The sequence below is a fragment of the Thermobia domestica genome, chromosome 7, assembly GCF_964235325.1.
Source record: "Thermobia domestica chromosome 7, izTheDome1.hap1.1, whole genome shotgun sequence".
In the NCBI taxonomy this organism is placed as follows: domain Eukaryota; kingdom Metazoa; phylum Arthropoda; class Insecta; order Zygentoma; family Lepismatidae; genus Thermobia; species Thermobia domestica.
This window is the reverse complement of record NC_137460.1, coordinates 231,153,849-231,286,234: the sequence shown is the minus strand read 5'-3', so window position 1 is coordinate 231,286,234 and position 132,386 is coordinate 231,153,849. Positions and strand designations below refer to the sequence as shown.

General features: G+C 35.9%; 1 protein-coding gene, 1 long non-coding RNA gene and 1 pseudogene across 2 annotated transcripts; 1 reads left to right on the top strand and 2 right to left on the bottom strand.

Annotated features, from left to right (window-relative positions):
- Positions 1 to 27,723: 27,723 nt before the first annotated feature.
- Positions 27,724 to 50,597, top strand: LOC145689017 (ninjurin-A-like). Its single transcript, XM_081763157.1, has 3 exons — positions 27,724 to 27,888; positions 41,193 to 41,488; positions 50,074 to 50,597. Exons 2-3 carry the CDS (start codon positions 41,201 to 41,203, stop codon positions 50,293 to 50,295), a joined length of 510 nt encoding a protein of 169 aa, XP_081619283.1. The 5' UTR covers positions 27,724 to 27,888; positions 41,193 to 41,200; the 3' UTR covers positions 50,296 to 50,597.
- A 2,460-nt stretch (positions 50,598 to 53,057) lies between these two features.
- Positions 53,058 to 53,453, bottom strand: LOC145689594 (protein GVQW3 pseudogene; annotated as a pseudogene).
- Positions 53,454 to 55,227: 1,774 nt separating this feature from the next.
- Positions 55,228 to 88,052, bottom strand: LOC145689016 (uncharacterized). The gene is made up of 4 exons (XR_014132061.1): positions 87,967 to 88,052; positions 66,009 to 66,061; positions 61,599 to 61,686; positions 55,228 to 55,571 (listed from the first exon to the last, which is right to left on the bottom strand). It is a non-coding gene; the product is annotated as an uncharacterized LOC145689016 (long non-coding RNA).
- Between the last annotated feature and the right edge of the window lie 44,334 nt (positions 88,053 to 132,386).

The window sequence follows — 132,386 nt, the reverse complement described above, 5'->3', positions numbered from 1 at the left end:
GTCCTAGGAAAACATATATCACCAGTGACCCTCCAGCAGCAGAGACGTGACGAAACGCCAATGAACCACAAAATTGCTCCCTCAAAATATGTGAAATCGCCTATATGAGTGATTTGTTTACATTAAGGCTAATCTAAAGAAATACTAAAAGAAAAAGTAACCCCGTAATGGGCACGAACCATCAACCTTATTATTACTAGGCGCGTGTTCTTCCGACTTCCTACGGAAGCAACTAAGAAAGTTTCGTTTGTAGAGCGATAAATCGTTGAGGTCTTTTAATTTGGCTGATCAGTGCTCCTTTAGCCGTGTATATTCGACGATAACCGTTTGGGATCAGATAAAATGCGATTGCTATGTAACTTTATAACAAAATGACGCGCGTCTATTTACTTTATTTCATAGTTCTCCTATAAAAACTTTTTAATGATCGATGATAGTTGCCATCTAAATTCATAAAATTATACACACTCATCTCAATATTTTTAACTTCATGATCTAGAGGCAGGGATTACACTTGACCCCGTAGCTCACAGTAGGAACAATTTGCCAGGAAAAAATAATATGTAATAATAACCGCATGCACATAACTGGCCATACTTCGTGTTTGTCCCTTCGCGATTTTCCGCTACGAATCGAAGGAATGCGGAGGAAAATTAAGCCCTCGCAGCTACGCGGTGGTAACTTTAACATCTCGACTCTAGATAACTGTTTCGACTCGGCGAAACCATACCGCCAGTGGCAATCCTTCGACTCGTCGCTATGTCGACGATCAACATTTACCGGTAAATGGGCAGCTAGGTGTTGCCGGAGTTTACGGTATGGGGCACTCTTGGAATATAAGACTTCCACCTTAAAGTCTTCTGAATATTATAATCTTATTATGGTACTCTGTGCAGTCAATGCTTAAAACAGATACATTTAGTCCCTAAATCGATTCACAATGAAGTCACAGTTATCGGAGGTCCAGTACCGTGACACTATTCAGGAGCTCCTTGCATTTATAGTAATGAAATCCTATCTGGAAATATAAAAATATCATTAACGGAGTGTGCTAACTACAAACTACCCACAGAAGGTAATGGGGACTACAACAACTGTTCGCAGACCTTAAATTTATGATCTGATTACGTAACTGTATCTCGTTTTATTGCAAGGAGAATTGTAAACTTGAAGGAACGAAACAATACACGGACTTACACGTACATAAGTTCTTTTTCCTGAAGAAGACAAGATTACTGTATTAACATAAAACTTCATCTGTTATTAGGCATAAGTTTGTTTTAGGAAGATTTTGACGGCCAAGAGATTTCTACACTTCTAGTGTTTGGTGAGGTTGTACCTAGTATACACTAACTGGAGAAATTATAGATAAAGAAAAGCCTTTCTCCTCATATATTGGACTGCTTTCAAAGATTTTGCTTAAAAAAAGAGAAATAAATGCAGCACAATTGGGGAACAAAGTGTAGACCATTAAGAGGTAGCACACTCCAGCATTGAGAATCAGAAATGAAGACAATAGTGTACAGTTCTTTGCAATACTAAAAAGTTACTGTACAGCTATTACAACTACAGACGTGTTCAAATTATTAGACTCACCCTCGAAAAATGCGAAATTGATGTTGCAGTCCTAATTTTGGTGTTCTAGAACATGTACTGGTAATTTAATGGTTTAAACCACCAACATAGGATCCTTCATTTGTTTACTGTACAGTTGAAGTGGTGATATCACCGTTGAACAGCAGATGGCATTAGTAGAGGGGAGAGAGTTCTGAAAGTGGTATTTCAGTCGTAGACAGCTATTGTCGTTTCTATCAACAAGTTACAATCTGAAGTATTGTGGTTGCAGTCGTAAGCACTTCAAAGCGTTCAACAGTTCGAATGGCAAAGTTTAAAGTTATCGTGACATGTTTTGTGTATTAATCTTTTATTCTGTGAAGTCGCGGCATAATGGGAAAAGCCAGAGACCTTTCTCCGCGTAAAGTGGAAGATGTCAAAACACTACTGGCGGAAGGAAGATATACACAACGACAAATTGCTATTAGAGTTGGGGTAGGGCAAAAATCTATGAGTAAAATCTCCGTTGCGAATAGCAAGAAGTAAATGTATCAGCAAAATAGGCTTGGGAAGTGTGGGCGAAATCTAAAGCTATCACTAAGAGGTACAGTGAAACCTGTCAACTTGGCCACCTCTCTAAGTTGGCCACCTGCTTATCTTGGCCTAGTTCGTCTTGAACCTGCATTTTCCCATAAGATATTCGTTACTTACTACTCTATAAGTTGGCCACCTGTCTATCTTGGAAGTTGGCCACACTGAAGCAATGTTTACCCTATAATGATAATGATAAATTTACCTGCGTATCTTGGCCACGCAAAATACAGTTTTGTTATTTTCTTAACTCTTTCGAATTCCCATATGACAGGCAGATGTTCTGTATTTGTGACTGGACACAAAGAAGCATAGATTCGCACGATTTGTTCTTGGAGGTCAATGGCCAGAACACTACCCTCATAAAAGGGTGGTGAAGGAAGATGTGAATAAGAAAAAGCACGTACAGGAATTCAGGAAATGGTTGTACGTATTTGTTTACTCTGTCTGTTTTGGTAAAACCATTAGCTATATCGGCTCCTTTCATCAGTGGGAAGCTTTAGTGATTCCGGATAATTCTCAAGGTTAAAGCTCAATTGTCATTTATTGGCACCTGACTGCATGTCAAAAGGTAGCGGAGGTTTTGATATATGAATTCCCTCAAGATTTTTTCAAAACATCTTTTGCTCCGAGGGAAACACTTCTAGCTCATTAACAAGAGGTAGTTAACTACAATATTAGAATGTGCATATCTGCCAAAAAGAATAAAGCAAATATGTCTAGAATGAACCACCATTCAGTAACAACTGAAAAGAAGTCATATGAATTGCATATGAATTTCTCAATTTATAACTTAGCTTTACTTGTTTTCAATCTGAATCACTCAGTGTGCTATAGTATCAATTTCAATAAACTGCGTACATACACTTCTATTTCATGGTTGTTTGTGTTATTGTGTTTTCAATCCGAATAATCCAATGTACCAGACTAGTTTTCAGGAAGAGAAAGGTATGCATATACATTAAACATACTATCAAGAGTGCCGATCCTGAGGGACCGAGGGGGACCGGGCCCCCCAAAGCTCATGTGGACCCTATTTTATTTATGAGTATACAATATTTTCTATAATTTGAGTGCAATTTGTCTTAAAATCTTCATATATATATACATTCTACATCTGAATGCCCCCCCCCCCCGAATTTACAGAGAAATCGGCGCTCTTGCATACTATAGTAATATTTTCTAGTACTGTATATTTTTATGATTATTCTATATACATTATTTATAAGTAGCTGTCGTACCACTGCTTATTAAAATTTTACAATCAAGTAATACTAGAAATTCTATTCTAAAAATACACAAATCACACTTATTTTCTGTAAGTTGGCCACCTGTCTAAGTTGGCCACTTTTCGATGGAACCGATGGTGGCCAACATAGACAGGTTTCACTGTATCAAAGAACTAAAAATATTGGCTCTGAGTAACAGAAACGCAACTTCTAGAGACTTAAGTATAAAAATGGCTGAGTATGATGTAGACATTTCGCCTGAAAATGTTCGAAGGATTCTTTGTGCTGAGGCAATAAAACCACTTAGGCCAAGAAAGAAAGCAAAAATTACTCCAATCATGGCAAAAGAAGCTACGCAGAATGGTTATAAATACTATAATTACTCCAATCATGGACTGCTGATGATTAGAGAATAGGTGTTTCAGTGATGAATCATATGTCTTCGTGTCTGATGAATGTTCACAATATGTGCGATGTCGACCTGGGGAGGAATTCAAGTCGGAATGCCTCCAACAAACCGTGAAACATCCTACTTCAGTCATGGTCTGGGGTGTGATGTCTGTCTTCGGGCCTGGTAAACTGTATATAAAATAGGGAACAATGAATCATGACCAATAGCTACAAGTTCTTCAACAAGAACTATTTTCCCAGACTGCTGTCTGGTTTGATGACACACACTTCATCTTTATGCATAATGGAGCCCCATGCCACCGGGGCAAAACTGCGACAAAATTCTTCGAGAACAACGAAATTAGTGTTCTTCCGTAGACGGGTAATAGTCCTGATATGAACCCGATTGAAAACCCTTGGAGTTGCATGAAGGAAAAGCTAAACAAGAAGCACATTACAACCAAACATCAATTGATCGAGGAGATCAACAATTTGTGGTATCATGATGCTGAATTGAAGTTAAAATGGGCTAAATACTATAAAGCATGCTACAAAGGATAAAAGACTTAATAAAGAATAACGGATTTCATACGAAATAGTAATCTTTGTATGAGAGATCATTTTCTTGTAAGTATTCCATTTCATTTTTTGTTTCCTATTTATATACACACACTGTATAGTATTTATATTTAAATGTCACGTACGCATTTGCCTAATTGATATTGTAAAGCATGTGCCATGGCCATAAGAAATTAGAACAGAGTTACAGAACAGTAATTTGGACTAAGTTCAAACGCATTTTCTGACGTATATTGTAAGAGCAGTAAAATATTCAGAAACTGAATGTTGAGTCTAATAATTTGAATACGTCTGTACTTCTTAAGGGAGCATTTAAATTATTGTTATACTCGAATGATCATTTTTTTCTTTAATAATAATTTAAATACTCCCTTAAGAAGTACAGACGTGTTCAAATTATTAGACTCAACATTCAATTTCTGAATATTTTACTGTTATTACAATGTTACGTCAAAAACGCGTTTGAACTTAGTCCAAATTACTGTTCTAGAAAGTTGGCAGAAGGTCGTCGATGTTGGTGGGAAAATTTTTGATCTTCCAGGTACGTCTTAGGTGACATAGTGATGTTCGAAGTGGTGGGTGAAAAAGCAACAGAACTTCCTTGCTTACCTTTATATTATGTCAAGCGAAAAATTATAGATGTATTTAAAGACAATAGAATCTACTATTTCGAAAGTTTTAGACAACTAAATGAGGCAAAGGGAGCAACAAGAATCCGAACCAGTCATTTAATACATTTTTCAAAAATGGAATTTAATTTAACTTTTTGATTCCAACATGTTTGTGACAGATCAAATAACATTATGATAGAAGGTTTACCGTCACTTTATTACTTAGATTTGTCAAAGAAAACATTTCCTTCTGTCATCGCGCTTGCGAAGCATTTAGCTTTAGAAAGAAGGGCTGGCTAACTTGAGTTGAGTTGATTTTGAGTTTAACGTCCCTTTCAGTAGCGAGGTTATATGAGACGGGACATACTGATTAACGTGGAATCCTGATCTGCCATAAAAAAGGCGCGTACGCTAACCACTTAGCCATGGAGGGGCTCAAGAGGGCTAACTCGAGTTCATTTTATATTTAAATATACATAGCAATAAAGAATTGTTTCAGAAGGCTTAGGGTGTTCGCAAGAGGTTGAGCCTCCTGACTACTTTTTGCGACGGGCTTTGTCCCATTTCAAGCAGTTTGGCCAGTCTCATACAGCCGCAGTGTTGAAAGATGAAGTGTTGAATTTCAATCAATGAATCCCTCAAAACCAACCTGAAACAAGTATTCAATAATAAGTGGTGTAGTATTCGCGGTGCAATGTAGAAACATCCATTACATACAGAATATACAGAATATACATACAGAATACACATATGTAATTGGAATGTGTTCTCAAATAAAAGTGTATGTACTGCGTGATTGATCATAAATTTAAAAATCTAGTTAAATAGAACGGAATTCATACTAGTGGTGAGCGTATGTCACCAGATAACCATAACATCAGCATTGATAAGTTTTACAAAGATTCTTTTAACAAAAAATGTTCGATGTGCGTCTCATTTATAGCACTAATCACTCTTGGAATATAATTTAAATGTAGAATTTAATAAGTTTAACCTTACAAAATCATGACCCCGCGTAGCGTAATCGCGAACGATCTCGTTTCTGGTGCGAGCGGTCCCGAATTCGATTCCCGGTAAGGACACTCGATAAAAAAAAAGTGTAAAATCTTTTTCAGAACAGTCATCCGGAGTGAGGTTTTCCTCATACACACCAGGCAAATGCCGGGGTAGTATAACTATAAATGAATGACGTTTTATATATTCTGTATTTCGTTACATATGCCCACATTCCGAATTGCAATATAAGTCAACACGGCTAAACACCTTAATTTTATTTACCTGTACTTGTAAAAATTACTAACTGCACGCATTGAGAATTAGACACATCAAATGCAGAACACCATTATATTTTTATTCTCAAAACCTTTTTTTGAAAATTATCATGTTGTCATAGCAACCAAGCAAAATAGCTATCTTCTTTTTAACAACTCGCATTATTTGATTATCAATATAAAATCAATAACATATTCTACATTTCTTCTTCTTCTTATCAACAAATTCTGCACTTTTAAGCACCGTCGTCCAAAATAATTACAAGAAAGTGGAAGTAAATTATCGCATAGATATACAATATCTTTGTATATATGGCTTCTGACGAGGACTTCTTAAATTGGTTACAATTGAAAAAAGAATCCTGGACCGTTACATATTCTTACATACATGGTTACCTTACCTTTGGAATAGCCCTCGTATATATATAAATTGCAATACATATATTAATTTCATTTTATATCAACAATAATCTTACATTTGTTTAATAATCAATTATATTTTAATTCTATAAATTATCGTCGAAGAGGACTTATTCAAAAATACGATCAACTTGTTAATTATTTTAGTTCAAAAATAGATTCTTGCATTCAATATCTTTGGAGTTCATTAAATCATTATACAAAAGTAAATTGACATATTACACAATTTATTCCTCCCATTTATTCATAATCAAGATGAAAAAAAAACTGAGAAGCAGAATATTGATAAATGAAGCGAATTATAAAGAAATCAGAATAATACTCAAAGTAAAACGAAACACAAATTAAACAATATCATATTCAGGAGTAATACAAATAAAGAAATTACCAGGTTAAGAATCAGCAAAGTTTATGTGAATTAGAATACACTTTAACATGAGTTCTAATATTTATTACAAATTGGGAATTTACTTAAGTTTCCCAACTTAGCATTTTAGATTTGTATAATTCCTGTTTAAATTTCTTGTTTTGCATCTCTATATTCTTGCAGTCTTCGTTGTCTTTATGTTACATGAATTATTCTTTGATATTGTTTTCTTAAACACTTATATTTTCTTGTGAGGTTTTCTACACTTTCTTTCCAGTATAGTAGTGTATTTACGTTTTTAAACTTCCAAACTATACTATCCATAAGTATAAAAAGTATTATAGAACAGCTTTGTCGGCAAGGAATATTGTTCATCGTACTCTGCGACACCACAAGCTAACAGGGTTGCCAACCCAATATGAAGTTTTTTTTTTTCAAATAACACTATAATTACATATTTCAAATCTACATGTAAAAAAAACAAAAAAGAAAGAGAAAGAAAAGATTACAATGCTACATTTGTTATGGAATGTTGCAAATTGAGGAGTTTTTAGTATAACAGACATCGAAATTTTTTTTGAGAGTTCTACAAAAGTGGGACGGACTGAAAAATGAACATCCGAAGTATTATAATATTGAATATTACGGTCATCATATGATGTATTTCGAACAAATACAAACAAAGTTATAAGAAATAGAAAATTCGAATTTTCAAAAGGACTTTATTTCGAAAACAGTCAGAGATAAGTATCATATTGAATTGCTTACATGATTTTCAATAGACATAAAGATCCAAATGCCATATACAGCATTTTGATATCTCAAACTATTTGGAGGATATATAAAGAAAATGTTAAAACAAAAAAAATATATATAGTGCTTAAAATAACGTATATGTGTTACCTTCTTTGAGTAATTTTTGATATACCTTGGTCCTATAACATCAAAACAATATATTTACGTAGGTATAATTACAATAAGTTCTCCAAATCACATAATTTTAATTATTGTTGCAAACTTTAACAGTTTTTGCCTTATCTCCTGAACGATTTGATATATTAAATTGCTGAAAACCTGAAAATGTTTTGTTTTTTTAAAAAATATATTAACCGACTTCAACAAAAGCGCTAAAAAGAATAAAATAATAGCAATAAAGCGCTTAAAACAGAAAATAATAATAAAATAATAAAATAATAATAATAATAATAATAATAATAATAATAATAATAATAATAATAATAATAATAATAATAATAATAATAAAACACTTAAAAGCAGAAAGTGACTCATTACTAATATCTATTTTTAAAAAAATTAAGTCAATGTCAAGGCAAACAAATTAATACCTAATCTAAAATTAATTTTGCTGATAATTTTATGAGACATTAATATGTTTGACTTTGCCAGAACCTCAATTTTTTTTTTTTTTTTTGAACTCTATATTGCTCAATTTATTTATTTATTCGAGACAAACTATTTAGATATTTTCCTTACTGCAATCACGTACCTAAAACAAACTAATAACAAATTTTGACTCACACGTTTACCATGTGATGTCAGGAGGATTGAGTATTTGAATTAACATTGCGCAATTATGAAACTTATTTGTTTAATTTTTCATTAATATACACTGGCAGACTTCTACTTCCGCAACAGACGTAAGGATGAGTGTTCATAACAAATGGCAGGGCATAAAGGAATGGCACAATCTACGGTATGACCTTCAAAGCATCACGCTCAACATGGTCTGTTACGTAATTTGTATTAACACAAGGAATTATTTTCTGCTTTTAATTGCTTTATTATTTTTATTAATATTTTCTACTTTTAGCATTTTTGTTGAAGTGAATTAATATTGTTTTCTTAAGAATGTATTATTGGGATTTACAAATTAGATTTCTGGGATTTCGGCATCTATGGCCATGTTATTGCGTCCCATATGAGGGATGACGTTCCTCGGTGATTACATTATCTGAGGAAAGGGAAGGAAGAAAGGATAGGGAAAGGAATGAAGCGGCCTAGGACCTATGTTAAGTACTACTACAACGATATTGTATATCTATGCGATAATTTACTTCCACTTTCATGTAATTATTTTGGACAACAATGCTTAAAAGTGCAGAATTTGTTGATAAGAAGAACAAGATGAAATGTAGAATATGTTATTGATTTTATATTGATAATCAAATAATGTGAGTTGCAAAAAGAAGATAGCTATTTTGCTTGGTTGCTATGACAACATAATAATAATTTTCAAAAAAAAAAAAAAAAAAGGTTTTGAGAATAAAAAGATAATGGTGTTCTGCATTTGATGTGTCTCATTTTCAATGCGTGCAGTTAGTAGTTTTTACAAGTACAGGTAAATAAAATTAAGCCGCCTTATGCAGAGTCTTTTTGACGTATGATTAGCGTTTTACTAAAGGCATGAATACTGCAGGAAACATATGTTGGTACAACGCTTTAGTATTACACTAATCACGGATCAGAATGACTCTGCATAAGGCTCAAGGCGTTTAGCCGTGTTGACTTATATTATAATTCGGACTATGGGCATATATAACGAAATACAGAATATATAAAACCTCATTCATTTATCGTTATATTATAGATGGTGGTTTACCGTCCAGGATTACCTTAAGACTTGTTTGAAGTTCAGTAAAGCAATCTCATTCAACACGGAGTATACTTTACCCAGAAGTAAGAAAATAATTTATAGAAATATTAAAATGAGTGTTTCTGCGAGTGAAAATATGAATGAAGAAGGTGGTGATGTAGAACTACCGGGTACGAACACATCAACAAATGTAGCTGACCTTATAAAGCAGTTAGGTCAATCTTTGTCGCAGCAAATGCAACAAATAGACACTTAATTTGAACAAAAGTTTCAACAAATGGATACTCAGTTTCAACAAATGGATACTAGGTTTCAGCAGATAGATACTAAATTCGAACAGATTATCGAACAGAAAAGTTGTTTAAGATGTGGTGGTGATTCGAGTTAATGGCAAGTAAATTTATTGTCGAAAGGTAAAGGGCAAAAAAAAAAAAAAAAAAAAGTTAAGACCTATGAAAAGCTTAAAAATAACAAAGAAACACCGAGAAAGGCAAAAAGGGACAAATAAAATCCAGCATTTTTTGGCCTACAATGATTCAAAATGAAGGTACTGTATATTATTTTAAGCCTCGTCTTGGGGTACTCGTAAAAAAGAGGAATTTCCTCAACTTCCGGGCCCTAGTAGTAATAAGTGTTTGAGGCACTTTCCACAAAAGATAATGTCACAAATCATATCAATATTTCAAAAAGGAGATGATACACAGACAACAGGTTAAAAAAAAAAAAAAACAGGAACTGTTAATGACGAAAGTCGCGTGAGATATAAAAGGAACTGAGAAGAAAAATGAAAGAGCATTACACAAATCAAAGAAGAATAAGCCGAAACGTAGAACAGGAGATTGGAGATATTGTATCAAAGTTGAGAAAAAAAATCTTCAGGCTCAGATGGAATAAGAACGGAAGTAATAATTCAACTAAAAGAGCAATTAACACCAGTATTAACCAAAGTTTATAATGAATGCTTAAGACAGCACAAAATAAGATTGAGAAAAGAAAAAAGGAATCATAATTTCTTATTTTGAAGAAAGAAGAAGGATACTCGTTATTTGGAAGAAGGTAAGGATCATACTATCCTCAAATCGTACAGACCAATATGTTTAATAAACACAATAGGAAATTTCTTTCGAAGAACTACTGGTAACAAGAAGAAATGAATTCAGGTGTACGAAAACCAATTTGGATACGGAAAACAAAAATTAACTGAAGATGCAGTTAATAAATCACTAGATATAATAGAAACTAGGGATGGCCGGAGCCGATTCCTGGTGGAACCGGTTTTCGACTCTGAACGGTTCCGGAACCGGGTTTTTCGGATCCAGGTCTGGAACCTGTTCCGGAACCGGGTCTGAAAACCGGATCTTCAAGGACCGGTTATGGCACTCAGCATTATTCAATACGATGAGACAACAAAATTATCCAGAGGAGCTATATTATACATTGATAGATTATTGTAAACCAGTGGTTCTCAACGTGGACGATATCGCCCCCAGGGGACGTTCTCGTTCTCAAAGGGGCCGCTGGAACAACAAGGGGCGATCGGGGGGCGATAGACTATGTAGAGGACATTGAGATTTCATGACCTGTTAGGCTTTTTAAAGTATTATTAAACAAAGGGCATTCTGCGTCCATGTGCAATTCACAAATTGTTGACAATGGACTGGCAACCACTGCCTTCTACATCCGTCCGAGGAGGCGGTGCTGGCAACGCTGCGCAAGAACGTTGAGTGACCGATTTCACATCCATTAAGCTGACGGGGGTGGAGCACTTGCCCATCAACTCTTCATTCCTTAGCTTCTGATGTCTCATTCCAGTCAGCAACTAGCAGTATTCTGTTCTGTTTGTTCAGTTCGGTTCTGTTTTGCAGTGAGGCTCTTCACTCACACGAAGACATAATACATTAGGGACAACGGCGCAAATCTGTCTTCAACATTAGGGGGGACGTGTAAAACCGTTTCCATAATTTTTTAAAGCGATGTTCAAAATATTTATGAAGTTCAAAAACAATGCTGTGAAGGATCAGAGGAGCAGAGGTATCTTCAACATTGGGATGGGAGGATGACAGATTTGAGGCTTATTCTAGAGGGGGGACATCAACTTCATCTCTCTTTACTTCGTGGCAATCGGACACAAATCATCGCATTTCTCCCCAAAAATATTTTAAATCGAATTATTTGGGGGAATAATCCCCCTGGTTCCAAGATTCGAGGGGATATGTACCCTCATCCCTCAGGGATTTGCACCAGTGATTATTAGGAAGGAAAAGAATGTTTCCTTCCTAACTATCGGAAAGTTGTAAAGTAGAGGAGCGGAGTGCTGTGAAGTGAACAAAGGAAGAGTATTGTTGACGAAATCGCTTGGATTTATACTCGTATTCCGTAGAATTTTATTAATTTAATAGTGTGAGTAATTTATAGTTGATTCACAATCGGTTAGTTTTAGTGTGTTGTGTGGAGTTTGTACATTTTGAAGGATACTCGTCAGCATGTCTGAAAAGAAGTGTCGTCAATATTCGAATGAATACTTGAAATATGGATTCATCTCGTCTCCTACAAATGTACATCTTCCTTTTGCCTTCTTTGTGAAGAGATATTTTCAAATGAAGTCATGAAGTTATCGCTGCTGGAAGATCACCTGCTAAGAATCCACCCAGAGAAGAAGATAAAACCATTTCGTTCTTCCAAAATTCGAAGTTAAAATTTGAAAGCCGAAACACTGTGTGGAAGCTGTTCGGAAAATCTGTACGGAACGCCGAAAAAGGACTCATTTCTTCTCATAAAGTGTCTTTATTAGTAGCAAAATGTGGACAACCTCACACTAACGGAGAAACATTAATATTATCCGCCGTTAAAGAAATAGTTAACACTATGTTAGGGCCCGGCTCAGATACGTGTATCCAGTCTATTCCCTTAAGTAACGATAGTGTTTCGCCAGAAGAATCGATGAAATGGCTGCTGATCTTGAAGAGACGTTTATCAACATGCTGAAAAATGTAATATATAATGCAGATTGATGAATCAACGGTTCATGATAACAAAGCATTGTTGCTAGGTTACATCCGTTTCATTAACCAAAATGACGAGATTATGGAGAAACTGTTGTTTGCCCGAAACGTAACCACCGATACGAACGGTTCTTCAATATACAAGATGGATTTTTTTTTTAACGTGGAAAATATCCCTCTGGCAAATATCCCTCTGTATCTTGTGCAACGGATGGAGCCGCATCCATGATTGGACGATATCGTGGGTTTATAGGTCATTTAAAAAAGAGGCATACCTCGTGTTATGATTGTCTATTGTGTCATTTAACGACAGCATTTTGTTGATAAATATTTCAGTGACAGGTTGCACGAGTCTTTGAGTTATAAGTGCTGTTAAGAAAATCAAGACCCATTCTTTGAACGACCATCTTTTTTATAATCTCTGTAAAGAACATGACGAAGAATTTGAACGTCTTCTGCAAACGAAAGTGAGATGGTTGGTAAAAAGGAAAGTGTTTGCGGCGTGTTTGATCCAATTCTACGTGACACTCTTAAACTTCACAATGAAGTCACCACAAAGCTACAAGGACAGGATGAATTTCCTTAAATCTCAAGAAATCATCTCTTCGTTCGTTACTAAACTGGACCTTCTTGCAATTAACATAAACCGTCGAGAGTTCTATCAATTCCCTAGTCTCCAAGCGCTTGAAAACAAAACCAACTTGAAGAAAGTGATTTATAAGTTTTCTGCTTTCATCTCAAACGGCTCAAGGAAGACCTGGAAATTAGATTTCAAGATCTTCGTGCCCTTGAAGTACGAAATTGGATATTCAATTCTTTTTCAGTAGATACCACAGAAATTCATCCAAATTTCAGGAGCAACTTGCCGCCTTGAAACACGACTGTGAAGCTAAGTCACCCTTCAAAAAGTCTGGTTATAATGTATATTTTGGAGTGAAAATGCAAAAATTCTATTCTCTCCTGTGCAGGAACTCAAGTTACTTCTTATAGCCTTTCCTCCTACTTACTTAATGGAGAGGGGTTTCAGTGCTGTACAGCAGATCCTCACCAAAGTGAGAAACTGAAAATATGTGAAAGCGGTGACTTGCAACTACAGCAAACAAAACTTACACCAAATATTGTTAAATTAGCTTCAGCCCACCATACTCAAAATATCCTTTAATAAAATGAGGATATAACATTCCAGAAAAATAATTTTACCGTAATTTGTTATAACTTTAGTTATAATTTTACAAAACAAAACAAGTCAACAGCATCGGATTTTTGACAGTGAACAGACAGTGTTGATTTCTATTCCTGCGGTTTTCTTAAGAAGAGATTTGTGACTCTCCGTGGCTTGCTTTTTGTGCCAAGGGGAATAAACTTATTTTTGCTTTTCTCGAAAAAATATGCTTTCCTCGTGAAAAATTAATATATGTACTTGTTTCGTCCAAGTCTTACATGCGACCTTGTGTCTTGGTAGATGGGATTAAGATGACGGTGGGCACTCAGGACAATCGCTTTCACCCAAGGGGGCGCTAGGCTTAAAAAGGTTGAGAATCCCTGTTGTAAACAACAGGAAAGTAACGATTCATAGTCATGAGGAAAGTGTACAGAAAATAACAACATTAGGATTTCCTCAGGGGTCAGCATGTGGTCCAACCTTCAGGTTCTACAGAACCATGTCTTCAGGAACGAGAATCCATCCCCGAAGTTAAAGGTGTACTAGCATATGCTGATGATATGCTCCTTTTAAAATTGAGGGTGATATCAACAGAGAAATAAGAATAGAAACAATATAACAATACAAAAAAAATAACAAATGGTGTAGTAACAAAAAATTAAAGCTATATCGTAGAAAACACATATATAGGGTGTTTCAAAACAACACCGGCAACGTTTGGGAGGTGATTCCTGACACCATCATAAGATGAAAAGTGTAGACCAACCTGGGTAAACAAATGCTTCCTTTTGGGGTTACAGGCTCCTCAAAACATGAAAAAAAAATCAACTTTAAAGGTCAATAGTTAGCAAATTATGGGATTTAGCGTGGTCAGGTCAAGACTTCACCTAGGAACTAATACGCGAGTTATCCAAAACTACATGTTTCAGGATCCTTACTCAACATATTTTATGGAGGCAGTTTGGATACCAACTACCTCCATAAAAATTTTGCAGAAGTACCGCAGGATTCTGAAACTTGGATATTTGGATAGGGCACATACTATTCCTAATTAAAGTCTTGACCCGACTACGGTAGGTCCCATAGTTTTGGAGCCATGGACCTTTAAAGTTCATTTTTTCATGTTTTCGGCAGCCTATAATTCCGAAAGGAAGCATTTGTACGCCCAAGTTGATCTATACTTTTTGTCTTGTCTTGCTATCAGGAATAACTTCCCAAACGTTGTTGCTATTGTTTTGAAACACCCTGTAAATGCTTATCAATGGAAAATCAGTAAAGAATCCAACCACAACAATAGAGACCACATACGTAAAGAGAGTGAAAGAAACCAAATATTTAGAAATAATTCTTGATGAAAATTGACATTCAGCAACCAAATTGAAAATATAGCACAAAAATCGAATATATCATGCACAAGATAATATCAATTGGACAACGACAATTTCAGCTACCACTTAAAAATCTAAAGTTTACTAGTCCCATTTTAGATGTTATTATTACCTCGGGTCAAGTATTTGAGCTCTTCTTCTAAACAACTCCCAAAATGCTGCTAAAATAGATAGTGTTCAAAGACAATTAGTAATAATGCTAACTGGTGCATATGCCACAATAGAAAAAGATTCTTTGTTGGTATCCATAGAAATTATAGAAACACATCTAACAGAAATAAAAAGAGTAGGAACATATTAGCAAAAGAAAAATCAGCAGCGCAAAGTAGAAAAACTACTAGGAACATTATTAGAAACATAAACAGATATTATACAGGAAATGCTGGGAAAGTGACAGATGGAATGGGATGAATCAACTACTGTAAGAAGAAATTATGGCTTCTTTGCAAACATAGAAAAGAGACTATATTTGAAGTCTATGCAACCATGGAAAGACATGATACCTCACACATTACATTGATGACATTACAGGACATGGATCATACAATAGTACTTTACAAAGATTACACTAATTTGAAGACATAAAATGTAGATTTTGCAATTAGCCAAGAACACCAGAGCACGTAGTGTTTGAATGTACATAAACTCAGATCTTAAGAGCAAATATAATTCCATTAATAGCAGGAAGAAGTATTAATGAAGTACTGAAGATAAAAGGTGTATACAAAGGACATGAGGAATTATGCGAGAAAGTCTAAAACTATGACAAGGAAAAATATGAAAATGCAATAGCAAGAAGTACACAAGAAAACATGAGAAGAAGTTTGGAACGAATAATCCTAACAGAGAAGAAAATTTTTACTTAACAATTCAGATTAGTGCAAAGTGAATGTTCTAAAGTGAATGTAGTGTTTATTAGTAGGAAAATCGCAATATAGTGCAGAGCTACGAAGCAAGACGAAGAAGGAGGATCACAGGTTTATCTCTAGGATTAATATATTCTTCAGGAGACTGTACCAGAGGATCGACTCTTTCAGGAATGTAAAGTCTATCAAATGGAATATAGTTTTTAATTCATGTGTTGTGGAAGGTTATGTATTTTACTTTAAAAAAGGTAATAATTGAATAATAACATTACAAAAACTAGTGTGTTAAATAAAGGTTCCAATAATACACACAATATAGGCGCGGATTCAAGAGGGGCTATAGCACTCCTTGACGCTCAGGTATACACTAGGTAAAATGGGATTCAATTCTGTTTTACACTGGATAAAGCGGCAAACTATGATTTAGCCCCTTCCTTTATCATATCCTGGATACGCCACTGGATATATATATAGTATCTATCTATCTATCTATCTATCTATATATATATATATATATATATATATATTCATAGGTACTGTATGTGCTTGTGTGCATGTGTGTATATTGTAATTTTCTATGTCTGTATAACATAATAAAAATTTTAAAAAATATACGATTTGGTATTAATGATTAGCAGTGTTAGAAGTGGAAAAAGCAGAGGCGGTATGTTTTATTACGATTTTGACTTCACATACTAGCTAGCTAAATGTTGAAATCTAGTGAAGGTATGATGCCTAAAAGATTGCATTTCTATTTACATAATGACTGAAAACTACTGGAGACCTTCTCTGTAGTTATGGGGGAGATATGGGGAGACTTTGATCCCCCTCTAACAACTTTCTGAAAAAAAATATCCCCTTATGTTGTATTATAGAGAATTATACACAAAAATTCTCAAAAATAACAATTTCCTATGGGAAAACTCCTGGGCCCCTTACTCGGCTAAGGGGTAATCCAAACCAACGGAAAATCCGACCCCAACGGCAGACAACCCCTAAATCCGCTCGAAACACGACATTTATATGCATTAAGTCAAGACGACACACACACACAAGAAAGAAAATTCAATATGGCACATCAAAGCATAAACTAGATTAATTTCTTTGAAAACACCTCATTTTAGAAACAAAAGATAAAAAAGATATCAAAAATGTCAGTGTTATCAACTTAGAAGTTATTTCTACATATAAAATAAAAAATCTTTTTATGTGCTAAGGATTCGTCAATTACTGTGTATAAAAATTGATTTATTAAAGGTATTTAGCATCTACTCTCCAGTGACGGTATATCATTGGAAAACAAGACGTAGCATGCTTCCATCACTGAAAAACCAGAGGCGGTATGGCATACCGCCGCATACCATCTCACTTCGACCACTGATGAAGAGGAATCAGAGTAATAAACATCTCAGACTAATAATATCCCACCTCAACTGAAAAGGAAATAAATGAAGAGAGATTAGAAATAATTAACATGGGAGATAAAAAAGAAACAGGTAGGAGCAGAAGGAACTTCAGGTAACACGCCAAAAAAGTGCAAAGGCAAGGGACAGTGGAGGATTATTAAATAAGTAAGTAAAACTTCTTCCCACCGATCTAGTAGTTCGCTCTTGTGATTTCGGTGCACATAGTTCCGGGTTCTATTCCTGGTGAGAAACACCAAAATTTAGTTTCACAATCATTACCTTCATTTATCCATCATCTTTAGCCTAAAAGACAAATCAATGGACGCTAAACTTAAAAAAGAAATCTTTTTTTTTTCAACATTCAATACTGTAACTTAATCGTTTTACATTATGTACGCGTATTTCCATCACTTCTCAATAAGTATCCATCTTACTAGTATGTAGATGCAACAATAATTTCTCAGAAATTATTTTACAAACCTAAAATTACCAAATTTTATTTATTACTATCTTATGTTTTAAATAAAATATTTATTCAAAAGATAACAATTGCTAACCCAGTATAAAAAGCACCATTCAAACACTAATTCAAGCAAAACAAGATTGCATTAGTGGATACATTTAATAGATCTTCTAATCTTCTGGATGACTAGAAAATTACCATGTTCTGCATTGTCCATCCCGAATAGCACTGTACGTCACCAGTAGTCAGCGGACAACACAATTATATACATAGCTCTCCCCTCTAGTCTAGCAGGTAGCACGTCTGCGTAGTCTCGTTTCGATTCCCGGTGGTGTAATTTGGTATACTTTTTTTCAGTTTAGCTTCCTTTTCAGTGGTGAGGCTATATGAAACGTGGACCTAATTTTCTGCTTACGTGAGAAAATTAGAGGTGTGCACAGGCTCGGACGGTGTCCGCGGGCCTACAAAGCATATATCACTTCGGGCCGAACCGGCCTCGAGCCCTGAATTTTTAAATATACAATCATATTTCTCGGGCCTTTTCGAGCCTAACTTTGTAAATGCTGTACAATGATATATATTGCACCGTTCTTTCTGCAGAACGTTTAAAGTACAACTGCAGAATTTAACCTCTAACTGCTGTAAATAAAAAATACAATTCTGTAATTCGGACTTATTTCGGGCTCATTTGATTATCACACAAGCTCGGGCCTAAATGTTAAAACATATTTCGGACTTGGGTCGGGCCTCATATTCTAATTAACGGGCCGGGCCGGGCCCGGGCTAAATATTTCGGCCCGTGCAGACCTCTAGAGCAAATTGACTCTTCGTCTTTTTACCGATGAGCTGAATTCTGAAGTTGGGTAGAGGGAGGATAAAAGTTTTATGTCGCCCGTACCCTTACTACCAATGCTAAAATATTTTTATAAATATTGCTAAACGGTAAGTTTGTATTTAAAAAAGTCTACAATAATGACAATAAACCTATTACTGTCATATAGGCTGTCATATACTGACCTATTACTGTCATATACAGCTAAATCGACTACATCTTCTAAATCTAAGGTTATAGGGGCATTAGAAATTTTGTAGTAAACTACCATTATAAGAATGAATTGGTTCAGATCAATCACGGACTGAAGAGCATAGCAGGGCCCTGGCAGAAGCCTCACTTGGAGGGCCCCTCTTCCCTTCCCATGTAGCATGTAGGAGCCTCACAAAGTATACTAAATTTTTATCATCTTAAATTTTTAATTCTGCTTATTATAATGACACTCAATTTCGAATGGGGTTGGATAAAATACTAACTGAAACATTGTCAATATAATGTGAAATTAGAGTTAATACTTACAGATCGAGTTTTATGAATACCTGTCAGCTTCATTTACCCGTGGTAATGGTGCCCCAGGGTGGGACCTGTTATGTTCCTTTATGGTGTTGCAATAACTTATCAAACGACTGACAGAGGGCCCCAGCAGTACTTTATAAAACTCACTCTCATTTCAGCATTCATGGGGCCCCAATTCACATTTAGACAATATGATCTTGTGACCCCATCCTTCATATTGTTGCAATGTATTCTTACTAGGGCACAAACAGGACTTTATAATACTATTAGTTTCATTGCAATAATGAACCCCAAGACCCACATTCAATGCTAGGGCCACTGAACTCTGGGAGCGGAACAAACTAGAACGAGTAACTATGTTGCAACACAGTAGACATGTTTTATCTTACTTTCCATGTTATTCAATATTCATTATTTTATTTACACATTTAAAGAGTTCTCCGGCAGCGGCAGGGATCCCTGCCCTCCTGCCCTGGACAGTCCGAGCATGGTTCAGATGGAGCAGAAAGAGTTTATTTATTTATTATACTTATTTCAACAAAAGAAGAAACCTCTTTTAAATTTTCCGTCGCCTTCCACCTCGAAAGAACAGCAAGATGGGCTTTATATGTGTGACAACTGTTAATGTGTAAGTCTGCTTTTAAAATACTTTTTGGTTTTTAGTAGATGATTGATGGTTTCGTTGGTGAGACCAGTAGGGATTCAAAGACGGAACGTTCTAGAATGATAGAATCCAAGGCTCTTTGTGGCCGACCGAGGGTCTTAGAGAAGAGGATAAAACTCAAAGACCAGACTTCTTAGAGAGTGCTGAGATTACTGCAAGAACCAGGCATCCAAGAAAGGGAAAGCTCTGAGAGACCGTGTGTCTTAGACCACGTTTCCACTTTACATGAATCTTGCAGCTGTCTAGAGATGCAAGGGCTCGAAAAAAAACGGCTGTTTTGAAAAAAAAAACTCGTTTTTTTCTGCTTCGCTTTTTTGCTTGGGAAATTTTGGGCTTTTTTGAAAATTTTGCTTTAAACTGATAAAGCAGACTTTGTTGTGCTTCTCTACAAAAAAAAAAAAAAAAAAAAAAAAACTCATTTAAATAGTGGTTGATGCAGATAATAATATGAAACCTCGAAAATAAACCATGAATTTCAAAAAGATTTTTTAAAATTCTTAACATATTTACATTATGAATTCCAAAGGATTAACCAATATATGTAATAATATTTTAACCTCTTATATGCAATAAGTACTTTAAAAAATGATACACAAATAACTAGCAAAATTGTATGTAGTATTTTTACTTCAAAATATCACACACCCTCTTTATGAAGCACAATAAAGAAAAACATGAGAGAAATCTGCACATCAAGAGCTTCGTTTCGGGTGGTTCTGTACATTCTTGAAAATTTTCAGTTACGTTTTAACTTTCATATACATTGTATGAATATTTCGAACAAATTTTTCACTGATTGATCACATACGTAATAATATATTACCACATATCAGGTGCTTCGGATCTGCAAAATCGGTAAAGCTCCACATTCTGTAATGCACTGACTGCTCTTTAAGCTTGTTCAGAATCGGGAAAGTATCGAATTTTCTGTTCATAGATCATATACGTAATAGGCGGTTCATCTGAGCGTATGGTTTCCTAGGCTGTAGAATATATAACCACCATCACGGTTTACCCAATGCTGAAGGTTTCAGAATTTTTAACAAGAAAATTCAACATATAGTTACGAAACTTTTTTGTTATAAAAAAAAAAACTATGGAATACATTTAAAAAGAGTGAAATAATCAATCACTGTTCCGATTCACAAGAAAGACGACAAATTTGATTGTAATAATTATCGAGGCATTTCTCTTAACATTCTATTAATAAGATTGACCCCATACGCAGATGAAATTATTGGAGATTATCAGTGTGAATTCGACTAGATATTTACCATTCGATAAATACTCGAAAAGAAATGGGCATATATTACCCAGTACATCAACTGTTTATTGATTTTAGAAAGGCTTACAACTCGGTAAGGAGGGAAACATTGTACAACATTCTTACAGAATTTGGAATACCGAAAAAGCTAGATTTATTAAGTGTTTAAATGAATTCCAGAGTAAAGTCCGAGTAGAAAAATGCGAGCTTCCACGTCGAGATTGGCCTAAAACAAGGACATGCGTTATCGCCGTTATTATTCAGCTTTGTTCCGGAGTACGCTATAAGAAAAATCAAAGATAGGAACCAGGGCCTAGAGTTGAATCGTATTCACCAGTTTATGGTGTATGCTGATGATGTAAATCTGATAGAACGATCGAAAGAAATGCAGAGGCCTTATTAAACGCTTGCAGGGACATGAGTAAATGCAGAGAAATCTAAATACAAGGAAGTTACGGCAAATAATGAATGCGTTAAAATATCAATTAATACTTTCGACACAGTGGATACTTTCAAATATCTTGGATCAGTATTACCAGACCAAAATCATACAAACAAAGAAATTAAATGTCGACTAAAATCAGGAAATTCTTGTTATTATTCAGTTCAAAATATTTTGTCGTCGCGAATTCTGTCAAGGAATTTAAAGCTTAAAATATATAAAATGATTATCATGCCTGTTATGCTTTATGGTTGTGAAACATGGTCGCTTACGCTGAGGGAAGAACGCAGACTGAAATTATTTGAGAATAAAATTCTGAGACGAATATTTGGACCCAAGAGGAACGGGAATCGGGAAAGGAAGAAACTTCATAAGGAGGAATACATAATTTATACGGTTTACCAAACATCGTTAGAGTCATCAAGTCTAGGAGGCTCAGGTGAGCAGGTCATGTAGCCAGAATGGAAGAAAGTAGGAACGCTTTCAAAGTTTTAACTGAATCCAATCGGGAAACGTCCATTAGGAAAACCTAGGCCCAGATGGGAGGACAATATTAAGATGGATCTAGCAGAAATAGGAATACAGAATAGAAACTGGATTGAATTGGATAAGGACAGAAGTCAATGGAGAGCTTTTGTGGCCACAGAAAGAGAGAGGGAGAATACATTTAAGTTAAGCACAACTGCACAACAAACATGAATGAGTGGTTAGCTTTCGCACTTCTATCGTGAAGTCCGGGATTCAACCCCGCATTGGACCATTTTGGAAGTTTTTCTTAATTCCTTCTGTGAATGTAAAGATAGTGCGTGTTCTGTGAGTCCTGGCTGACTTACTTTCTAATCGTTTTTAAATCTTTGTTATTATTAATTACCAGCAGTGATGGGTTTGTGAAAAGGGTTAGGGTGGGGATGTCTTTCGGATTGAAGCCTCTACCCCGAAATTACGGAATTTCTAAAACAAACTAAATATTAGTTTTGCCTTTACTCATAAACTTCAAGCTGTCCTCAAATAAAAAAAATAGGAATTTTTAGAAAAACTAAGCATTAATAAGAAAAACCCCTCCCAAAATACTTTTCTAAATCAGCCACTGATTATCAGTATAAAATGGTCTTCAAGGTTGTATCTGGAAGATTATAGCTTAATGTACAAACGAAACGAAATATTTGTTATGCCTGTACTCATAAACTTAAGCTCTTCTTAAATAAATCTTAGGAATTTTTAGAAAAAACAAACATTATTCAGAAAAAAACCCTCCCAAATATTTTTCTAAATCCGATACTGATTATTTCTATCAAATGGTACTCAAGGTTGTGTCCGGAAGATTATTGTTAAATCATTACACAGCTACAGTATAACGGAAATGTGGAAGTACGCTCTGACAGACATATTGAAAAATGTACGCTCTGATGGATATATTGAAAACCATAAGTTTAATTATGTGCTAGAAACTAGAGTACTAAGCTCTAAGAAGTGAAACACGGATGACTAAAAAGAAACGATTTAGAGAAGAAAAAATGTCGATAATTCAGAAGTTAAAATAAAGTTAAATAGTTTCTAAAATTGCCCTCAAATACTACGTACTTTATGTTTACTTTAATTCATAAACCATGTGTTCCATCCATCATGATGGTGAATTCCAGAGCGAAATATGGCATTCAGGTCATGTAATCTTATTTAACTTTAGAGTATACTATAAGAAAGCAATTTAAACAGAAAAATCATGAAAATGAAAAAAGCCAAAATTTCCCAAAATTCTCGTTTTTTTTTAAAAAAAAAGCCGGCTTTTTATGTGCAAAAAACCATCGATTCAAAAAAGCTGGCTTTTTTGCATCTCTATGAGTATACTATAAGAAAGCAATTTAAACAGAAAAATCATGAAAATGAAAAAAGCCAAAATTTCCAAAATTCTCGTTTTTTTCCAAAAAAGCCGGCTTTTTATGTGCAAAAAACCATCGATTCAAAAAAGCTGGCTTTTTTGCATCTCTATAGCTGTCATAAAAAAAAGACCTTCTTACCCGATCTTTCTATCTACTGTTTAGATTTTACAACTTCTTGTAAGCAAGAAAGGTATCACCACCCATGCAGCACTGCAGTCTAGTGGACAAATAATTAACCTCCTCATTAAAAACGTGTATTTTGGCGCACTCCCCCTCCCTGTCGAAAAGAATCCGTTGTTTTGGAGGCGGCGAAACTGGTTTTTCCTTTATGTTAGCGGGAGGGCGATAGCAGGTAGCAAGCAAGACGTCCCAGAAAGTTGGACACTGTTCGACTCCTTGTAAGATGGAAAAAATGTTTTATGACCCCTTCAAGACTATGTGTACCACGGTGAAATATGGTAGGTCAAGATTTTTTTTTTTTTTCTTTTATGACACCTACAAGTTCTTCTAACGTAACAACCCATCTTTAGAGGTTGGAGGTGACGATTACTCGGTGAAGGCCTTAATCGGTGCTGTGGCTTCTTTTATCCTAAAATGATGGTTGACTTCGTTGATCTTCGTTATTTGACGATGCTCGACGACATCTTCGTGGTTGTCGTCTGAAGTTGTTTACAGCCAGCACATGGTATGGAAAGCATGTGTAGTATATTGCAATATTTTTCATTATTTACTGTATATTTTGCAATTAACAAATGTGTCTTTTGTAGGGAGTAGAATGTTAAGAACATACTTTTAGCCCCATTAACCTTATCTCTAACAGTAACACACTTCCCACTTGTAATAATAATAATAATAATAATAATAATAATAATAATAATAATAATAATAATAATAATAATAATAATAATACCGCAGTGTGAATAAGTGCTGAACGTGTTAGTAGCACCATCTACGCTAATGGTTAAGATTGGGTACAGATTATGTATTTGTATGTAGATAATTTAGTAGTTTCGTTTCGGATACCACTAGTCCTTGTATTTTTATATCATCCAATTGTTGTATCAGATTTGATTGGCTTGGAAGTTAACGTCCCTAGCAAAGCTATATAAGACATGACTACATAAGCTGCTACCGGAGATCCAACACGTGCCTCCCGTCCCAAAGGGCAAATGTTAACCATGTAACAAATTGTAGTATGTCTATTGAGATGATGTTGCTGGATAAATTGATACATGAAAGACCCTAAAAAGTCTCGCTTCATTCGAGATGCGACAAAGCATCTCCCTCCCAATAGGAACAAATATATTTTTCGAGACAAGACTGTACTTTCAATAGGTATAAACATTTTGAAGACGAGTCAACCTAAAGTCTTGTCTCGAGTGCATCCCTAGTGTCTAGTTGCTTTTATTGGTTACATTTACCTTGCGTTTGGTTTATTTGTAGGTTTTTGATTCTCCGTATTACATCATCTCCGTATTACGTCAGCTGCTGGTATGGTCTAAAACATTATGCTGATAATCGCAAGAATTGTCGTGGATTCAAATCCTCCTCATGGTAGAAGTATTATGTGTTGTTCTTTTATGATTCATTCAATTATCATCATTCATCACTCACTCTTTAGCCTAAAGGGAAAAAAAATGAAAATGAAATGAGATCTTTAGGTTTTACGTCACACGATTATGCGGGCTAGACTAAAGGAGACCGTAATGATGAGAAATGAACGAACGAAGTAAGTAAGAGAAAACGGGAGAACCTTGAGAAAACCCACGCATATGGTGCTTATCCACCACAAAGTTCACTTGGCTGCGAGCTGGGATTGAACTAAGAATCCCATGCACCAGAGGCAAACGCTTGAAGGGAAGAATTACTTATCTCTTTTAGTATAAAAGCAACAATTTTTCATCTCCTTCACTCTAAAACGGAGAATTCCTCATCTTCTCCTTTAGTTTAAAGGGCAGATTTCTTTATTTTCATCTTTAGGCTAGAAGTGGCTGCTCCTTTACCATAAAGATCAGAATTTCTCACCTTCTCCTTTAGCTTAAAAGGAAGAATTTCCCATTTTCATATTTGGGCTAGAAGTAGCTTCTCCTTTAGGCTAAAAGAGAGAGTTTCCCAACTGCTCCTTTAGCGTAAAGGGAAGAATTTTCCATTTTTTTTCTTTTGGCTAGAAGTAGCTTCCCGTTTAGGCTAAAGGAAATAATTTCTCATCTTCCTCTTTACCTTAAAGGGCAGATTTTTTAATTTTCATCATTAGGCTAGAAATGGCTTCTCCTTTACCCTAAAGATCAGAATTTCTCACCTTCTCCTTTAGCTTAAAGGAAAGAATTTCCCATTTCCTTCTTTAGTCTAGAAGTAGCTTCCTGTAGCCTAAGGGTCAGAATTTCTCATCTTTTCCTTTAGCCCAAAGTCCAGATGATACCGTCTTCTCCATTTAGCCTAAAGGCGAGAAAATTTCTTCTTCTTCAGCATAAAGAGCACAATCATGGGGCGCAAAATCTAACAAAAACGTAGAATAACATAAATTACATGTATCTCCTTTTTTAAAGCCAATATGAGTGATGGAGACCGTCAAGAAGCGATTATATATTTCTTTCGATTCCTCTAATTCTCCGCCAATATTGAATTTCAACAGGTTGGAGAAAAGTTAACAAAATTTACCTTGGAATCATCGCTCAGTTGTGAGTCGTTTTAAAATATGCCTTCGTTTTCCGAGAACTTGTTTCCGAATACAGAAGAAATCAGTGGGATCAAAAGATCCAATATCCTTTGATCTTGGATAGGGGCCCTTGAAAAATTTTGTGTCCCCTGACCCAAAACCTCAAATATATATCAATCAAAAATTTGTTTGTACACTTTTTATCTGGAGAGCTACATATAGTGTGTCCAAACCCAAACTATCACTTAACTCAGTATAATGTGCTTATTCCGCGAAAAATATGAAAACTGGATTTAGGGGCCGTTCATAAATTTTGTGGCCCCTGATCCAAAAACTAATTGTTAAGCAAGATCGCTATCTTTTGATGCATTTTTTGGAACGTTTCTAAAATTCTTGGCCAAGATCGCAATCTTTTGATTCATATTTTGATTATTCCTAAAATTCTTGTTTGAATTTTCAGAACAATTAATTATGTCTACATCTTTACAACCATTATTGATTTTATTGTATGTAGCACAAATTTCAAATTTTCCATGTAGGCTAGGTGACGTACGCAGTGCAATTTGTACGTGCCTTCGTGCAGTACAACAAGCCACCATTTCCCTTGCATGTTTTGAGGGATGGAACCTGGATCCAAATTTTTGCAATTATGTCTGTACAGTCTGTTTTGTTAAAAGTCTATGTAAGAAAAATATGCCGTTCAACATCTATTTTTGTTCAAGTGTCTGAAGTGTAAAGTTATCAAGTAAATTATCATATGGTTCGTATTTTGGGTAAAATCCTGACATTTTGTGTGCGAGAAGACGTAAAAAATTTGTTTTCTATCTGCTCTATTTTTTTGACTACGTGTTTTCATAGAAGTATTCCAAATAAGGAAGGTATATTCAAATTTGGATCTTACGTATGAAAAATAAAACGCTTTTAAAGTTTTATCATTCGTAAATTCCTTGGTTGTCCTGATAGAAAGCCGAGGTTTTTATATGCATCTTTGGTGATAATTACCACACGATGCGAAAAGGTTAATTTTTTGTCAAATACCACACCTAGATCTTTATTTGTATCTATTTTTTCTAAGCTTGTTCCATTGATCGAGTAAGTGTGAAGCCATACAGTTCTTTTGCGTCTACTTTATGTCATGATTTTATTCTTTTAAGGTCTGAGAGCAGCTTCAGATGAAGATCTTAAAGATGGAATATGAACAAAATGATGAAAAGAGGACCTCGTTCTCTTGCGCATTGAATGCACCAATTAGCAACAGTGAACCTTTTTAGTCAAATGATTCAATTCCCACGTCACCATTGCGTACAACGCTATTTTCCGAGAAATAAATGCAGGAAAATAAAATATTATTTCATTCAAATATATCCGTTCGAACACAGATTTAATAGTAATACTATAAATTGATTATTTGCATTGGTTTCCTTTACAAGATAATATGTTTTTTCCCCTTTTTTAAAAATATTTTTTGCTTGTTTTCCTTCTATCAAGCTACTTCCTCTACGCAGCGATGTATCATTCCATAAAACCACTTCCTTTCTTCAAGACTTATTAAAAGAGGACCAAGGACTTCAGAAAAGATAACTCGTACATGCATAATTAGGCGCTTTGTGTTCGGGTTAAGTTTACTGGATGTAACGTAAAAAGTGAATGTTTTGTTTTACTCCGTAAAGTTGGTGTTGAAAATATTTGAAATTTTTTACCAGTGTTACCAGTGCTACATACAGGTAAGCAAAATTTTAATTTTGCTATGGAAAGTGTTTTCTTGAAAACGAAATGATATCTTTCAGTGTAACGTATAACGATTGCGCCTTTTAGGCTAAGCGAGACGATGAGTAAAATAAGTGAGTGATGTAGAGACCTGCACGGGCCGGGCTTGGGCGGGCCGACTCTGTTATTTCTTTGGGCCGGGCCGGGCTTGGGCTAGCCGATACTGATTTCTCTTGAGGTCGGTTCGATCAATTGCAATTCTTTAATAACTATTGACTTTCGTTAAACGATAATTGGAATAAAGCCAAACGTTGAAGAAGTGTGTCCGTGAAAAATGTTACAAAGAATGCACCAGCTATTTACAGTTTGTGTTGCTTAGCGGCTCCTCTTTCACTATAGACGATTGCAGGCATTATGCGGTAAATTGAGCTCTGACCTTGGCCTTCACTGAACTCAAAATATAAAAAGAAGGCGTGGGAATGTTTTGCCTGTCGCTAAACAATATTGCCATATTCACTTTATGCTAAAAATCAATTAAGTTAGATTTTTGTTACAGGGAATGGAGTATTTGTTCTCTCGATGACAGGCAAAGTTCTAGGAGGCAATGGTACCATTCGGGAGGCAAGCGTCAAGTTGTGAACCAAAGTTCAGAAAATGTTTCTGAGGGTTAGGTCAAATTAGTACTAAATTTTGAGAGAGATTGGGGCTCGAGCTAATTTTTTAAAAAAATTATCGGGCCGGGGTCGGGCCAAAATCTTTTAAAATTTATCGGGCCGGGGTCGGGCCAAAATCTTTTAAAATTTATCGGGCCCGGGCCGGGCTTGGGCCAAGAATTTTGAAAAACTTATCGGGCCGGGCCGGGCTCGGGCCGAAAATCTCCAAAACTTTTCGGGCCCGGGCTGGGCCGGGCCTAGGTACGTTCGGGCTGGATTGGGCTCGGGCCGTGCAGGTCTCTAGAGTGATGATGGAATAATTGGTGGAATGAGAATATGGGAGGATATGGGAATACCAGGAGAAAACTCACGGAGGCGGTGTTGTTCACCACAAACCATGGTAGATATAAGATACCATGTCTTATTTCTAACATGGCACAAACTTACTTGGTCGGAGATCGAATCAGGAACACCAAAAGTAACGAATCTAGCAGTGAGCCATCCTGCACCTAAAAATTTTGTTGATTGTATTACTAAATCAGAAGGGGAAATTCGTCAATGGAATCCTTCGTGTAAAGCCTACCCCGTGTCCACGTGGAGGAAGGGAGTCACGTGGGAGGGACTCTTTCCATACTGTTAAACTCAATGACATACACAGAATTTAATGAAGGATAAAGGGTTAAAGAGCTTACGTTCATATCATTTCATGACACACGCGACTTCTGAATACATTTTTAATACGATAAACATGTACTTTTCCGTAATATATTGTTCATGAAGTCAGGGAAGGGTGGATAAGAGCCGGAAACGCAGCTGATTACACTAGATATACAATACAAATGATCCACTCCACTTACACATTTCATTTACTTCACGATTTACACCAGTTACCTTCCATTGTTTTCGTTTACTTTTTTGTCTTTAAACTCCAAAATTTTATCCCTATCGATCTAGGTACATGACCTACTTTATCTGTGTGATATTTCATTCTTTCTACCTTTCTTCGATTTTGACGTTTCCTCTTTCCCGATTGTGACTTCTACTTTAGATAACCTTATTGAAGCGACGCCTAGCGAGTTCCTAGCCGGCTTTAAATTCCACCAACATTTGCGACTCTATGTGTCTGTCTATCTGCTTCATGATAACTCTTGAAAAACTTATTCGATTTTGATGAAACTTTGTATAAGCCTTTGTCAATCTTTCCGAAATAACCGTTTCATTTTACAGTTGCAATTCATCAAGGTGGGTGAAAATCTATCTCATGTTGCAAGTTGCATTCTTACAAGCAAAAGAGTTCTCAGGTAAAAAAAAAAAAAAAAAAAAAAAAGCAAAAAAACGAATAAAAATTATCTGATTTTGATAAAATATGGTACATACTTTTTAAAGGTTATATTCAAACTGCAATTGGTAGAAGTCAACGACTTCTGGTCTTAACGTTGATTGCTATGTAGCATAAATAGAAAGGGTAATAGATAGCCAGCAGTAGATTTTTCTGTAATCAATTAAGCTTCCCAGAATTACTTTCCATCTCCACTGTAATTTCCCTACTAAGACCGGAGTAGGTACAGATCTACTACCCCTTTCGATTTCATTATTAACTAAAAATATCACGCCACACAAACCAAACTTCTTCACGTAGTGTACACGTGACTCTGCTACTTGTTCTTCTCATATTATAACCGGAAGTAGTAGAAACCTCCCATCTTCAGTTTCAATGTTAACCGCAATAGACCAGAAACAATAAAAGATAGCGGGAAACGGTTTCCTTCCTATGAATTGTCTGTCTCAAGGTTACTTCATACATAGTGAGTGGCCCCGTGTAGCGTAGTCTCTAACGCTCTCGCCTTCGGTGTGAGCGGTCCTGGGTACGGTTCCCGGTGTGGTCACTCGGTCGAAAAAGTGTAACACGCTTTTTCAGGCCAGCCAACCTGAATGAGGTTTTCCTGGGTATTCTTCATTAAAACCAGGCAAATGACGGGGTGGTACCTAACTTATAGGTCCCAGGCCGTTTCTTTCCTTCCCTTTCCCCGGTTTGTGTGCTCGCCGGGGGACGTCATCCCTCAAATCGTGAAGGGTTAAATGGCCTTAGATGCCGAAGGGCAAGAAATCTAACTTCTAACTCCTTCATACATAGTGTGCCGTACACATACAATTCCCCTGCTATCCTTCATCCGCGTCATGACCATGACCGTTCACACATACCATGCTATGCAGTGCCGCGCCGTACCATTTTCCCTTGGTTCTGGTCAACTTCGTATCGCTTCGTGTACTCCGAGGAAAGCCGAAGGATCGCGCCGGATGAGCCACGACTGGGATGATTTCTCCTTAAGGTAGCTTGACGGGGCACGTCACGTGTGAATTAAGAAAGATAACCCAATGAATTTTCAATGTGGAAGTCTTAAAAGAAACTGCGGACCACGAGACGGAAAGGGAACGGCACACTATGTCTGAATTAGCCTTCAAACATTGATTTTTTTCTACTTCTATGATGGAATGGAATGATGACTCAGTGCTAGAGCACTTACCTCTACTGTGTAGGGTTTCTGGTTCGATCCCCGACAGAGTAAGCTTGTGGTGGACAACGTCATGTCGTGGGTTTTCTCGCGGTACTTCCATTTCCTCCAAAATTATCATTCCACCATTTTCAATCAACATCCACTTACCTAAATCATCCATCTTCCTTAACCTAATGGCTAAAATCGTGGGACGTTAAACTGAAAGATTTCTACCTTTATGATTGTATTAATAGCAGAATTGACTTAATCCAGTGCAACTTCTGGTTTTAATATTGATCCTCAGATAGCAAAAGCATCAGTAAACAGCCAGAAACAAATCTAGAAATGAATGTTTCTGTACATGAATTTACATCCCTCAAAATAGGTTCTCCATCACGGTTCTAATAACTGTATTGAAACCGGAAGTGGAAAAAGCCGGTTCATTTCCGGTCTGGCAACGTTTTCCTTTCTAAATATGGATTTACCATTGAAAAACATACCGCCCTTTATCCTATAACTAAAACCGGAAGTGGTAAAACATTTACTACAGCTTTCGGCTTCAATATTGATCTCCGTACAACAATAATAATAAACATTTATAGATATAACAGAACAATTTCTTTTATATTAATTTAGTGTGTCAAGAATCAGTCCAATCTCGGATTTATCTCGGCAGTCCAATCTCTACAGAAACCAGAAATTATGGAAATGTATTATTTCGCTTTTCAACAATGGTTTTTGATATAACAAAAACGGTACGGCCCTCTTATTGACATACTGAAGCCGGAACTGATAAATTAATCACCACTTCGGCTAGAATCTTGGACCCCTACAGCTCTCAAGTCTATCGTAGTTTCAAGTGTGAAATAAAACTTACGTAAAAATGAAAATGAAATCTTTCTGTTTAACGTCCCACCAAGGGCGGATCCAGGACGGACTTCTGGGGCGGGGGCGGTGGGTTGTAATACTGCTACTTAGAGCTACTTTTAAGAGCTCCAAACTCTGGGATGGGTTTTATTAATATATAAAATTTAAAAAGTTTGCTCTTCTGGGGGGCGGGCAATCGCACCGATCGCCCCCTGGATCCGCCACTGCGTCCCACGTTATGCCCTTTAGGTTAAGGAAGACGGATGATTAAGGCAAGTACGTGATGATGAAAGAGTTTTGTGGAATTAAAATGTGGGAGGAAATGGCAGGACACCGAGAAAACCCACGGACATGATGTTGTCCACCACAAACTTACTTGGTGCGGGGATCAAAGTACAGGACTCACATTCACCGGAAGTAGGCGTTCTACCACTGAGCCTCCGTGCCATCGACTGAAACTAAAGTATTATGCACTTCAAAAAATAAATCAATGTTTGAACATGATTTGCACATTTTTAGAACCTATTTTTGGTCATTGTTAACATAGATGATCTCAACCTTGTTTACCTGGCGCCCTCCCTTTATAGATTCAGTGTAATTTGCGCCCCTTTCACAAACGCCCCACACTTCCTTCCAACTTCAAACTGTACATTGGTCACATATGCTTTTTCTCTGACCCCTCCTGTAATTTCAAATGCAATATTAAGTTCTCAAATTAAAACAAAAAATGAAATGACATTTTTAAGTTTTACGTCTCACGGTTATGCCGGTTAGGTTAAAGGAGACGGTGATGATGAGAAATGAATGAAATGGTAGAATGGAGAAAGTGGAAGGAAACGGGAGAACCCCGAGAAAATTCACAAGCACGGTGTTTATCCACCACAAAGTCCACACGGCGCGAGCTGGGATCTCAGATTTAAATAATAATAATAATAATAATAATAATAATAATAATAATAATAATAATAATAATAATAATAATAATAATAATAATAATAATAATAATAGTCTCACCAATTTACATTTATTTCCATCAAGATTTCTGCATACAATTGTAGAGCAGTTTACCAGCTTTATACTTAATATAGCCAATTTGGATCAGTGGTAGAATGCTTATCTCGAGTGCATCGGGTCACATGTTCGATCCCCGCTCAAGTAAGGTTTTGATGGACAACATCGTGTCCGTGGGTTTTCTCGGGCTACTCCCAATTTCTCCCACTTTCTCATTCCACCAATTCTTCGATCATCATTCACTTGCGTTAATCATCGTCTCTCTTAGCTTGAAGAACATAATCATGGGAAGTTAAACTCGAAGATTTTTTAATAAAGCCACAGTGTGTACTCTGTATTTATTTTGCGCTTTTATGATACATAATTTAACATTATTATTGTTATTAGGATGATTTGATGTGTGGACGTGAAATAAAAGCAAAGATAGGAATGACGAAAGAAGCCTTTAGGAGTAAGAAAGTGTATTTTGTGGGACCTTGAATAAAGAGTTGAGAAAAAAGACTCATAAAACGCTTCGTTTGAAGTATTGTACTGTATATTGCAGAAACATGGACATTATGCGAAAGTGATGAAAAACAACCTGAAGCTTTCGAAACGTAGGTGCGGGGAAGAGTCGAGAGAATTAGCTGGCTAGAGCGATAACGAGAGTGTTTTAGAAATTGTGGGGAATGAAAGAACAACTTTAGATATTATTAAAGAAGGGAAGAGAGACTGGTTGGGACATTGGTTACATGAGAGACGTGCTAGAGGGAATGGTGACAAGAAAGAAAGGGAGGAGCAAAGAAGACTACAATTAATGTACGATATCAAAACAGAAAAATCGTACATGTTCTATGAGGTCAGGGAAGATCGTGGAGCATAGAAGCTTCTCAGTTGCAGCAAGTGACCTGCCAATAATGGCGGAATATCTATGATAATGTCTTGACATTTGAAATATTTGGAATTACAAATTTCAGTTTATTCCTGTCAGCAGCTTGCGCCCCCACCCCTTGGACGCTATTTGTACATCCTAGTGGAGCGCACTCCTAGTTTAACATGTCCAACATGTCCAAAGGAACAAAGAAGTCTAGAATGCCTCATAACAGTGTACTAAGAGAGTTCATAATGTACCTGAACTTTAGATGTGCCCATTAAGTATATAAGCACAGAAACGAGTTTTAAGGAGTGACGCAATGTTTGTTTACTGATAAAAGACTTCAAGATATTTTTGCACGTGTTATACCCAGTGACCAAAAGCCGTTTCTAAAATTATTTAAACACTGATTAATATTTTTGCAGTGTACTTGTGAAACGAGGAAATAACTAGGAAACTCACACTAGGACACAGTTTGAGTGCTGAAGTCATTTCCTGCGGACAGGGACTTCCATTATGGAAAACCGGGAAGTCTGACAAGCAGTGATAATAAACAGTGACATACGCAAATGTGTCAAATGACGCATTTTACTGTATTGGATTATTGTTAGTATTGATAATACCCAACATTCTATTGACAGCTAATCTGCAGCAATATTGAGTTTCTAAGCAAGTGAATACCTATGTGAACATGGCAAGTGGCAACAGAGATTCAACAGGTCAGCTAAACCCTCTCTGATAACTTAATTATTCTTATTTTCAATGTGAAAGTAAACAGGAAAGTTGGAAATAAATATGTTTAAATTCTAGTGAAATGTGGCGTATCTAGAAGGTGAAAATTGGGAGGGGCAGTCAGAACACAGACTATGATAGGTGTATCATGAGTTTACTATGAACTTTCAAAAATATATAAATAATAGCTTAAATTATTTTTGTCACTAAAAAATGGGGCGAGACCTAGACCCTCCAGTCGCGGGGTAAAATGTTTTGGAGAACTAATTAACATTTCTATGTTTGTTGAAATTCAACGTTCCTCCTCGAACTTTTTCAAAGTTTTAACTCGAAATCCAATCTAGAAAACGACCATTAGAAAGACCAAGGGAGGACAACATTAAGATGGATCTCGCAGAAATTTGAATAGAAAGTAGAAACTGAATTCAGTTGGCTAAAGACAGAAGTCACTGGAGAGCTTTTGTCATAACATGGTTCCATAGGCCATACAGTTAGTTAGTTAGTTAGTTAGCACTACTCTTCAGCGGCAAGGTTATATAAGAAAGAATCCGCAACACCTTAACTAATTCAGCAATATTCCGTTGGAAATCAAACACAGGATCCTGTATACCAAAGGAAGTTTGAAGAAGTACCGGGTGTCTCATAAATCTTGAAACAGGTGGAAAATGAGCGTCTACGCAATAATGGTCGATGTGTTGATCCTTCTGTCGCATTGTGCATTGAAAGAGCCTAAGCATCCACTTTTGGAAAACACTTTGAATAGAGATAAAATTCTTAGTTATCTATAAGAGCAAAAATAACGAAAATCATAAATTCCATATATTTTCATAGTTATGGGACACTCTTGTGTTTACTAAGTGAATAGCAAAGTTATCCATTTCTTTTACATATGCACTCTTAAGACATTGTGAAATTTGTAGTTGCTTAAAAGTTGTAGCTTACGCTTCCCGTCAGTTTCCTTCTTAAAGTAGGAGCTGCGGTGGCTTAGTGGTAGAGCGTTCGCCTCAAGTGCGTGAGGTCCCTGGTTCGATCTCAGTTCGCGTCAAGTTGGGCTTTGTGGTATGGTGCGTTGGCTTTGTCAAGCTTCTCCCACTTTCCCCATTTCACCAGTTTCATTCATTTCTCATCACCACAATCTCCTTTAGCCTAGCCGGCATACTCGTGGGTGGGACGTAAAGCCCAAAGATTTCATTTTTTCTTCTTAAAGTATAGTGAATAACTTAAAGATGATGAAGTACAGGGTGACCCAATGAAACCTCCCACATTTTAAAGGTTAATAACTCAAAAAGTATTGTAAATAGGAACTAATTTATTCAAAAAAATTAAAACAGTTTGAAGTTACTTTGTTCTCGTTTGAATTACTCTGTTCTGTTGAGTGTTGAGGTTACTCAACAATTTACAAGACAATTTATTATCAATAATACCGAATGAAACCTCTTCTCTTTTGATCACCTTTAACGTTGTCAGAGGAGAGACGTGGAGAGTGGAAATCGTGGTTTCCGCTGCCGTTTGGGGCACTCATTGTAGTTTATTCAAAAACTCATTGCGCGTAAACAGTCGAGAAGTTTCTCAAGAGCAGTAGTTATGTGATTACAGTGTAAAGTGCTTTTCACTTGAAGTTGGCTGCACTACGTAATGAACATGTTTCTGATCGAAAGACAATCTTCCACTGGGTTAAACCTTTCTGAATAACGTTAAAAAAAGAAACCTGACCCACATGCTGCAGCTATTGGGCTTCCTTGGGATAGTGTAAAAGGAATTTTACAAGAAAACACAGTAATTACAAACTGTATCCAGTACCATTTTATATTTTTTTTAATAGTCAACATTCTCTATGCAATACTTTTTGTTTTATTAGCCTTAAAAAGATGGGATGCTTTATTGATGGACCTCTGTATATTTAAAAGAAGTTAGAATGGAGCTAAACAGCATCTACAAAATTTCTATTAATCACTGTCTTTATGTCTTCTCACGTAATATATACGGAGCGGGCCACTTATTTTGAAACACCCTTGTTACTAAAGTATTAAAATCATAGATAAAGAACGCTGGTACGCGCCTTTGTACTGAGAAAACGGAAAAGGAAAAGGTGTACCTAAAACTGTAGGCTACTAAATCCTGTAGTTTTTTTGACTTAACGTACAACAAACGTATAACTGAAAAAAAAAAAAAAAAAAATCATACGTACTTCCCGCGCAAGGTCCGTCGACCTTACTGTTCCGCGCTTTTACAGGTCCCTTCATAACTCACTGTTTCTGCGTAGCCACTTTCTCCAGCTGTAGTGTGACGTCACCGCGGTGAAGCAGGAGAGCAACAATAGGGTCGACGGACCTTGCTTCCCGCGTAAGTGTTCCGAATAAACGTACTTTCCGTACGAACTGTACATAAGCGGTCAGGATCTCACATACAGACGGGCGTATATAACACATAGATCACGTATGTAACATATGTAATACACGGAAGACTGTTAAATGTCAGACATCTTGCAATGGTATGATGTAACATCTAAGCGGGGAAAGTATGTAGCATATGGATAACGTATGTTCCGTATTGATTTCCGTAATAAACATGAGGATTCTGTATGTTTGAACAATACACCGCAGTAAGGATAACGGATTTTTGTCAGTACGGCGTGGGAGATCCGAGTTCGATTCCCGGCGGGAGCTCATGTGGTTTGGATTCTACGTTCACGTGGTTGATGTCCCATATAGTCTCGCTGCTATAAAATCAAATTAAATCAGATCCAATCAAATCAAATAAAGAACTCTGAAAGTTTGCTTGATGCAAATATCAAGAGAACACATTTACAGTGCAATACTACAAGAACTTATAATATGCAACATTTGTCATTCAGTGTTACGAACTCAGGAGACATCAGTATCAGAAAAACTGAAATTTTGGAGGGTTTTACAACAGTATTAATGCAAGTGAGATGGACGGGACAACGCTTATATAAAGTATTTTAGTGTAATTTATAAAACAGACATCATATTTACTCTACGCATCGAAACTTATCTCCTAGTTAAAATGATGTCTTCTGTGAAAAACAAAAAAAGTATAAATATTTGAGTTTCCTTGTTTGTTAAGGTGTTACGTGATTAACCTGCAGCAACTTAAATACAAATATTTTACAAATTATCTTTGAATACACTAAATAAATAATTATTTTACCATGACCATTTGTATCATGTTACATTACTGTTCAATATAATGATAGATATAACGTATTTCGGTTAAATAGGAATAAATGTACGACGGGTTGAAAAAAGACGAGAGTTTTCATATCGGAACTTAATTTGAAACTAATTCCTAATTATCTCATCCACTAACGTAATTGGCTTTTAACATATATAAAATTCATCATTTACAGTAATTGTTATTATTATTATTGCGTATTCTGAGATCCTGGAACTACTGAGATCGTCTTTTTCTTTTTAAAGTTAAGGTTTGGGCTTGCAAATGTTTCTTCCACATTTCTCGATCTTCAGCTTCCTGTTTTAACTCTCAAAATTTTCTTCTCTTTTTCACATCATCGATCTTCCTATTCCTCTCTTTCCTTCTATAGTGGTACGAAGAAGGCAATTTCTTTGCAAGATGTGTCCAATTCAATTAGCCTACCTGCGAAGGATGATGGCTAAAAGCGTTCTCTTCTCTCCTATCCGTTTTACAACATGTTCGTTTGTTACTCTCTCTGTCCATTTTATCTTCTCAATCTTCCTACAGCATAATATTGCGAAACTTTTTAAATATTTCTCCTCTAATGTCCAAGTTTCTGAATCATAGAGTCCAATACTCCGTATGTAGCATAGTGATCTTTTCTTGTTCTTTTATTTTTTTTATTTTTTTTTTTACTTTTATTTTTTATTTTTTATTTTATTATTATTATTATTATTATTATTATTATTATTATTATTATTATTATTATTATTATTATTATTATTATTATTATTATTATTATTATTATTATTTTTGCTACGGCAATTCTTGACTTGATCTCTTTGGTGCAGTAAACGTCTCTCGTCAAAATACTTCCCGGATACTTGAAATTACAGCAATCATTCCTCGATTTGACAGCGTACCTATTTCTTCTTGACAGAGCGATGTTTTAGACTTTAACTCCTATGCTTTTCTTTCAACACAGTGAACATTTCTTTTAATGATATGCCCACAGTTGAGATTCATCAAATTTAATGACGTATAATGGAGTTAAATCTAACTCATGTTGTAAGTTTACATATAAGTGTGTAATACGATTGGAAAACCATTTCCCACCAAAACTTTCATAATAATTATTCAATTTTTATGCAATATATTATATATACATTTTTTTTCAGTCTTCCCGATAATCTCATCTATTGCAGGTTGAAATCTGCAAAGAATGACAGACTGAGCCTATGAATTTAAACAATATATCGTATATTCCACAAGATTTTCTAGATGGGACACTAAAATAGTACTGATTTAAAATTTGATAAACACATCCAGTTGTAGTGAATTCATTAGCGTTCTGTCGAAGCATTGTATCATTTCTACGTCTCTCTTGCCTGATCTTCACAGTTCCGAGAGAGATGTCATTCCGTGAACATCTGCAATCGTATAGTGTCGGAAAATGGCTAGTCTGAAAGTGGGGCAAAAGATTAACATCAAGATTCTTGTGTCTTCAACTGAAGCATTGTGGATGCTGGCAAGACGTTCGGTGATACATTTATGTCCAGAGTACAAGTCTTTCAGTAGCATAAACGTTTCTCAAAGGTAAAGGAAAGTGTTGAAGATGATGATCATTCAGGTAGGCCCTGATCTTCTGTTACGGACACAAATATCAATAGAGTACGCGACGTGATTAGAATAAGCAAAGATTTAGTTGTGCACACAACGGATGAACTAGTGAACTTGAACAGGAAATCCGTTTTTCGGATTATCACAGAAGAATAAACATTGGGAAAATCCGTGCCAAGGTTGTGTAGATCAATCTCTCGCAGGAACAAAAAGAGTGCCATGGAGAATTTTGTACGGACATATTAGAATACATCGAAAATGAACCAAACTCGTTGGAAACTGTAATCATCTTCGATGAAACATGAAATTTTGCCTGCGACCTTGAGACTAAGCGACAATCCATGTATATACAGGGTTTTCATAAAATCTGGACGGATTTAATTTGCTTATAATTTTCATAAAAATGCTCATAATGAAATCAAATAAAGTGCAAACGGTAGCGGAAGGATTAAATTTTTACCTGTAATCTGCACCAGCTCAGTTCATTCACCGCCACACCTCCAACTGGGCGCCATTTACGTCCACACATTCGCGTAGGCGGCCGAATGTCACCCGATCTTACCCCCTGCGACTTCTGGCTTTGGGGTCATGTGAAAACGGAAGTTTATGCAAAGAAGCCAAGTGGTTTGGAGAACTTAAAGGACAAAATCAGGGCGTCTGTGGCTGGCATTTCGGATCAAACACGGCGGAACGTTGTGAGTGGATTCCTGCGCCGCCTACGCGAATGTGTGGACGTAAATGGCGCCCAGTTGGAGGTGTGGCGGTGAATGAACTGAGCTGGTGCAGATTACAGGTAAACATTTAATCCTTGCGCTACCGTTTGCACTTTATTTGATTTCATTATGATCATTTTTATGAAAATTATAAGCAAATTAAATCCGTCCAGACTTTATGAAAACCCTGTATATCATGCTGATAAACGTAGCCAATGCTATTGTGTTCTTTGATATTGATGTAATTTAAATGTTTTAATGTATTAACTTACTACTGGCGAATAGTCAAGCAGCACTACCACATTGAGGGTTTGACGCAGCGTCGTAATTTAGATTTTTTCTGGGGGGGGGGGAGCATTAATACGCGTATTTTTGCAGCCTAGTAAAAGTTGTATTTCTAATTCTTGGGCCCCCTCTTTCCATCTTTCTCTTACACTTTATGGGCCCCTCGGAGCCTGTGGGCCCTACCACACAACGTCTACGGGACCGTTAGTTACGCCCCCGGGCCCGTTACATGACAAATTAATTAAGGGGACAATATTGACAAATTTTAAAGCCATACGAATAAATATTATTTCTAGAGTCGCTAATAGTAGACATATTTTACTGAAATCGGCCCACGAGTCATGTTTGTTTTATTTACCTTTTGTGAGTTGTCTTGTTTATGTAATGTAGTGAACCTATTTGATGCTTCATTTATAATTTCATGGTCGTATCGTATATGAAGTGTCTTATAATGGGCCCCCATCGCACGGTAGGGAGTTGCCCTTCTTGTTCCCGCACAAGCCACGGCCTTGGTTTGACGACAATTCGCGCAAAAGTGAGGACAATGAGGTTTTAATTGCAAACATGACTCTATCAGACAATATTGGGCGCGTAAAAACAATAATGTCATTGAACATTAGCCATATTTGCTACATATGCTACCATGTGCCTTTCTTCTTTTCCCAAGACTTTTCTACCCTCAGGGACCTCAGCTGAAGAAGTTGTCAGAAACGTCCAATCTACGCGAACTCACAGAAAATGATTCCAGTATTGTTACCAACAGTGGTAACATTGTGATTATTATGTTCAGTCTATTCTCCATATGAGTGATTTTATATTGTGTTCATTTTGAAGTTATGGAACCACAATCTTTCAATATAAACTTATTATAATTTTAGTAAAATACAGCTAGTATAACGCGCTTAGACTAAAATACTTATTTTCTCCTGATTTTAGATTTCAGTATGATGTCTGCTACCACAGAAACCACTACCACCACAACAGAATCGACAGGAGCACTTGATGGAACAGTAGTAACAACTGGAATAGACAAAGAACTGGAGGCAGGTGTAATTGCTAGCAAGACCATCGCCAATACATATGCAGCAAAGAAAACAGTTGCGCAAGGCATGATGGATATAGCCCTGATAACAGCAAATGCAAATCAGCTGCGTTATCTTGTTGAATACAGCCAAAACTCTCCAACATATTATTTGGTCATTGTTCTTATTACATTCAGTCTTATTCTTCAGGTGAGTTATTTGGTACAGCGTTTCTTTCCATTTTGTACTGCTTAAGTTATAGATTATACATTTGTTTATTGTTAGAGGGTTTATTTCTCTATTAGAAGGTATAGCCTCCTATTTGATATTTTATCATAAATAAAGGATGGAACAGAGGAAATGTATGTTTTTTGAAAAGCTAGTATACTCAGCGACGAGTAGGGTCTTGATTTTGAACGACTGTTGGCAGACAGCTCAGACAATGCAATTTCAGTTGCTATGGAGCGTTGGGACATAGAGCATCGTGGTGTTTGCGATCAAGCAGTATTTTAGAAACAGTGATTCTGAGGTCACTGTTCAACGTATTTTCCTTTAAAAGTTTAATGTCAGACGTCGCGGTACAGTTCCAGATCGAAACACTATACTCCTATGGGTTGCTGCGTTGAAAAGTACTGGGTCTGTGATGAAAAAGAAGTCACCTGGTCTTCCCCGTTCAGTTCGAGCTGCAGAAAACGTAGACAGAGTGAAAAGAACAGTTCTTGCTAGTCGCTGAATATGTCACGTCGTTCGCTTCATCGCATCTCAAATTTCACCCGTACAAAATAATGATTGTCGAGTAGCTAAGTGAAACGGAGTTTGTACAGCGCAGAGAATTTTGTGGCATAATGGACGCTATTTCTTTTATAGAAGATGCAGATGTCCCAGTATTCATGAGTGATGAAGCCCATTTTCATCTATTGGTTATAGAGATGCAAAAAAGCCGGCTTTTTTCAATCGATGGTTTTTTTCACATAAAAAGCCGGCTTTTTTTGGGAAAAAAACGAGAATTTTGGAAATTTTGGCTTTTTTCATTTTCATGATTTTTCTGTCTAAATAGCTTTCTTATAGTATATTCTATACTTAGATAAGAATTCCATGACCTAAATGCCATATTTCGCTCTAAAATTCACCATCAAGATGGATGGAGCACATGTTTTACGAATTACGAAGTGAAGAATGTAGTATTTGAGGGCAATTTTAGAGGCTATTTAACTTTATTTTAACTTTTGAGTTATCGATATTTTTTCTTCTCGATATCATTTCAGTTTGTCGTCTGTTTCATTTCTAAGAGCTTAGTACTCTAGGTTCTAACGCAGAAGTTAAACTTACGTTTTTCTATATATCCGTCAAAGCGTACGTTTTTCAATATATCCGTCTAACCGTACTTCCACATTTCTGTTATACTGTAGCTGTGCAACGATTTAGAAATAATTTTCCGGATACAACCTTGAATACTAATTTATACAAATAATCAGTAGCGGATTTAGAAACGTACTTTGGGACGGGTTTCTCTGATTGTTTCATTTTCTAAAATCTCCTAATTTTATTTGGGAGGAGCTTGAAGTTTATGAGTACAGGCATAACTAATACTGTATTTCGTATCGTTTATATATTTAGTGATAATCTTCCGGATACAACCTTGAAGATCATTTTATACTGAGAATTAGTGGCGGATTTAGAAAAGTATTTTGGGAGGGTTTTTTTCTTACTAATGTTTAGTTTTTCTAAACATTCGTAATTTTTATTTGACGGCAGCTTAAAGTTTATGAGTAAAGGCATAACTAATAGATATTTCGTTTGTTTTAGACATTCCGTAATTTTGGGGAACAGGCTTCAGTCCGAAAGACCGCCCCCCCCTAACCCTCGCAAAACCGTCACTGCTGGTAATTAGTAATAATAACGATTTAAAAACAATAAGAAATGAAGTCAGCCAACTCACAGTACATGCACTATTTCTACTTCATAGATGGAATGAAGAAAAGTTTTGTCAGAATGGTCGAATGCTGAGTTGAATTCCGGACTTCTCGATAGAAGCGCAAAAGCTCCAGTCAATCATGTTTGTTGTGCAGTTGTATTTATTTTAACTTAAATATATTCCGTAGTCCTTTTTTTTGTGTGTGTTGGTGGGGTGGGGAGAGTTCCATAATGATATGAAGGGTGTGAGCCAAGAACATGGTAACTAACAAATTTTCAATTGCTGAGTTACGCAGCATCAGATAGGCAGCAACGCATACCACTTCGTTTAATCCCTCATGTATAGACTTATGTGAAAAATCAGCTTTCCGACTTTCAAAATGGATTGTGCAGCAGAAAATTTCTAATTTCTTAAAATAGTAAAATTATGGGTTACCACGTTCTTATCTCACACCCTTCATGTTCAATCCCTCTTGTTAAAAATACAGAAAACTTGAGGACTGAATAAACCGTGATGGTGCTTATATAAAACTGTAGAATTTCAAGAATATACAAAACCAAAAGCTCTAGGTGTGCAGCCTTTAAGTGTATGATATAAATCTAAGTATTTTTCTTATGTTTTATTTTAATTTTATTTTGTTTCAAAAAGAGGGTATGGAATATTTTGAAGTAAAAATACTACATAGAATTTTGCTACTTATTTGAGTATTTTTTTAAAAAGAAGTATTTACTTTTAGGGTTGGCTGGTTTACACCAGCTGTTTTTCTTCTTTTTTTAAAATAAACAACTGGTTTAAACCGAAAAAAAATAAAAGGTACGAAAAATGCGAATCGTGTGAACTTCATGGTGACGTTTCCATACATCAAACCATCTGCATTAGTTTTATTTCCTTTTCAACTTTTAATCAAGGTGTCCCATGTTCAATTCTCGGTCGAACCACAACCCTTCTTTCATGCGTAAACAAAGTAGCGGTTCGGATGTCACTTTAAGCGAAAGTCTTCTCCTTGATAACCTCGGTATTACGTAAGGATGTTAAGCCTGAACATACGAAACAAAACTAAATTGTATATTTCTGCATGCCTGAATGCCTGTTGTTCTATAAAGAAGCCAAGGTTGCTTAAATATACTGATATAAATTGACAAAATTTATCGATTGCCTACGCAGCTTCCAACATTAGCTTGGATTGTACTTTCAATGATATGTACGCAATAAATTTGTAATTTAATACCTCAGTTTTAGCGTACTGATTATGATACGTTGACCTTTAAATTTTACATGCAAAGCAATAACAGGATTTTTTTCCGTTATTGTTTTACATTTAGAGTAATGACGGGATTTTCCCGATGGCTAGGGCGGGAGTTTCTCAATTTAAGAAATTTACTGACCGGACTTCTTTAAGCTTATGTGACCTCTTCCAGCATAACCCCGTTGTTGCATAATAACACCAAGGCGAAACAAACTTATTTCTGTCAATATGTAATATAAATACATAAAGCAAAATATCTAAATCAAAAAAGCCTGGTTTAAATCAAAAAAGCCTGGTTTAAACATCCCAAAAAAACGGGTTTTTGGCATTTTCGAAAACAGCCATGGTTCTTGCCAACTCTGCTTACTTTTGTATATAGGAGGTTAAAAAATTCTTACTATATACATTGGTTAATCCTGTGGAATTCATAATGTAAATATGTTGAAGAAAAATTGTTTGAAATATCTTTTCGAAATTTATAGTTTATTTTCGAGGTTTTATATTATTATCAACATCAACCACTAATTAAATGATTTTTTGTGTTATAGAGAAGCGAAACAAAGTCTATTTTATCAATTTAAAGCAGAATTTTGAAAAAAGCCCAAAATTTCTTAAGCAAAAAAGCAAAGCAGAAAAAACCGAGTTTTTTTCCAAAAAAGCCGTTTTTTTTCCGAGCCCTTGCATCTCTAATTGGTTATATTAATGTACAGAACTGCTCTACGCTCGAACGCTCCATAGCGACTGAAAATGTATCGTCTAAGTTGTCGGCCAACAGCCCTTCGAAAATGATATACAGTGCGTTTTTATAGGAATTTCGTTCTGAATTTTTATCTCGCTTTCTATTGCAGCAATGGCTACATTTTTTATATATATTGTTGTCACAAGTATGTTGTGTATAGTGATTGGCAGTGGAAATATTCCCGGTGGGAAGGAATTTAAAAAATGGGAATATTCCCGCGTTTTTTCCCTGGCCTATAAATTCCCGGGAAGGAATTTATTTCCATTTCTTTACTTTATCTTCCAAATTATAAGAATAATATGACTAATTACTTTATTTTAATATATTATGATTTAATTCTAGGTTTTAAAGAATTTGGAGATAAAAAAATTAAAATTCTTTGACTGTACTTTATATAACTAATAATATAATTTTTTTGTTCCATTTTCATTTGTACTAAAAAGTAAGGTAATTGTTTAGGATTGGGGGGCCAAAACTAGCAAAAATTAGGATGATTTACGGAAGAAATGAGTTGATAGTGATGTTCAAGTAGTCAAGAAAGTATCGAACACATTTTTTTTAGGGCAGTACGGGATTTATACAAAACGGAAAGGTAAGTGGAAGTGATTTATGTGAGAAAAGAAAGTGAATTGTTGGTAACGAAGATAGAAAACAACGTGCCATGCGGGGCTTTAACCCACCTTCATTCGCCAATGCTTGCTCTGCAACGCTGTCTGAATTTAATGTTGGTAACGTAATTTAACGTATGAAAGTATAAAACAAACGCATCGGAATAGAATATCGCAAAAAAGTAGGTGCAAAACCTGGCCCCCAATGCTAAAGAACAGCCAAAATTAGCAAAGTACTAATTTACAATTGATGAAAAGGAACCATTTTGTAAAGTAATTTAGAATTAAGTAGAAATAGAGATTAAGTACTATTAATAAACCCTGAACCACCATTAGTAATAGACGTCGGTCTGTCTCCTCTCTCTGACTCGTGTTTCTGAAGAAGTACTCGGACTTCTTTTACATGTGAATTAACGTATGGAATTTCGAGAAACAGGTAGAATGAAAGGTCGTGTATGGCAGTGTTACGTGCTAAAATATAAAAATAAGTAAGTATCTTGCAAATTTTGTGAACATAAATATGTATGCGCAAATGTTGTTAAATTGGTGAGACATGTATCTTCTAGCATTTACCCGATCTAATTAGTTTATAACATTTATAAATTTAACGTGTTTATAATATCAGCAATAGAGTCAAGTTGAGCAAATCCACTTACATATATATTTAAACTGCTACTATATAATTTACTATATAATTTTTTCACACATATTTAATTGATAGAACATATTGTAAATAAATATACATTTATGCTTACTTTCTAAATATAATAAAGTGTTAATAAAGTAACATGGTACCGTTCAGAATATACATTTTAAAGAATCCTCTGTGGACAACAGTAATAATATGCTGTGATATAAAAAATAATTCAACTTTGAAATCATAATATAGTAATAGAATGCAATTATTTTTCTGATTGAACATAAATTCCCGGATAAATTCCCATTTTGGGAATCTTCCCGGGAATATTCCCGAAAAATATCTTCCCGGCTAGTTGTATACACATAAGCATTATTTTGTCAGCGTGGGGTGACTGCAAGGGCTGCCAGGCCCTCCAAAATTCTATTTTTCCATATATTTAAGACTTTTTGTTTCTTCTTCTTCTTCTTCTTCTTTTTCTTCTAGGGTGGAATTGCGCAAATGTTACCTCGTTAAAATCTGTGCTTTGTAAGTTTTCCAACGAAGTACAAATCATTGTTCTGTGATAGTTAGAGGGGTCACCAAGGTACGTCAACGTGAGAGTCTATGATTTCGTATAAATCCTTGTCAGGCGGTTAAAAGTTAATTTCCTACAAGTTATACTTCACTACTGAAGTCAAATGTTTTCTATACAGGTTGGAAAGGTTCAGAGAAATCAGTAATGCTAGCTGTCTTTTTTGTTACCAAGAATCTTGTTTAAAAAATAGTAGCAATTGTAATTAATAAGAAAACACTTTTTTTTTTTTTTTACTTACGACTGAATCCCTCATAAGGCAATTAATAACTGAGCGTGGCAATGGAAGTAGCCTAAGTAATCATTATTCAATAATGATTACGATAATTATATTAGTAATGACATTTATATTTCAATAAACATATTTGGAACAGCGCTTGTACAAATGTCAACAAGTATATTAATAATAGCGCTTGTAAAAAAAAAAAAAATACACAATAAGAGTTGCACAATAAGAGTTATATGTCCTTAGAGAGCATCAAATAGTTAGTTAATTGCCAAGTTACTAGCTACAGACCGCCAATAGGAAAAAACTGATGGGATTGCAAAGGTAGTATTGGGGCTTATGGCAAACACAAGAAAGAAAGCGTTTCTCCCGTCTCTCCTATGTATTTAGGAAGATGAGGTAGCAATTCAAATCACACAGTTGATGTGGAGAGTATGTAGATAGGTTCTGTGTACAAGGGCTTAAATTGAATTAGTTAGGATCAAAGGTATAATGTTTGGTCGGGGGGCAGTAGTTCTTGGTTGAACATAATAAACACTGCCTGGAATATAATTTATGGAGAAAAAGCAAATAATAATAATAATAATAATAATAATAAGCTAAAGAAAACAATGTTTTTTTTATTTTTCCGGAAGGAAACCAAGATTTTCCGGTTTTACAGGCCTGAAAAACACTAGCTGCAAGACAATTTTGTTTTGAACATTGTAGCTGGCCCCTCTTCAGAAACGACGGGCCCCTCCTATATAAACCTGCTGGCTACACCCCTGATCAACATGCAAAAGACCAGGGCCGGCTCTACCATATGTGCAACATGTGCATTTGCACGGAGCGGCAGGTTTCGAGAGTTGGCAAAATCTGTCATAAATATAGTATTTAAAATAAATATTTTTTTGTTGGAAACAAACTTCATGATGTTATTTAAATTTTCTAAATTGACTTTCTGTTTGAATACTACATTCATAAATCATGTTTAAGTCGCATTAGTTTATCACATGGGACAGTGCTAAAGCAAATGGTCAAAGAAATCCCCGCATGAATTGCTCGATTGTTGTCAAATATAAGAAGTCAATTCTCGAACAGTAGTGAATATTTGTTCCATTTAGTTAGTGATCACAGTTTTGATATGAAAACTAGTCTTGTCTTTATCATAAACAAGTTCCTTATCTTTGAAGGTGGAATTAATTTTTATTTTTAATTTAACTGATGTAGAAGGAAAATCAAGAATCAAAGAGCTACTTGCACTTTAATTGCAAATTGATATATTGAGATTGAAGCTCGATATTGAATACTACAAAACAGATTACCATCTTTCCTTCCCCAATGTGTTTGTTATATCTTTCACTAACGTAATAGATTATTATTTAAAGAAAAAAAGCAGACAAAACGAGATTGTTAGACTATTTGTAGTGTCTAACACTACAATGTAGTGTCTATATGCCTTGCTGAGTGCGAGTGGGCTTTCACTCCCCTTCGTTGTTTATGATGGGGTAGCATACTTAAAATCGTCTAGGGGGCGCGGGGGCTCAATGGTAGAGCTCTCACCTCCGGTGCTTGGAGTCCCTGGTTCGATCCCTGCTCGCGCCGTGTGGACTTTGTGGTGGAGAAACACCGTGCTCGTGGGTTTTCTCGTGGTTCTCCCGTTTCATCCCACTTTCTTCATTCAACCATTTCATTCATTTCTCACAATCACCGTCTCATTTAGCCTAACCGGCATAATCGTGGGACGTAAAACTCACAGATTTAATTGCATTTCATTTAAAATCGTGGATTTAAGATTTGTTCTTTCTGGAGAAAGGGGTGGCAAATTGCCTACGGCCGGCTCTGCAAAAGGCTACATTATCTCAAACAAGGACCGCGATGGCTCAGTGGAAGGGGTCTTACCTTTATCATGTAGGATCCTTCGTTTGATCCCAACTCCTACCAAGTAGACTGTATGGACAAATACTGATGCGAATGAGATTTCTCAAACCTCTCCCATTTCTTCCCACTTTCATTATTACACTATTATCATCGATCTCATCATTACAGTTTCTCCTTACCTGGGTGCATAATAATGGGATGTTAAACTCAAAATAATAATAATAAAAAAACTTCATAGAACATCTTAAATTACTTTTTGGCAATAAAATAAAAGATTGTCAGCACGAAAATGCTGTAGAATAATTATATTTATTTTCTTTTAAGATGAGAGCACGAGACTCTTTAAGGTTAGTTTAAAGGGACAAGTTTTGCCGACAGATGTCACTGCAGCCTTCGTATCTCTACTGTATTTTCTATTTTTCACGAAAATTCACGATTTTTCTTACAAATTTCAACCTACAGTCTTCAAATTTTTAGAGAAGAAACTTCATAACCTATTGAAGGGAACAATCCGTGCCGATTTTTTATTTTCAATTTTCTTCATTGTTGAAATAGCTTGAATGTTGGAATGGATATTCAAACCTTTAACAATGAAACTATTTCAACAATGAAGAAAATTCTAAATAAAAAATCGGCACGGATTGTTGTCTTCGATAGGTTATGAAGTTCCTTCTCTAAAAATTTGAAGTCTGTAAGTTGAAATTTGTAAGAAAAATCGTGAATTTTCATGAAAGATAAAAAATACACTAGAGATACGAAGACTGTAGTGACATCTATCGGCAAAACTTGTCCCTTTAAATCATCCTTAAAGGGAGATGTAGTGCCAGAATTTTTCAACACGGTTATAGTAGTGGTACAAGCACATTATGTACAATACGTGCTTAATTTCGGCAAGTACATTAATGATAGCTCTTAAAAATACATTAGGGATAGCATCATTATTTCAGCATTATGAGTCGTAACATCAATAATGGACTTTATTAATTTCAGGTGCTGGTAGGAATTGTCCTCATCTTCAAAGGCAGATTTGACTTGCGAGGTGACGCCAAGAAAAAAGAAGCAAATCGACTGAATAATTATGTAGTAGTCGGTGTGTTTCTAATCACGGTTATTAATGTGTTCGTAGCTGCGTTTAGTGTCAAAGGAGAGAACTCGCCACGTGCAAATGAAGCTCCTCCACCACCAGCGGCAGGGTCGGAATCTAGCGTATGATATTGAAAAGTGGCATTAGTGATAGACGTAAGTTTTGCATCAAGTACATCAGGAGAGTACTTGAACTTGAAATAGCTCTGCCTTCTACACTGATTTACCAGATTTACCAAGTATGCCTTACAGTGTGTGAACTTTAGTTTGGGAAACTGAAGAACGTATTAATGGTTGACAACAGCTTGCTGTTAAAACACATTTTAAACTTTTTTTTTTTTTAAGGTTCTGTCTAAATTTCCTATAGATCAGCAAATGCTATTAGAGTTAGCACATGTAAGCACTTACTGTCAATTTAACAGTAAAAATTAAAACACTAATATAACCGTGCTTTCATTTCATTACTGTTCTTCCACAGCTTGATGTTAGTAGAAGGATCTGCAATATATTTTCTTTGTAATTAGGGTATTTAAATACAAATAGTTTCTTTTGTTCTATTTGACACTGCGTATAATAAAAAGACGATCTTTTATATGAATTTAACTATTGTGATTACCTGGTATCAATGCCTACTATATGAGAAATTGTATTGTGTATTGTATAATCAGGGCCGTGCCGTGAGAAGGGGGGGCGGGCGACGAATTCGGGAGAAAAAAGAAGAAAAGGAAAAATTGCTTGGAATATATGCATGGGGCGCCGTCGTATACTCTCGCCCTGGGCGCTGTATTTTCCACGGGCCGGCCCTGTGTGCAATTAATACAAACCCACATACGTAAGTTGATGTAAAGAGGCCGTGTTTTAATTTTACGCAATATGAAGGATCCGCATATTGTTCATACGTATATTCTAAGTACTGCAATTATAAAAAAAAAAAAAAAAAAAAAAAAACAAAGATCTGCTAGAATTACAGGTAATCACATTACCTGTTACAGACGGCTCTTGTTAATCTTGTTCACATTGAGAAACAGATCTTCGTAGTAAATTTTTTGTAAGAAATACACTGACTCTAAATATTCCTCGTCAAGTGAGTGTAGACCAAACAGAAATAGAAATAACGAGAATACTCATCTCGCCTACATGTAAGAGGATATAAAGATTATAATGGAAATTGAAGGGGCGCGGTGGCTTAGTGATAGAGCGTTCACCTTCGCTGCCTGTGGTCTCTGGTTCAATCCCAGCTCGCACCGTGTGGACTTTATGGTGGACAAACACTGTGCTCGTGGGTTTTCTTGAGGTTCTCCCGTTTCCTCCCACTTTCTTCATTCCACCATTTCATTCATTTCACATCACCGTCTCCTTTAGCCTAAATGCATAACCGTGGGATGTAAAACTCAAATATTTCATTTCATTTTTTTTTCATAATGAAGATTGGTAGTTAGATCACTAGGCGAAACGGAAATAGGCCAAACGGGATTCAACTTCCATGACCTCATTAAAAGACTTTAATACATAACTTGATATAATATATATTACAATATGTAACGAAAGAAATAATAATTTGTTATTATTTTTGCACTCATGTGTACTGTTAGGCCTATATCCAAAAAAAAAAAAAAAAAAAAAGAAAGAAAATCTTTCCTTATACTAAATTTTAGTGTTCGATTTGTGACGACAGAGTTGGGATATATCTATTCCTACTTTTTCAGCCGGTACCTGAATCACTTCCAAACATCGCTATTTTTGCCGTTGAAAATTTAACATCCTCTTTTCTAAAACCTCGTAAATCGGAAAGTAAGTATATTATTGAACCTGTTTTAGATTTCCATTTGAATAATACGGTTATCTGTTCTTTCTAGACTTCCATTTGAATAATGAAAATTTCAATTGTACATGTACATATTCAAAAGAAAGTGCTATAATTGTTTTACTAAGCCACCCGTTGCAGGCGAGAAACAATAGAGAGAAAGAGTCTGACATGTATAATATAATTCTTGACTTATTTATTTATTTATTTATTTATTTATTGACTTATTGTAAGGTTAATGGGCTCATAATTATTGATGCATTTGTTTCCCGTCACGAGCAATTTGATTTTGTATGATAATTTATGTACCTACCAATTCGGATATTACTTGTAGAAAAGTTTTAACCGGGGATATATACAAGGGTGACAATAAAGTATTGTGAGAATTGTTAAAAATAAACAACTTTAGATCCATTTTTAACCAACCACAATGTGATCACCTTCAAAGTACTCCTCTTGTACCTGCACACACTTACTCCATCGGCGTTTCCATTGTTGGTAGCATCTCTGGAAATCATCCTTTGGGATGCCTGCCAAAGCCAGTGTTACAGGCTGTTTGAATGTCTATTTCTGCATCAAAGTGGTGTCGTTTAAGAACTGCTTTCACGTTTGGGAAAAGAAAAAATCACACGGGGCGATGTCTGATGAATAAGGATGGTGTGGTAACACTGTAATGGATTTTGATGCCAAATACTGCCTAACAGACAATGTAGTATGGGCTGGTGCATGATCATGATGGAGGATTCAGGTGTCAGCAATCTCTGGACGAACACGATGGACGCGTTTTCGAAGTCTGTCGAGAATTTCTATGTAGAAATGTTGATTTACTGTCTACCCTGGAGGTACCCACTCTTTATGAACAATTCCTCTGGAGTCAAAAAAGCCCACAAGCATGCATTTCACTTTGTACTTCAACATGCGGGCTTTCTTTAGTCGTGGCGAATATTTCGAACACCATTGCGCACTTTGACGTTTCGTTTCGGAGTCATATTGAAAACACCAACTTTCATCACCAGTGATAATTCTGTTCAGTAAATCCGAGTTAGATTCCATTTGGTCCAACAAATCAGCCACCACAGCCCTCCGGTCATCTTTTCGTTGCTTTGTGAGATTTTTCGGAACCAGTTTGGCACACTTTTCGCATTCCCAAATTTTCAGTTAATATCAGAAGCACTGTTTCTCGATTCATGTTCAGTTGATTCGCAATCATTTTCACGGTTAATCGTCTATCTGCTCGCACAAGTTCCCTCGCTCTGTCTGTGTTCTCTTCCGTTCGTGTTGTTGTGGGTCGTCCACTGCGGTGTTTATCTTCGATTTTTCTTCTGCCTTCCGCAAACATTTTGTACCAACGATACACCTGTGCCATTGATAATACTGCATTTCCAAAGGCCTGCTGAAGCTTCTGGTATGTTACCGCAGCAGACTCACCAAGTTTCACACAGAAGGAGATTGTGTAGCGCTGTTCAATATTACGTGCTTCCATTGTTATGACAGGGGGCCTACACACGACCGCACTCTTCAACCTCTAACTCCGCAATGAATAATATTTCGTGAGCGCCACTTGCTGTGCTAGTGGAGCAGGCCCAAGGTTTCTGTCTGCAGGGTTGCCAGCATCAACTGGAGAAAAACATTCTGATTACTTTATTGTAGGAATTCGTAAACATGAGTAGTGATTCAGATCCCACTTAGGCTTCATGTCACGTATCAAAGAAAGAATATTTATTTGTCACATACATTAGATAATTTGAACCGGGATAGCAGTAGAGCTTCTGTTATTTTTACTTATTTTAATATTAAAAACAATTCATATAAACGAATTTTAATGCATAGATATTTTTTGTTTTAAATTTCTAATTTCTCAAGTTTGGAGATTTGTGGAAATTTATATAAATTGTGCCTTCATATACCTCGCTCGCTACCTGTGAAATGAAACCAACACTTTTAAAATGAAGTAGTGAATTCATGTTATTTTTTATATGTGACAAAGAGTCACTTCCTTGGAAAATGTTTATAGCGATCTTGACAGAAAAACGCTGATAGAAAGATAACGAGAAATGCTAGGTCCACGGCTGAATGGACATCTACAAAATTTCTTATTTGATTGCTTCCAACAACATTTGTCTATAGGATGAACACGTAGAAGACTTCTTGTTCTTCTATCGAAGATTGAAAGATATGATAAAATGTAACCCATTGAGTTAGTTTTTACCTATAAAAAGGATATAATGAAGAATCTGAATCTATGAAGATATCTGTATATACTAAAAAGTAAATTTGCTGTAAAACAGTCTGTGGCTAAAGCATCTCTGTTAAAGAGAAATACTGGGACGACATCATTCATGGACAGCTTATTACGGAGTGGGTATAGTCGCAGGTGAGGCTCCTCTGACCACAAAAATCTTGGGGCAATATCTCTAAATCCACCACTAGTTTCCAACCCAGACATCTGACGTGTTTACGACCCAAGTCTTTCCATTAAATTGACAAGTGAAGATAACATTTGCAGCATGAATGGTAGGGTTTATCACGAAGAGTAGGATGCCACTTTGTTAATGTTGTTTCATACCACACAGCATTCACAGTAGCCTTGCGCGTTAGAAAATTCACCAGTAGAACACCTTGAACATCCCAGAATACCGTTACTAGAACCTTTTTATTTTAAGTGTGCCCCTTCTGGCGCTGCTGTTGATATGTGATTTCCCGTATCTCCCTCGAAAAAGGAGAAACAAATTGCTGTAGCCGAGATCTTTTAATTATTGGATACGGAAGCGTTGTCACTATGAATTATTTCACAGACTTCGCTGTGCTCTGTCTTGTTAGCCATTCTAAGTAGCCTACGATCTTCACTTGTCAAGACGAAATGACTGAATGACAAATTGGCAACACAGCTGAGGTCATTCACCTTTTTACCACTAAGCTAAGGGAGGGTTTTCTCCGTCAGAAGGTGGCGGGGTGGGGCTGAAGTATGTTTCGCATATTTTCTGAGGGAACACTTGGAATAGACAGACTCTAGCACTTCTTCTTTGGTGGGAAGTTCGTAGATTGCACAGATCTCTCTATGCTTAACCTTAACTGAATGTTTTAAAGTACTTCGTATTATTTTATTTGTATTAGATGGAGATTGGTATAATATTCTTAACCATGATTAAATTCTCATGAAATCATCAAATGAAACTATTTTAACTAACTTGTAGGTCTTACGTCACTTCCATCAGCAGAACCACATTCAAAGAAAAATTGTCAAATGAAACTAGACAAGTTAGTAAATTCATTTATTGCATTTTGAAAATAAATATTTTACACGTGATGGTTTCTTTAAGTTTCCTTTGGTCACATGGATTTGTTGAAACGAAGCAAAAGTACAAATATCTCTTGAATTTCACAATATCTTGAGTTTTAACAAAGTATAAATATCTCTTGACAATATCTTGAGTTTTAATGTTCAGCCTAAAGAAGCTGGAAAACAAAACCATTCTGTTGTTTAAAGAAGCATGGCCCTCAAATTTTATTTTAATGATCTATTCCGTTCTCATCTGGTCGCATTTATGTTGTCCCATGTTTCTCGAAAGCATACCGATGACGACCTCTCACTTCTTACCCCCTGAAAGAAAACAAATAACAAAATATTAATTATCTGGTTGAAAATTAACTAAAAGCTTCACCAGCAACCATTACCGGTACTGATTTCACAATTTAACGTTACTAAGAGAATTCACCATTGTTTCAAGACATGACATATCATAATAAAGTACTGTATCAAATCTTTAAAATTCTTATAACATTTTCAGTGAAACAACCATTAACGTATTTCATAGAACGAGTATTTTAATTTTTTTTAGAATTTTTAAACATCATGAGATATCCCATTATTAACAGTTGTAATGAATGCTTATAAGGCGGTTAAATATTTTAACGAAACATTAAAAGGTATTTAAAGATATGATAATGATGATGGAAGCGAGAATAGCAAAGCTTTTGATGCATGCAACTTAATCGGCATTTGTGTATCTGTCCGCCCGTCTGTTTCATAATGATAATCGCAGATCTTATCCGATTTTAATGAAATTTGGTATGTCTCTCTCTCTCTCTCTCTCTCTCTCTCTCGAACCCACGGAAATAACACTGTTATTTGGGGTTGAAATTCATCAAAAATAAGGATAATTCATCAAAATCTACTCCATTTTTCAAATTCGTTCATATCTAGGTATATACCTAGGTACACAAAATAAGTTTCCAACATAATCTCCGTAGAAAATGCTTGATTTTGATAGAATACAGTCTATAACTTTACCATGGAATTTTTATTATCCCTATTGGTTGCAGTTGAAATCGGATAAGCTGGTCAACTCTGGAACTTTGCACTTACTAGTGCAATGCATAGTATCACTAGTTGAATAGAGTCGAACAGTGTTCAACAGTGAATAATTTTGTCTCTACTCCTCAAAAACCATAAAACTGACCTCTAATGAATAGACCATATTCATCTTCTGGATTATATTTATAAGAAGAGACGCAAGAAAGTAGCTATATAGGACCCATACACGGTCCACGGTTTGTGCAAACAAGGCTGTTTGTGCAAACAGTTTGACCGTGTATGCTGCTGTATAAACTGTTTGCGCAAACGTTTGTGCAAACATTTTCCACAACGAACTCGATCAAAAATTGTTTACACGAATATACTGTTTGCGCAATCACATGGACCGTGTATGGGCATGTTTGTGCAAACACGAGATTTATTTCCGAGTAGGAGGCCTAGTATAAAACGCTTATTTCTTGCGTTGTGGCGTCAATGAATATGATTCAAGAATCCTAGAGAGAATTTATTGAACTTTATAAAAATTTACCTGAACTGTGGAAGGTAAAGAGTGAATATACAAACAGGAATCTGAAAATTGCGGCCTCATATGTTTCTATAATAATTTGTCCAAGCGTCTGGGGTGCAATGGCTGTTTCAAATTTAAATCCTCGTACGTGTTTCCGCAAACAAGATTACGCAAAGTAGCGAACAACCACTAATCGGGAGATATCGCATCTCTGATATTTGTATTCTGTTTTTTGAATAAGAGGCGTAACCATTTTCAATATTTCACCAAATATAAATGAATCCATTCGTAAATAAGTCCAATTATCTCAAGCTTGGCTATTAAATTTTGATGACTAAACTAGGCCGTTTCTTGAACTACCCTTTCATACACACCCTCTTCTTCCTTTTTGGTTTCGCGGGTCTTTCCCCTTCCAAAGCACAAGCAATTACTATCACTAAACAAGCGGCTTCAGTGGACATGTTTATGCGATCAAACTCAAAATTGAACTGAAGTTTGTGCAAATAGTTGAATCGTGTATGGTCGAGTGTTTGCACAAACATGTCTGCACAAACCGTGGATCGTCTATGAGCCCCTTTAGGGAGATCAACGACATTATTTTTTGTTTGGGCAAAGGCTACGAGTATGAAAGTTTTTGAAGTACTCTTATATTGTAACAACGGACTTTTTATTTAAAATTTCAGCTGAAACTTCCTTTTCATCTCATCATATTCCAATTGAATTTAGGGAAGATGGTTATTCCTTGACTGCAAGTGTTATGATTATATCCCACTTTTCTGCTTCCATGCTACAACAGAATAAAGTTTCATGTCCTTGCTCACGAGTAACTATGACAAAAATATTGGTTTTATTTTCACTAAATTCATATTTTGAGCTATTTTTGTTAATGTAAAATTATAAACACCCATCTGCAGTAATCTGTAGCCGGTGTGGATGAGCACGAGACAAGATTTGTGGCTGTTTCGTCTCGAAAATGTGCTGTAAAAGTGATGTCTCGACTCAAAAAATGTATATTTCTCTATTGGAAGAGTCGTGTCTCGACTCGAATTTTCTCAGGAAAATCCTGTCTCGACTCGTCTCGTGCGCATCCCTAGTAGCCGGAAAAAATATTGAATGAAATGTATGAAAGCAAAATCTTGAGTAAGAAAGTCATCATGGCAAACAAAACTTTTCTAAAATCACCCGATATGTAAGAAGGAAACCCTAGTCTTACTTTGATTCTACATGAAACAATAGCCTCAAACTGACAAACAAGATATAAATGGAAGTTCACAAAATATGAGAATACTCTTGAAGGAGAACATGAACATTCAGAAATAAATCTATGCTTATATCTGAAACAACACTAAAAGTGGACTTATTTATGAATTGCCAATAGATTTAGACAGAACTTGATGTTCGAGGTTATATATGCCACAACCGAACAAGGTTGTGCTATTTCTATCACGTCGTTACCGTCGCACTGTTTACTATGTTAATTCCTCTTTCTTGCTACTATCACGCCATTTTAATGTCAAAACTGCAGTAACTGTTTTTGGTCATGTTTCACTTCGTTGAATTCCCTTCAATTCGGAGTGTAAATTTCGCCGTAGTAAAATTATAAGGCTGTGTCCTACGAAAAGTATTTTTGTGGATATGCAAAGGTTAAGTACGACTAGAAGAATACGTGGGCACCCAATTAATCTGAACATACAAGAGGTAAAACTAAATAGAGAACTACTAAGCGAAAGGTAGCGAAATTTCTGTCCGTGCATGCAGTGGATGTCTTGCAAGCATCAAACGGAAACACTACGTTGAACCATGATGTACAGGCCGTGTTACTTTACGAGTGGAAATTGTAACAGGAAATTATATAGTAGTGAGGAACATCAACCAATGTTTGAACCTGGAACTATCAATAGGCGAACAGCTTAACATTATTTGAACCGATTTCGAGAGACGATATCAACCTTAGAAATGATGATCTGGAAAACCACCAACGCTTGTGGAAAACGACACTTTTGAGAACGGAAGTGGAAAAGGATCCACGTCAAACGGTGTAACAGTTTTCTCCCTCAAGAGCCATTCCAAACCATCTGAACCAACAGAAACGGTGGAAACGATAGACGAATGACTGACAGATTGACTTGATGAACCGCACAAAAGAACAACGACTGGAATTCTGCTTTCTTCTCTTGGTTTCAGAAACAAGAAGGATATACTATTGCATCATACCGTAAGATGTGAGATGTGAAATGCATAGTCCAAGAGAACTCTAGCAGGTCAGGATGGTGCTACGATTGAGGAGAACCACCTCGAAAAATGACTGAATCATTTCTTACAAACGCGATTATGAGCAAAGTTCACCGTTTGGTGGGATGCTGGTGGTACAATGCACTGGAATCTAGTCGAGAAACTACACCAGTCCTACACAGGAGAAATCACTCGTATGCAACAGAAGTTACGCTAACAGAAGCCTTCATTTGTCAAAAAAAAGGGACTTTTATCTTGCATAACAATATAAACCAAATACAAATTACACCCATTTGCTCCGTATAGATGTTGTATTTATATGCAGTAATCGTTCTTAACGGTACTGTTCCCAACAGGTGTCTTCAGAAGTAGCTAAATGAAGCACAGAATTTACCAAAAAAAACTTTACACTTGCCTCAAATTATAGCTACATTTATAGCTAACAGAATTTATAAGTAAAGTAAGCTAAAAATTTACTAATTTCAATGTACTAACTTAAAACATACTATAATATTCTTCGTGATACACTCAAATCAAAAACTTCTATGATTTGCACTTAAAGCGTCTTCCACATATTTTGCTCTCTCATTGACAAGAAGTAATAAAATCAATTGAATTATTTTCTTAGTTTCCATTTCTTGTTGCAATTTTGGCTATATTTTGATGGCATTATTGACTACACGAGAAACAAGTCATAGCCTAGACAAATTCACTCCTCGCTCGAGCTCGAAGCTTAAGAAGTTTAAGAAACGTCTATTTGCGGTGAGACTGGAGTTTAGGTGAAAATAATATAAATAAGATACCTATTATAGTGTAGCAATGTGATTATTGTTGTAGATCAAAGGAATGGAAAATAGAAGCTCCGCATTGTTTCCATTCGTACTTGTCTAAAAGAAATTCTGATTAGGAAAGAGTAAAAGACAATTGAACTACCACGAAGAGGAAATGGATAGAAATTAGTCATCATGAACGTAAAATTTACCAAAATTGTAGCTAATAGCTAAACCACATTTTTGCTAGGTAATTGGCATATCGAAATTGCTAAATTAGCAAAAACTGCTTAAGGTAAGCATCGGATGTGATTATATGTTGCGTCCGTTTCCAAGAGATTAATTTATTAGATTTAATTGTGTGGCAAACAGTTTCGACATTGTATCCAAGCGTATATCATTGCGAGAGAAGTTTCTCAAGAAAGAGCTATATTTTAATTTCTTTTTAACCCTACGTTAGTAATGTACGTTTGTGTTGCGCAATTAGGACCGTTTTTGACTGGCGTCACCCACTTATTAAAATATAGGTCTATCCAGCATAAAATGTCTCTGTTTTAGATAATGCAGGATTTTTTCTTTATTATTTCGTTTACTTGAAAAAGTATTAATTACTACAGAATTATAATTCTGATTTAACAGACATCACTATAACAAAAATGTATTTCCATGGCCACTACACTGATTTTAGGCAAGTTATACAAGTATCTTTGAATGCTCTTCACGCCTTCACCTCTTATATTTTAAGCGCCCATTCTTGTAATTTTGTACTTCCCTCTTCGACAGGAATGACAACTATTGGAGCCTTGACCAAACGGGCCTTACCTCAGCTTCCAGGAAGATGAATAAGTCATGTTACTTGCTGGAGTACAAAAAAATTTTCGACGAATTCTGGCGTCCCATCTTGTTTCAAGATCTTTTCCATAATAAAATTGAGATGAGTTGTATATAATATCATTATCAATCAATTCTGAAGAACTGGACCTATATTCTTCATCACTCACCTCTAATTCCCACTCGGTGCTGTGGTTACTTCAAGTCACATGATCAATTTTATAATACCTTCCATCAGAAAACACTTCGGACTCCTTCTCTTCCTCTTCGAGCCACCACTACAGAACAACATTCGTGTCTTGTAACGTCTCTACCGGCGTTTTCCCGTTTAGTTGTTACGAATACAGGCGTGCAGTTGACTTTCGTGGCTAAGCGGTTAGCGTATGCTTTCCCGGCGGGAGCTCATGTGGTTCGAATTTCACGTTAATCAGTATGTCCCGTTTCATATAGCCTCGCTGCTGAAAGGGGTGTTAAAATCAACTCAACTCAACTCAGCGTGTAGTTGACAACTATCAGCCAAATACGCAACTGCAGAGAAAATTTATTCCTAATCAACTGTAGGTAAGAAAGAGAAGTGCCTTACTGCTGCCACAATAGACACCAACAATCAACGATCAGGTACGAAAACGAACGACTGTGATCATCAACACACAGTGTTCCAGGCTTCCAACGAATATTGATGGGTGCAATTGTCACCCACGCGCCTAACCCAGGATTTTGAAACATATACTTTCTTCATGTATTATGGATATCCCAAAATACGAGCTGTCAATACATTCCAGTGGAAAGAGTTTTTCACATGTCCTCCCGTTTCTTTGACTATTATGATTTTTAGACCCTGACAGGGCGGATGACTTTTCTGTGTGAATTAACAACACCTTTGGATCCTCAGCCCTAGGGAATGACATTCAAGGATATGAGGACATCACAAGGATATCTTGATACACAAATAACAATCCATGACCTTCTTACCCTTTTTGCCTCCTTTGCCTCCTTTTTCTCCTCCTCCTCCTTTATCACCACCTCCACCTCCTCCTCCTTTGCCTCCTCCACCTTTTTTCTGGAAAAAAGAGAGAAACAATTCAGGTTTACACGTCACATAAATATCTCGCTGACGGAAGATATTTACTGTAGAGTTGGGCAAGAGTTTACTCTTACTTATGGAATGTACTTATTGTACAGTTAGGGAAAGGCTTACAAGTAACTTATCTCCCTTATGAAATGTATTTAATATGGAGTTGGACAAAGGTTTACAAGTGATAATGATTTATCTCTTTCATGAATTCCACTTACTATAGAATTGGGCAAACGTTTACAGGACATAATTACTTATCTCCCTTATGGAATTCACTTACTGTGGTGTTGAACAAAGGCTAACAAGTAATAATCACTTATCTCTTAAATGAAACCCATTTAATATAGAGTTGAGCAAAGGCTTACAAATGATAGTCATTTATCTCCTTCATGTAATTCACTAACTGTAGAGTTCAGGAAATAAAATTGAACTGGAAGGAGCTGTATCTCAGTGACGAATACTATTCAAGCTCTGGCAAACCCAGAGGAATCTTAAAAATCCTTAGAGTAAGAGTTTTATCCTCTGTTAATTCAAGAATTTCCCAGGGAGAGAGTGTTTCTATTTCTTAATACCCTACTTGGTTAAGGTTTCCAACCAATGGAAAGTTAATCAGAGCAGCTGCTACGAGACCTTAATGCTCAGTATACAGTATGTCTTTCTCTCGCTACTTATATACCGTAAAATAAGTACTGAACTAAGAAATATGTTATCAGTTTCCTTTTATACATTTAACAGACCATGCTTTATTGACTAAATACATTACCATAATCGTGTGTAAATATTCTCAAAACATGATTCTCTTATAACGATAACATTTATAAATATGTATATGTTGATATGGACAACAGTCTGTAACGTATGATAGTATTTTCTTTTAGGCCAGACCTGAGCATTTAACTTGTTACGTTTTGTGGCCAGACATGTGTAAACATGTTTTCCTAGACAGTTCTTATATAATACGTAAAGAAGCCGTTAATAGTGGATGTATTTTTAATTATAAAGAAGTAATTTTGTGAAAAATAAAAAAGGTAAATGTAGAAAATCTTCGGAAAATAGGCCTACATCAGTTTTGGACGATGTTATGCATCGATTGACCAATCGCTATTTTGCGATTTTCGAGATTTTTACATCAGATAGTAGGAAACAATGTATATAATGTAAGAAAAATAGTTTGAAATCCTACTATTTATTTAAACGTTCAGGAGAAGCTATTTGACCAAGCTAGGGTGACCAACCGTCCCGTAAAAACGGGATTGTCACGTTTTTTTACTACCATTCCCGGTGTCCCGAAAACTTCTCCCGGGACGCCAAAATGTCCCGTATTTACGCACATTGAGTACAAAAAACCTTTTGAATCGCTAAAATTTCCTAATTTATATTATTTTCTAAGTTATGTGATAATATTGGAATAAGTCTAATTACTGTGCAACGTCACTACGACGTTTGCAGTATTGGATGTGGTGGCTGCACTGTTTTCCCTCCTAGGCCTTCCCACTCCGCAGACGGCAGTGCAAGGAGATGAAAGTCTTATGGAGAACAAACGTAACCTGATTTTACTCTCTGTTTCGGGTGGTGGAAAATTGAGGCGCTGTCATCAGTACAGTACACTGTTTTCGTAATTTCACTAAGATGTAACATACTTCCATTTACGAAAGGTGAACAGAAGTATAGAACTATAAAAGTGAAAGTAAAAAGAAAACTAGTTGTAAATGAAATAATATTTAAAGGTAAGACAATGTAAATAAAAGGAGTTGGAATCCGATGCTGAGAGTAATTATAAATTCTGTCGGTGATAGATTTGAGCGCTCATATATTTTTAGTAATGTTTTCAAATATTTAATTTTTTGTTAGCTGCTGATAGTTACTTATTATCTAATTAATTCCACAATCTTTTCAATAGGTTTTAAAAGGAAAGAGTGTAAATTTGTCCTTTGTTGTGAGAGATACAAAGAGAGAGAGAGAGAGAGAGAGAGAGAGAGAGAGAGAGAGAACGGAGAGGTTAAAAATATATATTTAGGGGAGCAACCTACCCAGAAATAAAAGGCGTCCCGTTTTTTCTAGTTTACGATTTGGTCACCCTAACCAAGCATCAAGTACTCGATCGTATTGGGAACAGGATTTTATTTCCTTTAATATCTCAGAACCGTGTTTTGGCGCTTGGTCAATTGATGCATAATACCGTCTATTGTATCTTGAGTGTTATCATTGAACATTTAATGAGTAAACTACGTTTTAATTACCTCCAGAAATTATTATATAGACAAACTTAGGGCCAATATATAGCTATTATAATATACTGTACATACAAATAAGAGAAAATTTCCATTAAACTCCGGATTACCAATACACCACGAGAAAAACCATCATCTTCATACATAAAATTTCCAGATTAACAGAAAACTTAAAACTCATTACCCCACATAAGAATATAATTATAGAACAAACTTCCAAATTCTGCTAAACAAATGCAAAATTTGCAGCTTAAAAAACAGCTAAAGTTGTTGTTACATAATCATCTGTTCTACAATATAGAAAAATACTTTCAATTAGAACTCTTGCATAGGACGAAGATTAAAGCTTACTTTCTGTACCCACGGATACAAACGTGAATTAACGTTTAAAATTTATCCCAGCTGCTGTTTAAATATTAGTTTTATGTTGTATCTTCATTGGAAAGTATTTTTTTTTTCTGAAAGTATTAGTTTTAAAACATTTTATACCTTCTAACGAGCAATAATTCACAGCTCCTAAGGTGGGAAAATTAAGTTTTGATAGGGTTCATGGCAATGTTATCTACCAACAAATCCCTTACAGGTCTTTTTACTTTCGGCGTTTTCGCTGATTATTCGAGGATATTATTATTTCTATTATTATTAACAGTAGTATTGCTTTGGCAACAATGTTGATATATGTAGGGCTGTGCGATATGTCGATATATCGATATCACGATATCATTTTATATCGATAATCGATATTGCAAAAATATCGATATCCGATATTGTCGATATTCGATATCGATATCCGATATTGTCGATATTCGATATCGCACAGCCCTAGATATATGTTTCTCATTTGTAGCGGAGACAAGATCTTGTTTAAAATGTTCCTACGTAGGTGTAAGTGTTTGGTGACCATTGTAAAGTTGCCTAGGCGATTGATAACTATTGTGAACCAGCCACGGAAGAACGAGGTGACTGGCACTCTCGAACGAAAGCAAATCGGCATTACCTGGAGACACTGCGACCGCACACATCGCCGATTCACATGTACTGAATTAGCAACTGAACCTAACATTTTATCATCCTCTGTGTACCAGATGCTAACCTTGGATATCGGCTTGCGTAATCTATCGGCAAAATGAGTACCACATATCCCAACTGAGACTGAGAATTGGCACAAATGGAAATGTTGAGTTTAGCGTCCTGTTCATCAGTGAGGCTATATGATTGACATTATGAGGTATTGGGACTCACTTTATTTGTCCGTCATGAGTTCCTTTGACTACCGCTGAGGGAGGAACGTTGCAGTGGCGTCCCAAGCATCATTTCGTCAATGAATTGAATTAAATTGAAAAAGGTTTTATTGAAGCGGGCAAGGTTCAGCATATTGCTGCTCTACCATTTCACCCTTGTCACGATGTAGTCTTGTGCGAAATGGAGCTATCACTGGCAACCAACTTATGCCACGTGATTGGAAACATATTCACAGCAGCACTAAGAAGATTGTATTGCTGAATTGTAAATGACTCCATGGTCGTATCATTTCCAATTCACATTGTCAGACCCATTGCCACGACAGACGCACACAAACCCTCGTATATATTTCGTACATACTTTTAATATATCTAAAAGTTTGACACAGTAAAACTTACATCAGAAAAGAGAAGCAAAGTTATACAATGTTACTGTAATATATTAAGTTAATTTGAAGTACATGTCTGAAATCTTAGTGTAAGCTATATGTTCCAGGACATGTTTATCCCACTTATCTCCTTAGTTAGGTGAGTCTACAGATCATGTAGAGCAGAATAGGGTAGACCTTTTCTGTTTTCTTATTGTGTAAACTGTATATTAAAGATGGGAAAGTAGGGAGTATAAGAATAAGAATTAAGACTAGAGGTACAGCGGATACAGAAACTAAATAACAATCAAAAAACTACACATCAATAAACATTCTTGCTATCTAAGATGCCCTTACATATTTTAGCCAGAAAAGGTGCAATTCTTAACAAAGATTATCAAATATATAGAAAAGTTTTTGACTTTAGTAATTAGTAATAGAAATTGAAAACAGATTTAAAAGCATACCTCATCACCTCCTTTACCACCACCACCACCTCCTCCTCCACCTCCTCCCCCTCCTGGAAAGCAAGAAGATCACATTTAGACTATATATAAGCACAAGGTGCACAAATAATACCAAAATATTTTATGGCGGAAATAGCCGGTTAGCCATAAAGAAACAGATACTTTTGACCTTTTGCAAAAACAAGAAGTTTAATCTTTTATTTCGCACTGTTCCTCTCAAGCAACATCGCATTCTATTGTGTTATCCGCACGAATTATAATTTCAGTGATCATTTAATTGGCATCATTCCTTTCATACAATATTCATATACATGATTTGCGGGTCGCTTCTTTAGATACTTCTAATCCTCGTCAACAGGGGACAGTCAAATTTAGTATTGTAGAAGCTTTATCTCCTACGTTCCGCGAAAGTTCTTTTTCAATTTGTTTGTGGTTTCTTGCTCTGTAGGAAGATATGTCAACGAAACTGTTGGTAATTACTGAGACTATTCTTATGATATTTGACCATAATAGGGCAATGCTGCTCTGTAGCTACACATAAGACCTATTTTATGGCAATGTTGCTTTGAAATAAACAGTCTGAATTTTGTAACCAAAGTACAAAAATACTTTAAAAGTTACGAAATTATGATCAGGAAGACATGGTTCAACCATAAAAGCAAACTAAATATTTTAATGGTAATGCTATCAATGCTTGCAAATTAACAACATGGCTTAAATGTATGGCAATTCAGTTGTACTAAATTTCACATAGCTAAGTCAAAAATGATTTATAAACCTTTTATCTGACGCGATAGATGTCATTCGATGGTACACCTGGCTAGAAAGCCTTTCCTAGCTATTGAGAAAAAGACTTATAAAATGCATCGTGTGGAGTATTGTTCTGTATGCGTTAGGAACATGAACATTACGCAAAAATGATGAAAAACGACTGCAAGCTTTCGAAATGTGGGTGTGTAGAAGAATTGAGAGAATTTGCTGGATCGAGCGAAAAACGAATAAGAAGGTGTTAGAAATGGTGGAGAAGAAAAGAACAATTTTAGATATTACTAACATAAATTACCCGCTTCACTGCGTTAAATTAAGAAAAAAATAGTAACATGTTCCGCTAGTCAGGTCACTTTTTACTATTACTGGTATCGGTCATTTTCGATGATTTATATATATCCTCCTTCCCTCCCCATGTTGTTGGGCACGGCATCCGAAGTGTCATTCATTGTTCATCTTAGCGACCCCGAAAACTGAATTCGACACTGATATTGGTAATTTTGATTATATTTATTAATATGACCGATATTAGTGTCGAATTTATAATTTTTGAGGTCGCTGAGATGAACAGTGACACTTCTAATAATGCCATTTAAATCCAAATTCAGCCCCGCAAAAAAATGTGGGAGGGGAAGGGGAATATATAAACATCATCGAAAATGACCGATACCAGTAAATATATCCCCCTCCCCTCCCATAATTTTTGCGTGGCTGAATTTGGATTTAAATGGGATCAGAAGTGTCACTGTTCATCTCAGCGACCTCAAAAACTATAGATTCGGCACTAATATCGGTCTTTTTCGATCATTTGTAAATGTCTTTCGATTCTTTTCAGTTATATCGTCAAAGTGATGTGACAAAAATCATCTCATGTTCGAATTTCATCTAGGTTGAAAATTTGATAGAGATCGATCCGGTGGTTCAAGAGTTATTAAGTTTTATTTATTTTTATATATCTCCCCCTTCTACCTCCAAGTTAAATTCTATCGTCCAAGTGAATAGACAAATATCACTCCAGGCTCGAACTTCATCTATGTTGAAAATTTGATCGAGATCGGTCAAGTGGTTCAAGAGTGAACTCTCCCAGACAGTCACTTTCATTTTTTTTTTTTACATATATCTCCGCCTCTCCTCCCCCTCTCCTACGTTGCACCGTCAAAGTTAAATGACAAAAATTATCTCAGGACCGAACCTTATCTATGTTGAAAGTTTGATCGAGATCGGTTTGGTGGTTCAAGAGTTATTAAGTTTTATTCATTTTCGTATATTTTCCTCTCCTCCCTCCCCCTCCCCTAGGATCTACTGTCAAAATGAAATGATAAAAAACTTCTCAGGTTTGAACTTCATATGTGTTGGAAATTTGATTGAGATCGATCGGGTGGTTCAAAAATTATTAATTCACTTTTATTTTTATAGCCTATTTAGGCTATTGATTTTTTTATATCTCCCTCTCCACCCCCTCCTCTAAGTTGCTTTGCCAAAGTGAAATGACAAAAATCATGCCAGTCCGAATCTCATGTACACTGAAAATTTGATCAAGATCGGTCGAGTGTTTCAAGAGTTATTAAGTTTTATTCATTTTTTGTATGCCCCCCATCCCCCTCCCCTAAACTCTGTCGTCAAAGTAAATAGCTAAAAATACTCCCAGGCCAGAACCGCATCTACGTTGAAAATTTGATTGAGATCGGTCGGGCAGTTGAAGAGATTAAGAGTCACAAACATAGTCACTTTCAATTTTATAATATAAATTAAGAACAGGAAAAGAAACCGGTCGGGACATTGGATAAGAAGGAACTATCCTATCATGACAAAAATCTTTTTAAGTTTTACGTCCCATGGTTATGCCGGCTAGGCTAAAGGAGACGGTGATGATGAGAAATGAAGGAAATGGTGGGACGAAGAAAGTGAGAGGAAATGGGAGAGCCCCGAGAAAAGATACGTAGCCTACACGGTGTTTGTTTACCACAAAGCTCACTTGGTGCGAGCTGGGAGTGAACCAAGGACCCCATACCCTAAAGGTGAACACTCTACCATTGATCCATCGCGGCCCCGAACTGTATCATGAGGCATGAGCTAGAAGGTATGGTGGCAGGAAAGAAAGGGAGGGCGCGAAGGAGACTACAATTAATGGACGACATCAAAACAAAATCATACAAGGAAAACAAAGAGGTTATGGGAAGACCGTGGAGCATGAAAGCTTCGCAGTTGCGGCAAATGACCTGGCAATACTGGCAGAATACCTATGGTGATCACGATGAACATTAATCAAATAACTAATAAAAGGCACGTTAAATATAACTTCCATCAAACTAGATTTAAATTCACGTTTTCATGAAGCATGTCTCAACTCGACACAAAAGGGTAGCATTCAATTGCAAAGGTAAACTTTTGAATAGGTAAAATTTTCATTGCTTGAAAAGAGAAAATTAAAGAGTCTTAAATTTAGCAAGGTTTGCCTAAAGAACTTAGCCCCTTCTCAATTTAATAATTCTACCTCCTTTTACCTGCACATTATTTCGAAACAATTTCATTTTCCAATTATTACGCATTAATGAATAACCACAAGAGATAATAATAATAATAATAAAATAACGTGTTGTTCCACAAGCTACGTATTTCCCGACTCAGGACCTTCACGGGCCTCCCGCTAGATGGCAGACGAGGCAGTGGTTTTGTAAGCAAAGACTAGCAATGACACACTCTAGCGTTGAGCACGTTAACCAATTAATCTAAGCTATTAGTAAAGAGATCGTGAAGTATTCTACAGCTGTACAAAAGTTACCTGGATTTTAAATCCGTGATATAACTTTGAATAATTTTACTTATTATAGTAAAGTTTTAGACACGCGTTGAGTAACATTGCAGGTATAGTGTTGAAATAGCCGTATGAGTCAAGGCAGAGAGTGTAGTTCATGCAGTCATGCAGTTATGCAGATCATGCAGTCGGTAGTTCACTATTTCCTTTCTAGAAAGTTAATTGTTTAAATTGGTGCCCTATATTTACTTGCTTATTTAGTTTTATAAATATATTACTCAGATAGATAGATAGATAGATGGATATATATATATATATATATATATATATATATATATATATATATATATATATATAGATAGATAGATAGATAGAATTCATTTTTGGGGTATTTTATGCAATACAATGTTTTTTTTATGCTTGTGATTAAATTCAGTTAAAAATGGGCATGAATTTATCTCATCCTGGTGGAAATTATCTGCACTCAATTAAAAAAAAGTATGTTGGACGGTAACTCTCGTAAAAGTCGCATTTCTGATGCTTCATAATCCTCGCCGTTTCTATAATTTAATATGCTACATGTTTGCATATCATCTTGCTCTAGAGCAGCGTTTCCCAACCGGTGTACCGTGAATGGGCTGCTGGTGTGTCGCGAGGAATCGAAACAAAATTATTAATTTTATAGCAATCAAATTGCAAAACGTAGGGGAAAATATATATATTTGTATTTCACATTACTATGAATCTACAAGTTTAAGTTTCATACCAGGTTACTATTCTGTACATTTCTAATGTTTAAGAAAAGTATTTATCATTGTTATGACCATTATTGCTTCTTTATTGTTGCAGACTATTTCACAACTTGAAAATTTAAAATATCATTAAATCCTTTCGACAAATTATCTACATTTGTGCTTTAAAAGTAAAAGAGATTCGTTTGTTCGTTCATTATTTAGTGATCTTCCTTCTTAATAAAAGGTTATATACAGTTTTTAAAAAGAAAGTGTATTTTTAAAACCTGAGTCAAATATTTCATTGTAATTGTTTTCTAATTTTAAATTAGAATGAAAAACAAGCATAATGATTTACACGGGGGAAAACCAGTGATAGAGCTTTCTTCTCTGTGAGGAGGAGATCAATAATCACAGAAAAAATATCACTGTGTTTTATATTTACAAATAATAATATCTATAAGTGTGCCGCGAGAATTCAAGTATAGGAAAGGGGGGCAAGAGTACGCAAATTTTAATTAAACTTATATATTTTGGTAAAAAATAGTTACAACGGAAAACTTTTACATGGAACACAAAACTTGAACTCTCCTTTACGAAATGTGAACTCAACTTTTATATACCTCTATTCTTAGAGGAACTAGAACTCATGAAATGAAAACATTCAAATTCGTACTCTTGCCCCTATATGTGGGGCAAGAGTACGAAATCAAAGGGGCAAGAGTACGCACCCAAAAGAGCATTAACAATTATCACAGATGAAGGTGCCTACTCCTTTATATGATGTGCATTGTTCATGCCACCATTCATGACATCTTGCGCACTTGTTCCAGTCTTCTATTGGTGGATCACTGTAAATGATATTGCATAATGGACACTCGTACACTACTTCCTCACTGACCTGAGGAGTTGTAGCTACAACTTCGGTTGTAGCTTTCCTGGTACAAGATGATGATTGCCTTTGCTCTTTGGAGGGCGCCGTTTCGAAAGTAAGTTCTGCTTGAAAGGGGAGGATGTCAGAATCTCTTATTGACTTCGAGAAGATCAAGATCTACTGGTTGAGTGCTTGGTAGCAGTTGGAGGAGGACTGACAACCACCAAAGGAGTGAATGATGTAAATGGTCCACATGGGCCCCTGCTTACCTCCAGTAAAGATCTAGTTTACTGGTTGAAGGTTTGGTAACCGATGAACAAGCAGCCAGCAGAGAAGTGTTTGATGTGGATAATCCGCATGAGCTCCTGCTTGCTTCTAGTGAGAACCAAGTAATACTAGTTGAAGGTTAGGTAACAGATGAATGAGAACGAGCAACCGGCAGAAGAGTATTTGAAGTGGACAGTCCGCATGAGCTCTTGCTTGTTTCTAGTGAGGATCTAGCGTTACTGGTTGAAGGTTTGGTAATAGATGAGCAACCGGCAGAAGAGTGTTTGAAGTGGACAGCCAGCATGAGCTCTTGCTTGCTTCTAGTGAGGATCTAGCGTTACTGGTTGAAGGTTTGGTAACAGATGAATGACAACGAGCAACCGGCAGAAGAGTGTTTGAAGTGGACAATCAGCATGAGCTCTTGCTTGCTTCTAGTGAGGATCTAACGTTACTGTTTAAAGGTTTGGTAACAGATGGAGGAGGACGAGCAACTGGCAAAGGAGTGTTTGATCTGGATGCACCGCATGGGTCCCTTTTTACTTCCAGTGAATCATCCGATAAACGATTTTGGGCTCTATTCAGGTCTGATGCTTGATTTGTTGCTTCAGGAATGCTTTCGTCTTCAGACCTGGCTTTTACATTTAAGTCTACCACATCCACAATAGAAGGAAGAAAATCTTCTTCAGTGAACACATCTGGATTCAGTAGGACAACTCCAGATTCTTGAAGGTTGGATACCAATGGTTGCAGCTTTGTAGTCATCATCATCATAGGTATTCTGCCTTTATTGGCAGATCACTTGCTGCAGCTGAGAAGCTTCCATGCTCCACGGTCCTCCACTAACTTCTTTGTCTTCACGTATGATCTTTCTGTTTTTATATCAACCATTAATTGTAGTCTCCTTCGACCCTCCCTCTCTTTCCCGCCACCATACCCGCTAGGACGTCCCTCATGATACAATATCTTCTTAGGCAATGTCTCAACCAGTTTCTCTTCCTCTTCCTAATAATATCTAAAATGTTCTTTTCTCACCCACCATTTCTAACACTCTCTCATTCGTTTTCCGCTCGACCCAACTAATTCTTTCCATTCTTCTCCACACCCACATTTCGAAGGCTTCCAGTCGATTTTCATCACCTTTACGTAATGTCCACGTTTCCGCCCCATACAGTACAACACTCCAAACGAAGCATTTTATGAGTCTTTTTTGTAGTACGCCTCAGTAAACAAACTCGCAACTTGGAATTATGTGGGATGGATGATTCCTCATCCATTTATCACACACAGTTGAATACCAGGATTTCATTGGGTCAAAAAAAGGAGCGATCTAATGGTTTCAAATTATGACTGGGATTTGGTGGTAAACTCAACATCACTATCCTATTTTGCCTGCAGAAATCAATCGCTTCGATTGAAATGTGAGAGGTCTGATTGTCAACAAGTAAAAATACCTTCTTCGTAACCGAATTTGATCGCACATGTTGGTGTAAATAATATAACCATTCTACGAAAAGTCGTGAGTTGATGAACCAGAATTAGATATTCCCACAGAACCTGGCGGCGAGCCATCGAATAATTCTTGTTTCATTTGTTTTGTGGAAAATATCTGGGGAATAAAGGAACCAGATGCACTCACCATGAAACAGCTGTTAGGTTAACTCCAAAATCACTAGATACAGTTTTATTCACAACTGATTTTTAGTCGACTTTTGGAACTTTATATTTATTCCAGTTTCGTACATGTAGATATCCCGTGGAGAAAAGCCGTTTTGTCTTACAAGATCTTTTAGACAATTAAAAAAAACATTCAACTTGTGGCTTGCTAAAACCACGAGCTCTCCCCAGTCCAGTCTTTGAAGGCTGTTGCAAAGCAATTGTTAAATGTGTACGACGGAAAGACTCTGTTCAATCTCTTTCTGCCATTCGATTCACACGGCTAAAGGATATGGGGCACCTAGTTACGTTCAGCAAACTTGTATGCCATTCTCCGTAGATCTTTTAAAGTTAATTCATAGAAGGATTGATCCAGTAATGTGATATATTGCATTAATTCGTTCTCCATTTCTTCGGTAAATAGGCCTACTGGCTTTATTGTACCTACAGACGTTGCAGATTCTCATTCAAAAAAAGAAAAGAAAAATCCTTAATTCTCTTTATATCAGTAATGGGAATGCATAGGATACAAAAGAATCAGATAATATTTAGGCCCTTTATAAAAATATATTTCCAGCTTATTCCATCAGTTACAGAATGCTTGTCACCTACGAGGGTAACTTGAAAACTTCTCGACCTATCCTTGATGAAGCTACATATTGTCAAATGTTAGGTTAGGTTAGCTTCACATATCTTTATAGAATCCCATACCAATCATTGGACTGATACCGCCTTATGCAGAGTCGTTTTAACGTATGATTACTAAAGGACTGACTACTACAGGAAACATACGGTATTCGATTTTTTTTTAGTATGGCACTAATCACGCGTCAGAACGACTCTGCATAAGGCCCATTGAAATTTATTACTGAATACTACTGACATTTAAGATAAAAGAGGACAAAGCGTAGTATTTCTGAAACCTGAATAAAATAAGCAAGCGTAACGTTATTCAATAACTGCAGATGTCACTATCTCACAAGTTTATCTGTTTCGAAAACTCAAACACCACCTTAGATACTGTTATGTAAGGAATGGTATTTAGAATAAAAATTTATCCCTCGTACATAAGAAAATATCAGGATTCTTCAGAATTATTAACGTTAGAGGCTACATATGGGAACCAGTATTCGTAAAGTTTGCCGTCACTCTCTATTACAACGGAATCTACATTCTTTTTTGATTGTTAGTTCTAAATCAAATTGGATTCTTTTTCATAGAACAGAAGGGGCAAGAGTACGCACGCGTACCCTTGCCCCGTAGGTATCTGCGTACCCTTGCCCCCTCACTACACAATTGACTTTCCCCGTGATGTTGTACAGCCAACTGTTGAAAGAAAGTCAATTTACTCCATCCTGTCAAACAATGGATATGTTAGAAACTAACGCGTTATAGTACTTTGAAATCGTTATAAAATTGTGTAAGTTATTCATTAACTACTTATGTCCTAATATTATATCAAACTATTAGAAAAACATAAATACTTACCTAGATAGCTTGTAGTTTGCCGCAGCACACTCAAATTTGTTTAGGTTCTAGGCGCCATTAACATCAAACTCCACGTGACGCATTATTGCCATACGCGAATATATTCACCTGATTTTAGGGAATCGTATCCTTACCCCCTACGTACTCTTGCCCCCCTCTACTCTAACACCCGTAGTGTGCCACAAGTTGAAAAAGGTTGAGAAACGCTGCTCTAGAGGGTTAAATCCCCTGTTGCGTATGCCACTGCAATCACCGCCATATTTGTTTGGATTGAAAATTGGTTAAGAATGAAAGAATAAATGTTAGTATCTCCATCTCTCCAATTTAAATTTAAGTTACAAGTATCATAAGAATTTAGTTTCGATGTAGAATGGAGTTGATCGGTCAAGAATGGTTGACGAACTTACCCTATCATTTTAAACAATTCCACGTTAACATTCGAAAAAGAAAATCACTTCTGATGGAATAAAACATATTGTCATGTACCCGCCAGGAAGGACAAACGAATTTAATTAATTATTTATTTTTTAATCTTTAAATGTTAAGAACAGTTTAAAATAGGAAATGACTAAAAACAATGAAAATCAGTATGCAACTGAATAAAACCTGACCTCGCATGCTAACACCCAACCTTTAAATAAATAAATAACAAAGTGGTTTTTAATAACTAAACAAAAGGAAAAAACAAAAATAAACTTCCAAATAAATAAAGCTGGGTGGGAGAAGCGAGGTTATTTCTTTCGGGTGCACCGACATTGCGCAAATTTTCCCACGCTTATCTGTTGACACAGATAAAGCCTTAATGAGCAGGCAACAAAATTGGAAATTGCGAAAAAAATCTTGTGCAACGTTGCCATCATTACCATAAGTATATCGACTAATAAAAACAGTCACCAAAATGCAAGTCGTTTTAACAAAAAAAAAAAAAAATACAAAGTAATGGATAACAATAGCATTTTCAGTCATCTATATTATATGTGTGCAATGGCGTCGTTAGAGAGGGTGACTGGGGAATGTGTCCCAGTCATTCATTTTCCGTATCATATCTAACTGTAAGATTAAAACTGTAAGAATATAGTTATTGAAAGCAAATAGTTTTGAAATACTGTAAGGAAAACAAACATATATAAAATAAACAATATATATAAATATTTCTAGAAGTTCTCTTGAAATATCGTGAACAGACGTTCGACCAATCAGAAATAAAGATTTGTCTATATCTTCCAGTTTTGGCCAATCAGAAACAAGCACTTGTATACATATTTCAGGTGTGTCTACCACATATCTTAATAACTATCCTTTCACCTTTCTATAAATGATACTTAGATTTGCATTTGCGTCTTAGTTGTTCTTAGGTGCTGTGAGAAACATTTGTTATATATTACCTAGGTATTATCGTATAAATTGTTACAAGAATGAGTGGTCAGTGTATTAGAGATAAATAGGGCCCCTTGGCAAGAAAGCTCGCCCCCTTGAGTGATGCAGCAACTTATATCTACGTGTACCTCCTACATGCAGTTAGAATTCTAAAGCAGCATGTCGAATGTTGTGTCTCGCCGCGGTTTTCAACGAACTTAAAGAGTTCTGGTTTGGCCAATGGCCACCAATTAATATTGCTACCAAAGTGTTTACCATCCTCTTAGGTATTGATTAAGACCAATATCGTCTCTCTATGAATTACCGTTCCCATGATATTGGCCAAAATATTTTGGCAGCAAATAGTAACCGGTGGCCACTGTGCAACTGGCCATCAATTAATATCAGTACGAAAATGTTTAATGTTCTATTAGGGATTAACACTGATATCATCTCTCTATGACTTACCGTTCCCGTGATACTGACTAAAAAAGTTCGAATTTCTAGATATTTAAGCAGTCATATCTCGAGAACTATAAGTCATAAAGAGATGATATTTTGTTAATTTTTGCGAGAAAGAGAAGAGGGTGCGGATAAAAAGATTTACCTTTACATCTAGGAACAATTACAGCTATCCTTCCCGCTAGATCTCTCCATTCTTTTAAAGTTCGTTCTGGCAATGCTCTTAGAGCATTCTCAACTGTTTTATCCTGAAGATATTTACCGGACAGTGTACATTAGAAAGGTTTTGGACCTGAAATTGGTTTGTGGGCCTGAAAAGGGCCTCAGTTCTTTAATTACTGTGTATTTGCTTCACTCCCAGAGAGATAACAAAGCGTTTCCGTTAGCCGACTGTCGGCAAAGCGTGTTCAACGTATATGGCCAGAGCAAATGTTGAAAACATTCTCAAGATGGGTGCTGGTCCCTCCTTTGTTTGGACACGAATGAGGTTCGTGAACTGTACGTTTTGCTGTTTTAATGCATCTCTGATGTTATCTATGTTGGTTGTGGTTGGAACACCTTCTTCAGGAAAGCAATGCATCTCAGCAATTCTTCTCTGCAAAGCTTATTCTTCTCCGTTGTGCACTCTCCCAAATGTCACCAGCAACTGTATGTCAGACCTCCTCAGGTTCTGTTAAAACCCCGAACGAATTGCGGATATAATAAACCAATAATAGAACAAGCCAATGAGGAACGAGAATCACAACGAGCCAATCAGGATCGAGAATTAATCGCAAGTTTTAGTGAGGAGGGTAATATAAACAGGAAGCAATAAACTGGAGAAACATAAGTGAAACTTTCAGAATGGAGTTTACATTGACGAAAACAGAAAAAGGTGTACCTTGTGTATTAATGGGAGGCTTTAAGTATCGTTTCTTTCGCCAAGGAAAAAAAGGCTCAAATTGGAGGTAAGTTAATGTAGTACATAATTTTTGCATGTATATAAGCCTATAGCTTGCTAAGTTATGCAAAGCCTACATTAGTATTTTCAGTAGTCAGCTTGACCTATATTTTAGTAAGTTCTGTAAGCCTATATTAGTATTTATGCTAGTCAATAGGATCCATATATACTTTGTTAAAAGATGTAACACACTATTAGTATTAATGTCGGGAAGTTGGACCTATATTTTGTTAAGTGATGTAACCTATATTAATATTTATGCCATTCAGTTGCTTCTATACTTTGTTAAGTAATGGAAAGTTACATTAATATCCATGTCAGTCAGTTGGGTCTATATTTTGTTAAAATATGTGTCTAGTCCCTATTTTAATATTTATGCCAGGCAATTTGTCCTATACTTTCGTAAGTGAATAAGTAAGCCTGCATTAGTATTTATGTCAGTCAATTGGACCTATACTTTGTTAAAAGGTGATGGAAGATATAACATTTTTGCCAGTGAAATAGTGAATACATTTTTCTTTAAATAGTAAGTTTAGAACACGTGATACGATTTAATTATTATTTCCTTTCTTTCAGATGTACTAAGAAAAGCTGTAATGCTAGTATAACAATGGATGAAAATACAAGTGAAGTTTTAGAAAGGAAAGATATTCATAATCATTGTGAAGATGAAGATGGTGTTCAACGGCATTTTCTTAGAGAGAATTGTAAGCGACGAGCCACTGAACAATTGAACGAGAAGCCAAATAAAATTATAAGGCAGGAAGTTTCAAAATTGGAACATCATGACACACTTGATCATAAAGAAATTAAAAGATGCCGAGACGTTATTTATAAAAATCGAAGAAAGGTGACTCCTCGTCTACCCAGAAACACCGTAGAGGCTATACAGCAAATGGTTCAGAAGCAGGATGATATAGCAATTGACGGAGAAAGATTCATCTTTGTTGATGATGAAGCTAATATAATTCTTTTCACGTGTAAGAAAAATATCGAGTAAGTATAATTTCATTTATAACCATTAACTTTGAAATGAGTTTCATTTACAGCATCAAGAAGTAGAATAGGAAGTAGTTGCTTGAACAGAAAAGTTCCTTTTTCCGTCTTATTTCCAAATTATAGTAAAATAGTTTTTTTTTTTTTTTTTTTTTGATTCTCACAAAATATATCGTAACATAGCATTTCACCTAACGATATGACACTACAGTCTTGTTTACTATTTTCTTTTCTGACACTAATCTTATTTTCTTTTCAGTTTTCTGTGTGAGTTCAGCGGGTTAGAAGTATTTGCAGATGGAACTTTCACTTATGCTCCTAAGCATTTCACACAGTTATATACAATACATGCATATAAAAATGGATATTATCTACCTCTATGTTTTGCATTTTTGCCGAAGAAAGACAAGAATACGTATGTGGCCATGTGGAAGATGATAAGAAACTTAGACAGTAGATTCGACTTGAAAATCATTTACGTTGATTTTGAAACAGCTGCTCACGAAGCCATCAAGAATGTGTTTCCAAATTGTGACATTCGTGGCTGCAGATTCCATTTGGGACAAACATGGTGGCGGAGGATTCAAGCCGACAATGATCTGCGACAAGCATATATGGATCCAAAATCTGAACTAGGTATTATTGATATTATTATGGTCTATTATTCTTTATTATTAATTTAATAATACCATGTGGACTTTGTTTTGTTATATATTAATACAGAATACAGTTGAAAATAGAATCTTATTCTGTTTGACTGAAGAATCTTAATTCAGTCACCATTCTTAAAAGCAAATAAACTGCTGTTCTAATAATGTACGAAATGAAGAAATTATAAAGCCAACAGTAAGATCCATCAATTTCACTACTTTCCCAATGCTTGCTTATTCTAACAAATTATTATTATTATTATTATTATTATTATTATTATTATTATTATTATTGCTTTTCTTACAGGTTCATGGATAAAGGCATTTTTTGGGTTGCCATATTTACATCCAACAGAAGTATCAGATGCCTTTACTCAACTAATATCAATGACGCCGGATGATACAGGGCATAAATTTTCCGATTACGTCCTAGAAAACTACATAGAAGACGGTTGCAAGTAAGTAGCTTCCTTTTGAATTTCATCTATAGTAGCACATGCTTCAATAACTCTTAATACTGCAAAAACTGTTGTCCTAGTTTGAACACAACATTAATGGTTGTGCTGATATGGTATTTTCTCTCAATGCAACTTAATTATAGTGAAATTTTCTTCTGTCTTCATGTAAGACGTAGATTAAAATGCAGGTTTTGATAGTTGTAAACAAATTACGGACCAAGACTATAAATATTTCTTGAATCTAGTGTTATAAATGTTTTAGTGTTTTATATAAATTGTCAATAATTGTGTGCATGAACTAAGGATCTTTTTATTTTATTAATTTTAGGTATCCACCTGTCATGTGGGCGTCTATACCATCCACGATGCGTCGGACGACAAATGGACCAGAAGCTTTTCACAGACATTATAATAGTCAATTTTACTTCCCTGCTCCTGATATTCATACGGTGATTTCTGCTTTGTTAGAGATCCAAACGGAAACTGCCATGAAAATAACGTCCATATTAAAAGGAATTTCAAAGGCCCAAAGACCAGCAGAAGTCAAAAGGAGCGAGTTTGTCATGAGGAAGTATGCTGAGTTCAGGAATTCGCAGAGAAACTATGAGAAGGCACGTATGACATTTTTAAAAGCTGTAGGATTTAAATTTCAAGCATTCAAACTGTAAAATGAAATTTTCTGTAAATAAGTATGTTGCTTTGTAAATATTAGAATGCAATAAAATATATCTCATAAAGGAATAGCTTTATACATTTCATTTCGATGCAAAATTTCACACAATTCCTTAAATCCTGTTGTTGGCAACGTCGCGGCGGAAATTTGCGCAATTTCAGCACTTTCTGCTCCTCGTTAATAAGACATAAATTACTTAGATTATCAACGATCTAATCTTTAGAAAAATTTGCGCAATGTCGTTGCATCGTTTCTTTCTCTCTCTCTCTCTCTCTCTCTCTCTCTCTCTCTCTCTCTCTCTCTCTCTCTCTCTCTCTCTCCTCACTCTCATCGCCACTCTTCTCATCTGGAGCATGGAACTAAAAACAATAGTGTAAGTCATTTTTCCTTTTCTCCGATCTATGAGTTGTGGATTGGCTAGCAAAATCGGTATCCCGTGAGAGGATAATACATTCACTAGTATCTACTATACTATTTGTTAATTTTGTTAACTGTAACCGCCAATAAATCAAATTTTGTTCAATTTAAATTAATTTTACAATAGCCAAAATTAACAATTAAGTTATATCTCTAAAAATCGTCTCTTTTCTTATAGAATCGAAATCAATATTTTAAAAGATCGAAACAATATATCTTTGTGAGGCTTCCCAATCTTCTCCATTGTCTGAAGCTGCAATTAAGTCTATAAATAAGGAAATGAATTTTATCCACCCTCCTTGATTTAAAGATAGAATTTGTGAAGAATTTGTAAATGAAATAAGCATTTCTAAGAATAACAGTCAAATTTCCTTAAAATTATAGTCTTATTGCAATTGTTTGTGGTTGGTAGGTCCTATTATTCAGACAGAAGAGAGTGATTTCATCAGATTTTATGAAAATATTTTAAGGAAAATATTCCTTTAAAAAAAATACCAGATATCCATGAAACAGTCTGTATACTTTCTTTCAGAAATTCCAATGAAATCCATTCCTTACAATTGACATTACTCAAAGGCAAGATGGAAATTCACTCCAATTTTAAGTTCATGTTTCAGAGTAATTTATGTCAGTTATTATTATTATTATTATTATTATTATTATTATTATTATTATTATTATTATTATTATTATTATTATTATTATTATTATTATAGTGTAACATACGACAAGTATTCTTCGAGGCTAAGGGAGAGGGCGATAATGAGATGGGTGAGAATATTGGAAAAAAGGGGGAAAAAATGACAGGATCTTCTTGAGAAAACCCACGCGCACGGTGACAGACGGATCTCGAAGGTAAAAAATGAGGAGACAACCAGACTATGATAGATATATCATGAGTTTACTATAGACTTTCAAAAATATATAAGTAATATCTAATTAGTTTTGTCACTCAAAAAACTGGGGTTTCTAGGCCACCTATCCCCGGAGAAGATCTACTTCTGCACACGGTGTTTGTCCATTTTCGTGAAGCGAAATGTCTTGATCTCTTCAAAGCAAAATAATTTCTATTGTTTGTTGTTGCAAGGGATATTGGAGGAACGCAAAGACAATGTAGCTGTCAAATTAAGAAAACCACCGCACAAAATTTTCTAGCACCAATGTTTTAAAGTAAATCACATTACGCTGCAGCCATTACTGAAATAGAAAGTAAATTACAAGGAACTTTGAGAAAATGTACGGACAAAACTCACTGACGAAGTAAAATACTTGTTGTCGGTTTTTCATATGAAATATCTTATTCTATATGTTAGGGTTATTAATAAGACATTTATTTGTGAAAGCTGAAAAAAAGCACGTGAGTAGAAGTACTTTGCGATTTTTTTCCTCAGAGAACTGGGTTGTATAACAAAATAAAGGTGTTAATGAGATACAGTAAACCCCGGGCTACGAATCTCTGGTTTCTTGAACAAATCAAAGTTTCCGTGGATCAATGAAAACTTCACCCATAATCCGCTGTCCCATCACCCACCGTGACCCACAGGCTATATTACAATGAATTTCAGTTTAATTATCTATAATTATTATTCCTTGTTGAATTACAGATACTTTCCAGTAGAAAATAGGATGAAATTATCAGGCACGTAGCCAAGGGGTGGGTCCTGACCCCTCCCTTCGAGACCAGAAATAAAAAAATAAGGAAAGGTGAAACAAAAAGAAACGAGAAAATAAAGAATCAATGTTAAAAATGAAAAAGCTACAGCAAGCGTTTGGTTACTCTTTCTTGTGATGAGATTTGTGCGGAGGAAACTGGGAGGGGGGGGGGGTCAAATTAAAATGGATATTATTGTAACGGAGCATTCCGACTTCCATCTAGCTTCATGCTAATTCCTATGGACTACAAAAGACGATCGATAAACAGGTTCGATCAAATAGACTCTCAGGTAGAACTTAAGAAATGCCCCCAATCACCAGTAATATGAGCATGGCAACATAGATTCCAGTTACACTTGTTAAAGAAATTCTCGATTTTGCGGCAACATTAATACATTTTATAGGATTTCTTTACTGCCGAAAGAGATCTCGTTGCTATCCTTGACGGGATCAAACGAAGATTTAAAAAAGAAGAAGAAGAAGAAAAAAGACAACAAGAAAGGAGTTCGAATGATCTCGGAAGACATTTTTGGATCAAAAGATCCAATATATTTCAGGCAACAATTTTCTTGTAGGCCTTACCGTATATCTCGAGAACTACATATAGTGTAGCCAAACCAAAACTAACAATTTACTCACTATGACCTATTTATTCCATAAAAAAAATATGAAAACTCGATTTAAGGGCCTTTCAAAAATTTTGTGGGCACTGATCCAAAAAATTCAATGTATTTTATTCAATCAAACCTTTTCTTGTACGCCTTATATCTGGAGAACTATATATAGTGTAGCTAAACCAAAACTAACAATTTACTCCGTATGATATGCTTAATCTGTAAAAAATACGAAGTCTCGATTTAAGAGCTGTTCAAAAATTTTGGGGCACCTGATAAAAGAAATTCAATATATTTCATTCAATCAAAAATTTTCTTGTACGCCCCATATTTTGAGAACTACATATAGTGTAGCTAAACCAAAGTTATCACTTAACTCAGTATGATGTACTTATTCCGTAAAAAAATACAAAAACCCGTTTTAGAAGCCTTTCCAAACTTTTATGGCCCCTGATCCAAAAACTAATTATTGGCCAAGATCGCGATCTTTAGATCCATTTTTTTGATCATTCCTAAAATTCTTGTTCAATACTTTTTAAAATATTCTTTTACACGAAATTTCTTCATAGTTTGTTATTAAAATACTTACTAACATATCCTCATTTTATTGTCCTAACAAACCAATATGGATATGTTGCCAGAAAATAGTTCAGATGGATCGATCCCCTTGTGTGTAACCACAGTATTTCATGTCACCTCGCCCCCCTCCTATTACGAAGTCCTGGCTAAACGAACCAACGTTGCCAGTAAAATAGTTTAGAATGATCGATCCGCTGGTGTGATAACCACAGTATTTCGTCACGGACCCCCCCCCCCTATTACGAAATCCTGGCTACGTGCCTGTCTATTATCAAAGTAAAGTAGGCCAATGTAAAGGGAAAAGTGTAAAATTCCACTGTCTTGAAAGTCAAATAGTAAGTCCTGTTGCTATTATTACAAATACAAATATACGTGTTGTACATATAGTAGAGCCGGCCCTGTATATGCTTAACCCTTATCCGGGAACCGGGGCCTACAAGGCCCAGTAGCTTCATTTTTTTCGAATTTCTCAATAACCACACATATTTCGATGACATAAATTTCTGAATTCTTCTATCCTTAATCGAAGTTAAAATCATGAACATATCGAGTATGTAAAGCTAATTGATTTTTTTTTTCATATTGAAAATCTTTTCCTGACGAAACCGGACAACCGGGGCCTTGGAGGCCCCGTATAACTTTAATGTAATTGCTGTGAAATATAAAATCAAATGGTCATTTAATTACATATTGAATACGCGGATATTGTAAACTTTAGTCGGAACTGTATCTGACAATATTCATTGAAATTTGCGTGTTCTGAACTTAAAATATATACTGGGCCTAACAGACACCGGTTACCCGTCTACGTTACAAAATTGACTTGCCAGGATAAGGGTTAATGAGGACAAATAATAATGAAATAACTAGTGGAATGAGAATGTAGAAGGAAAATAGAAGAACTCCAAGAAAACCTACCAAAGGTACGATGTCTACCACGAACTCACTTGTCCTGAGCTCGAATCAGGGACTTCTCGCACAAGAGGTGAACTTTCAACTACTGAGCTATTTTACTCCTAACCAGTGAAATAAACCAGGACTGGGTTTAAATAAACATGAGTGAAAGTAATAAATTCAGGTTAAGCCCGATCGGAGAAATTTCCCGGAGAATATTCCACTCCAACCTACCCCTGAATTCATCACTGTCCCAACAGATGTTGAATTTCTATTTTATATACTGTATATCAGGGTTTCACGGTTCGCGAAAGAGTTTCGTGGGGTCGCGAAGATGAGAGGAATAGAAAAATATAATTAGAATCGGTGACGTGCAGTTCCTCACTGTACAATTTCACAAGGTGCTCATTATCGAGCAATTTCACACGGTCCTGTTCATCGGATTAATCATTTTGCAGGTATCGTGCATTTTCACACGATTCACACGATCATCACGTGATTTATCCTGAACACGATTTCACTATAGGGGAGGAATGATACAGAACAAATGTGAACTAAGCAAGAACAGAAACAAAGCAAACACAATTTAAAATAAATGCTAACAATTGAAATTAATACCAGAGAAAGAGAGCTTAGAAAATGTTTCACTTTCACAAAAAGAAGAATAAAGAAAATTTAAAAAAATAAAATAAGAAAGAACAAGACAAAGAACAAAAAAATAAGCAAAAAAATGTTATATTAAAGAAGAGGACATAGTGAATATGAAATTAAGATAAATAAGTGAGAAATGATAACAAACTATCGCAGAAAAATTAAAATAGATAAGAAAGAGCAGGAAATGAAAATAAATAAGAACAGAGAAAGAATAATCCAAAACAAAATAAGTGAGAATCACGAATTAAAATAAATAAAGAATTAAATAAGCTGCACATCGGAGAATTCAGTCAGTAAGTTTAAAAATCGAATAAAAGTATGCCCGCTTCAGAGAATAAACAAACGTTGTAATTTATGAAACACATTAGCTCCATACTCCAAGGCGGTTCTAAGAAGAACCTTGTCATCTTGTAATTTTCCGAGCGAATAGCACGTCGTTGTGGTGGAACTTATATGTCTCTGTACACCATCAATCCATTTTGTACATACAATTCATACCTCACTATTCCAGCTTTTGGAGAAAACTAACGCCTCTCAAGCATTTTTTTAAGTCTCCGCTGTTTCTTAGTTTTTCCAGGACTAAGTGCAATCTTCCGTCAAGACGGATGTAAGTGGATTTTCTACACTTCTCCGGATTACAATGAAAACTAGACGTAGCATCTGCTTTTACTACACTCACAAGCTTCAAGATAAGTGGTGTACTCTGCGGTTTAACTTATTATGCCAACCCTCTACTGGGTTGTTGTGTGCCTTTGACTACTGCAGTTCCATATTTCTCTGTGAATGTTTGAATTGTCTATCCATTGTTCAATGAGTTAATCGTTGAACTCTTCGAATTTCTGGCCAGATGGACAGTCCTCCATGACGATGAGCAAACTTTCATTGATCCTGCTTGCTGGTATTAATGCTAATGCACTACACATACGAACATGAGGGCGTACATCTTCATTGTGGAGGCATTCTTGATGAGACCTATACTCTGAACCGTTCGCCAGATGCCCTGGGTGAAATGGTAATGGCAGCCGGAAACCTGTGAGTTAGGAAACACTACAAACAATGCATTGATTGCAGGAAGCTTAAAATCCACTTTCAGCACTCGATGTTCGTTCTGGCCAAACCATATTTTAAGAAATGTAAGCGGTTACTTGTTTGTTGCTCTGTTTTATCTGGCACTAATGCATACAAGATTGGTATAACCAATGTCTTGCCATGTGTGCTTCTTATATCTGCATGTATGATGTTCCTTGGGGAAAATACTTGCAGAAACTCTTAAACAAGAAACCATTACTTGCTATCCTTCAGAGTGCAGAGCGAACTAACCAAGAACAGGAAGAGAGCAATCACAAAATAAAAGTTTATTTAATTAATCTTCCTATTTTTTAAGCAATGGGCTGAGATTTGATTAACGAAGTGCTTATTTTATTCTTTGCTGTTGGGAATGAATGTTGACATACGTTAATTTCTAAAAATACAGGTTTTTACCAAGTTAGCCGCAGAATGCTTTGAAAGTTGACCTGTAGAAACTATATCAATTTCCGAAAACACTGGACTGGAAACCAGTAACACATTTTAGTGTTTTTCCAAGATTATCTTTTTTTCTGAATTTTTATTTTTATTTTCATCTACTTTTATTTGGTATTATTTTCGTTATAAGTTGTGTTTGCTATTTTTTCTTTTTCCTAGCTTCTCAAGTATTAATTGCAATTGTTCGTATTTATTTTAAGTTGTGTTTGCACTCTTTCTGTTCTTAGTTCATATTTGCTGTCCACCTTCCCTTATAGTGAAAACAGTTTCAGAGTGAATCACGTGATTGACAGGTGGACCGTGTGAAAATGCACCACACCTGCAGAATGATTAATCCGATAAACAGGACCGCGTGAAAATGATCGACAATGAGCACCGTGCGAAATTGCACTGTGTGAAAACGCACAGAATCTTGGAATCTAATACCAGGAAATATTTTAAAATATTATTTTGATTTTTTTCTGATAGACATATTTTTATTTTTATACTTACTGTTAAGAACAACAAACAATAGGTCTACTAAACATTTTCAACAGGTGCAGAGTTGTTTAAAAAGCAATTTAAATGAAAGAGGTACGATATGAAACTAATGAGAACTGCATATTGAAATAGCAGAAAATTATAAACGGAACAAATCCTGCATATCGAAATACAATTAAAATTGAAAGCTAATGAGATACCTTGAGCATGGTGTGACTTCACTAGTGCGGCAATGTCCAGTTCAATCTTCCTGACGCACAATATCAAGTCATTTTCAAGTGATACGCGATTTTTTTGTTTTTGTTTTAATGCTTACCTTGGAAGAAAAACTACTTTCGGACAGGTGTGATGTGACAAATTGAAGTATTACTTTTCAAGCAGTTGACACCAGATCAGGATATTCTTCTATCCTCTTCAGCCAGAACTTCTCCGAAGTCTTCGTTACAGAAAAATAGTTGCAAGGACTTGTCGGTTTTAATCCATTCGCTTTTAGGGAAGTTATTGTGTCCACTAAATACAAGAAATGGATTCTACTAATATAGAAAAAGATGGATATCGCGGGATCTCCGCAACACATGTATTAAGGCTATTGCAAACCAGAAATTATAAAGGGTTCACTGCCAAGAGGATGTGATAAAATGGTGGTCGCGATAGGAATTAGGTTGAGAACCACTGGTATATACCATCATATAAAAATTGTTTCTTGTTTACAATCAGGGGTCGTCATTTAGGGGGCAGGAGGGGGCAATTGCCCCCCCAAGAGTTTGAGGAATACATATACTTTAATAGATTGCCTACTAATATACTAGTACAAAACGAGAAAACCTTATGTCGGTGGTGCTCTTGACCCCCTCCCTCCCGAAGCGAAGTCTGAAATGACGCCCCTGCTTACAATCAGTAAATAGCAGTTTATATGAGCGCTAAAAATTGACTTTCAGCTACCATCTCCGATATATTGCTGCTCCTTAAAACATAAGAGAGAAATGTTAGTTTTCTAGGCTGTGTATTGAACTTGCATGCAATATTAACTACCAATCAACAAAATTATCTAAAAGAGCAAATTAGTACGCACCTTTTCCTTTGGCCATTTTCTCAGTCGAGTAATCTTGGTCCCTGATCACCCGCCTTCCCCTTGGTTTCCCCCTTTCACTCACTCACCTAGGCAAAAAGTTAAAAAAAAAAAAAAAAAACTTTCCACTTTGCAGCAACACATTACTAAAAGATTTCCGAGTCGTTAAGGGTCTAAATTCTTAACAAATACTTGGAGACATGGTCCTTAAAGTATTTTTGGCTCAACTTGTCTATTTTGTGCCATGATAACAGGGCTCAAGTGTTCACGCTTGCTGGACTCGTGCCAACAGCACCGGGCACTAGATTTGTTTTTGTTTTCTACTTTTTTGTGTTGGCAAACCGAAATAACCTCAACCTTGTAGGAGTGAACTGACTTAATGATGTCAGTGACACAAACAACACAATTTATTACCTGCAGTTGATTAAAAAAAAGAAAAAAAACTGTTAGTACAAAATGTACTGGCATATCTTATAGTATTAAAAATGTATGTAATAAATTGCTTTATATTAAACACATGAATTTCGTTGCTAGTGTTGCCACGAGACAAGATGTGCGGTTTCGAATTCGAGACGAGACTAAACGTTTCTTGAGTTTCGTGTGCAGCATGAGTTCGCCCAAATCTTAAATCACAAACACTGCTTAAATGTTATACAGGGTGCGGCACGTAAAACCGGCCCGTAAAGTGAACACATAAAATGAAATGTAATGTATTGAATATGATTAACTACAACACATAAATGAAATGTAATGTATTGAATATGACTACTCACCTTCACAGCAGCCTTCACAGCAGGTGCTGAAAGTGTCCTCCGCCCACTTCAACTCACATGTGAGCACGATTGAGGAGATTCATATATACCCTTGTCAGTTCTTGTGTTGTAATGCTATTGGTGACATCCTGGATCCTGGTCTTGACTTCTTCAATTGTGTGTGGATTTGTTTCGTATACTCTTCCCTTTAACAGTCCCCATAAGTAAAAGTCACAAGTGGACAAGTCTGGTGACCGAGGAGGCCACAAGCCTTTGCTGATTGTCCTCTCTGGTGTAAACATCTCATGCACAAGGGACAATGATGCAGCTGGTGTGTGGCATGTTGCACGTCTGCAAGTTCTCTCACTCGCATGAACCTGTTGACTCAATCTCCTGGTTGACTTTCGAGGACTTCCTGTCATTATCTCCTCCACCTGCATCTTTAATTCAGGTGTGCAGACAGATGGTCGTCTGCTCCTGGGAGCATTTTGAACCGATCCTGTACGCCGCCATTTTTCAATCAATTCCTGAATGGTGCTTTTTGCTGGCACAGAACGTCCTGGAAATTTCTCCCGAAACAAATTCTTTGTTTTCACAAAAGATCCAGTGAGAATGAACCCTTCAACAATGGGAACACGCTCGGGTATCGAATATGGCATTATCACACACTGACACTCACCTGGCTTAACACAACGAGGCCTTTTTCTCAACTGGTTTCGACAAGTTTCACTGGCTGCGGCTGCACGTGACTGCTGCAGGTCACGTAAGTCGACCCGACCTCGACACGCCATCTCTTAGTAGGAAGGTAGATTATTTAAGTGTTGCCAAAAACAATATACCAGAATATTACGACGGACCGGTTTTACGTGCCGCACCCTGTATAATTCATAGTACAAATTATATAAATACCGTAAGACGGGGACTGGGGATGCAGCGTCTTGGAGACCTGGTTGATTTCAGATGGTCATTTCTAAGAAAGATGAAATATTAATCTTATGTTTGGGGCTTACTTTGCACAAAATATGAAAAGAGTTTCACAATCCTCTGTCGGTAAAACCATGAACTGTAAAGAGAAAGTTTCAACTTTCACCGTAAGATAGAACATCTAACTGTATTTTGGCTATAATGTTGGCGGTAGGTTGACTGCCACGGGGGGTAAAGTGGTTTCCTTAGCTTGGAGCCATGCCGCGAAAGTTTAAAATTACCATTACTTCTGTGATTTTTGTTTACTTCTATATTGTAAACACATACTATAAAAAAAATCGGGCCGCGGTGGCTCAGTGGTAGAGCGTTCACCTCTGGTGCTTGGGGTCTCGGATTCGATCCCAGCCCCCGCCAAGTGAACTTTGTGGTGGACAAACCGTGTGCGTGGGTTTTCTCGGGGTTCTCTCGTTTCCTCCCACTTTCTTCATTCCACCATTTTCATTCATTACTCATCATCACCGTCTCCTTTAGCCTAACCGACATCACTGTGGGACGTAAAACTCAAAGATTTCATTTCATTTTAAAAAAAAAAATCCACGAGTTACGATCACTTTGCAACTTTCTGAGGCCAAACGAATATTTCAGTCCATATTATCAAGTACGAGGTGAGGTATTGATAAAGACCTCAAGGCCTGAAGCAGTTGTTGTAGTAAAACCTGAAAACAGGTCTCGTGGCCTACACAAGATATGTATGTGAGACCAGATTTTTGTTTCTCATGGCAGTCAACTTGTTAACATCAGTTCTAATAACAGAGAGGGTACGTTGTTGAAGAGGTATGGAAACTAGTCACTGTAAAAGCCGCCAAATTTGAAAAATATTACCTACAAGAATTTTAGACAAAGTTAAATCAGTTTCGTAGAATAGTACTGTGCTTAATGGGACTTTGATGCAATAGTTGAAATTGAAATGTTTAAAAGTCATAAAAAAGTAAAACTGGGAGAAGGCGGTTTCAGCCTCTACTCGGGGTTACTTTGCACCGGTCCAAAATACCGCTTAGATAGGAAATTATTACTACTGGAATCTCCTGCATTCTAAATTTAAGTAAATTTCCTATTTAAATAGAAGCCGGAATGGATTTCTTGAAAATGAAAATGAAATAAAATATTTGAGTTTTACGTCCCACAGTTATGCCAGTGAGGCTAAAGGAGACGGTGATGATTAGTAATGAATGAAGTGAAGAAAGTGGGAGGAAACGGGAAAACCCCGAGGAAACCCAAGCACACGGTTTTTGTCCACTACAAAGTTCACTGGTATCGAAACCGGGACCCCAAGTACCAGAGATGAACGCTCTACCACTGAGCCACCGCGACCCAATGAATTTCTTGTTGGAAAATAAATTATGAACAGTGGCGGATCTAGGAAAGCAGTTTGAGAGGGGCTTCTCTCACAAAAGCTTCGTTTTTTTCAGAAATCAGTAGACTTTTGGGGAGGATTGTAGCTTATACGCATATGAATGACTAACATTAGGTTTTTTAAAAAAGAAATCATGCAATTTGGGTGGGCTTCAGCCTGCAAGTCCCAAACCCCGTAAATCTTCCACTGATTACGGTTGAGATGATATTCTTGGACATAAGGAATAACCAAGACAAATCATTTCACGCTTTTTTTTCTATTCCTGAGTTGGCATTTTTGTGGGGCATATGCTAAACTATTAGAATGTGGTTCCTGTGCCGGTACTAGAAAATATATACTTTCTTTACAAATATGGATAATTCAAACTAAGTATTGATACCAGTACCATAATTCTAATATCAAAATTTGTAGACTGTGTGCAGTTTTGTATAGAAAGTAAAATATATAAATACTGAAGGGAAAACATTGCACAGAAACGTTATGTTCGTATGTTGAACATACTTTTTGATATGTTGTGCAAAGTATCCTTACCTATGGGGTTAGGGATGCACGCGAGACGAGACGAGACAAGAAATAGAAGTCTCGTCTCGTCTCGCAGCCTCAAATGGTGGTCTCGTCTCGCGTCTCGTCTCTTTTCGCAAATGTGAAGTCTCGTCTCGCGTCTCGTCTCTTTTCGCAAATGTGAAGTCTCGTCTCGCGCGAGACTTTCTCGCATGGTCTCGCAGTCTCGCATATATTCTGGGTCAAAATTTTGCAATGTGTTATTCTATGGCTGTTAATGAATGATGATGTGATATTCTGTCCGAAGGCAGGTATTTGACCTAAAAGTCCCTTGACAAGGTGAATCCATGGTGGTTTGCCATTGCTTTCCATGGGATGAATGTTCATAGCATCCTAAGCAGACGGAATCTAGAGTTCAACATGGTATCCGAACTTGTGTCCCCTCCGTTCCAAATTAAAAGAAAAGTTGTGTTTTAATTTGATTGCAGGACCATTAATTTTCGTCAAATTAATAGCATAATTTATAGCAAAACCAGCATAAATTGTTGCTGGATCCAACATTGTTTTCCAGCTTAGAGGTCTCCAGCAATATTTGGCTCTTCTAAAATATCGTCGCCACTATCAACATTTACACGTTTTGGTAGTTTCCTTGAAGGGTGATTTTCCATTATAAAGATGTTTTTATATCACCAAAAGTGCTTATAGACAACAAAAGAACTCCTCACAACACAATACGACCCAATTCTTTCGGATGCATGGGGTCCTGGGTTCAAACCCTGCTCCCGCCGTGTGAACTTTGTGGTGGACAAACACCGTGTGCGTGGGTTTTTTCGGAGTTCTCCCGTTTCCTCCCACTTTCTCCATTCCACCATTCCATTCATTACTCATCATCACCCCGTCTCCTTTAGCCTAGCCGGCATAAGCGTGGGACGTAAAACTCAAAAATTTCATTTCATTTCATTTTCCAATTCTTTCGGTTCGTTCGCACTTGTAGCAATGTTGCATTATCGTATTTTATCAACTTTCGCTTTCAACTTATATAGTGTTGCCCAGTAAGTACGCCAGAAATTTTTACTTGGGGGGATGTTCAAAATAAAAGGAGGGGTGTGCTCTGAGAATAGTGATATATTTTTTAAACAAACTCAAACAAGAAATCAGTATATTTTGTTACGCAACTATTGCAATACTACCACTACTACTACTACTACTACTACTACTACTACTACTACAACTAATTATAATAATAATAATAATAATAATAATAATAATAATAATAATAATAATAATAATAATAATAATAATAATAATAATAATAATAATAATATCAGCTCTTCGCAGTGGTAGGTTCAATAAAGTAAGTTCACATATTTGAGCATTTATTATTTTTATTAAACTAAGTAATACAGTGAAACCTCTCAAAAAGGACATCGGTGGAACCGATTATTTGTCCGTAAATGAGAGTTGTCCCTAAAAGGAAGGGTTCTCTCTCATAACACCACACCACACATATTTATGGCATGGAAGAATAAGAAAGTTTGTCCTCTTATGAAGATGTTCACTATTGAGAGATGCCCGTTAAGAGATATTTCACTGTATTAGGAATTAACCTCCATTATTTTACCCAGTAATTACATGTGATTTGATTACATACGAATTATTGTAATTATTTTCAAAATTCTGCTATTATTTCAATTTATTCACTCCCAACAACTTTTAGTGGGTGATTTTTTTTCAAAATATTAATAGGGAAAAACTCCCTCGTCCCATGCTGAAATCACATTCGTTTAGTAATTAATACTGTACATAGTTCCAATTTCATTATTTTAATATTCTAACCCTGTTGTTAACGTTAATTGTTGTGATATTATTTGATCTCTTATTCTCCGTTCCTGCCCCTTCCTGGCTACGTTATTCGCTCTGAATATCTTTCATAAGAAAATTATTCATTGATTTAGTTGTTTTCCAGAAATCCAGTTTTTCCATTTACAAATATTTTGTATCTTTCTGTTTTGTCTTCTTTAATATACCCTAATTTTAATAATCCCAGGGCTCATAGTGGTCTGGTCTCTTGTAAATAGTTGAAAAGTGAGAAAAATGGCCAAAAGCACACGAAAAAGTGACCAAAATCTCATCATGCCCCTTTTTTCCTTTGTCAATTTCTTCATCACCTCTCTCTTTGTTTGTTGTTTTGCTTCTTCTTTACTTCTTCTTTTTGAGCTTCCTCCTTTCTTAGGTTTTCAAAGTATGCTTTGTAGTTACGGTAAGCAGACTTAGCAGATGTAAAAAGCTTCTGAGTAAGTGGAACCAGTTCTGGCCTATTTCCGAATTTCTTCATCCCAGACATTATATTTAACTTCGCATTAAGAGTTCTCAAAAACGTGAAATAATCAAATTCATCACCTACTCTTAAGAAGAACATACAAGAAGCATAACACAAGACGAACATGATGAACCACACAAACACACACACACAACGTTGCACGGAGCGTTAACCATTACGAGAGAAAACTAAAAGATTATTATGATAGAAGAAAGAATAGACACAGAAGGGTTCTCAACCCCACCTTGAGAGCTTAAGCATCCACCAACCGTCCACTGTGCTTTAGAAAAAATAAAAGCTGAAGTGAGAATAAAGCTGGCTGTTTCACATGTGGCAGCAAGTATTGAAGCTTTCAGAAGAGTAATGAGTAACAAGTTTCTGCCTTTTTCCATTTGATTTTATATTTTTCTTAGAAAACTGCCAATGCAAAACATAAATCACACGAAAAAGTCAAGTTATCTCTCAAAAAAGTAACTTTGAGTGACAAATTTGAAAAAAGTAACTTTTAGTGACCAACTTGAAGAAAAGTAAATTTTAGTTAAAAAAGTGACTCGGAATGAGCCCTGTTCAGCTCAATGAATTTACGTGAATAAAAATATACTTTACAAAAAAGTAAGCTAGCGCCAAATGCGTATAACACTAGACTCAGTCTAAAATATATATAATTCTTACTTCGATCGATCTCTTCATTTCTAAAAACGTTTTGACTACACCCTTCTAACGTCCGTCCGCTGATACACCACTTGCAGAGCAGGCTCGAAACCAGCCACAGAGCTTTGGGGGGCCATAAATATATTAGGATTGGCCAAGTCATTAAAAATTCTCTTACAAATATCTAAATTGTGCATTTTGTATTGAGGTCTGGAGGAGACAAGAAAAATTTAGGGAGGGCCATACCCTCCCTAGCGCTCCTTTGGTTGCGAGCCTGTTGGTTGCACTTACCAACTGAATCTGGTATAGGCTTATTACTATATTGTCACATGTTTCCTTATTGAGAAGGAGGTATGTGAATGACCGCTCAAGACGGTGCCAATTTCAGTCATCTGTATCTTTCTATCAATCTCTTTTCTCGGAAACGACCGCGGAGCCCAGGAGGGTAGGTATCAGCGGTCTGTTTTGTCAATTGTTTCAATCGAAACACTGCCCGAAACAATGTCATGTGGTTCTCGAAGCCGTAAATGAGAAAGAGGTCGCTTCGTATTTTGAAGTGAAATAAATAAATAAGAATATTGTCTTCCTTCCTAAACGCTAAACCTTTTTTAACTTGATGTAATAAATAACCTATATGATACTGATTGATACAATTGGATTTGGCGGAGTACTCCTTTTCCATCCAGGGGTGTGTGTAAAGAAATTTGGAGGGGTGTTAGGGAGGTGTTGGGGGGTGTAGATTACTCCTTGGTGTTGCCAGATCTAGAAAATAAAATTACTGACAGATATAGGGCCATTCCTACCATCTCCCACCAATCCTATAGGGCCATCCTACCAAACCAGTGTTTGAATTAAACTTCCGAACTAGAGGGGGATGTTTTTGATAAATATATAGAAAGAAAATACTTATTCCATGTAAAAATATCATGTTATTTCTGCGAGCCGGGCCGGGGATAAACTTTGACGAGAATGGATTTCCCCGCCATCCCCCAATATTAATTGTTAGTAGTAATGTGAAAAAGACAGAAACAACAGAAATATCATATTTCGCATCATGTATAGAGATATTTAATTTTATAATTTATGCTTCAAATTGGAAGAATATGTTCGATTAGTGATGTTGTATTAGTAAAAATCTTGTCCGCTAGAGTTGTTATGGTAGGGAGCGCCATGGGTCGGCGAGTTTCGAAATTATTGCGTTCGTGAATTTGGAAGTTGGATAAAAAGGTCAGTTGCTAACAAGAATAGACCTATAACCGGTCAAGAAAGAAAAAAAAAAGTTTAAAAGTTCCTATAAGTGTTATATATATTTAGTGGCTGCCTAGAGCTTATAGTGAAAAATTATTGTATAATATCTGGTGAGTTACGTATTAATATATATTATATCAAAGAGATTAATACTCATTATATATGGTGATGAAATTGATATGTAAGGCGAGCTTATATCGTTAGTCAAATTGTAACAGGATAAATTGATTGACTCTGTCTTTGTTCAGACATATACAGTATATAGGGCTAATATTCATGTTGTAGTTGATTCTATTTAGATGTTGATTTCAGTCTATACAGATAATGTTAAAATTGTTCCTATCAAGTTCGGATATTTTATAAAGGATTTTTTTTGAAACTTAGATTTTCCTTTATCCTAGATTGTCCTTATTTATTTACAAAGATTTGCATATTAATAGAATACTCTTATTTATAAAAAGGTTCAGCTATCCGTATTTCTTTTAACTGAATTAAATGTGGGGAATGTTGTGCATTCCTGACCGGTAACAGTGGAGCTATTCTTATTACGGGCAGCTTCATGTTACAAGCAATAGGAAGTCTTATTCGGTTTTCAGACCAAAAACAGAAGTTCATGCATCCGCGTGTAGGCCCTATGTGTTTGTGTCGCAAAATAAAGTCCTAAATCGATGCTGTAATAAATTTCCAATTTACAAAGCTTTTCTTTTTCAGAAACTAAAGAAGGGTTTAATTCTGAAAATCAACCTTGAATAATAATAAATCTCATAAAATGTCTATTGCCCCAATCACTTTTTTGTTCCTGGAGGCATTAACGCTCAACTTAGAAAACTCAATAAATGTAAAATCACTAAATATACAATTAAATGTAATTCATAAATGTTGCGAGACTGCGAGAAGTCTCGCGAGACTTCTCGTGCGAGTCTTAACCGAGTCTCGTCTCGCATGGTTTAGTATCGTCTCGCGTCTCGCATAAAATTTTCACTCTCGTCTCGTGTCTCTTCTCGCAAATGCGAGGCGAGACGCAAGACGAGACGAGACTTCTCGCGTCTCGCGTGCATCTCTATATGGGGTTACTTTGCACCAAAGTTTATATTTCAATAACTATGGCAATACTGAATGTTTATTAATGAACTTGCACTAATGTTTTCCTTACGTATCTAGCTATTATATGTTTAAAATACAGCGTTCTAAATCATTACGTTTGTAAGTTACATGCGATTTTCTTTAAAATTGCTTAAATCTTGTGCAAAGTAACCCCTTCTTACGGTGGGTAAAGTGATCACACAAACACAATAAAGAGAATTTATTAACGTTTAAAGATAGAAAAAGTCATTACAAAGTATCAGGGCCGTCGCGTGGGTTGTAAGCGGCCGGGGCGAGAATTCCAAGTCCCCCCTACCCGTGTGTTAAGAGAAACAACCAGAGTTTTTTCTGTACTTCTAGATTTAAATATGGAATTTGAGATCATAATGTAAGATAAAAGAACTTAGTATTATGTCAATTTCTTAAAGTGAATGGCTTTTGTATTTAAAACATAAAAGTTAATGAAAACAGGTTTTGAATTATTGAAATCGAGCGCTATTCTTGTTTATTTTGAACTGACATTTACATATTAATAACACACAATATAGAAATAACGATACAAACATTAAATTCCAAGATTTAAAAAAAAAAAAAAAATAATTGAAAAACACTCTTCTCACAAAGAGCTGGAGAGAGTTTCAGTTGAATACTCCTAGATGATGTTTTACATTACCGGTAATTTTCAAGTTCAATACTCTATCAGGAGTCCCTCAAGGATCTAATCTAGGTCCCCTTTTGTTTCTTGTTATTAATGATATTCCTCTGTGTATTAAAACTTCTCAAGTTCTTCTTTTTGCCGACAGTCTCAAATTATACTCCAAAGTAAGCTCAATTGATAAGTACGTGAAAGTTTAATGGGATCTACAAAGATTTCAAATATGATATGATAAGAACAAATTACCTAGGTAGTCCTTAATGCATCCAAATGTTAATCTATATCTTTCACGAGGAAAGAAAATCAAATTATCTTTACCTATAGAATAAGTGGCACTTCCTTGCCTATCCCAAATACTATCAAAGATCTAGGAGTTATATTTTATAGCAAATTAACCTTTGCTTAACACGTTGACGAAATAACGAGTAGTGCATATAGAAACCTAGGTTTAATTTATACGATAGGACAGGATTTCTACAAAGAATCAACATTTATAAAAGGTTGTTTTATTTTTCGTATGTAAGGTCAAAATTAGAATACTGTTGTACGGTTTGGACACCAAATGTCACTAAATACTCTGATGCAATAGAAAATAGTGTGACGATATGTGTATTTAGACGCATTACGAAACATTTTATTTTGAACTAGAGACATTTTATTTTAAAACTCATTACAGTGAAAAGCATAATCGTTCATTTAATGTTGAATCACTTTTCGATTTTTTTCTAAGTTCATTTACTTTTCCTACTAGGAAATTTTCTTGCTGTCCGTCATTCCTTTCTTACACTTGTAATTTCTCAATCAATAAAAACAACGGATTGTTTTCCTGTCAGCATTCCTATCATCACCCCACCTTGGTTAATCTATAAGCACTCACTTTTTCATCTAGACAAAAAAAAAAAAAAAAATCAACAACCAAGGATATCAACCCAAAAAAAAATATCAAACAAAAAACCTTTAGAACACTCTTGGAGGGGTAGTCCAAATCGCAAGAAAAAGGAGTCAATATGTAAAAACACAAACCACAATTTCATTTTTACAAGGAATTTACCTTGCTCTAACTTAAAAAGCACTTCACCTTAGTTAGCGTTGTAATTATCAGTTGCAATATATAATCCATTAAAAATAATTTCAACTTTAATTAAATGTACTATATTCGCAACGTTGATTTTCCTGCCCGGATTTCGCAAACCCTTAACTCTCAACTACTTAAACAACCAGACAACCAAATAAAAAAAATAAACAAACATCAATCCACTAAAAAAAATCTTCGAAAAGACAACACCAAAATTTACAAATAAATACAAATAAATTAACCAACCCTAAAAGTTGCTCTCTTCTCACCCCTTTTCAACCCCTTTAACATCACAATCTGCCTCTTTTTACATATACAGTACAACCCCTCAAATCCGAACCCCGGAAATCCGAAAACCCGGCAAATCCGAACACGTTTTCAGGAGAAAAAAAATAACTATAGCTGGAAAATGAAAAAAAAAATAGATTTAATCACACAAATTTAGTTTTTTAAAGGTTTTAACATTTTTAGACTTAATACTTATTCAAAATCATTATCTAATTATATTCTTACAAGAAGACAGTTATAGATATGCGACAATCATTTTGGACATGAGTGTACACCCGCCAGTCAAGGTCATTGCCCTTTCGACCACTGGGCCACCCTGTCTAACCTCAATCGTTGTTTTACCGCCAATTCAGTAACGAAATTAGTACGTAATATTATTTCCCGCGTAATCCGAACCCCCCGAAATCCGAACAGGCTTCAGCCCCAATTAGTTCGGATTTGAGGGGTTGTACTGTATTTAATTTTATTTACATGCAACACAAATCAAATCCGTACCTTACGTTCTGCCAAATTCTATGCTTACAAAATCCGGGGCGCAATTCTAACATCCCCAATTACGCTATCTATAAGCACATTATCTAAGCTCTCAAACTAACAAGGGGCGGCTGCACATGGTGGTAGATGCTTTAATACGAATGCTTGCGGCCTGATCATTATTGAACTATCTGAATTAACATTAATTTAAAAAAAAATCATTTACCAACATAATCTGAATTCCTTGAATTTTGTTGATTTTATAGTACTCGCGCTGAGTCGTGAAGCTTGACCTAGATCTACCGATTTCACCACCCAATAGAAAGCGAGGGTGTGTTCCAGTCGTCAACCCCCACCCATCACATTTTGTGAGTGTCTTCTCTCGCGCTACACGGAAAACATCTCCCGAGAGTACAGTGTTGTCGGATTGGCGTCAAATTCCGTTTTGTTAATTCTTTTTTGTTGTGTTATATTTTCGTTGTTACTATTTGTGCCATTGTTACCATTTTAGAATAGTTATTACAGTAGTTATATTTGTGCAGTGTTATTATTTGTAATTTTTAAATGCCGTTTTTATATACTCGTTTACTATGTCTTCAAAGTTTGGCAACATTGTTGGTGAATTTCAGCTGTTCGATGTTTCACCCAAGTGTGCGCTCGGGAAGCGGCTTCACGAATTGTACCGAAGTTTTCCGATGTGTTGGAGCTCAAGCAAAATATTTCTATGATTGGTTTAGAGCCCAAGCTTCATGACTCGGCGCGAGTACTATAGTCGTCCCGGCTCCCCACTGATCGCGGCGCGACCCATGCAACGGACCTGCACAGTATATTGCAATAATCAATACGGTTCAAATTTTTCTTATAGGAGGACTCGGTCTCTTAGGGTTGCCAACTTTTGAAAATTGAAATACCGGACACAATCCTGGAGTAGTCTACGTTGTATATGCTCTTAAAAACGTGACATCATCACTCGTCAAAAATGCGAACAAACTGAAAGTGATTACTTCACATACTAAAATTAAACCATTCAGAATTCGAATTTAATAATTTTAGTTACTTTCGAAGCATTTATTAAACGTACTTATTTCAGTTTTGGCTGAGTCGGAACATGTAATTTTTGTAAAATGGCATCAACAATCCGCCGAATGTAAAACAGACACTTGAAAAATAAATCTTACCACTTCGCTGGGGCTGGTAATGTTTTAGAGAACATAGAATAGGACTGGTAAAAGAAAGAATTACCGGACATTTAACGTCTGATTTTGAGGTCCCATCGGAGACTGGGACAAGGAGGTCGAAAACCGAACTGTTTGGTGAAATAACAGAGAGTTGGTAATCCTACTTGGCCCAGTGGTGTGTTGGGTCCCTGGTTCGATCCCAGGCGAAGCAAGTTTGTGATGGACAACATCGTGCCCATGGGTTTTCTCGGGGTCCTGCCGTTTCCTCCCACATTTTAGTTCCACCAATTCATTCATCATCATTCACTTGTCTTAGTTATCGTATCCCTTATCCTAAAGGGCATAATCGTGGTTTCTCTTACTCAGAATAACGTATGCTGAAATGTCCCGGACATTTCACGTTTCCCTTTTCTCCATTATTATTATTATTATTATTATTATTATTATTATTATTATTATTATTGTTTTACGTAGCTATAAGTATGAAACCAAATATTACAGCACTTGTTATTCTAAACACAAGAGACCGTGAAGCTTACGTTTCTAACACTTCCGATTTCTCGCCGAAGTTTTCATACTGTTGTCAAAGTTTACCTCTCCTACTTTATAGCCATCTTCAACGCAGAGCTTATCTAAGAATTCTCCTACAAGTCTCTCTTATTGCTTGTGTTCTTCTAATGGCGACTAACATACTCCTAACAATGACTCAAATATTCCTAACAATGACTCAAATACTCACAACAATGACGCAAATATTCCTAACAATGACTCACATACTCTTAATGATGACGCAAATAGTCCTAACAGTGAGCCACATACTATTAACAATGACACACATAGTTCTAACAGTGAATAACATACTCCTACCTGTGATCCACATACTCCTAACAATGACACACATACTTCTAACAAAAACACACGTATTACTCGCAGTGCCGCGCATATTCCTAACAATGGCACATATTTCTAACAGCGAATAACATAGTCATAAAAATGAATCATATACTCCTAACAATGACGCACAGATTCCTAACAATGACTCACACAGCCCTACAAGTGAGTCTCAAATTCTTAACAATAACACACATAGTTCTAACAATGACGCAGATACAACTAACAATAACTCACATAATCCTAACAATGGCAAACATAATGTAACAGTGAGTCACTAACGATGACACCCATAGTTCTAGGTGTGAATCACGTACGCCTAAGAATGAAACACATACAGAAGGCTTCTTTCCCCAACTTTGAAAACAGGCTAACATTATTCCAATATATATATATATATATATATATATATATATATATATATATATATATATATATATATATATATATATATATATATATATATATGGCACTAAAATTTGATGTATATTCCTATAGACCCATTTCTCTTCTTTTTTCGTTGACAATTCTTTACGAGAAAATCATTAAGGAGAGACTTTACAAGTTCACAGCCCCTTATTTGAACATTGCACAGCATGACTTCCTGCAACAGAAATCATGCCTCGCCAAGCTATCAGAATTTTTTATTCATGCTATAAACTGTATTTCAGAAAGTTCTCAACTGGGTGTAATATACTTAGATTTCTCCAAAGCTTTCGATAAAATTGACATCCATTTGCTTCATTACAAGCTATCCAACAGATTTAATATTCATCACAAATTCCTGTATCTGCTAAAGGATTTTTTCACTGATCGTAAACAACTTGTTGTTCTGACAGATGCATCATCCAAATTTGTCTCAATTTTTTCTGGAGTTCCCCAGGGTAGTGTTCTAGAACCACTGTTATTTCTTCTTTATACAGATGATCTCCTTTCCTTTCTGTCTTTATCATCTACGAACAGTCTTCCCTTTGCTGACGATTGTAAAATTTTCCATAAAATATCTACCGTAGATAATTCTCTACGACTTCAACAAATTCTTGATAAATTTACTGACTGCTGTGCGACTTGGAATTTAAAATTAAACCTTCAAAAATGTTGTACTCTTAGTATTTATTTGAAGAAAAATAAAATTTATCACAAATGCTGAGAGATACAGATGCTATCAGAATACTGGGTATTCTTTACAGATTTACTGAAATTCGCGATCTCAAATCACTCAGTATTTTCTGCAAAGGTTTTGTATCTCCTAAAATTTAATATTGCTCACCGATATGGAATATGACCTGTGCTTCAAACTTATCCCATTTTGATTCTGTCCTTAATTTTTTCCTTGCCATTTCAAACAAAGAGTTCCTTCAGTGCGTAGTCTTAATAAAAGAGAGCTCCTAAACAAACTTAATATTCAAACTCCAAATATTCGACGCATGGTGGCAGACTTGCTTTTCCTCCATAAAATTATCAATGGGAAAATTAGCTCCTAATTATTGGTCTCTGTTGTTAAATTTCGCGTACTTTGACGCCTCACTCGTAGTCAGGGGAGGATCCAGGACGGATTTCTGTGGGGGAGAGGGGCGGAGGGTTGTAATACTGCTACTTAGAGCTACTTTTAAGAGCTCGTAGCTCTGGGATGGGTTTCATTCAGGGTGCGAATTACCGGGGGGGGGATGAGGGGGATTTTCCCCCTCAATCACATTTTGTTCCCCCCCAAAGAAGTCAGCTGAAGTATCCCCACCGGGGATGCTCGCTTTCCCCCTCAAACTATGCTTAGTATAACTCCAAATTTCACTGATTTTTGTTATTTCTTGTAAATTTAATCTTGTAGCTGTATTTCGAAATGATCGATGTAAACTGTTCAGTTTTGGTCATTTCTACTTACCACCTAATTACCCACTATTTTCAACGTTGTTTAGTAGAACTATAATATTATGACTACGGTTGTTACTTGCAACTGTACCTTCGTATTCTTCAGTTCGTCATCGTTTGTGAATTTGAATGTACTAATTGCGTATAACAAAGCCACATATAGATTTATAAATGTTCTTGGCGGTTGGCCAAGAAGAAGTAAACAAATAGCTTCTTCTACCATACTTGGCGAAGTTCGGATATGTCATATTCATCCTCTATATTTGTATCGATTATCATCTTATTTTAATTTTTGTTATAACATGTTATTTCATTTTCCAGTGTACTCTTTGTTAGCACATGGTCTTCATTCCCTAGTAGGTTGTGTGTATGCAACTCAAAAGTTGCATTTAATTTGTGATAATTAGCATAGTAATCACTGCTTTTACAGTTTACGGAAATGAACTTTTGAAACTGTACTCAAAATCTGAGATATAGGTATTCTCTCGTAAGTATATGTTAACGTACACGCTGGGGGATACGCTCCTAGTGAGCAGACATGTTAATGAAGGTGATTTTTAGGTGAATAAGCGAATAATTCAAGATTTGTTTCAGCATTTGTTAATACGACTGGTTCTCCGTGTCATTGTCCGTGTCTGTATAAGCATTTCAACTGGAGCGGGTTTTTTTTTAAAGTTAACCCTTCATTTTTCCATCTTTTCGCTGTACAGTTTGCTGTCCACGCAATTAATGTTGTCTGAAAAACTTCAGTGTAATGTTTTACTTTATTTGAATAACGTAGCCCATAGTGAATCAACTCATCTTCAACCTAACAGTAAAGTAATTTTTAAGTGTTGACTTTCTGTGCCCATCACGGAATCGATATTTGGAGAAAAATAGTCGTGATGAGCACAGCTTTAGCGGGAAGTAGAAGCACAAGCTCGAAATTTGAATTGAGATATTTTAAATATTTGGCCTTCGATTTGACCTTGATGTGAGAAATCGGGACCAGCAACAATCCATTTCTTATTTGATAGGCTAATATCTAGATTTTCTTAAAAAAAAAAAAAAAATAATAATAATAATAATAATAATAAAATGTCCGGTTTAACTGATAATTTTAGTGGTTTTCACAAGACTGAAGTAGGTTTCTTTTCGCAACCTGTATGTATTAATGCAAAGTGGAAGCTTTCAATATGAGTGGAAAAATTAACATATGCTTGTGATCATGGCTATCGCTCGAGCCGAATTATTAACTAAATAAACCTTAGAGAGCTACGGGGACAAGAGTGAGTACAACATTAAAACACGTTCAGAAAGGTTTAGTGGGATGTGTGTATGTCAGACAATATATATGTGCATAGTTATTGTCGGTAGATTTATTAAATTAATAAATCTCTTATTTATTACAGATGTCACACACACACACACACACACACACACACACACACACACATATATATATATATATATATATATATATATATATATATATATATATATGGGGGGTAAGGCATTTATTGTCTCATTTTGAAATTTAAACCTTCAGACTATGTCCTTTGGCCTAATTTTATCCCCCCCAATATAGATTATCTAATTCACACATTGGTTTCATTTATATATAAAATAAGAAAGTTTCCTATTCGGAGGGGGGACGATCGCCCCGATCGCCTCCCTGGATCCGCCCCTGCTCGCAGTCATACGTACGCTACTTACATATGTAACACCCAGACTATCAATTATACAACGTTCCTTATACTTCAGACTGGCATCATTGTATAATAGTTTGTCGTCAGATGTTGATACTTTTGACTTGGAAAATTATTTTAAAAACAAAGTCTCTGCAAATATGGAACATATTACATATATATATATATATATATATATATATATATATATATATATATATATATATATATATATATATATGTTTTGTTCTTTTTATTATAATTAAATTTTCTTCTTTCTTTTTTGTTTTTTTCTTACATATATACGTTGTTACACTGTTTCAGTGAAAAATGGACATTGATCTGCATATCAAACACTTAGAAATAAATAATTAACTCCCCACCAGCAATTATTTAAGGTAGAAGATAGAAAAAACAGACCGGGCGATAGTGGTGGGGTTGAATTGAAATTCAAATAAAGAGAGAAAGCAAAAGTAATAATCGATATTGAATTCTGAGATTTGCATGGGTATGTATGTTTGTATGTACAAGTGCAGCAATCGCTTGAGATTAGCAGCAGAACGCATACTTTTTAATCATACTCGAACTTAGCCATAGGAACCAGATACACGGTTCTGATTGGTTGAAGTTATCTGTTTCTCGCCACGTAGAATACATAGAGCACAAAACAAACGCAAGATGTTGTCGGCTTAGCAGTGTGCTAACAAGCGGAGGAAGTGATGAAAATTGTTTTTGGCGTGTGTTCAAACCTAACCCAAGGAAAGTTTTTTTTTTAATTTTTAAATTTAAATAACCCTTTTATCATTAAAAGAAGATGAAAATAATAATCGTTTTTCGTTGTGCGTGAAAAAATTGTGCTTTTAGCGCCATCTACCTACAGATTTTTGATAGCCCTTATAAGCAATGGCGTTAAAGCAACAGGAGAGTAAGAAGTGAGACTCTCGCGAAACGAGGGGCTGTAGGATGTAGTGGTGAGTTAGAGAGGGGGAGGTACTAGAGGCTCCAGGAGGGGGAAAGACTTTGCACACCCAACTTTATTGATAAAAAGGGTGATTTACTTACGTTACGAAACATAGCTGAGCGAGCGTCAGCAAGCGAAGGGGGTTAAAAGCCCGGCAGGACTTGTTTTGTTTCACCTTGGTCCTTATGATAATACGTCACACTTGAGTGTTCCAACTTCGATGCAAATCTAACCTCAGCTGCTTCCTTGTGAGCAACTTAAAACAGGTGGCTAGGTTTGAGCGCGGAAAAATATACCAGGAGAACAATCCACCTTTTTGGTGTCTTTTTTTAAAAGTTATAGCATAATAAGTTGCTCTAAGAATTTTAGAAGTTAAAAACTTACTATGCGATAAATATTATACTAGTACTACTACTACCAATAATAATAATAATAATAATAATAATAATAATAATAATAATAATAATAAAACCATACGAACCATATATAATATACAAACAAGAAAATATGTATTTCCTGAAAATGCTAATTACTTGAAATAATAAAAAATAATATGAATTAATCCAGTTATTCAAATGAAAAACCTTATATAGAGCAATTGGAAAGACCGTTGTAGTACGTATTATTACAGTTGTCCAGTTACTTTTATTACACCCAGGCACCAAGGTTATATATATATATATATATATATAGATAGATATAGATAGATAGATAGATAGATGAGTGCACGAAGTAGAGTCGCTATTAAGTCGAATGAAAACGCCATTAAAAGTGTTTTTCGTAAACTGAGATAATCTTATCACAACATTTTCATCTAGTAAATATTCTGGGAATGGCCAGCATGGTTCCTGCGAGGTGGAATTAGTCCCTTCGCTAGTTCCCCCTATGCACATAATTTGATGATAAATTTACTCAGGTATCTCATATTTTGATGGTGTGGAAACATTGCTAAACACACATGATGATTAAATCATTTGTCTCAGGGCAAGTCGAAACCAGGGCCTGCCCTAAGCAATATCCCACCCCGTGCAGTGGCATCATTTGCTGTCCCCTTTCTCAGGAAGAACAAAGCTTAAACACCATTATTTTAAGAATGCTACCCCATCATAGACAACGAAGGGGAGGAAAAGAGTAACTCGCACTCAGAAAGACCCAAACACAACTAATACAATCTCGTGTCCATTTTTTCCTTTCATATTAGTGAAAGATAAAGCAAACACACCTGCAGAGGAAAGATAGTAATCCTTTTTATAGAATTCAATACCTAGCTTCAATCTCAATATATCAGTTTGCAATTCTATTATAACCAACTTTTGTATCTCTTTATTTCTTCATTTTACTTCTTCATCTGTTAGAAAAAGAACAGAAAACTTGTTTCCACCTTCAGTCATAAAGAACTAGTTTGTGACAAAGAGAAGAGTAGTTTTTATATCAAAACTGTGATAACCAGGGCCCGGATCTTGTTGACCTAAAATTTTCTAGAAAGTGACCTATAAAATGACACTAAAATTCCTGTAAAATGCCCCTAAAATTCACAAAAATTGACCTAAAACTTGCGTTTTCTTAAATGTTTATTTCGTAAAACATTGACATTTTTAAAATATCCATTGGATTTTAATTAACGTTGGTCGCTCATATTCAAAAAGTTTTTTTCAGTTAGTTGCAGTCCATTGATCAGTCCATTGTACGGCATTGTAAGTATTGAAAGCGTCAATTCACTCCCGAGTGAAACTAGGAATCACTCTTAAACAATAAAAGTTCGCAAGTGCAGACTACATGAAAATAATAGATAAAAATCTGCTTAAAATCCTTGTACGCCTTCTAATCCATTTTTAGTTATTCACGTGATCACATCCTTTGTGGTCAACAACCCAAAACTGTTTGGACACCTACCAACCCCCACCTTTATTTAACCAGTTACAGTTTAGTTTTCATTAGCTTGTTAAGAATGCAGTTTTTACACACCCAATAGACAGGAAGCAAGAAAAGAGATTATTCAACTTCGTCTTTTCCACAACTGTAAACCGTGTTCATTTAAAGATTTCCTTATGTAGAAGAAAAAGAATAAAAATACCATAAGTGACCTAAAAGTTACCTTAAGATATTAAAAAATGACCTGAAATTTCAAAACGGCAAAAAGTGACCAAAAGTTGACCCTAAAAATATATATTTTTAGAACCTAGAGTTGATGGATAACGTTTTTATTAGAATTTGCCTTGTCTTATGCGTAACAGAAAAAAGTTGACGTGTCAACAAAATCCGGGCCCTGGTGATAACTAACTAAATGCAGTAAGTGTTCACTACTGTTCTTGAATTGAGTTCTTCTATTCCACAAGAATCAAGTAATTCATGCTGGAATTTGTTTGACCAATTGCTTTAGGACTGCCAATGACACTTTAAACTAATATGACCTAATTGTGATTTAAGAGTGTAGTATTCAAATAGAAGGTCAGTTTAGTAAATTTAACTACCATCATCATCATGAAGTCTGTTTCTAACAAGAAGTATTTATTTTAAATAATATACAGTAAAAGCTCTTTATTTGCGGGGTATATGTTCCATAAATATGCCGCGAATACAGAAACCGTGAATACGGAATGGTAATTTATATGGTATTATAGGGGATACGTTCCTAGGTGACAAAATAAAAAAACAAATACATATATAAAAATCAATTTAATGTAATTGAAGTTTTTGACCATATTGATTAATTATTATCTTCAGGCTTAGGCAATGGTTTGAAGAATTTTGTAATTTTTTCTTGCTTGGCAGTTTTTTAAAGCTCCTCCAATTCAAACTGGTATTCAGCAGTGGCATTAGCAATTTAATTTGCCTCTTAAAAATAAGACTTCGTTCCATAGACGGATCAATTTTTATAAAGAAATCACAAAGCTCATTTGCCATTCTTAAACCTTCACTAAGATTTTTCAAATTAAATGTCACGTTTCCAGTGCTTGTTGAAGCCTCTTCTTCAATGGGCTGTGAATTTAACATTTCCTCCAAGTCGGTTTCAGTCAAATCTTCATCTTGCGATTCAAGCAATTCCTGAATGTCACTTGATTCTATCTGTTCGAACCAATCTCGTCCTATTCCATTCGCAATTTCGGCTTATGTTTGCAGTCAAAGTTTGAGTTTGCACACATTCTTCTAATTTTCCGCAGTCAGAGCAGGCCACAGTTTTTTCCAGCATGACTTCAATGTGTGTGGCTTCAGTTCTTCCAATGATTCTTTTATGTTTACGATGCATTTTGCTATGTCAAATTTCTTCCACATTCCATAACATTCATATCAGGTTTACATTCCATATTATCCAATACGATTTTGAAGGTTCGTTTGGTGTAATAGAGCTTAAAGGCCTGGATTATTCCTTGGTCCATAGGTTGAAGCAAAGCCGTCGTGTTGGGAGGTAAAAATGTCACTTTTATATTTGGATGCTTAGTTTCAAGTTCGCGAGGATGACCTGGTGCATTGTCCAAAACTAGAGCTGCTTTAAAGTCTAAATTCTGTTTTTTTAAAATAAGTTTCAACTTCAGAAACAAAACAATTCCGGAACCAGTCACGAAAATAGCGCTTGTAACCCACGCTTTTTTATTAAAACACTGGCAGGTCGTCCTTGTTTTGATTTTTAAAGCCCGAGGGTTTAACGATCTGTAAAGCATCAGTGGTTTAATGATACAATCTCCAGATGCATTAGAACATAGCAGCAGTGTAACTGTATCCTTTGCTGCCTTAAATCCAGGAGCAGACTTTTCGCTTTTAGAAATGAATTTTTTGTTGGGCATCCTCTTCCAAAACAGTGCAGTTTCGTCTGCATAAATTCTTACTCAGGTTTGTATCCTCCATCAGCTACTAAGTCTGCAAATTCTTCTGGATATCGTTCTGCTGCAGCAGTGTCTGCAGATGCAGCCTCTCCAACGATTTTAATGTTATGCAATGATTGTCTCACCTTAAATTTATTGAACCAACCTTTCGATGCTTGAAATCCTCCATCTGTACATTCACCACTACAACTACCATCAGGTTCTTTAAAATGAAAAGTACTACTGAAAAAGTGCTAATACTGAGTTATGCCCTTTCGTGATCTTGACGACTATATGTGCGAAGTTTGAAGAAAATTGGATCATAAGAAACCCTTGTGAAGCTATCTCCTTCACACTTTTACTTTTTGGACTTGATGGGTTTTTGCCCCAAAGTCTTTATTTTCAATTCAAATAAAATTATTGTCCAACATTGCCTTATGCGTAGGTTTCTAGAAAATAGACGAGAAATATTTTTTTGTTGTTCTTCCCTTTATCTCAAATTTAAGCTTTCAATAGTAATTACTAACTTCATCGCACTTTCTCTTCAGTGCTTCAATTGTGGTTCAAAATGCTTTTTCTCTTCTTCTTAGCTCATAATTTAGGCGTTTCAAAGGAACATTTTCTTTAATTTGAAGCAGGGCCGCCCACAGGGGGGATGTATGGCGCGAGCTGCGCCATTGAGAAAAATTTTGGGGGGGAATTTACTCTACTTTCGAACTAGCAATTTTACTGTCGGAATAGCATTAAAACACGATTTTGAGAAGCTAATTTTCAAAAATTTTCCGGGGTGAACCCCCGTACCCCCTGCTTCGATACTCGATGAATGAAGTACCGCGCAAGTAGCCGTATGAAAGGAAAGGTTGGTTTTAAGAGAGAAGGGCCGCCCACAGGAGGGATGAATGGCGCAAGTTGTGCCATCGAGAAAAAAATTGGGGGAAATAAAAAAAATTGGGAAGAATTTTACTCTAATGTCGAACAAGTAATTTTGCTGTCGTCAGAATAACATTGGAACACGATGCGATTTTTTTTTTTTTAATCTCGAGAATGAATCCTCCTACCCCATGCTTAGAAACTCTATGAATGAAGTACCGCGCAAGTTGCTATATGAAAGGATGGGCTGGTCGGTTTATCGCTTTGTGTAGGTAATTTACCCATCTTCTGCTGGGAGCACTTATTTATTTCTTATTTATACCATGTACGACACTTAATAAGTAATGCTGTTCAATTGCTACATGATGTATAATAAACGAATTAATGATAATATTTTGTATAGTTTTCTGTTTGTGCGATTACATTTTCCACTTAATCAAAAAGAAGTGAAATCACAAAAATGAGCGCCAAGTTCTGGTGAACAACAGTTACAAACACTCAAGGAATCACTTTCAAATTTAGATTTGAAACTTGCCTATGTTGTCTGTTGAAAATTATAAAGTAGTTTGACATAATTGTGAGCTAGTGGTAACCATACAGACAACAGCCAAGTTTCAAATATAAATTTGAAGTGAGCCAGTGAGTGTTTGTAACTGTTGTCCACCAGAACTTGGCGCCTATTTTTTCAATGTCAATTCTTTTTAAGGCCACTCGTACTTGGATCTTTTACAGGAATGTTTTTTGTTGGATATCACTTCTTTTTGTAGGCTAATTTCGAGGATAACATTTTCTTTTGGTATCAAACTCAATAACTTATAACTTGCGTCTTACTTTTCATGTACAAGGGAATTATATCAATATTTTGTAAAGAAAAAATAATAATACTACTAATTGTAAAAAAAAGAATACCTGTGCCATACACTGTGTAGAAGTTTTTATACCCTTCAATATCCTTATAGAACATATTTAGTATTGTACACTACCAAGACTACTAATAAAAGTAATGCCATTTTTATAATTACTACTGCCCCTACTACTACTACAAGCATTCTATAATAGTACTACAGGAAATAAAAACAACAACAAAAATAACAATTACTAGTACTATAAAAACTACTGCTACACTGGGCAATTGTTTTTAGAGGACTTGAGTTTTGAGGAGGGAAGAGATTATTAGTTTTGGGGGGGAGTGCGCCATCAGCTTTGGGGGGGATGGGCACCCCTGATTTGAAGTGCAAGAATTTCCATGTTTATTTACTGCTTGTAACATATAATCCATAGATTTTATGGATTTTATGTCACTTGTTATTAAATATTTATAGAAAAGGTGTCTCTAGGAATAATTTATATTATATTATTTTGTACCGAAAAAGCTTTTTCGTTTTTGCCTATTCTTTTGTTTTTGTTGGTTATGCCCTCTGGTGGGACGTACTAGCACGACGGATGAGCTATCTCTATAGGTGGCCATAGTTGTGCCGGAACGTCCGAGGGAGGAAGTATAATAGTTGTTTCGCTACTATTATCATAATTTGTGATCGAGTTATTGTATCAAAAGTTATTCTATATACATAATCTACGAGTGATATTCGAAGTATAATTCTGTTAAAGTTTAAAATTCGAATATAATCATGAAGTTTAAAGTGGAGTGCTGTAACCTCATGTCGGCTATTTGTTCTATTCGATAGCACGGATTGGCTTAATAAGGCAGCGAGGTACGTAAGTTTCATGCTTTTCCTTCCTTCATTATATTATTCTTACATTTAAAGGGCCCTTTGCCATTTTGTTAGTTTTAGGCACTTTGCCTATAACTTTTCTACCTTTTTTCTAAATTGAATTAGATTCCTGCATTATTACCAATCGGCGTGACTAGTTAGAACAAGTTAGCTGGTACTGAGGCAAATAAGTTACGCTGCTAATTGGATAATAGTCTAAGATTGAATCTATTGAAATTCTCTTTCCACTATTACGAAGACCATAATGAAATACTGATTGTTGAATTGTTAAATATATGTTGATTATTGGGTTCTTGAAAGTTTAAATATACTGTTTGAATTTCTAAAGGAGATCGGTTGTACGAGTATTATTTTATGAACTCAAATCCTCCTACTACTATTCAGAGATTTATTTTCATAGTGTTGCTTGTTAGTAGCAATAATAGATTACGTATCCTTTCTATATTTCAGTGTGGAATTTCGAAACCACTAAAATTAATATGGGGGGAACCAATCGATGTGTTCTCCTCTCCCACCCATACATATACGCTAGTTTTCGAATTTGAGGTTATATATGGTTTAATTGAAATTAAAAAGATACCGAAATTAGCGTAATATAAGTATGGTTACACATTATTCCAGCACAACTATCATTAATTTTCTGTATATGGAAGGGGTGGTAATCGTGCAATATCACTCGTAGATATATAAAAGAAGAAGTTCAGTATTGCATAATTTATGGTGTATAAGAATTTCAGTATTGCTCGCAATGAAAGAGTAAAGTATACGGGGTGTGAGATTGACACTAGAGGTCTCGGGTTCGATCAAAGTGTTACTTTTGGATTTTCTCGTTTGTAAAAGCTTATCCGTTGGTATATTACATGGACTGTTCTATCCTTGTTAAATCGGAGTTTATTTCCTTATTTGAACATAACATGAATCAGTCTAAAGACAAAAATACTGGTGGTAAACAAAAACATATAATAGTGGACGACGAGATTAGTCTTATGAATGTCGCCGGACCTATTAGAGGTGACCGGAGTGTTCCTTTCTCCGATAGTGATAAGGACCTTGAACTAATTACCCAGAACACCGAGTCAATAACGTTAGAAGCCCCAATGGATTTGTCAAAACCAAAACTGTGTGAAATTGTTTATAAAAGTGGAAATGATAAGATGAGGCAAAGGATTTTAAATCCTGTAGTTATCAACCGTCATAGTGAATCGAGTATTCCACACCTGCAGGCCAAGGCTCGCGACCTTCAAACAGGTTTTTCTTTATCTCACTCATTGCCTCGAGGCTATCAACCTACTGAACAATATAAGAACTTTTCTTTAGGGCATGGTTTTCAAAACAAATCTATTGTTATTCCTTTTAAATCTGATAAACTAATGAACTCAATAGCCATAATACCTTTTGAACGAATGATTGCGAATTTGCCCTTTTGTGATGGACAGTAAGTACGCCAGAAATTTTTACTTGGGGGTGTGTTCAAAATAAAAGGGGGGGGTGTGCTCTCAGAATAGTGATATAATTTTTAAACAGACTCAAACAAGAAAACAGTATATTTTGATACGCAACTATTGCAATACTACTACTACTACTACTACTACTACTACTACTACTACTACTACTACTACTAATAATAATAATAATAATAATAAAAGCTCTTCGCAGTGGTAGGTTCAATAAAGTAAGTTCACACATTTGAGCATTTATTATTATTATTATTAAACTAAGTAATACAGTGAAACGTCTCAAAACGGACATGGGTGGAACACGATTATTTGTCCGTAAATGAGAGGTGTCCCTAAAAGGAAGGGTTCTCTCTCATAATACCACACCACACATATTTATGGCATGGAAGAATAAGAAAGTTTGTCCTCTTATGAAGATGTCCATTATTGAGAGATGTCCGTTAAGAGATGTTTCACTGTATTGGGAATTAACCTCTACTATTTTACCTAATAATTCCCCTACATGTGAATTGATTACATACGAATTATTGTAATTATTTTGCAAAATTCTGCCATTATTTCAATTTATTCACCCCCAGCAAGTTTTAGTGGGTGATTTTTTTTTCAAAATATTAATTGAGAAAAAATTCCCTCGTCCCATGCTGAAATCACATTCGTTTAGTAATTAATACTGTACATAGTTCCAATTTCATTATTTTAATATTCTAGCCCTGTAGTTAACGTTGTTATAATATTATTTGATCTCTTAATTTCCGTTCCTGCCCTTCCTGGCTACGTTATTCACTCTGAATATCTTTCATAAGAAATTATTCATTGATTTAGTTGTTTTCCAGAAATCCAGTTTTTCAATTTACAAATATTTTGTATCTTACTGTTTTGTCTTCTTTAATATACCATAATTTTAATAATCCCAGGGCTGATAGTGGTCTGGTCTCTTGTAAATAGTTGAAAAGTGACCAAAAAATGACCGAAAGCACACAAAATCTCATCATGACCCTTTTTTCCTTTGTCAATTTCTCGCTCTCTTTGTTTGTTGTTTTGTTTCTTCTTTACTTCTTTTTGAGATTCCTCCTTTCTTAGGTTTTCAAAATATGCTTTGTAGTTACGGTAAGCAGACTTACCAGATGTAAAAAGCTTCTGAGTAAGTGGAACCAGTTTTGGCCTATTTCAGAATTTCTTCATCCCAGACATTATATTTAACTTCGCATTAAGAGTTCTCAAAAACGTGAAATATTCAAATTCATCACCTACTCTTAAGAAGAACATACAAAAAGTATAACACAGGACGAACATGATGAACCACACAAACACACACACACAACGTTGAACGTAGCGTTAACTATTACGAGAGAAAACTAAAAGATTATTATGATAGAAGAAAGAATAGACACAAAAGGGTTCTCAACCCCACCTTGAGAACTTAAGCATCCACCAACCGTCCACTGTGCTTTAGAAAGAATAAAAGCTGAAGTGAGAATAGAGCTGACTGTTTCACATGTGGCAGCAAGTACTGAAGCTTTCAGAAGAGTACTGAGTAACAAGTTTCTGCCTTTTTCCATTTGTTTTTATATTTTTCTTAGAAAACTGCTAATGCAAAACATAAATCACACGAAAAAGTCACTTTACCTCTCAAGAAAGTAACTTTTAGTGACAAATTTGAAAAAAAAAAATAACTTTAGTGACCAACTTGAAAAAAGTAAATTTTAGTTAAAAAAGACTCGCTATGAGCCCTGTTCCACTCAATGAATTTACGTGAATAAAAATATACTTTACAAAAAATTAAGCTAGCGCCAAATGCGTTCCTGAATAACACTAGACTGTCTAAAATATATATAATTCTTACTTCAGTCGATCTCTTCATTTCTAAAAACGTTTTGACTACACCCTTGTAACGTCCGTCCGTTGATACACCACTTGCAGAGCAGGCTCGAAACCAGCCACAGAGCTTTGGGGGCCATGAATATGTTAGGAGGGGCCAAGTCATTAAAATTTATCTTACAAATATCTAAATTGTCCAGTTTGTATTGAGGTCTGGAGGGGACATGAGAAATTTAGGGAGGGACAGGCCCTCCCCAACCCCCTCTAGTTGCGAGCCTGTTGCAGAGTAGCAATTACCAACTGAATCTGGTATAAGCTTATTACTATATTGTCACATTTTTCCTTATTGAGGAGGAGGTAGGTGAATGACCGCTCAAGACGTTGCCAATTTCAGTCATCTGCATCTGTCCATCAATCTCTTTTCTCGGAAACGACCGCGGAACCCAGACCGCCCGAAACAATGAGGTCGTGTGGTTCTCGAAGCCGTACATGATAACGAGGTCGCTTCGTATTTTGAAGTGAAATAAATAAATAAGAATATTGCCTGCTTTCCTAAACGCTAAACCTTTATAACTTGATGTAATAAATAACCTATATGATACTGATTGATACAACTGGATTGGGGGGAGTATTCCTTTTCCATCCAGGGGTGTGTGTAAAGAAATTTGGAGGGGTGTTAGGGGGGTGTTGGGGGGGTGTAGATTACTCCCTGGTGATGGACACAATGAAGTGTTATTATTCGAGTGGCTGCTAGGTTTATATCAAATTGTAAAGACAATGTTATATTCTTTTGACATTGTATTAATTGCTTCACTTTCTAGAACAGGAGGCACTTTAAAACAAATTCTTTTAGAGTGCGTTACTAATAATTGTGAGTGGCATGGGGTTACAACTCGCATACGAGAAGCTTTAATTTCACAAACCGGATTACGTGTAACAAAACAGCATTTTTTAGAACGCGTGCAAGACAGGGATGAAAATATAATGGAATATTATGATCACGTTTCTGACTGTTATTATATATTATTTGGTGAATATGATTCAATTCCCATATTGTATTACATATTGGGAGGTATAAATCCCCGATTGCGTTATGAACTTTTCCGGTATTCTGAACCAGGAAGTCTTGAGGAACTAAAAGATAGGTTACAAACTTATAATTTGCAGCAACAATCAGTGTTAACTTATGAACGTAAGCTTCTAGAAATCCCTCGACAAGTGCGAATTAAGTGTCATCTTTGTCATGGAAACCATAAACTAGTAAATTGTCCCCATAGACAGCAACCTATTTACAATAAAGGTATTGGTCAAGAGAAAAGAACTAACAATAACATCAGTAATTTTAAGAAAGGAAGTGTGCGGACATTTAATGATAAAATGGTGCATCGCCCCCTTGCAGTGTTTGTTAACGCAATTATATATGAAAACCATGTTGAAGGTGCAATTGATACTTGTTCGACAGTTAGTTTGATCGACAATGCATTAGTAAAATTGTTGGAGAATAATAAACAAATAAAAAGGAAAAAAGAAAGTTTTGTTGGTTCGGGAATAGACGGGAAAACTGTGACTATTAATGAATCTGTGGAAATACCTATCCGGATTGACTCTGTTACTATGAATATCAAATTTTTCATTCGCCCTTGTTTGTCTCCAAAATTTATATTGGGTATTGATGCCGTTAAAGCTAATCATATGGTCATCGATACGGTGAACGACGTAGTGATATTGAAGGGTGGACAAGTGCGTGCCCCTAAATTTTATAAACGTTACATACCATCAAGTTCAAGCATTAATGAGTCTTCTAATTCTTTTGTTAGTGGACCAGTCCAGCGGAACCGGAGGGGGAGGATTGAGTTGTTTTAGCCCACATCTAATCCGAAAAGGCGGCTCCAGAGGGAGGTCACTAATGGAATCCAGGGAGCTGTAGGAAATCGTGGTATGATGCTGAGAAAAGATGGTCCAGTGGTTCATGCCTTGGTTGATAGTACGAGTTCGGCGAGTCGGTCCCCGGTCGCAGGATCGAGCCAGCAGTCCAGTCTTCAGAGGATAGTAACTGAAGAGTCGTTTTCGTCTACTGATGGTACCCAGGCCTCCACAAAAGGAGAGCCACCTGCTGTAGATCCTCAATTGGATAATCCGGAGGGAGGGCTTCAACGTTATGTAGAGCAGTTATATGATTCGTACTCCGATGTTTTTACTGAAAAGGTAGGCACGGTACATAACTATACTTTAGATATTCATGTAAGCGATGAATCACCAATACGGTTGAAACCTTATCCTTTGCCCCGCCAAGACCAGAAAGAGCTTGATAAAATTTTGGATAATTTATTAAAAGATAACATAATAGAAAAATCAACGAGTCCATGGGCATTTCCTGCCTTCTTGGTGGATAAAAAGACGGGAAATAAGAGACTTGTGATCGATTACTCTAAGTTGAATAAAAGGTTAAATATTGTTTCTCAGCCTTCTCCCATTATGGAGGACGTTCTTTCGGCTTTGAGCAAAGGAAAAGTGTTTTCCGTGGTCGATATGTCTTCAGCGTATTCACAATTATTATTGTCAGAACGTTCCAAAAAATATACTTCTTTTGTAACTCATCGCGGTAGTTATATGTACCGAAAGTTACCTTTTGGATTAACAATGGGTAGTTATGCATTAATGGAAGTACTTAATAAGTTATTGTATGAGTTGAAGGATGAAGGAATTGAATATTACTGTGATGATATAATTATTTTTAGTAAAAATGTAGAACAACAGAAAGTCTTGCTAGAGAAGGTACTTACTATTTTCCGTAATAATGGGATTACAATATCACCAACTAAAAGTCTATTGTTTCAAACTAAGATAAATTATTTAGGATTTGTGATTTCAAATGGAAACTTGGAAATGGACCCTAAAAGAATTGATGTTATACGAAATTTACCCGCACCAAAAAATCGAAAAGCTTTAATATCTTTGGCAGCATTTCTCCAGTTTTATGGGAAGTTTGTTGAAGGATTTAATGAAATCATGTATCCTATACATAAGTTGCGCAGTATACGGACAAAATTTGCTTGGAAATCAGAGCAGCAGACCGCTTTAGACAAAATAAAGGAGTTGTTTCAAACTCAGATTGTTTTAAAGTTACCAGAATTAGACCGGAAGTTCATAGTGCGGACGGATGCAAGCACCCGGGCCCTTAGCGGGGTCGTCGAACAAATGGATAGTGCCGGGAATATTAGGCCTGTGAGTTTCTATTCGCGAACTCTTAAGCCAGCGGATTTTCATAAGAGTGTGTATCATCTTGAGTTGCAGGCAGTGGTAGAAACTCTTGAACGATATAAATTGTATTTACGTAATCGATTTGATCTTTTGATAGATAACCAAGCATTGACGTACGCCTTGAGTAATGTAAGGCGGATGAAAAAGTATGGCAGCTTATTGTATAGGTTAGCATGCTTTAATTTTGATGTTAAACATTTGTCATCAGTCCAAAATATCGGTGCAGACTTGATTTCACGGATTTATGATCCTTTCAATTTCGATATTTATGATACTACTTTAGGTGAGGAAGAAATTAAGAAAAATTTGTTAAATATAAATTTCTGGAATAATCCCAATTCTTCTATTTCCATAAAGGAACATCAGTTGCGGGACCCTGAATGTTTACAGATTATTGAACAATTGCAGCAAGGTAAGGAAGTTAAATCGTTCAAATTAGTTAATGGGATTCTTTGCAAGAAAACCAAGGCTCATATTCGTCCGTTTAAGATATATGTTCCGAACGCTCTTAGGCCTATGATTATGGATTTGTACCATAATGACCCACTATTGGGGTCACACCTAGGGGTTTATAAATCAATCAATAGAATCGCCATGATATACACGTGGGATCGGATTTTTACGGACGTTCATGATTATATTACTTCGTGTGAATTATGCCAACGCGCGAAAGCGAGTAATGTTACCCCGCGGGGAGAGTTATTCTCTGAAGTGAGCAAAATTATTAATTCCCATTGGGACATTGATACCCTAGGTCCTCTCCCAAGAAGTAGGGCTGGGCGATACATATTGATAATTGTTGATAGATGCAGTAAATTTTTAATGTTAGAGCCTCTCAGGGAATTGAAAAGTTCTCTTGTTATTAGGATATTACGTAAATTGATGAACCGACACGGTTATATTCATATTCTTTCCCATGACAACGCGTCAATTTTTACATCACAGATTTTTCGTGATTTTCTTGCGGGATTGGGGATTAGAGATTGTCGGGTATCACCTTATTTTCTAGCGGCAAATTCAGCGGAACGTCCGATAAGAGTAATTAAAGATATTTTGAAAACATATGTTCATGATAAACAGGAACATTGGGATAAGATGTTGGGAGAGATAGAATTCTCTTTGAATAATTCTATCCACGAGGAGACACGTGTTTCTCCCATGGAGATGAAATATAATTATAACGTCAATGATCCGTTAGACGTGAAATGGATGATCGATATTTTATTTCAGAATAAACCAGATCGCGATACTTTGCAATGTGCTGTTCAAAATATGGAGAGAGCGTGGCAACGTCGTAAACGGTTATATGACCAAAATAGGGTCCCCACTGATTATCAGGTGGGGCAGAAAGTTCTTTTAAAATCCCAACTGAAATCTTCATTGACAGATAAGATTAATAAAGGATTATCTATGAGATGGTCTGAACCGTTCGAGATCGTTAAGCTGTTGACGAACAACACATTACTCGTTCGGAATGTAGAAAATCCGAGAGATGTGAGAAGAACGCATGTGGCGTTAGTAAAGAGATTTCGTGAGAGGAGGTCTGTACCGTGAATTTTTGGTACTGTACTGTTCCTAACATAGAGAGACCTGTGAGTAATGATATGAGAGTAATATTGAAATTTTCAGTAAATTGTAAATAATTATATTTATATGTATGTAAATTGTTTTTGGTGTTTTCGTACTGTTTGTCTTTTTTCTATTTATGTAGGGTGGCCACCTGCTAATCTAGTCATGTTTGTTCGGCTTCTTGTTTTGTATTTCGTCTCCATTTGTTGTGAACGTAATGGGAACCCATGATTTCTTGGTATGCTTATGGATTGCTGGAAGGAGGATATGAAATGAAATTTGAAGGTCGGATACATGTATTTGTATTCATGTTATTTTCATCAGGTATTGTGTTATGTTATGAGAATCGGTTTGGAGATTATACCTACATTAGAATTTATTTTTTCACTTAAAAAGAAATAATTATATATTGAAAGTAATTTTTCCATAGGAGTTGATATTATTTATTAACATATTATTTGGATCTTATGATTCTAATTTGTCTCTGGTTATAATGACAATGTTTTCTGAAACTATTGCAAATAGTTTTACTAGTTGGATCCACGGTGAATTCAGATGGACGTATGTGGATTGATAATTTATTTTCTCTTTTCCTAAACTTTTCGTAGTATGAGTGATTTTGTATGGTTGATCTAGGGGGATTTTTTTTTTTTTAAATTTTTAGTATGATTGTTTGGATGAGTGTTCTTTTCTTTCCTATACTAACATTTTTCTAATATCGTCCACAATATGTCCTTATCTGTAATTCTCTATATTTCTCGATTCGCTCGCTTTCAAAAAAGTTTTTTTTTGCTTGCGAGTGGGCCGGGGCGAGGGTGTAACATATAATCCATAGATTTTATGGATTTTATGTCACTGGTTATTAAATATTTATAGAAAAGGTGTCTCTAGGAATAATTTATATTATATTATTTTGTACCGAAAAAGCTTTTTCGTTTTTGCCTATTCTTTTGTTTTTGTTGGTTATGCCCTCTGGTGGGACGTACTAGCACGACGGATGAGCTATCTCTATAGGTGGCCATAGTTGTGCCGGAACGTCCGAGGGAGGAAGTATAATAGTTGTTTCGCTACTATTATCATAATTTGTGATCGAGTTATTGTATCAAAAGTTATTCTATATACATAATCTACGAGTGATATTCGAAGTATAATTCTGTTAAAGTTTAAAATTCGAATATAATCATGAAGTTTAAAGTGGAGTGCTGTAACCTCATGTCGGCTATTTGTTCTATTCGATAGCACGGATTGGCTTAATAAGGCAGCGAGGTACGTAAGTTTCATGCTTTTCCTTCCTTCATTATATTATTCTTACATTTAAAGGGCCCTTTGCCATTTTGTAAGTTTTAGGCACTTTGCCTATAACTTTTCTACCTTTTTTCTAAATTGAATTAGATTCCTGCATTATTACCAATCGGCGTGACTAGTTAGAACAAGTTAGCTGGTACTGAGGCAAATAAGTTACGCTGCTAATTGGATAATAGTCTAAGATTGAATCTATTGAAATTCTCTTTCCACTATTATGAAGACCATAATGAAATACTGATTGTTGAATTGTTAAATATATGTTGATTATTGGGTTCTTGAAAGTTTAAATATACTGTTTGAATTTCTAAAGGAGATCGGTTGTACGAGTATTATTTTATGAACTCAAATCCTCCTACTACTATTCAGAGATTTATTTTCATAGTGTTGCTTGTTAGTAGCGATAATAGATTACGTATCCTTTCTATATTTCAGTGTGGAATTTCGAAACCACTAAAATTAATATCGGGGGAACCGATCGATGTGTTCTCCTCTCCCACCCATACATATACGCTAGTTTTCGAATTTGAGGTTATATATGGTTTAATTGAAATTAAATAGATACCGAAATTAGCGTAATATAAGTATGGTTACATGCTTGAACTAGTAGATATATGCATATACTCATTACAATTTCGAATCGTGCAATTATTGACTTCACTAAAATTATTAATAACAAAAATGGGTTTGTTTGCAGTTTTGATTTTTCGCGTGACATTTGTTTTCAAAAATTTTCTATCTTATGTAACTATATAATTTTCAAATATTGAAAATGTATGATCAGTGTTTTTATTAGTTGGCCTTAAGGTCTTTACAGCCGGTTCAATAATATTGTTGATACGCCTAATGAAAAGTACACTATGATCAGATTGTTGTCAGTGCTTATTGCTGGATGACCAATGTCAGGACTTCGATGCGAAATAGCCTTTAACCTTTCGTTCTTTAAATTAATTTCTTAATAGAATTGATGAAATTCTACCGGTAAAAATTGATCTGAAAAATTAAAGGGCGCATAACTTCGTGCCGTTTCCCGTGCTTGTCTTTGCCCGTTGTAGGTCTAATCTTTTAGAAAGTGTAGGAGTGACATATTTGGAAGTAAGGGAAAGACCTCCCCGCGCGCACCCCTCTTTTACTATTGATTTTGTGTATAATCAAAACGCAATAATACCTACAAAAATAAGTAAATAAATAAACCTTTGAATTATTCAGCGTTGTATTCCAGCTATATCCGTATTCTTGCGTTCGGCAGAAATTGGAGGAACTGCTAGCAGATCGGACATGTTAACATGCGAAATGAGTTTTTAAAATGTATCTAGATGTAAGTCAAGACTTCCTACATGCATTATTATTTCCACTTACATTCTGACACGAAAAAGTCATTACAGAGGAACCGCAGACAAACATAGAATACCGGCCTTCCCAGCCTGATCAGAAGATATTATGGTATGTAGCACTTGAAGTTATCAGTTTTGTCGTAAAATTATCGTATAATTTGTTTCCAGTCTCAATATTTATTATTATTATTATTATTATTATTATTATTATTATCATTATTATTATTATTATTATTATTATTAAGAGGAAACTAGGACGAACATTTATAGCTAAAACTATACTCAAACACTCTGCATATGAAAACAAGATTGAAGTTTAATTCTTTACTAGTTTCTTAAAAAAAAAAAAAAAAAAAAAAATAAGTCAAAATTTCCTTCAGTATTTTGTATGTTTACTTATGAAAACTTATCTACATCAAGTAGCTAGTAATTACTCCTGCTTCATCGAGTTTGTAACGAAGATTTCTTGTCTATATTGTCCCAGGTTTAATGACAGGTAGGTCCGCTTGCCAGAAGTACAAACTTTTGTACTGGTTTGGATGAATTTTACAGTATATCTGTCTAGTACAGTAACAGTTTTCAAAATGTATGGTAAACTACAGTGATCAGATTAACTTATAATGTGTAAATGTGTGAATTGCTTTTATGATTTTACTTAGGTAAAATATGATAAAGGTAAAACATAGATAACAGCGTAATGTAAAAATATTTAAATTACTGCCCTATTAACGTTAATTTACCTACATTATTTACCTTTTCAAGACATTGGTCGCTTTTGAAATGTTACGAGTAGTTTTCTCATGTATATCACATATTCGTATTCATTTTCCACGCAAGGAATAAAATTTCCTTTGAGTTTGAAATACCTCTAGAATTATGTTTGTATCTTACTACGGTTTGTTAACTCATCGTAGGTGTTGGCAATACTGAATGATAATGTTCATTTTAATTTAATAAAGCAGAGACAAAAGAGTCTCCACGTCCATAAAAATAAACTTATTTTGATACACCTATCGAATATTACAGTTTGCTTTTCTTGATATATAAATACCGGCATCCAAAATAGTAAACTACGGGTTTTCACAAAAAACTGAACAGAATATTTAAGTCCTACAATAGTATTGTTAGTAATGCATTATTTGCAAGTTAAATATTATTTGGCAGTGACGGTTTTTAAAACTTAGATACTATAGGTGTCCTAAGTACGTAGACTTTCACTCAAAACTAAGTGCTATGCTGTGCTGCCATCTATAGAGCTGACGGAAATTTCTCAAAGTAGTTTTTAATGTTTTTTTTTTTTTTTTTTTTTTAACGGAGAGTAATGTTCCTGTGTTTGTCGAATCCTAAAAATGTCACATTATTTTAGATTCCTGAAAAGAAAATGACGAATGAACAGAGACCTTTTATTTTACATTTTACTAATTTTCTTTGTACTTACAGAGGAATCCACTTAAAAACACCGATTTACGGTTTTTCCTTTTGCAATGTTTTCCTTATAGAACAATCAAAAATAATACTTGCTCACTGTTCTAACTGCTGTTGTAATAGGGTCGTATTATGGGGACAACAGAAATATCCATATTTTGTTAAGCCTGCCATACGTCCCTTAAAAAATGGGATAGTCCTGATTTTGGGCCCGAGTGTCCCGCGTCCCAGTAAATTTACTCGAGAGAGACAGATGTCCCGTATTTCAAATCCGTTACATTTCTGTTATCAACATCAAAAATACAAACGTAAGATGGCTTTGAGTGTTTCTACATCACAAGCACAGAGAAGATGAGTGACTTTGTCCCTGCACAGAATTGTGCTTTCCTCCAAGGCTTAGAAATAAGCAAATCTACTCCTGACAATTACACATGACATAAGGAGAAAAATCAGCTTTCCATCAGATTAAACTAACAAACGTAATTTTGGCAAATATAGGGCCTAACCATGTAAATAAATATTGCTAAACGCGCCAAGAATATTGAAGGTAGATTGTAGATTGTAGAATATTGAAGGACTTATTTAAATAATTTGGACGTTGGTTTTCTGCACAACATTTTTATAAGACATCATCTTAAGTTTTTAAAGCGATTCTTTTTTAGTTGGATTGTTACGTCTTCAGTCCGTACAATTAATTACAGGAAACGAAGAGAGAAAATTAGCTGCAGCTGAGGGAACTTTCACTTTTTATATTGTTGAAAAAAATAATAAAATGAAATCTTTTAGTTTTACGTCTCACAAATATGCCTGATAAGCTAAAGGAGACGGTGATGAGAAATGAATGAAATGGTGAAATGGAGAATGTTGGAGGAAACGGGAGAACCCCGAGAAAACTCACAGACACGGTGTTTGTCCACCACAAAGTTCATTTGGCGCGAGTTGAGATCGAACCAAGGAGTCCATGCACCAGAGGTGAACGCCCTACCGCTGAGCTACCGCGGCCTGTTATACTGTTGTTCATAACCAGAGCTACAGTTCATTGGATAGTGTTGGAAAATTTTGGGTGGAGGAGGGGGGGGGGAGATCTAACGTGTTCCGTATTCTCATGGAGAAAATATGTAGCTTTATATTTCATGTATAGCATCCAAATTTCGCCGCCCTGGACAAGCAGTTTCTCATCAAATTAGTAAATTGCTATGCATCGCCCTGCAATGGATATTTCCCTTTTGACCAAAGGTTGTAATTAAACACTCACCCAGCGAAGATATTAGAAATTACACTTTTGACAAAGATAGGGTCGTTATTGATCCTTCAATATTTTATTATTTTTTTTAAGAAAAACACACTACTATTACTAAATTTCCAATTAATTTAAAGCTTTATATCAGTGATGTGCGTATAGGCAGATCTAGAAGTAGAAAGTGGGGAGCAGCCAGAACACAGACTATGATGGCTAACTATAAATTTTCAAAGGTATATAACAAATATCTTCAATTATTTTTGTCACTCAAAAACCTGGGGGGGGGGGCGTAAGCTCCACGGCCCAGGCTAGACCCGCCGCTGTTCATCGTGGTCTATTTATGAAAATACATACTAGTCTCCCCAGTTTGATATTTACTCTGACAGGAAGTGTTACCAGCTTATGAAAGGAAATTTCCCATCCGAAGACATGAAATTTTTCCAATATGATTCAATTTTTCCTGCAAACAAACACATCCAAATGTGCATATATATATATATATATATATATATATATATATATATATATATATATATATATATATATATATATATATATATATATATATATACAAAAGTTGTACCATGCGTTTCCATTGGTACATATTTTGACGAAAATTATCTCGTATCCTACATATTTGGAAGGAAATATCCCGCATTCCCGCCACTGATAAGAATTTTCCGGTTTGTGGGGATTTTTTTGCCACCCAGCAAGACTGCTGACATGTTAGGACATGCTAAAGGAGTAGTATGATGCGTTTTGTTGAACATCAAAGAAATCCGCAAAACGGGATTTGTTATTTCTAATGGTTTGATCATGCTTCACAAGGTCTAGAAAGTGCCCTGTTGTTAATTGCTACATGGTTAGAAAGTAGGTGAGGATTTTCCGGTAAGGTGAATGGCATTGGGAAGGTATTAACCTTCGACGTCATTACGACCGTGGTCCATGGTCCCTTGGTTTGAGAATTGACCCCATGGGTTCCCAGGGACCTCCTATAGCCCCCGGGGCATTTTAAAAGCTTGTTGTTTACTGACTTTCCAGGTTCGATACTAGGTATAGTATAAAAATTACTTGTTAAAACTTGATTCCTGTAGCCCCTGTTATATTTATTTTATTCGTATCTTTTAATCCCTCGTAATGATTACTCGAACACTAAATGACTAGGGTTAGATATATTTTAACCACCTCGTAATAATTTTTAATTGGATCGTTTGCTACCATATGAAGCTCAGCATATATGTTGGATCGTATCTTTTTTATTCTTTCGTTTTCGTTAAACTAAGCCCGGAGGAATTATATTTCGAAATATTAAAAAATCGTTGTTAAAGTCTTCCAAAAATACTAAAATGTGTAAGTATACTAAAAATGGGAATCGCACATTGGACTCCCCCGCCAAAGGCGTGTACGCTAACCACGAATGAACAGTTTTTATTTGTGATGTAACAAAATTAAAATGTAGACCCTCTGTACGAGAAGACGAAAAGAATGGTCCATACCCTCCATAAATGGTTCTTAATGATTTTAGGACCCTTCTGGGCCGCAGGGACCCTCATAAATGTTTCTCCCATGATACCTATGTGAAACCACTGTACATTGAGCCATGGAGAAGGAGGAGGAGAAGAAGAAGAAGGAGAAGAAGGAGGTGGAGTGTAGGAAGGAACGTTTCTTCACTCATTCGTAATATTTATTTTATCGGACCATTTGCTTTTGAAAGTTCAGAACACTCTGTGTGAACGTATTAAGAAGTCGTTGGTAATAATCCGAAAGACGCCGGGATTTTGTGAGGTGTAGTGGATTGGTAGGAAAGAATCATTACTTTATTTATTCATTTATTTTATTCTTCATTTATTTATTCGATTAATTGCTTTTGCAACTTGTATTTTGACGGATCGTAACTTTTAAATCACTCAGAATGATTACTCGAGCATTCTATGCGAGCTTACTAAAAAGCTCGTTTAAATTTTGTGATATACTAAAATGCTTGATGCTGGTTCATATACTGCATACAGATCTTGGTATTCGCACATCCTTCCTGCTCGGAGTCTGGAAACTTACTGAAGTTTTCGCGGGCTTTTGGAACCCTGATGGATAGGTGGAAGTAAAAGTTGGTGGTGTAGGGTATTGACCTTCTACTACGTGATATCACAGAATGTCACCGACGCATTAGCAAAGAACTTTGACGCCACGGTGGGTAGACATCAGAGAATGCCGACGGCTAATAGAAAAGAAGCTTGGCGCCGCAGTGGGTAGGCACGAGAAAATACTTTCGAGGAATAAAAAAGAACTTTAGCATCATAGAATACGGACAACGTAATAGAAAAAACTTTGGCGTCACGGTGGGTAGACATTACCGAATACCAACAACTTAATAGTAAAGAAGTTTTGCATCGCGATAAGTACACGTCAGACAGTACTGGCGGAGAAATCAAAACAAGTTTAACGTTATAGAATATCAATAGAGAATAGAAAAGAAATTTGACATTGCGAACGATAGACATTAGAGAATAGTGACCTAGAATAGAAAATGTGTTTTATATTATAAAAAGAATTGTTAATAGAATATTACTTGTAAATAAGTTACTTGTACTTGAGTATCATTAATGTTGGAATAAAATAACATAGATTTCCTTTTGAAAATATGTAAACCATTTATTTGCAAGTGGATGACATCCGAATGATTACCTGAATTGCATTATTGATAAAGTGTTGTTATTGAAAGTAGATGTGAATGAACGGTATATGATATGATTACCTGAATAACATTAATGAAGGAATGTTGTTGTAACATGGATTTCTTTTTGAGAAGATGTGAATGACCGGAACATGATATAAATAATATTATTGATGGTATGCTACTGTTTTTAGAGAATAAGTGAATGCCCTTTGATCACGTGAATAACATATGATTGCATGATAAATGATTTTCCTTATACCCTATAGTTATGAAAATTTGAAAAGTGAAAGTTGTTTGTTTGTCCTAACGGGTAGTCCAACCTTGAGATCACTCACATCATCTCATCTCATCATACTTACACTAGTCCTGCTAGCTGTTTGTATTCGGGCACTTGCACAACGGACGATCTTTAAAGATGGCGGATTGACGCACCACCTCTGGCAAACGCACGAGCAGTCGGCATACTTCTCTTCCTTCTGTCGTTGACGCATCTCCTGTGTCTCCCACGAACGTGAGGACACGGAAGGGATCGTCAAAGGCGCAGAAACTGCTGCAACTTCTCGCACACTCAGATATTCTCATGCTTCCGTTGCATCTGTTGAATCCACGACCTCCGTTCGATCCAGACCCCTCAGTCTAAAGACAGCTATGCTGCACGTGTGCTGCGTTCAGCTCCAAGGAAAACACATCATCATGAGGACTCTGGTACTGACACTATGAAAATAGGTGCTTCATAATTGTCAACTTCTCCTGTTCCAACCTTTCCTATATTATTCCGTAATTACGACAGAAAGTTTTCAAATGAGAAGTTTGTCTCACTCCAACTTTGAAAATATCTACCACAAGAAATAGTTCAGATCCGGAATGGATACATTCTCCAAACAGCAGACCCTGATCTACTTACCACAATTCGCAACAAGGTTCCAAAAGATACTTTTGGGGCAAACGACGAAATCACTCGTCTGTCAGATATATCACGGAAACAACCATCTGCACGACGGTTGCCTTCACTTCTCTCTGTGGTTATCGGCGGGGTAGATCTACCATACACAGATAATGAAATCCATGTGGAATTAAAACTCGATGGCTACTCTATTACTAAAGCAGTTAGGATCCGTAATGACCGTGGGCCCACCTTTATGGTCCGTATGCTCACTCCCCATCAGGAGACAATTGACGATCTACTCCTCATGGGGCATCAATTTATAATTGAAAACACAGAGTTCAAACATCGCGTTTTTTAGCACCATTGCTAATACGTTGCAATTGCTGTAAGGAATATGGCTACTGTTCCGGACCCCATTCAACACGGCTCTGTACCAATTTACACCAGCCAACGAAGTACTCGACGTCTCCTGACAACCATCCCACTTACAGTTACAAATGTAAGGCCAAGCCTGACCCAACACCAGGCCATCTCGAACTTGTTGTACCACTACGTACGGCGTCCGTATCCACTTCAACTCCGCCTACCACTGTCACCCCTGTAACATTAAATCAATTGCTTAATTTTTTCACTCTGGCACTCCAGAATATTCACCTCATACGGCCACACATTCTACAGCAAATTACTCTTGCAGCCAAACCCACGTTTTACATGTTTCACAGCTACGCATTTTGGCAATACAGTACATTTTCATGAATCTCCAACTACTCACAACAGTTAACCACTCTTTCATCATGGCTTTAAACTTTCTGTATTTGAGTATCAGATCATTCTCCACAAACAAACTCCTGTTTGAATCTCTTTTTCTGGAGGAACGTATCACAGTCTTCCTGCTAAATGAAACATTCTTGACAAAAGCAACTCCATGAAGCATACCAGGCTACACTATATTTAGGGTAGACAGCCAGATCCCAGCACAACGAGCAAATGGTGGCGTAGCAATTGGTTTCTCTCCGCATCTTCCCTATCGTCAGCATCGTTGTACCATTAATCTGTTTCCTGAACATCCCGTCACTACTGTCTATTACAAATCTCTCAACATCACGTTTGCAACCATTTACGTACGGCCTGGCTACCCTCCTCTGACTCAGTTTGCTCAGTATATCTCAAACATATTCCGTTACTATATCATCATGGCCGATTTCAATCTCCATAGTTTCTCACATGTGGATCGTGCCACTTTCGAAGCTTTTATAAGCAAAAGTACAACTGGAATCATCCTGTCCCAAAACCTATTCGACATATCCCTAACACAATGCCTGATATTGTCATCACATCCCCAAATCTCTTCACCCATGGCCTTCTTAATGTTGTTGATATAATAAGTAGTGATCACGCTCCTGTCCAATTTACGCTTCAACTACAAGCTACTGCATCACTTCGATTGCAAATGCTTTCCCATACTTGTTATCGCTTCGATAAAGCAAACTGGAGCCATTATCAAAGTTACGTGACTCAAAATACAGCACATCTTACATCACCCACAACCGAAGATAAACTATGAACTACTTTTGATTCTATTACCACTTTCATCCTGGAAGCCAGTAAACTTTATATTCCAACTACTAAATACTCTCCATATCAGCCACGCCTACTATCACAATATCTGAATATGATAGCCAGTTCACATCAACTTTGCACCGGAAACCCTGAGTCCTTACATCATCATAAACAATTACAGCGCACAGTGCACAATTACATTAAAGCATATAAATTACGATGCTGGGTCAAAACCTGCAATAACCTAGAGAACACCAGTCATCCAACAATATACTGGAAAAGATTCAACGCTTTATGCGTCAAGTCAAGCAACACTCCATACTCCATTCTGATCGGGAACTCCGCTACTCCCACAGATACAGACAAAGCAAAAGCTTTTGCTGATCACCTCCAGACAATCTTCACTCCATCACCCTCTGGGGACCGACCACACATTGTCGATTGAATTAACCCATCTTTTCTAATTTTACAACCTAGTCATCTATAAGTACTCAACCAACATCAGCCCATTACCGAATCCATAACAGTCACAAAGCTCAGCGATACCATACGGTACAAAAGAAATACTGCACCAGTGTTAGATAACATAACATATCACCAGATCCGAGAGTGTCTTTCTACCTTGCTACTTCTTGCAAATATCTTCACCTTCATCCTACGCACTGGATACTTTCCTATGTCTTGGAAGACTTCAAAAACTCTTACCAAAGCTGCATAAACCACCTCACGAAATTTCTTCCCACAGACCGATTTAACTAACAACAACATTCAGCAAGATACCTGAACGTATTCTCGTACAACGTCTCCATAGCTATCTCACTCGCAGAAACACCTTACCCCTCACCCAAGCAGGATTCCGCCCTTCGTTTTTCACAAATGAACAGGTTTTACGCCTCACCAGCCTAATCAACACTCATTATAATTCAGTAAATCCATCATGTTTGGTTCTCTTCGATTTGGAAAAAGCTTTTGACAAAGTGTGTAATCTCCCACTAATTCACAAACTCATGAGACTGCAGCTACCTGCCGAATACGTAGTCTCATTTTCAGCTTCCTCTCTGGCCGCCTTAGAGATGTTGCCATTCGCAGTAGCCTGTCTCATCCGATTTTCTTATTATCAGGGTTCCTCGAGGTTCGCTCTTTCGCCTCTCCTATACATTCTATTTGTAGCTGACATGCAACGCCTCCTAGATCACGTGCACGACTATCAGTATGCAGACGACACTGCTTTTCTTGCTCTTGGCACATCTATTCAACATATCAACTGTATCTTTCAACTCGCCATAGATGACTTCTGCCGCTGGTGTAGAAAATGGAAACTTACAATTAATGCTACCAAGACACAGGGCATCATATTTCTACCGAAGATAAAAACATCTAAAATACGCAAAAATAGACGTTGTCTTTCTCTCCATGTCGATCAGGTTCCGTTGCAAGCTACCAGGACAGTAACTTACTTAGGCATCACTTTTGATACTCATCCTACATGGATGCAAACATCTTAAAGCAATTACGACAAAGGCTTATAATAGACTCAATTTACTTA

What these genes read in the sequence shown, in the direction of transcription:
- LOC145689017 (XM_081763157.1), top strand. Translation starts at nt 41,201, where the DNA reads ATGATGTCTGCTACCACAGAAACCACTACCACCACAACAGAATCGACA. An exon ending in CATTCAGTCTTATTCTTCAG is followed by an intron (nt 41,489 to 50,073) that starts GTGAGTTATTTG and finishes TATTAATTTCAG; the next exon opens with GTGCTGGTAGGAATTGTCCT.